This window comes from Teleopsis dalmanni, chromosome 2 (genome assembly GCF_002237135.1).
Source record: "Teleopsis dalmanni isolate 2A chromosome 2, ASM223713v2, whole genome shotgun sequence".
Taxonomy (NCBI): Eukaryota; Metazoa; Arthropoda; class Insecta; order Diptera; family Diopsidae; genus Teleopsis; species Teleopsis dalmanni.
In genome coordinates this window covers 159,366,835-159,511,013 of record NC_051847.1, presented here as the reverse complement: position 1 = coordinate 159,511,013, position 144,179 = coordinate 159,366,835, and the positions used below count along the sequence as shown (strand labels likewise).

Genomic DNA, 144,179 nt, shown 5'->3' with positions numbered 1-144,179 from the left:
AAAATATGCGAACATAAAAAGTCAAGTACGGCTTTGGATCAGTTGGTTAAGGTGCGCTGTTTCTGAGCTTCATATTTGACAGGACCCGAGTTCGATTCCTGGTACTTGGAGTTTCAAAAATAATTATTTACGAATAATTAAATATAAGAATTATTTCCAAGACCACTGATGTAGGGTATTTGGCAATACTCGAAACAGCTGTATGGTCAGCCAAAAATTCAATTAATTAAAATAATTTAAAAAATAAATTTTTGTTGTTGTTTGACTTCTGTTCGAAAACCTCTTTATGTAAAAAATTTTATAAAAAAGAAAATCACATTAAAATGGAATTAACTACTATGCCGAATCAAGAATACATTAACTTATGTACTACTACTAAAATCAAAATACTATATATAAGTTCGCTACATGGCCTGTAATCTAATAATTCTAAACAGACAATTGAAACCAATAAATATTTCCAAAAACTACTGATGATCAAACAGCTGTATGCTTTAATTTAATTTATTTATTTATTTATTATTTAGTGCTTGAACTTTCTTTACCAGTGGTAAATCACATGATCTGGGAGGACATTATAGTCGTCAAAAATTTTCTTTGATAATTTGTTGATTTCTTCACTTATATGATAAAACACTAACACATAACACAGTCTTCTTGAAACTAAAAGCCATCCATAACATATTCACCTACATATGTAGAAAAAGAAAAGATTAAAATAAATTAAAAAATATACGACGGCTCTGTTCAAAGTACTATTAAACAACTACAATCCAATTTTGGATGCCAATGCATAAAAAGTATCAAACAGTTCATTTTTGTGAGTGCACCTGTAGCTGATGAAACACCTTAGTATCTTTTCTACCCCAAAAGTTTAAATTTTTTTATTAGCAAATCTATTAAAATAAAAATGAACCTCTGATGGTATAGTACTCTGAAACATATTTTTTTTTCTAACAATTTATGCTGGATATACATATTTTCCTTTGCCTAATAATTTGTTAAATATTAGTTAATACAAATATGGAGTGCCTTAAAAGATAGGGTTAGTCTGATTGGCATCAAAATGTCACACACAGATAGTCATGTCTTTACCGATATCAATTAGAAACATGGTTAATAGAGTTGCAGCTCTATTAACGGTGGCGTATCGACTCTGTGGTCGTTTTCAAAGTTGTTAATAGTGTTATATATGGTAGTTCTTTTCCCCAACACTATTATGAGATCATTTTGGTTTGCGTGTGGGTAGTACAGAGACTTTGGCTATTTGCTTTAAGGAAAATGTTAATTACCAGTTTTTTAATTGCCATTTAATTAAATAAGTACCCATTAAATAAAAATCCTGTATATGTTAAAATATTCTGCATACACACATTTCATTTAGTTTTTATTTTCAAATTTAAACAATCAAAAAAATTATGTTTTGTGAATTTTTTTCTTATTAATTGATAAGCACATTTATTTGATACCATAATATATCCTTATTACACTTATCAGTTCCATAAAATATTCCAACATATCTCACTAGAATGAGCTATATATCACAACCTCCTGCTTTTGAATGGCAATCCAATGACGTCACAGAACTGTTATTTCATTACGACATACTTATTGCTCTCCATAATGTTCTGGTACTGGCCCTGCTATAAGGATTTATGTGTTATACTTTTTAATCTGTTATTCTTTCTATTTTACTATTTTTAGCTTTGTTTTTACAATCCACTCTATTTTTGATCTCTTACTAGCTCTGTAATAGAGTTTTTGGTTCTGCTATTACTATTCTTAATCTTAGTAATATTCGTCACGTGCGTTTAAATGTCAAAAGCAATTGCAAAATTTAATTTGTAATTTAATAAATATTAAAAAATAAATAAAAAATATTTGTTTTCTTTTCTTTTTTAAATACGTTTACTTACCAACTTTGTAGCTTGTAGCTTTTTTTGACTTAAGTTAAATATTGAAAAAGTTCCATTGATTTCAACATGTAAAGTAAAACTGGAAATCAACAATTTTTAAATTATTGTTTTTTAAAATTATTTTTAGGAATTACATATGCATTAGTGGTTTGAAATAGTTGTTATTTGAAAATAGCAATTACTACTGCTATCAGGAAATAGCAGTTCCGTTTATTACTACTGCCTACTAACACGGTAATCCGGGTGTGCTTTTTTCTTGACGACCCCCGAAACTGGTGTGACTTCACTAAGGATCACTCAACACTATTAATTGCATAATCATTCATAATCTCATTGGATTTCTTCTTTTATATCTCAAGAGAGATCTTGAAAAAATCGTAAAACACTATTATATATGCAATAAATCGAAATTAAATAAATTCCAAGCAGAAATCGTACACTTCGAATGCAAGAGAGGAAGCTACAGCTATGACATCGAACATTGGGTGGATTAAAATATATTTCCAAATATGCGTTTTGACTTGATTTTTTAGTTTAAAATTTCATATAATTGAATTTTATTGTTAGTGTGTAAGGCAGCATACCATATATACAATATCTAGAGTTAAAAAATTCGCGAATTTAACATGTACTGTCGTTACCACTTTAAAACTGGACAAGCCGCGTTGATATTGCATAAAAGTGGTATTTCCATTGTCGCAACTCAAGTAGTGCAAATGTGTTGCTGGCAGCAACCTATCCAGTTATTCGCGCTGCCGGTCTGCGGAGATGTTCTCAGTGGAGCATTGCCAGTTTATAACGCATTTTCAGCTTAAACAGCATAATTCATGACCTCTTCGAAATCTGTTCCGAATTTAGCTGAAACCTGAAAATATTTTCTTTAATTTTGAAAACATTTAACTGAATTGCACAAATACATTGACCTAAAAACCAAAATAATTTACTTACTTACTTTTAAGCAATGAAATACGAGTAAAAAGGGGAATTTAGTTTGAAATTTAAACAGCCAAAAAATATTGACAATGCATTCATTGTCTGATTGAGGAATGATTTTTTTTTGAAGTGGATTGCAGGTAGTATTATGTGTGAACTGAAATTTAAAATGTTAATTAACATTGCTTAAAAAAAGTTTATAGCCGTCAATGTAGCAATCTTTTATGGCAAGTTTTAAATAAAGACTTATGAGTACATATAATATAAACTATTGCTCTTACCTATAAAATAAAATGATGGCACTTGGATCACATATTGTTCATTTCTTTCCAAAAATGTTTATGACTTAGAGAAAAGTGAAGTTATAAACTAAGATAATAGCATCAAAAATAGTTAAATAGTGGATTTCCATTGGTATCCTTCTAAATTTCACACTTTCCCATCTAAAGGTAAAGGTATAAATAATATGCAGCGAAGTGAAGTTATGAAGTATAAGTATTCTTTAGAACACCACAACTGATTGTGTTCGTATTCTTAAAAACCTTTACACTCACCTAAAGGCATGATACAGCATATAGTTATGAAATGAAGTTATGAACTGTGTTAGTATCTTTTAGGGTGTAACTTTCCTCATACTTATACAACTAGATCAGATCTTGGGAACACATTAAAACAACCACGCGAATATTGCTTATTGCAATTCTCTCTGCACACTAGTGTTTAAGAGCCCACGCGGAGAAACTACGAATTCCTTTTAATATCCACTAATAATGTTGTGCAAACTTACGAAAATAAAGAAATAACTAAGCATTTTCTCTCTTAATGCTAAATTTTGGATTCCAGATGCAACAGGCTTTTAGAGAGAAGTTCTTTTTTTGAAAGTATAACAGACTGTTAATCGGTGAGGGCGAAAAATGTGTTAAATTATCTTAATTCAATTGAATTAATTTAGTTTTTGTCTTCCTTTTATATGTTAGTGTTTCTTGCAAGGTATATGGTAGTAAAACAGCTAAGAACCAGTAATTATAGATGGATGAAAGATATCTGCTGCAACTAACGACCAACCAACCATCCTTCAAAACCATAACTCTTTCGTATTGTTGGATACATTTATACATTTTGTGTGAAAAGTAATCGGAATTATTAAATAAAATTCAAAAAAATTAATATATCAAAATTGATTTTAAACTTAAAAGTAATTTTCATCGGGTACATGGTGAGTTCTTGAATTCCTTCAGAGAAATTTTTTACACCTTCATCAAAGTATTGCTTTTAGCATTGGGAAGAGAAAAAAGTTACACGGGATAATATCATGTTAGTACGATGGTTGAGATAATATCATTTTGCTATAGTGATTGGCGCTATGTCATGATTGTCATGATCACATTCGCTGATTTGTTATTTATCAAAAACTCTTTCACAACGAGGGCTATAATTGTGAAAAACACTGTCACAAGTAGTTCATGTTCAAATTCAACAATTATTTTTTTAATTATATATTTTGGATACTTCTTACACAGAATATATATTCGACTTATGTAGTAATATATATGGTAAGACAGCAAGGTATTGTAGAATCTACAAGTTGCATATCATTGAATTTTATGTAATAATTGGCAATAAGGCTTTACAGCTCCGAAATATCAGAGATTCTTGATACAGCTGGTGAGACATACACTACTATCCACCAATACCAAACAGTAACAATTCTTAAAAATATGAATTTATACACAAAATGATCATTCAATTTATTTTTTGGCTACATAATGGATAGCACAAGGAGTTGAGATGGTCAAATGTAATGCAGATAATTCAGTTCCTAATTAACTTATCAAGTTAACACTGTTTATCACTTAGATGAAAACTCTTATCGACCTTAATGGCTGTCATCCTACATACTTCGGGACTTCCGCAAGTATATAGACTTATTAGTTTTGTTTACTTTCACTTGAATAGGATAATCGTGCCTTTTAGAGTGGTCTAAACACTAACCACTGCCATTGTTTAAACTAAAGAGAACTTTGGTGTACAAGGCCGCCACTACAACCTAACCTCACCTAAATGAAAATAAATTAATCGAATACATATTTATTGCAGTGCATACCATATAAACTCATCATATAAGATAGGTTTACCTCTGTTTCAACTTTAACTGAGTGTTCGATAACATTATTTTCGTGCCTAGATATCTCAATTCTAATTCTCGCATTTTAGTTGGTTGTTCTATTCTTGAACACCTAAGAAGCTAAAGATATCATTCTAACCCTATTACAACTGTCCATCTTCGAGCACTGAGTGTTGGTTTTATCGATAACAATATTTTTGGGTTTCGACATTTAAATTCCAAATATATTAAATTTGATGAATTTTAGCTAAAAAGATATGTATTTTTTCCAGTACTAAGTATTTGGTTTTATAATACCATTTAGGTTTTGTGCCTAGACAACTAAATTCCATTACGTGCATTTTGGTTAGGAAATTACTCTGTTCCTCTACACCTCAGAAACCAATTAAAGGGATGTATTAAAATCTATGTAGTATTAAATTGCATTGTGAACTTATTAAGTTGTAGTGAGACATTGAGACTCTTTATAATAATGATAGAATATTGATCTATGGAAGAATGACAATAAATAATACTTGTATGTTATGTATGTTACAATGTTTAATTTGATTTGTATGAGGATTTTATTGATTTTTTATTTACATTCTTGATATGTGGTGACATATGAATAAGACCTTTTTTTTTAAATGTGTTGAATATTTTAAATAAAATTTATTCAAATTAATTAAATAAACAACAAAAGCATTCTTTTGATTGGATTTTCCTTTGTCAAACTGATTTTTAATTAAATTTCGTGCATCATAAATATTAGCAACTGCGAACTGAAGGGCTTGGTAGCTAGCATTCCTTTCATATTTGTATATATTAATTAAAATTGCTATTCTTTTAAAAAAGTTATTGAATAAAAAATAAATTTTCTCATTTATTGGTGTCGAATACGATACAAAATCTGTTTTGCAATTCATTCATTAAATTTTAATTCCATAAAATTTTAAGATTCCGAAGTTGAATAGATGCTCTCTTTGATGGTCCAACTTTAAATATGTATTAGTTGAAGTATACCTAAAATAATTGTAATCGGAGCCATTCTTTAGCCTTTAGTGTACCTATATCGTGTTATTTCACTTGAGCGTAATGAACCTAATACCGCATTTTAAATGACTTAAAAGGCTCTCAGCTGAATGCACTTCTAATCTGCAGTGAAGCAATTTAAATATTTGAATTTTTATCGCTCACTTTTTTTGTTTAAAATTTGTTTAAACTCTAAACCGCTTTACACACAAGAGCCCACATGTCCAATACTCCCCGCTTCCATCGTCTAGCTCAATTCCAAACTCCAACACCTGCACACATATAAACATAACTGCTCGCTCGCCACTTTCCCAAATCAACTGGTTTTGGCTCTGCTTTAAGCTAGCAAGTAAGCAGACAAGCGAGCAGCGAGTAAGTAAGCAACAAGCGGCGAGCAGCGAGCGGCGAGCGCACTTTATCAGTAAACGCGAATATGATTTTGTCAAGTTGTGAATTGTGGATTCTTTACCCACTTGTCAATTGTTTACTAAATATTATTATGTTTTCTCCGGCGATCGAAGTTGACGGGGATGGAGTACGCAGTGTGCTAATGTGCTGTCTTTCGTGTTTTTGTAGTTCGTGTTTTTTCGTGTTTTGTTTGTAGTTTGTTTATAAATACGTAGATTCCCCTCCACACTCGCACTCGCACTCGTACTAGTACTAGCTCCAGCTCCAGCACCAGCACCAGCACTAGCTCACACATTTTTATGTGCTTATGCATGTGCCGTTTATATGGTCTTTATGTGTACATGCTTACTGTTCGATCAAATCTTTGGAATGCGGACAATCTGGTCAACAAATGGAATTTTTACGTTAGCAAAACTTGTGAATGCGCCGAATAGGAAAATGCTTACCACAAGTTAAGCTAACGCGCAAAACCAGGCAAATGAATATTAATTAATTATCAGAACGGGGCGTTATTATTTTAATATAGTCAAATATCTATATATATCGCAACTTGTCTTATGTCTTTAAAATATTGTTTACCATTTCTCCAGCTTTGGAGTTGTCAGGAAAAGTTCATTAAATTAGTTTAGAGCTGGAAGTATGTCTTCAGTGAATATACTTTCTACCAGAAGATTCTTCTAAATAATGCCTATCAATTACCAAGTTTTTGAAATTGTCAAATAACTTTATCAAATTCAACTAAATGTAATTTGATCCAATGCAAGAAACATCTTCTTATCTGATGGTTCCTCTACCCAAAGTTTCTTTAAAATAATACTTATAATGTTAAATAGTAGTATTAAATACTAGAAAGTTTCATTGAATTGCTATACTTAAAATTGGATACAATGCATTAAACAGGTTTTTAACGATTCGTCCTCTAGTAGAAGATAATTTCAATGATAATAAATGAAAATATGTAACCTTTGGCATAGCACAATTTTGAACAATCTTTACATATAGTTATTCAACTAATAGATTTTTCAATTTAACTAGTTTTAAACACAGATTAAACACTAGTTTATTAACTAGATACGCAGCTAGTAGTTAACATAGTTTTAGCACAAAATGTTTCTAGCACCTTCATGTGATATTCATTAAGTTAAAAATGATACCGTTTGGTTTATGAATGGTCTTAATTTGCTAAGGTTAGATGTGAAGACTTTCTTTAGGGATAGCACATTAGAACTCATTGATTTGATTACTGAACATGATTTTGTTAACTAACGTCTTACAAAAATGACAATAAAGGCGCTGACATCAGCATATTCTGTGAGAATTTATCATATGAAATTTAAAATGTATTAAAAAAATGAAATGTTCACACGGATTAAATATTGTTTTAGTTATTTATTTCATAATTTGGTTTTCTTTTTAGAGGTTTAAGCTATAAAAACTGTTGCATGCTTTAAGATCCCATAAATTGAGCACAGAAGAATATTAACTAATTTGGAAACTCAAATTAAAGAAGAATTAAGATATCACGCGCGTATATATATATATATATATATATATATATATATATATATATACACACGAATATATAAACCAAATTATATGCATTAATATAATAGTATAATTACATTATTTAAGAATTACATTAATAATGTAATTCTGTATTTACGACCGGGTAACGTCAGCATCAAAGCTTTATTATAGCTTTCATGAAGACCGTTTATTACGGATTTTGTATTAACAGATAAAAACTGAAATATTACGGTCTTTGTTAAGTGCGGTCTTTGATAATACGATCTTAAACCATTTAAGCTTTCGCGAAAAGCTTTCAATTTGCGTTGCTAAATTAGTTATTCGGTCTATTGTGAATGTTAAGATATTTACAAAATATTATAAAAGCTCTTAAGTATTTCAAAAATTCTATAAATATTCTATAGAATATACTTAATACCATAAATGTCAATAAATATGCATGCAAGTTAAGTACCTCAAATATACATTGATGTATCTGAAAATTCCGTTACAAATAGTACATAGCTGATACAGCACATTCTTTATTCTTTTATTTACACAGCTGCATCAAGAGTTTAAGGCTCAAGAGCAGATCATATATACAAATTTCTTAGCTCCATAAATTATACTTTTATTATAAACAAAAACATGTAGTTTTGCTAAGCTACAAACTGTACTGTAGCTAAACACTTTAAAAATAATATATACAATTGGCTTAGGATAAGAAAACTTCAAAACTGTATTTTTAGTTTTTAAGAAACGATGAATAAATAAAGTCGCATTTTTTAAAAAAACTCTTTCGAGTAGAAATAAAATTAATTTGCATTTATATTTATTTATTTATTGTTCTTACTATTATATAAATAAAAAATAAATATATAAAATAATAAAAAATTAAAAAATAAATATGGGAATGAAAAAAAATAACTGTTGAATTAATTATATCTATGAAAATAAACAAAATCTATTGAAGAAAAACAAAATAAATAAAATCACATTCTGATATCAATTTTGTATATTTAATTCTCGATTTTATAAAAACATTTATTCAAATTATTATATCAATTATTTAATGCATTACTTACAATTAATTAGTTAAATAAAAATTTAAAAGAATAAACTGAGACATGAACTTTTAATTAAAATTTTTTGCTTTCAGAAAAAAAAAGGAATTTATAAGAAATTTCAAACTAAACAGTGGCACAAAATGGATATTCTATAAGAATATATCCGTATCACAAAGCATATAAATTTTTATTGAAACATATTTTAATATTGCAAAACATCTTAAACACAATATACCACATTAATTATTCACAAATCATCTGACATAAAGTTATTATGCCATCAAAACTGAACGATGCATTTTTAATCGTTGGTCGTAAGTTTACATACGACTAACATGGTCGTAATTCATCCAAAATAGTTTTAACTCAGGGGCACACCTAGAAACCAAATACCTATGGAAACAGTGTAATTCTCTGGAGGAAATCTATGAAGAAGACGACCAATACGCATCTCAACGTCAACATGAATTTAAAGAAACAAAAACTGGTGCCCTTCTATCAAAAAAATAAATATATATATATATAAAGGTGCAATGAAATAAATTAAAATCAAAAATCATATTAATAGAAGTAAATATTTTTTTACTTACTCAGCATATTCTCCAGTATGACTTTTCCTTAGACTAAATAGAAACTGATTTAATTCTAATAATTAACTCATTCCTTAATATAGAAAAGAGATAGATCCGATAGATTTATCTCTGACATATAGAGAAATAGATTCGATAGATCCAATTATTTCAAATAACAAAATCCGGCTTAATGTAATGAGCAAAGCCAATATTGAGCAAAATTTATCTTATGAAAAAATCCACCTTTTATTTAAAATGTCATTGACTTTTTGTTATCGTCAAAGAATTTCTTAAGTTTGCAATATTTAAGTGATTATGGTTAAAACTTTGAATGCAAGAACTATTTTGTTTATTTTATTGAAACAATATATTTTAATATTAGATATTAACACATTTTAGAATATTAAGTACATTTTTCATTTATAATTGCCAAGGTCCATAACAAATTTTTATTATTCCAAGTGATGTCTCTTATCGTTTACCGAATCGCATATGTCCGTAATCATCAAACTGTTCATCACCTCCTCGTTTACCGAACCTCATATGACCATAATCGTCAAACCTCTTCGATCTATCGCCTTCATCATTCTCTACAAGCAAACCCAATTCCATAGGAAACTTGACACGCGAAAATTGCAACATGTTTGGACTAAATCCATAAATAGATCTAATGTTCCGCCTGTCTGGTAGAACTTGAGCAGCCGCCAAAATATTTCGATTTTGATTATTTATGTTACTCGTTTCACGTGTTTCCGTTTTAATGGTTTCCAGAGAATTTGCGAAGCTCTGTGGTATGAGTATATACCAACAAAACGAGAACACCATTAAAATAATGGAGAACGAATTTTTTGGTACTTCGGACATCTTTAGATGTTCGCCTCTGGTTCGCTATAAACAGAATAAGACGATAATATAAGTCTTGCTCTTTTTATATAAAAATACTGCACTATTATTTTGTAACAATTTTCAAATAAAACAACCATAATAAAATTATTAATATTTTTCCAGGTTTTATTATGCAAATAACATCTCAGCTTAAATCCTCAATGTTTTGCCGTGAACAACCTAAAGTCAACAAGGTGAAGATGATAATTGACATGTAATTGACAAGAAAAAGGCGAAGGCGCAAAAATAACTTCTAATAAAATTGTTACGTTTTGTAAAATCAAATAAATTAAGCTTCATCGAAAATAATTTATGATGCCTTCATGTTCCTTCCCGATAACGAAGGATAAAATTATCACAATGTCATAATCTACGTGATGTACTCTGTATACAAATAAATTTTTTTACAAACATTCAGAAGTTGAGAAATTAAAGTATTTCTTGTATATTATGATAAATTTTTTAATTTTAAAATTTTACTCCGGCTGTCATGAAATGGGATAAGTTCATTATTTATTGTTGTACTTACGCAATTATCTGAATCACACAAAATTTTTTTTTATATGTGGAAACCATTGAAAGTCGCAGTATGAGACTTTAATACACTGAAGCCACGTTTTCGAAAAGTATCACAACACTCAAACCGTGAAGGTCCATTGTACTGTGTAACTCAATTCGATAATAACAAAAATTTTCGGATCCTTTCAAGAAAGTAAAGAATGTTTACAAAAGTTAATGTGCTGATATTAGCTCCACTAAGATCTACTAATAATGTCCGATGTCCTCTACTGGAGTGATTAACTCTACTAGACGATGTCAGACTGTAGTAGTTTAAACAAAGTGAATATAAGCTGTTGTCAGCGAACCCAAGACGAAAAAGGTGTTTGGTGCAGGTACTGTGACCAGTTAACGCTCTAATAGTTTACAGTGATTGCGACAAAAAGTAACAAAAAAACTTCAAGTCTATCCACTGGTTTCAGGTAGAACCAATTTGGTGTGCTTACAGTCATCGTAATTTCACCATTAATTGTTTGATTCAGTTTATATCCTACTGTCAATAGTTAGACTAACAACATATTTAGGCAATCCCAGAAATGCTTGCAGTCCACAAAGTACCGCATTGATGTCGGTTTGTGCAAGTTCGTCCGCAACTTCGTATCCTAATATGCCAAAATGGTCAAGAACGCAAAAAAGGTAAATCATTGTGTCACAAACAATGTTTAACTTACATTTGTAATCAAGAACTAGTTTTGATGATATAATTAGGTTGATCACAGCTTTAAACGCAGCTTGGCTATCACGATGAACAACGATAAATACTAATATAACTAAATACTGTATGCGTGCCATAGAGCATAGACGATATATTAATAATATTATAGTTCATTTAAACACGTGTTCTCTATTAGTATATATACACAGTCATAGATCCTATGAGACTAATCTGGAAAAATACAAAACATTTCTTATTTAAATTTTTTATTATTTTTTTTTCAATTAGTCCCCTTTCAAGTCAATACAACTTCGGAAATCTAGAATAAATTTTTTAAAACGTTTTTTGGAGTTAATTCTGGCTTAAAATTAATATAAAAGACTCAGATAACAACCTGCATTCACATATTTTAAACATGTGTATTAATCTACCGATTGCTCAAATATTCCGGTAAATTCAAGTTTATTCAAAATTCAATAGGCTGTGCTTCCCGAATTCCTAGTTTCCACTTCGATGAGCTTCGCAGGCACACAACGGTTACACAAATTGTGAATGAAATATATGTTCATTGTTTTTTTTTTAATGGTGGTGTTCGGTCATCGTTTTTAAAGTTTTCATAATTGAAGTAGGCCGAATCAATGGAATACTTGTGCGAGGAACATATATTTACTTCCACAATCAAAAATGTTTATCTGTTCGCACCTCCTAAAATAAAAATTTTTTATTAACTGTTTAAAATCTTAATTTTTTATCAACCCTTCGATTTTTAAACTTTAATCAGTCACAACCTGCGATCTCGGATACATAGAAAGAAAATGGTTTGAAAATTTGAGTTCAGCGGAGACAAATATACCCAAAACTAAAAAGGACCATTTTTTTCGCACAGTCTAATAAATGTCTAACTCTTCATATAAATTATATAAATATAAAATATCTGGTGCTTGCATAGTGCGTTCATCTTAGACAAGAATTCACGACTGCTACTAAATTAGAATTATATAACTGTAAAAACTAGAGAGAAAATAAATTTGGTTGACCCAAAAAATATACATAACTCATATTTTGCAAAGTGATTAAAATTGTTACACAAATTTGTGTTCAATTCTTCAAAAAAAAAATCCATGCACACAAATCTCCATTTTTATATATCTGTGTGGCTTACAAGGCCTATATAAGAGGACACAGTAAATGATATTTCATCTATAATCTGACCTAATTTGTAAGCACGATGAACCAGTAACGCAATATATTTTGCACATTTTTATATACATATAAACTAATAGACTTATATTTTTTTATATATATATATGTTATATACATATACAGCTTTATATTCAAGTTGCACTTAAAATGCAAACTGAAGTGAAGTAAGTAATTTAAAAGTAATGAGAAAGGAGTCGAAAAACCGCTTATGAATTCAAGTTATGAAAGTATTTGAAGTGTTGAGAACTTAGCAGAATTCTTCTAAACTATAAGATGCGTTCTTTGTAAAAGTTGTTAGGAGGCTCCTTTTTCTATTCACAGTGACCCAATTCTGAACGCTATTCTCACAAACTAGTTTCGATAAAAGCAAAACCAGCGCAACGTAATTGAACAGCCACTGAGGATTGCGACTGTAAAGTATTTTTCTTTGCGAAATAATTTTTGTTACATAAATGAGACACACCATATATTATTCTGCCATGTTTATATCTATCATCATTAGATTCAAACAAATTAAATTGAAGGAAACCGGATGGATTGCATATGTTTTTAGATTGAATAGAATTGCGCATTTACCTCACATATTTTTGATAATTAATAGAATTATACCAAATAAAAACACTCAGAGCTTGTATCCAATTGTAAAACGAATCTTTCTCTATTGCGAATATATTGCGATAAGATTTTTCTGCTTTGCGATAGTAATAATCTGTTTTTACCAGCGGAAACAAATCCATATAAAGATGTTTACAAGTTCACTATCAAGAACATGATTTTATACAAATATATAATGTAGCAATAGTACAGTTCATTATTTGTGAAGCATGTTTAATCAGATACCGATTAGTAAATATGTTTATAATTCAAATTACAGACATTGGCTTTCAAATTTAAGAAGAATAAACAAAATTTATTCATTTATTCATTCATTTATATAACTAATGATTTAGATATTTTTTCATTCTATAGATAATTATTTCATGGCATTAAAAATCAAATTTAATTATCCTTTATTGTGAGGCTTTATGCTCCACTGGGAGATGAGAATGACAGAAGAAGATACCTTATTGTAGTGTTCAGATGCTTCCATTACATTCTTGTATAACCGTAGCTTTCGTAACCCCAATCACAAGGCCTACAATTAATTTTCACCATGGCTTGCGCAATAACTGCCATGCTTTCTGGCATATATAAACCTAGATTTGTAAATGATAACCCTCATTATCCCAAGTCTTAGCCCTAATGACTGGAATAAAATTTCATCCACTGCCTTCCGGAACATTCATTTATTGCTAAGAAGGAATTTTATTAGATAAAATAACACACTAGGCGGATGATTATTTCCACCTAGAAAGAAAAAAAAGAAACAGCCGCATTGTAACAAAAATCTTTCAATAGCAAGTTCACCCACAAATGGAAAAATACTTCATTATATATAGCTCTGCTTTCTGTGCCATTACCTTTGGGTTTTGCTTTACTCTAATTCTTTTTAATCACAAAGCTACTAAGGCAAAAGTTAGAATCATAGTCTGGTTTATGGTTTATTACTCTGTAAATTTAATAAAAATATTATGTTAGTTGACATATTATCAGTTATTTGAGTTGTAGGTATTATATTCAAAAAAGTAAGTTTTTAAGCAAAACCAGTATGAATACCATCGAATAGTCAGCAATATTGCCTGATTTGATTCCCTGTGATTTTCTTCTAATAAATCAAGAAATCACTCCGAGGAACGCGTTTTATCAGAGGCGAAAAGATAATAAGAAAATCATAGACGGCTCAATAACCACACTTATCCGCTGGAATAACTGCATTTCAGTGAATAGAAAGTACTTGAAAAGAGACAATATCGCTTTTTTAAGTGAATCCTTGAAATTTTTTAATAAAATTTTTGGTATGTCAAACAAGATTTTGATTGAAGATCACATATTTTTTAAATGAATGGATTGTCATACCGAATGCTAAAGTCCCAGATATATTTTACAATAAAAGTTTGTTCGAAATCTTATATATAGTGTATTTTATTTTATTTTTCTTTGGAACGAGAAAATAAATAATCTTGTATATTACGTTATTATAAATAGAGGGTTTGTTGGATTATAAAGTTATTCCGAAAGTGAAATAAAAAAATATCGGACTGACCGTAAGAAAGCGGAAATTTGTTTTTGAAATTAATTAAAAATATATACCCTACTAGGGTTATATTGAATTGATTTTTAACGTCCGTTTTGATGAAAAAAACTAAATTCTTAATATAAATTATTGTTTTCAATAGAGAACTGTTCCGAACAGTATTAAATTACAATAATAAACTTTCATTATTTTATTAATTAATTGAATTTTTTCTGACTATACAGCTATTTCGAGTATTGCCAAATAGTCATTTGATTTAATCCTGAACATCAAAAAAGAACTACATATAATTTTCCTTTCATTCTTACTTTTTATCTCATATATACAATATTATTCAATTAACATAAGTATTTTTAATATATTTAAATAATGAATTAAGTATTTTTATATATTTAAATAATAATATTTTTATTTTTCAATTTTTATTAATATTTAAATTTCAAAAATAAAAAATTAAAATTAAATGCGAATTTCTATAAAAATTAAATATATTAGAATTCATATTTTTATCGCCGCATAAACGAAAAACTTAATTCATCTTTATTTATGAGTTTTACTCAATTAATAGAAATTAAAGTGAGACTTATTTATTAGAAAAATGATAAAAAAATACTATTTCAGAGCAGTATGAAAAGGATTCATTAAAAAGTTAACTCATTGAAATTTCTTTCCGTAAGGGTGAACAAACTTTAAACAAAAAAGAAACGTTTAATTATATTTATTTAAATTTAATTAAATTTATTTTATATTTATTTATTATTAATTTTAAAAATTATTTATTTTGTTCCTCGATTCCTTATATTTTCCAAAACAACCCAAAATGAATCCTCCAACTCATAAGATATTTGCGTTTCTTTGATTTAGGAACTACTTCCCGAATATATGACACCTAAATATAAAACAACTGGTACAAACAAAAATTAAAGAATAATGGATTGGTAGCGCAGTGGTAATCAGTTGTAATTTGTTTACGTTCCTGCATCGCATGTAAGTAGCTTTTAATTGTATTATTCAAGATTTTCAGTCGCCTACCTGGCCCTCTCCTTATATGTTTGCAACCTGTATTCAATTCTTTAATCGAGTTTACCATCTTAATTCATATGACCGCCGAAGTATTCAAAGCACGACCACTTTGATGGGTTCATTGCCGACTTCTTGTGATTCTCCACGATAGCTAACTTCGATAAATCAGAATATAATGCCACTCACCCGCAGCCTATTTAATTGGGTAACACCAACCCAGCTTAATAACAAAAGGGTTTTCCGACATAGGTCTGCTATAAAATTAAATTAATGTTGAAAATAATTAAGAGGTGCTTTTGAACTTTTGGTTTTCAAAGTGTTATGATTACATTCGTGTGATTCGCGATTATATATCTGACAGCTAATACGTATGACCGAAAACCTCTCGCTTTATCTGTTAGTATGCATATTACATATTTTGGGCTTTAAATTTATATATGACTTTGTATTATTTATTGCATTTGTCTTTATTTCAATTATATAATGTAACCATGCGGAGGGCGTAATATCTTAATGTATGTTGTCAATATGTAATCGAGAGATCACACAGAATTAATTTAATATATATTTATGTATGATATAAATGCTTTATAACATTTTATCAAAATAGTTTAATCACAAGTGAATTAAGTGATTTAATAACAAAAGAAATAATAGAAGATTGTCTGAGTAGCAGTAAAAGTTCGACCTCTCAAAATCTATCAATTAACATATATAGTAAGTATACCGTCTATAAAATTTTGCAGTTCAATGTTTTTAGGTTATTCAGCAAATAAAACAGAAATAAAAGATCATTTCGAGTCAGCTTCATCCATCCGTCTAAACGAAATGTATTAACCTGAAAAATTAAATTTTTTCACGATTAACTGTGATTAAATCGCTAAAAGGCGAACTGTTCGCGGTGAAGCAAAATTGTGGATTATTTCAAGTTTTGCCACTAGTGGAAGCCGCGTCTTCAGAAATGTGCATCTTTGCTTCAAGCTTTCAGTCCAAACCATTTTACCACTTTAATAGTCGCAAAATTGAATTCAACAGACTCGGTTGGATGTTTCGGTGAATGCGCTGTTGTGTGTAATACAAACTTTTGTTCAACCTAATAAAAAGATACAAAATTTGCAATACTAAAAAGTGTTTAAATACTTTTCAGTTGTGTTGTAAACAAATCTAAAAATCTATTTAAACATCGGCATTTAAAACATTTTAATTAAGCTGAATTTTTTCATTTAGGTGAATAATATATAAATATTTTTATTATTTTGTTTTGAGATATACAAAGTTAGACTGATAACCTTTTAAATTTTCAAAATAATTAAATTGTTTTTATAAGTGAATTTCAAAATGTTAATTATTAATGATACTCATAATAATCATATATTAAAATCACAAATTTTAATTAAATAAATATTTCCTTTTATTAGTAAATTATATTTTAATTAATAACTATTAACAATATTTGTTATTGAATTTAATTGTAATTAATAACTATTTACAATAATTTTAATAATACTGAATAATTTTATTTATTTAATTTAAAACTTTTAATTACTTATTTACTTAACGAACAAGAAGAGTTTTATATTAATAAAATAATGTATGTATTTTGATTAATTAATACGTTTGAGCAGATCACTTTTATGAGAGGTCTTATCATATAGCACTACCTATAATTTATTTCAATTACATATTAATTTATATATCGTTAAAGTGTTGAAAATTACAAAATATTAAAGAAATCTTTGAGTTTGCAAATAATTAACTTAAAATGAAAAACAAAAAATAAAAATAATAAACACCATCGTTATATACACAGTATTTGTTAACAGTATTTGTGATTAATACAAGTAATTAGTATGGAAAAAGCAATAAACAGTATGGAAAATAATAATTACAAAATTTTAATTTTTTTAATTAAGTGAGTTTTTGTATGACCACACAGCTGTTTTGAGTAGTGTCAAATCTGCATCATCAATGTTGTTGAATAGTATTGTTTAATTTAACTAGTCTCTTTATAATTTTTAATTTCCAATTAAAAATTCACTTAATTAAAAAAATTAAAATTTGGTAAGTATAATTTTTCTCATTATTTGCCAGTTTCTATTGCAATATATTCCTTGTCATGTAACATAAAATTTTTAATTGGTAATAATTTAATATATAAAGAGTGTCAAAATTTGTAATGTAGAAATAGGTCTGTTGAAGACACGAATTGACCTACAAATATTAGTTTGTGTGTATATGCACTTAAACTAAAATTTGTTTCAGTTTTTGAGATACACAAAGGAAATTTAGCACATAGAGTTTTCCTGAACAAATGTTAAAGATTTCTCTATTATCTAGAGCAGGGCTCTCCAGGCTAGAGAATATCGTGGGCCAATACAAATTACTGAATAGGTTGAAGAGCCGCAGAAATACATACATATATTAATTTATTGCCTTACGAAAAATATTTCATTTTTAATATGATGATTTACGGCTGGATACAAGTTTTTTTACCATCTGTACAAAGAATTATATACTAAAGTCTTTAGCAATCAAGTAAATTAACGTGAACTGTAATAAATTATTTAAAAAATATTAATTCATTTATTTGGGCTACCATCAAAATTAAATAATGTAATGTTACCAAAATATAACATAGGCCTAATTGTGGCCCGCGGACCGTGCTTTGGGCAGCCCTGATCTAGAAAAACTATCTTTATTATTTAAAAACTATGTTTTAAATATGTTATGCTATAGTGGAGATTTAATATATTTAGAGCATGAATAATATTTGATAGATATTTTCTCTATATTTTTATTAAAGTTTAATTTTTAGTCTTTTATTAAAGATACTAAATAATTCTATAAATATTATTTATATACAAGCCCCTTCCCCAAATATAAATTTCTTTTCATTTTAATCTACTAATATGATCAGTTTCGTCGAATAAAATAATTATAAGTGGATAATCCCATTAGTGTCTATAGTTATTTTGTAGTAAAACTTTAAACTTTCTTGAGTTTGATATATATGTTAAATTTATATATCGAATCGAATTATATTTAAATATACCTAGCATACAAACTGACGACTGAACTGATGGCTAAGTATTACAAGCTACTTAAAAAATGGATATATTCGAATATAAAAAATTAGAGCTGTTGTTAAAACAACAAATTTTACTAAATTTTTAGTACAAGGATAGTGTCGTTTAACAAGGATAATTTTATGTAATAAGTCCAATATAAATCACTTAGATTATATTAAAAGAGAGACAGAAAATTATTCTAACTTATTGACTGAACGCGAGTTTTAATGACAAAACGACAGCATTTGATTATGACTAAAATTTTCTTGCAAATCTAATCGGCAAAAAAAATATCAGTCCAACAATGATTTCACACATTATACCTTGATTAATAAAATGAATCACACTTAAATGCAACCATACTGAAAAAAATGTAGTATGTAATAAGCAATAATCACCATAACTTACTTACTTACTAAGTTGGCCATCACAGACGAGCAACGTCGTTGACCGCGTCAAGTAGCCTCCGCAAGTCAGCCCGATATGTTGCTTTCTGACGCCAGTTGGTAGTACCCAGCGCCTCCAAATCGTTGGTTACTTGGTCCTTCCGCCGAAGATGCGCACGTCCTCTACCGCGTTTTCCACCTACGGGTACCGAATCAAATACCTTTCTAGCTGCAGCACTTTCTTCCATTCGCACGACATGACTAAGCCAGCGTAGCCGCTGAATTCTTATGCGCTTAACTATATCAATGTCGCGGTGTAGCTCATACAGCTAATCGTTCCATCTAATTCGATACTTGCCGCCAACGCGTAAGGGACCATAAATCTTCTGAAGAATTTTTCTCTCGAATGCTCATAACGCCTCCTCATAACTGTTGGTAATTATCCAAGCTTCTACACCACACAGCAGGACAGGCATGATAAGAGATTTGTGATTTTTGTTTGTCGAGAGAGGGCTATATTTCTCAATTGCTTACTTAGCCCGAAGTAACATTTGTTGGCAAGAGTGATTCTTCGTTGAATCTCTAGGCTGACATCATTTTTGGAGTTTGAAAGACAAAGTCTTTCATAACTTCGAATTTATAATTGTGAACAGTGACGTGGGTCCCAAGACGCTCAGGAGATTTGTTTGTTGACATAAAGTACTTTGTTTTGTCCTCATTTACCACAAGATCCATTTGCTTTGATTGTTTTTCTAAGTTGGAAAATGCCACTTGACGACGCGGGTGTTCAGACTTATGATATCAATAACAGCATTGCACTTTTGTAGAATATTGTGCCAGTACGGTTTAAATCTGCTGCTTGAATTATCATTTCCGACATTAGGTTAAAGTAGTCACACGACAAGGAGTCACCCTGTCTAAAACCTCGTTTGGTATCAAACGTTTCGGAGAGGTTCTTCCCAACTCTAACGGAGCTGATGGTGTTGCTCAACATCATTTTACGTAGCCGTATAAGTTTTGCTGGTATGCCAAATTCAGACATAGCGGCATAGAGTGTGCTTCTAGTTGTAGTGTCAAAAGCAGCTATGAAGTCGACAAATAGGTGGTGTGTATCGATTTGTTTTTCTTGGGTCTTCTCCAGGATTTGACGCACCGTGAATATCTGGTCTAGGGTGGATTTGCCAGGTCTGAAGCCACACTGATAAGGTTCATTCAGTTCGTTCACGATTGGCTTCAACCTTTCCCATAGTACGTTTGACAGAACCTTATATGCGATATTTAAAAGACTGATCTCGCGATAGTTGGAGCAGTTTTCAGAATCACCTTTTTTGTGGATTGGTCAAAGCACACTTCAATTCCAATCGTTAGGCATGCATTCATCCGACCATATCTTGCAAATTAACTGTAGCATGCATTTTGATAGCTCTTCGCCACCAGCTTTAAACAGTTCAGCCGGTAAACTATCGGCGCATGCAGTTTTGTTGTTTTTAAGCCGTGTTATAGCTGTTTTAACTTCATTATGATCGGAAGGCGATACGATTGTTTCATCGTCAACGATTGAAAATTCGTGATCATCTTCGCTTTCAGTTACATTACCACTACCGCCATTTAGTAGTTTCGAGAAGTGATCGCTCCAAATATTAAGCATGCTTTGGACATCTATCACCAGATTACCATTTTCATCTTTGTAGGAATAAACTTCGGGTTTATAACCATTTGTCAGGCTTTTAATTTTTTCGTACTCACGTCTTTCCGTTTCTTCTTCTTCTTCCCTTCTTTTTTCGCCTGAAAAGACGCTTCTCTTCCATTCTCTTTTGCCGATATCGTTTTTTAACAACGCGCGTCACAACTGACCGCAGGGTGGCTTGATATGCTACGGTAGCATCTCTGCGGTAACATCGCCACACTCTTAGTCGTATCAGCTATTTCTTTGTCTACGGTGTTAGCCGATCACCCCTTCTTCAGTGGTACACATAGAGTTGGAGATGTGATTCCATTGCTCGCATATATCGGCTTCTTCAAATAAATTTTCCAGATACTGGGAGAGTCAAGTAGCGAAGTCATTAGCTATCTGTTGTGATTGCAGCTTTTCGACGTCTACTTTTCGCTGTGCTTGTTCACTTACCTTTTTCATCGCACATAAACGTGTGCAGATCTTGGCTGCAACAAGATAATGATCCAAGTCGATGTTGACTCCTCGGTTAGTACGTATATCCAAGACACTGGAAGCATACCTTCCGTCTATCACTACGTGATCAATTTGTGATCTTCTGTTTTGATCAGGTAACACCTATGTTGCCTTATGTATGTTGAGATGCTGGAATCTGGTACTACTAACCACCATGTTTCTAGCCGCGGCGAAATCAATCAGCCTTCTTCCATTATCAAAAGTTTTTATGTGAAGGCTGAACTTTCCGACAGAAAGATACCTTCTTTACCCACCTTTGCTTTGAAGTCTCCAACAACGATTTTGATATCATGATGGGGTTCATATGTTTGTTCAAGTTGTTCATAAAAAATGTCCGCAAATTCAACTCCAAATTCATGCTTTGCTGCATAACAAGATGTCACAATGTTTTCATTTAGAGCATCCTTGTCCCGTCCATCGCATTTCCTGGAGGGCGGTAATGTCACCATAACTAATCACAGAAATGATCAACTTCGAATAGAGATTCGAAATCCTTAAAAAATTGCCTTACTGAAATCACCCTTTGAAACCCCGTGACAATTAATATTGACATATTTAATTTAATAATAATTAAATATTTTCAATTACTAGAGATAATATACTAATATATGTATATGATCTAATAGACAACAAAAAAAATATTGTAATAACGTTTTATGGTTCATATTAAGAAAAAATCTTAGAATCGTAAATAAATTATTATATTATGGTAGCTCTTAAATATTCGAACAGAAAGAAAAACTACTAAATATTATTTACTAAATTCCTCAACGACTGGGTGAATCAAATTGTCCTACTAAGTTGATTAAAGTCAGTAAAAATACACATAAGCCAAAAAAAAAAGCTTAATAAAAAAAGAATGAAAAATAATGAAAAAGAACAGAAAATCTTTCTGAATGATATGCTTTTCCCAAACCAATTATCAAAATGCTTCTAGACAAATATAAATATATCTTTTATAAATCAATCGGGATCAAATTTGAAAATAACTAAAACAAAGTCGAATAAAGCTAAGGAAATTTGATTAACCGCATAATTAGACAAATCAATTTTATGCTTTATTATAAACAAATTAATCTGCCTATTCTTAGTGTGCTGGTGGCATCTAGACCAATGTTTCTCAACCGTTTATTCGTACGCCCCATTTTAGGCTTTAAAAAATTCCAATGTTTCCCTATGTACCATACATAAAGAGTGTTCAGAAAGGTAAGAAAATAAATCTGGTACATATCCTTTTTTAAAAACGAACTATATTCTTTTTCTTTTCCACTAGTCTTTTCGTTTTGCTCTCGACATTACTACAATATATAACGGTTTTAACGATAAAACTTTTTAGCCAATATTGCTCCAAAGCTAATAATGGCCATTAATGTCTGATTTTAACATTCAAATTGCCCCATCTGTGGCATACGCCCCAAGTTGAAAAAAACTGATCTAGACTGTGTAGTTAGTGCATGAGATAATTTTAAAACTGTTTTACCATAGAGCGTGTTTAGCATGAAACACATTACTTATGTCCAATAATTTAATTAAGTAGCATTTGGATACTGCAAAAACGCAAATGCTAAAGAGTTAAATTAAGAAAACCTTACAGCCTCATGAAAAAGAAATTTATATCAGATTTGAGTTGGCATATCATTTTATAAAAAGTCGTTTAAAACTCAATTTGCGTTTCTGGTAATTTATCACTTTTAGTCAAACATTTTTCATATTTTTACAAAATCGATTTGATTAATTTAATTAAAATATAATTTAAAAATTGTAGTGGTTAGAGGAGAAGTTTAAAATTCTTATGAGTAATTTATTACGAAAAAAGATAATTAAAAGATTTGATTAAACAAAAACAAAAAACTGAACTAGATTAACATTAGAAGCGGATTTGTTGTTTACCCCAAATCATTTTATCTTTTCTGCAATGCTGAAAAAAAAATAATATTGAAAAAAGTATATCCATAAAAGTACAATACTTAAGCAAAAAAACTCTATAATGTTAGAAGAAAAGTAACTAAAACTGCAAGGAGAAACTTAAATTTAGGTCAATTAATCTCAATGGTTGCCATAAAGATTAACACAACAAACTCTAACTGCATCGGCAGTTTGGCCAACATTTTAATATCGGGCTCTCCTCTCCTTTCATATCAGGTTTGTGCATAGTTTGACTGGATTCAAGTAACACTGGTGTCCACTATACAGTTGTGATGTCTATGTTATTTCATACTGCTCTAGTAAAACTCAATTGAAAACCAGTATCACAAACACACGTCGTTGGCATACTTTATATGAGTTTTATTAATTTTAACAAATAAGACGACGTTAAATATTATATTTCTATATAGCAAATACTTCTTAATGAATTGTACATTTTTAGTTTTTCAAAAAAAAAACATAAATATTATTTTCTCATTACTTAAAATTGATTAGGAAATATTTTTCAAACAAAAACTTGTGTTCTAGATAACTATTTAGTAATGAAGAAAAAAATTAATAAATAATTATAAACGGAGTGTAACGGAATAAAAATCCAGATTTATAATTCAGTTTTCGTTCTCGCTTTATTCAGTTTTTTAACAGAAAACTTAATTTGTATCTTTTATAATACGTGACAGGTTTTAAGTCAACAGTAAAACAGATTAAGAAAAGATATTCCAGTTTCATAGAGAGATACGTGGATGGTTTATGTGGATGCAGAACTACATTTCTATATTCCGTAATTGGTAATATCGATTTGTTTCACTAACAGAGTTCAAAATTTGCTGTTACTGCACTTTACTGTCTAAAGGTAGCACAAATGTGCACGATTCTAGAATTTTTTCTCTGTTGTTTAATTTTTTAATGCATTACAAAATAAGATTAAACAGAGAAAAATTAAATAAACAGCTTTAATATTCTTTTAAACAATTTTTTTTTAACACATTACTTAAACTATTTTGTTCAAATGATATTTAACTAAATTCGAACATAAGCATTTTGTACCAATAGTTATATTATGAGAAATTAGTACAAGACTTCTTTAAATCTCAAATCATTTTGTATATTATTTTAAGTTCGGAGCAGATATAAGAAAGTTTATTTATTGATTAAAGAAATAATTATTTCGAGTAACATCATGTCAGTATTAATGATAAATACAATATCATTCAATTTTGTTTTTTTATCAAATAATGAAGAAAACAAAAAAGACAATGAAAGCCTAATTAAAAATGTAGTAGTAATAATAGTAGTAATAATAGTAGTATTTCTTTATTAATAATTCGAAAAAATAAACAAATATTATCCATATATTATACATAATTGACTTAAAGCTATGAACTTCATAGTAAAAACTAATATCGTCAGCTTTACCTAGCGATTGCCTACTCATTTTATCCTTCCAATATTGTTGGGAGAATGATATCATTATTAGTAAATATTTTTATTATTCAAAAGTTCGGTTAAAAGCCCTCATCTATCATTTGTTGCATATATTTTAAGGAAGGCTTGGTTAAGATATGCACACAAATTCAACTAGTCTATTTCATTAAGGACACTATGCAGTTCCGTTTGGCTTAAGGTCGTTTCTCCAAAATAATTGTATCTTATTTCTTTTAGAATTTGACAAATTACATTTAAAAATATAACAAATATCAGGTACGGCTTGGGGTCAGTTGGTTAAGTTGCGCTGACTCTGAGGTTTAAATTTGGTAGGACACGAGTTCGATTTCTGGTATTTGTAATCTTAAACAATTATTTACGAATAATTCACTACTTTTCGTAAACCTCTTTATTTGGGAATATATATTATATAAATAATAAATATAACAATTCTATACGCTTTTTTTTTTTTATTTTCAAAAAGGGTTGGGAACTAGTCACCGCGTCACTGCACCCTCGAGGATTATTGTGACATACCCACTTCGGTTTCATAGAACTGAAGTGTTCCATAGACACTTCAGTTCTATACGCTTACCCAGTGTATGTATCGATATCTTTGAAGTTATGTTAACACCTAATAGTTAAATTTAATAAATGATTGATGCCTAGAAAAACATTATTGAACTCATACCACTTATGGTTCTTTTCAAATGTGACTATTCTAGTATTATACAAATATTATTATGTAAATATTATTACATGGAAAATAATATTTATAAAATAAAATGCTAATCATTTAAATTATAAAAAGATGAACAAAGGCAAAAACTTTAAGAGAATATACCAAGTTTCATTTCCTGATGAAGGAAATGCATCTTTTACAAAAATTTGTCTACATAACTCATTTCTACAATATACTAATTATTGTCAGATATGTCATAATTAAAACAGTAACAGAATTTTTTTTATTGAAATTTAAACCGAATTGACAAGAAAAGTATGAAGTAAATAATCACTAAATAAATTCGAAACGATTTGCTTTGTGAATTTAAATAAAATAAAAAACTTTCACTGCGCGAATTAATAATGATTTTCATAAATTTGAAAATATGCCCAGAAGATACCTGATAATTTCACTATAGCGGTCGGTGCGTACACTTTAATCTTAATTGCTTATTCCGTTTGTACTCGTATCTTATTGCTATAATTTTTATGTAAATGTTTTTATCTGATGGTGTTAATGCAAGAATTATTATATCTTAATTGATGTAGTTGTAAACGGTTGAAGAAAAATCCAAATACACAACTTTGTCTACGTAAACAGAACATCTTCATTGACCCAAAAATAAAAATCGTAGATTCGCTGACCAAAGCAAATGAAAGTAGCAAGGGTAATAGCATAAAAAATATAAAAGTATCTGAAGTTCTTTATGAACAGTGAAAATTTTGATTTACATGCACAGTTATTTTAATACATATTAAAAATGTATGTTTAGGTTTAGGAATAAATGATTATGTTATAAAATTAGATGCTGTACTATTATCTAAAAATACTCAATCATATATGCATTTTTTAAATTAACATTAGAATAAATTAGATTTGGCTTCAGTATAAATTTAATACCCTTTACACAAATGTAATAAGTACTAACGAGTTTTAATTATCGTAATTTCAATAAAAATTATATGACTACTAATCAGTTTACTACTTAAATTTTAGGTAAAATTTTTTTATTAAAATGTTTTTTATAGCTTTATTTGTGAACACATTTCACGAATATATTTTTTACGAATTTGTGAAAAATTTTTAAATACTTGCTAATGGTGAAGGATGTATTCAGGTTGTTTATTCATAAAATAAATACATATATTCGTATCTAAATATATTGATTAAAATTGCTGAAATACTAATTAAAATGATAGTTGATTGCAAACAGGATTTAAAAAAAATTTTTTGCAATAATATCTATTGTCAACTATTCATAGTATATACCTAATTTAGCATTATGAAACTTTTTACCTTCTCATAAGAAGGTAAATGCATTTGGAAAAAAAAAAATAAATCACTCTGTAAAAATAGAAGCCAAGTTTAACATGTACATAGCTATGTTAAGTCAGAATGACACTTTTAACGTAACACTAGAAGATAACCCAGCCGACAGTCTATAACACTCATTCCCAATGCTTTTAAACTATGGAAATCACTGCACTAATTCAAAAAGGATACCATTTTTAATAAAAGAAGTCGGTTAAATTTTAGAAAACATCGCGATCGATAATCTAAAACACTCATATTATTTCCTATATTAAGTCAGAAGTAAACTTTTAACGTCAGACTAGAAGATAACCCTGTCGAGAATCTTTAACACTCGTTCCACATGCTTTCAGCCCGTGGAAATCACTGCATTAATTCAAGAAGATACTATTATTGATAAAAGAAGTCGGTTTTACGAATAAATTTTTTATAAACTTATTTTGAATATTAAGAAATATAAATAATTTATATAAATATACATAAAAAATATTAATATAAATGACATGTAAAATATACTATATGTAGAAGTGCAAGTTTCCTATTTGCACGTCTACTCGAATGAGCAGTTTAAGTATCACTCAATCGATTTAAATAAATATAAGGAATTGTCTATTATGATTATTTAAGTATATTTTATTTTATTTTTTTTCAAAATAACAGCTGGGAGTCTAGTTTATTAATAAATAGAAAAATATAGTAGTCGTAGATTGATTTGGTGAACTATTAATATACAATATTAATGTGTTACAAACAAATTGATAAACTTAATATACGCTTTTAAGATTACGTGTATGGGCATTAATATTGCTTTGAATAGAAGTTATGCAAAATACATAGTTTCGAGGAATGATTTATGGAGCAGAGTTCATGAACACGGTCACGGGTTTTAAGCAATTTTTCCACATGTGAAGTACATTTTTAGTTTTTAAATTGCATTTGCTTCTATTTTACAATGAAATAAAAAATAAACTAAATTTACGCGTAGGCTTTACATTTAAACATTTGAGAAATCAAAGAAAAAAAGCAAAATGTGAATAAATTAAGAAATAAGAAACTTTGTTTTTACTTTTACATACATACATACATACATTGAAGTTTATTGTTTAAAAGCGTTCAACTAAGTTATAACTTTAAGTATAAACTCCATTTGCAAATATTTCACTTGAAATAATGTTGATGAAAAATGTTAATAATCATATATTTTATTAGTATATAAGAGTTACTATGAGTTATTAACATGCAACATACAATACCAGTCAATTGTACAATTGTCAGTTGCTTAGGAAAATGTTATATTACAACTACTTAAATTAAACATATTTGATCTTAACAAAAGGAAAAATAATTCATCAAAAATTTTAACATATATTATCGCATTGCAATTATCAAAAATAAATTAATTAATTTTTTTTTTATTTTAATAATTTATTATTATTGTAGTCACATATGTTATTTAATTATATGTTAACATTAGGTAAAAAAATGAAGTTATTTTTATTTTGGGCTTTCTTGATCTACAAAGTGCATAATTTATTAAATTATTTTATTTAAAAAAGTTTCTGAACGGGTTCACTAATTTAGCATAAAGTTAGTTAATTACACAGAACTTATTTTTCTATTGAAAAACTTATTGTTCTAATTGATTATGAATAACTACAATAAACTACAAACCAAAAACTGTAAGAGTTAAAGCGTAAGAAATTTTATCCCTGGAAGTCTTTCGATTTCATCGAAGATCTATTAATCGACGACTTGCTTTAGTAGCGATAACGGCTACTTATAACTGCATTGTTTATTCAGTTTTTCAAATCTTAGGCGATGACTACGAAATTCATTTTTTTGTTGATTGTCTAGCAAATATTTCATAAAAATTAAACGTTTTTATAAACTATATTAAACTATTTTTTCATAAACTTATTGTTAAGTTGAGCGTATTTTTATTACCGCACTTTGCCAAAAAGTAAATGTATTTTATAAGACCTTGGAAAGGTTTAAGCTGTGCAATGAATTAATTAAAGCATAATTGACTTCATTTCCCTTCGCACGCAGAAGCGTTTCAGTCTATTTATCCACAAATTTCATATTGAAGCTAAGTTATTTGCTACATCAAACTTAAATAGATAATCATATCAATAAAATTAGCATTTTCATTTAATATCTACTCAATATATTGAATTTAACATCAAAGTTAATATATAAATTATGAAACTAACAATTTATTCATATAAAAGCAGTTCAGTTTATATTTAACCCACATATACTATACGACATACATTATACTATTATTATTTATTATTTAATAATTATTATTCAAAATAAATAAATATATATAAAGTGTTTGTTAAAAAAAATTGTAAAAAGATAGATACTATTTTTGGAAAGACTATAACTTACATTCATTCACAGAATAAAACATTTCGAGACAAAATATTATACGTGGATATACAAATATTTCGTATAGAGATTTATTAAAACTTATATTGAGGTTATCTCAGACAAAATTATATATGATTTCAAATAAATAAATACAGAAAAATATATTATGAACTTGTCGTTACATATATTTTTATCTCATGTGCTAAAAATACATGTAGCAGATACTTCTATTCTGCATCCTTTTAAATTATAAAAATTAATATAGTACGGATATAAATCACAAACCTTAGATTTTATAACAACTTAATTCAAATCTTTACCGAATAAATATGTTTTACTTAGATACTTATACTTAAACAAATACGTTAAAAAGCAGGTATACTTACGTCTCTTTATCTTATTAAGCTGATTAAGAATATATAGTATAGGTATTTTGTATAATTTTTATTTTTTGTCTATTTTTCGTTTTCGTTGCTTTTACGTATAGGTTGCGCGTTGCATGATCCAGCTTCCGTGTTAATGTGTAGGAATTGTTCTAATCGAGTACTTTCTTAAGAGATATTATTATCATTGATTTGTTTCTCAATTTTCGCCACATGCACTGTTTTTATTTTTTTGACATTTATCTTATTCCCTAGTTCTTAAGTTTAGCCCCTATTGATATAGTATTGATGTCAAAACTAAATCAGCAGCGTATAGTGACGCTAGACAGTATATTGGTTCGAATAAGTTTTCTATTATCATTTTCTCTGTTCTGTTATTAATTTAAAAAGTTATTGCCTTTGATTAAACAATGGAACAATGGAAGGTTTAAATTATTCTTTAAACTAGTTTATAGCTCAAACAAGCTCTCCTTATTTTAGAAGCATAAAAAATAAATAAAATTTTTAGTAGTTAGTTTGTATATCAAAAATGATTGAACTCAGTATTATATAGTAGCAAGTTATTATTCAGCATTTAATATTTTACACAGAATTCATTTTCATTTACTAAAATTGTCACCACAAATCTTAAGTAATAATAGTTAAAGTGAAATTAACAAGTAAAAGATAATAATAATTTTTTTTTAAAAATATTTAAAATTTTTTTAAATGAATGTTGACAAAAAATAATAACAATAACTAAAAAGCTATTACGTAATTTACAAGTATAACAAAATTATATATGCTTATATGCTTTACTTTTGACAATTTTCTTTTATAAATAATATTTTTCTTACGCAATGCAGCTGACAATAGCTCAATAGCTCAAAAGCTAAATATCTATGTATCTGACACATGCCGTCAAGATGCGACGTGTGCTGTGGTAAACATTTACAGTTTGTTGCTTAAATGATATACAGACACAAAAACAGTTTTTTTTTATCAAAGCTTTTAATTGCAATTCGATATTGTCACTAAAATGAATGAGATTTTTTGTGAATAAAATATGAAATAAAAATTATATAGATACGAATGCGTATTTATCAAAAAAAAATAGTGAAAGTAAAAACTGCAAATATCAGTGCTAAACTTTATTTGTTGCATTTCACCAAAAAACGTTGTAAAGTTCTTAAAAAAAATTTATTGCAATGCAAGACTTCAATAAGTAATTATAAAATTTTTGCTAATAAGGATTAGCAATTTTTAAACAATCTGACATTCGTTTAACTAAATATGGGTGCTACTACCTAAAATTTGGAAGGCACCATATTGCGAAGATACGCATAATGAACACCAACAAGAAATATACTGGCAAATTTCAAACGCACACAGACACAAATATAAACAGAAACTATTTTTATTGATTTCAGAAAGCACTGCAGATACATAATGTTACACCGAAGAAATTATCAAATACGTATGCAATCCACTGGAGTGCGTACAAAAGTAAATGAATATACGTGTGCATCAATGCGATAAGATTCGTACTTAAACACAAGTGATATATATATATATATATATATATAAAACATATATTAATATTTATATCACTTTTAAGTAATTGTAGCGCAAGTAAATGAACGCGAAACAATAGCAAAATCAAAATTGCCAAGAGAAAGTAATAATATTACAGGTATTCATATAATTTAGCATTACATTAGAAAATATATTATAGTGAAGTTTTTCATACTTACATACATATAAGCATCTTACTGTAAAGAAACGACCGCATAATTGATTACAATTAACTCTGAATACAATTGTAAATTCGCACTTTAATAAATTATGTATTAAACTACTGCATATATCTATATCAAATGATTAAAGGCTTTTTAATTATTTAGTTAAAAAAAAGAACGAAAACAAGGACGACATACACATGTTAAATTTAATATAGCATTTCTTTAATTTTATATTAGTTGAAACTAAAATAAATTTCTTCCAATCAAGATGGACTTTCAGTGATGTATTAAGTTTTAACATGTACCAATCCAGAGAAGATTCGATTAAAATGCATGGTAGCTAAAGCCGAATGCTAAAATTTCAATAAAATCAATTAGCTTGAAAAGTATTTAAAATAGCAGCTACTTTCTGATACCACAGAAAAACTATCTGTATGTACTTCACAAGTGGGGAAGTCTTATCAAGCTTTCAACAAATATTATAAATGTGCTCAGACTCCTAAGCTTGTATGATTGTATGATCGTACACTAATGATAGCTCTAGACAAAGACAGAATTGATAGGTTCCTAAAGACATAGGTTATTGAAGGGGAAAAATTTTTACCAATTTACATATTAACGTGTAGTAATATTGACTATATTTAACAAAGATTAACTCTTTAGCATGATTAAGAAAACAAGCAGAATAAATTCTGTGATTTATGAAAGGTGTCGATAAATCCTTGATATCTCATGTCTGTTCTCCGAGTAATAAGCTTTTCCGATATAGCAAACATACTTCTATGAATCCTGAAATGCCACGAGGATTTATTTAGTATTAGTTTCTCAGGAAAATTAAAACTACCTATCTTATTCTCCTTCTATAATCTATCCGAATATATGTTAAAAAATCGAAAATGTATTTATTTTGTTAGAAGTGTGATGGTTTTTTATTGTTTTATATTTTGAGGTATTCAGCATCGAAAGCCTAGAGTATTGCGAGACTTTAATCTGTTATCATACGCTACAGCTTGTCGATTGTATTCAATTAGTATGCACGTCAAGTCGACTATTTCGTCAGGGTAGATGTCATCAGCATTAATTTTCAATCTGTCAGTTTGTTAACATTGTCCTTTGTCATTCAGTTCTATTGTCTGCACTGCAAACATGTTTTATTCTTTCTAGTTCAGTAATTACTTGACTAGCAAACCTATTAAACTTGCAATATATATTAGTGCCCTGGATATAAGCATCATCTCCGATCTTTTCAAATCAAAGCGAGGGTAGTAATATAGGATGACCAAAAAGGATTATCTTCAGATTTATATTTGAGAAAAATATCGCTTCAAACATTTATGTCCACTTAATAATTGAATTAATACATACCTGAATTCTCCTTAATTTTTCTACAAAATTTCTTATTAAGTTAAGTGCTTTTCTGGCGAATTATATTAATGTTCCATTGATATTTTGTTGATGAAATAACCTATTATTCTACTACTTAATTTCTGTACCCCATCTCTTTGTTTTTCAGAACGCAGCCGCAGGTTTGCTAGTACCATTAGCATAAACACATATGATATTATATGACACCATGTGGAATATATACACTATTCTTATGGAACTTTATCTATATACCCTTGTCCAATCTTTCATATATGATTGTTTTACATAATTCCGAATTGGTGCTGATGGCAGACATAAGGAAGCCTCCGCAGTTAGACATTATGCGCTTGGAGCATTTTTAATACTAAATGCTTTCTAACTGAAGAAAGAGTATTGTTATTATTTTCCCCATTAGTTGAAGACATGAACATAAGAGTATTGTAATTAATGTATCATGATGAAGTATGAATATGTTAAATATGGAACTAAGACTATACTTAGGTACACGATTTTCTCATTTCTTGATTTTCAAAGAAATGGAAGTTTTAAATCCAATGCAGTGAAGGTAACTTTGTATTTCCTGAAAGACTTATTTACAAATCGTTGAATCGAAGATTGTTAAATTTTTATATCCCATGTCTATTCAACAATAGTAATGATATAAAGTACAGCAGATCCTGTATAAATGTTTCTGTTCTTGTATTTTTAATGGTTAAAACTTTAAATACTAGAAAAAATTTCTTTCTTTCTGTTTGTGCAAAGTTCACATTATAGAGAACCCACTTATTGCACAAAAATATCAAAATAAGCAAAATGCATCTGTATAAATTTATACTGAAAATAAAACTGTCTTCACTTGATACATGTATTCTCACAGATTTTCCTTTTCTTTACTGTATCTAACGAATATTAAAGAACAAGTGAAGATAGCTTAAATAATTTCATTCCCTCTCATTTTAGAAGCAAAAACGAATAGAGGTTACCTAAGCCGTTGGATATAAAAATTGATGATGATGATGTTCATTAAGAGTCAGAAAGTATTTACATCAAAAACAACATAAATAAAAGAAATCAAATATTGCTACAATAACATAAGAAGTATTAGAACACCTATAACATAGATACAAAAAGTTAAAGTTTAATTTTATTATTCAGCAGGTTAAATCTTTTTTCTTTGCTTTTTGCCCACGAAGCAGCCAATTAAGTTTTGTATACTTGTTTTTGAGACTAACCCTGAGTTGCATTGGCTGAGTTGAAGTTGATAGTTTTGCTTTTAAGTTCTTTATTGGAAGGTTTGTAGGTTAAACGAAATCGAATCTTTCTTAGTTCATTAGTTAGAAAGCCTTTTTCGTTTATTGATAGAGAAAATATGGTATGTGGATCTTGAAAAAAAATTAAAATTGTGCTGTGTCTTAAGCTCCTTTAGATCCTACCGTACAACATTAAATAAAAAATATTAAAATTTTTTCATATTGCTGCAGCATGGATGAATTAATTATTTGATTATAAAATGAAATCATCAAATTTTTTTACATTTGGAGAATTTTTCAAAAAAAATCTGAAATTAAGTTTTAATTATTACTAGTAGATGACCCGGCGAACTCTGTTCCGCCTTAAAGGCAATAAATAAGCAGTTTTTTTTTAATTGGAAAAAATTCAAAAAAAAAAAAAATACCTACATTAATCATTCATAATTTATTTGTGTATTTTAGTACACATCGCAAATTATCTATTTGTTGACCTCTGTTGTTCGCTCGACCTTCAGTCCTTAAATTTGCAGTATTTCGTATTCTTCTTGCATTACGGCTTTGTCGGGAAAGATTCGATCGTCTTGGTCGCGGCATTATTAAAAAACTAAAAACTCAAATTTTCAACCATACCATACATTATAATTGTTAATTATTTATTTTGTTGAGTTTGCAACAACCAGGTAGTTTTATTGATTAAAAACGATATTTATTGCAACACAAACTTATATTGATCTAATACAACTTTTAAAAACACATTAACTAAGTTATATTTCTATCTGTTAAATTTTAATAAAATATTTTCTTATATCAAAAATTTGATAATTTCAAAACCTACTTTGTCGTGAACGGGATAAACGGGTATCCTATGTCCTTCTCCTGGCCTTAAACTACCTCCCTGCCAATTTTCAGCTAAATCGGTTCAGCCTATGTCCTTCTCCTGGCCTTAAACTACCTCCCTGCCAATTTTCAGCTAAATCGGTTTAGCCGTTCTTGAGTTATAAGTGGTGTAACAATAACACATCTTTCTTTTATATATATAGAAGAGATAGATATGTTATTCTTAATAATAATAAACACAGTATAAAGCAAAATCAAAAATAATTGATTTTTTATAAAATGAATATGGCCGCCATGATCTGACCATGAATTTGGGTAAAATCATATATTTGGAACAACTTTTTCTGCTACGCTATATGTCGATACAGTTTGATTTTAAAGATATCGTTCTTTTTGTGAATTGCCCGATGGTGATTGTTGTTGTCATTTGTGTAACAAATGCAAAAATTTTATTTCAACTTATGTAATGTATAATTACATCTATACAAATTAAGTTGGTGCCTTCATATGTTATAGTTAGAAATTTATCATAATGATAATTTGTCATTATGATAATCATTATGATAATTTGATGATATTTCCTTCAACAAATATTCCACATTAATATTTTTGAACCAAAGAATCATCCGCGCAATTATATCACTTCGTTTGGAAATACACAGTATTTTCTCTTTATCATTTTTTAAATTAAAAAAAAATACAAAAAAATAAATAGAAACTCAAGGCAATAAAAATTTTAAACTTATTAATAATTTGTAATTATATTTTATAGATAATAAAATATGAATACCTTTTAGTACTCGTAAAGATGTAATGAAAATAGAAACTTCTTTCTAATGCCTTGAACTCCCGTAGAGCGAAATACTTTCAAGATTTAATTATTGAAATTATAGTCTTTGTAATGGAAGATTAAACAAAATAAAGAAAATATAGATAAGTTTAATATTAGTTAATTAGAACATAATGCTTAATTTAAATTTGAATGTATTTTGAAAGTGTTTTAAAAAGAATATTTATTTTATTGCAAACTGAAAAATATAGTACCTCATTGAATAGAGATTAAAATAAATTATATACTTCGACATTAGAAAGAGTGCTATTTACGATTCTCACTCAAAAGATTCTCACCTACTTTTCCATATTGTATCTGAAATAACTTAACTCACTAAGAGAGCACTACCAAACGCATTTACTGCACTTTTAAGTCTAATTTAGCAGTTTCAGTTGAACTCAGTTAGTGAGAACTTCAAGAAGTGAAGTATATCAACATTGGAAAATAAAATAATAATCTCCATTAGAAGATAAATGTAATATTTATTACGTATTTATTCTTTTTATAAATGAAAACGTTATATTGACATTGTATAATCAATTATTTATATTATAGAATTTCTTTTTTTTTTGTGTTTTTGTTTTTGTATATAACGCTTATATACATAGATCACAACAATTGAAATAGTTATTAACAACTGTATGAAAGCATTTGTTTACTGTTAAAATAGTAACACTTCGCAGCGAAGTTGCAAATTCATGTGCAAGATGTGGTACCGCGGTGAAAAGTGGTCTCAATTAGTGTGAGCACAGCAACGTCAGCCACGGAAGCCGCATCTGAAGTAGCAACAAACGAGCTATTGTATTTGTATCTACTGAATGAAATGCAAGCTTACTTTTCAATATATTCAAGTTTTAGTATTTAGTAGTAAGCTCGTACGATTGTGTTCGTCTGCTTTTTGAAGTGTAAGTTCAACTTCAACAAATATCTTCGACATTTGAGTGAACGCAACGGTTAAGCAATGACGGTGGTGTTTAATCGGCAAGTGTTAACAGAAGAAATTAGAAAACGGTCCGATAAATATTATTTTTTAAATACACTTAAAATTTAATGTAGTTAAAACTACTTATTTATAGTTCTTAAAATTAATAACGTTCATCATCGAAGTGAAAATGATGTGTTTTCAATATTTTAAAAGATTTAACTAAACAAAATTATAACTCGAAAAGCTATAAAATAGCGAAATTTAGTGTATTTAAGTTAACATCTATATAATTCGGTAAATAATTGTTTAAATCAGTTGTGGTTAAGATTATTTTATATTTGTATACATTCTTAAAATGCAACCGCAGTATAAGACTAACATAAAACGTATCTCCTAGAGAAAGTATCTTTACTTTAAATAAGGAAAAAACTACAAAAGTTCATTATTAACAATATGGTTTTAAGAAATGTGAATATTTATTAAAAGTTTTGACATACAAAGAAATTAATTGCTTTAAGCTATTTTTAAATTTAAAAGTATTTATTTATTTAAAATGTGAGAGTTAAAATCAAATTAACTAATATTTTTTACAGACTAAAACATCGTTAACATCATGTTCGTACTACTATCTTCAAATAAAGTGAATTTGAGAACATGAGAAAGTGAATGAAACAAAATTTTGCACTTAAAAATATTAACTAATAATATTAAATAATGCATAACCGCAATTAATTTTACTGAATTGGTACCTGAAGTAAACAAATTATTTAACCGACAGCAAAAAATTGCATATATAACAAATTAAACGCTGGTTTCGTAAAAATGGTAACATGCAAAGTGGATACAGTCGCTGTTCCGAAAATGAATTCTATACGTACTCGTAAGCCGTCAAGCAGCAACTCTTCTGGTATTCGACTTCTGGAAGGAGATCATCTTGAAACCTCTTCAAGCGTTAGCAGAAATTCAATATACAAACTTAAAATTGATCTAATGTACGATGATACGAGGTACGTAACTAACAACCTTATAATATTATTAAAAAAGTTTCCATTCCAATAGTTACACTTACTTTCGCTTTAATCTTTCTCACTTTATGTTTATATAACATGAAGTTAATCTGAAAAAAATAGCAAGAAAAACACGAAAAACAAAACAAATTAGACTTAGCTTTGCCTTGGTTTTAAGTACTCTGCACACACATGTTTATATTACATATTAATTAAATATATTATATATCGTACTCACCTCTGGAATTTTCTAGAATCTGTAGTTTATGTCGGTTAGATATGTAAAAAAATTTTTTGTTTTAGCTGTGTGAATTAAAATTATGATTATGATTTTGTATAAAAGAGAAAAAAAATTTTTTTTTTCAATTATTTATAATATTACACTCAGATTCATCCAAAATTTACAGGTTAAAGATCAAATTTCATTTTGACATATTCTTCTAGTTTTCAAATCATTTTTAACATTCTACTTCATATTACCACATCATATTCATATAACCATAGACCCTAATATGATTTCTCTTTCGATTGAATGATGAAACATGTCGATATTGCAAACTCCAAGTTTGTATTTCCGATCTCGGATTATAATATAATAAATAATAAATTATAATAAAGTTTTATATCATTTTTCAGTAAGAAAAAAGTCATATTAAAAATGATTATATATAATCAATGTATTCCTACCTGTATCACAAAAAATGACAGGCGTAATTTATTCTTTTCGCAGTAGTGTGAAGGGTTTATTAAATAACAAAATAATTTTTTGTAGTACTATTACATTATTACTTAATTTCATTGCATATATTCTTCAAATCTAAAAACTCAAACTTGAACTTGATAAATAACAATTATATTTACTATATATCATATAAGTATTTATATTATAATTATTTAATAATAATATATCTTACTACATCATCCCTTAAGTAATGTTTTGGTTCAGCTCGATAAAAAATATTTTTGAATACATAATGCCGTAATTATTATAATTATTAAATTATTATAATTATTAAAATAACTTTCTACTTAAAACATTGCAGACTATATTGCAATATATTTCCAAATATTTTTAATATAAAATAAATTTGGTATATGTTAGTTTTATAGGTAACAAATAAGTTATTATTCAACTCTGTAAAAATTTAAAGACACCTATTATCTAAGAAGAAAAACTATTCAATTTAAATGTAATTTAAATTCAGGAAATACCAAATATAATATAAATTGTATATAAATATTGACTCTAGCCAATTATGATGATGATCTTAACTTTGTAACCCAAAAAACCGGGAGCAGTACAAAGGTTTTCTTATGGACTACATTGAAAATAAAAATGACCACAACTCAGTCTATAATTGGAAATAATGATTAATTGAAAAGTATGAACTTTAAGGCTTTTTTTCTTGTTTCCATTATATTCATGCTTGATATTAAAGTTAGCATTTTGTAAAAATATTAATAGAAGAAGTCTAAGCTTGCAAGGCACCCAAAGTTGCAGTTTTACAGAGAAATAAATTTGACCAATGTCAACAATATTAAGAAATCTTTCAAATATGTAATAACAATTTTCATTAATGTCTTAAAAATATATATAATTAATTATTATAATTACATTAAAGCCATTATTATTTCCCGTAATATAAATGATAAAAGTAGGAGGTTACAATTATTTTAATAGACTGTCGAAGTCATTCAAAAAGTATAACTTAAATCTATTAACTAGTTAAATAAAGGGTGTTATTATTTAATTTTTGATTCGTAGAATTGTTACAAATCTTGCCTTACATATTTTTACAATATCAAAACAATGAAGAACTGTGATGTAGCCAACATTTTTCCAATGGGAGTATGAAATACATACAAGGTGAGATGAAAAAACTGCAACCAACTTCAGACTGCTGTCATTTCTAAACCGCTCGTCCCACAGCTGTCAGATTTATTCTAGTGACAGCTCATTATATTGTTTACAAGCGCACAAAAGCATTTTGGTGGGAATTTTTCAAAAAAAAAGTTATTTGTGATGGAATTCAAGCGTGATAGTGTGATTGCTTTGCATTTGGCTGGAAAACCACAAGTGGCTATCGTTAGAGCCCTCCAGCATTTAGAAGTGAATAAATGTTTTGTGTCTCGTACCATCGCTCGTTACCATGATACTGGTAGCGTAGCCCGACGTCAAGGAAGTGGACGAAAAAAAACAGCAACATCGGCAGAAATGGTTCGAAAAGTGAAAAAGCGAATTGAACGAAATCCGCGTCGCAGTGGACGAAAAATGGCTCGTGAGCTGAACATATCGCAATATGCCATTCGGCAAATATTGAAAAATGAGCTTGGACTAAAGCCATTCAAGTTCCAAAAAGTGCAAGATCTTACTGATGCGCAAAAAAAAGTTAGACTCGAAAAAGCTAAAGAGTTGTTTCGCTTGGCCGAAAGTGGTGAACTGCCGAATTTGGTTTTCTCCGATGAGAAACCATTCGTTATCCAGCAGTTTGTAAACAAACAAAATGATCGTGTTTACTTGCCAGAGAGGTCAGCTGAAAATTTGCAACTTCGGTTGGCCATCACAACTCAAAAGCCGGCCATGGTGATGGTGTGGGCCGCCATAACAGCCGATGGTCGCTCGCCGCTCGTATTCATCGACCGTGGTGTCAAATTAAATGCGCAAATCTATCGCGAAAATATTTTGGAGGGAGTTCTGAAGCCCTGGGCACGCAAACATTTCGGCCGCAGACCTTGGACATTCCAACAGGACTCAGCACCATCGCACTCAGCACGCGCCATCCAAGAATGGTTAAGAAATGAGGTTCCTCGCTTCATTTCCACCGCACAATGGCCACCAAAATCTCCGGATGCCAATCCGTTGGACTATTGTGCCTGGGGTATTTTGGAAAGCAAGGTTGGAACTAAAAAATACCAAAGTGTCGATCATCTCAAGCAAGCGCTTCGCCGAGAATGGGACAAAATACCGCAGAGCCACTTTCGGGCAGCGTGTGATGGTTTCATTGGCCGTTTGAAGGCCATAGTTCGTGCCAAAGGTGGCCAATTCGAACAAATCTAAACCGATTCTCAAATTTGATGTTATTTCCGACATTTTTTGCTTTCATTCAATAAAATTTAAAAAAAATGAAAAAATTATGGCGTTTTACTTTGTTGCAGTTTTTTCATCTCACCTTGTATTATACTTATGATACTTATGAGCTTTCTTATAAAATGTTAGGCAAAAGAGTTCTATTTTTGAAATTTTTTCGAAAATAATTTTTAAAAGAATATTGGATATATATGAAAAACTGTATACTATAAATTTCGAAGTGATGTTTTTTTAGTTTAGCTCATTAACGATAGAAAGAAAAGTTTTTAAATACCAAAAATTAAAATTTTGTTTATTTAACATAAAATTAAAGTTATAAGAGATATAAAAGATATATAAATATAAAACATAAGAATATAAAAATAAATCTTTTATACAGAGTACAGGCAATTAAATTTTTATATTCCTACATTTTATATTATATGATTTGTAGTTTTATTAATCAAATTTTATGACTTAAGTGTAATTTGAATAAACAAAAATGTATAGGTTGAGATTCGGCCATAGAGTCTTATTTTAATATTGTGTTTAGCACATAACTAATACTTATTTTTGTAGCTTAAAAGCAGTCACTTTCAAAACATTTTTTATTTTTAGCATCAACGTTTTATTGGCCATACATATGCTATATTGTATATTGTAATCGCTATTGTAAAAAAAGTATTTATGCATTAACATAAAAAATACAGAAACACTTGACAGAAGAGTAAAGTATTATTTTCTTTTTCAAAGTTTGATTTTAGAATTGATAAATAAATAGAAAACTACATTCAAACAATATTGTGATTATAAAAAATATTATAACCCCAATGGAATATTATTACTCAAGTAATAGAATATGCTAAATCTATATGTAGAAATCTAAAATAACGCTATCAAAAAAATAATTAATTTATATATATATTATAAGAATTTATTTTATAATTAAAATTTTAAGCATTTTTTGACCTAAAGGGTAAATATATGCCACTTCAGTCCCTTCTGTATAACACTATGTTATGTATAAATATATGATATGTGTAGAATGCAATATACTCTTGAGTGAATCTAGTACAACGAACACAAGTTAAATAAATTATATTACTAAAAATAATATAATATAAAAATTATATCATTATTTATTAAATAATTCAATAAATAATTGAACGTATTTTATTTTTAATTTTTGAGTTGTTGCGTTGAAACTATTTTAAAGTATGGTCGTTTTTGTTTTTTTTTAAGAATTTTAACTTTTATTTCGAGTATTATTTTTAGTATTTAATATTTTTAAAAGTATTTCGGTAAATTCACTTTTTGCTTCATCAAAAACGACTTCACTTTAAAATAATTGAATGTAAATAGATAATAGAAACTGCAGCAACAATATAAGAAATCGATAGGTCTGTATCACAAATAACAACTTTTGTATAAACAGTTTTAATACTCTATTAACTCATCATATGATACATTTAGGTTTCCAAAATCGTCTTGTACTACAAACAGTAATCAATTAATGTAATTAATGAATGAGTGTGCGCTTAGTTTTTATATTACAATATTTAATCACAATATTCGTTTACCGTCACTTAACATTTTTTAGAAAAATACACAAGTTTAGATTGAGCTTAATGATTTGAAATATACGAATATATCAGTATTTAACAACACTTTACTAAAGTTATATATAATTAGCATCGATCTTTCTTAAACGTTTCTCAAATTGTCGTTGTTAATAATTTATCTGTTTATCTGTTAAGTGTAGTTTAATAATAGAAGAGTGCAAAATTCTTAAGTTTCAAAGGTTAAAGTTCTGTGAACAATTAACAGACCACCAGCAACAGAAGAGAAAGTGTCAAGGTATTAAATTGAAATTTATTTGCTGAATTTATTTAATTATTCTATTGATTATATTATCTTTCAATAATGTTTTGAATATCTTTTTGGTTCATAAAAAAATATTTCCTAACAAAAAAAAACTTTTATTAAAATTTTTGTACCGTTATATAAAAAATACAACTGTATCTTAAAAGAAACTCTCATAAGTAATAATGAATCGATGGTAAATTCTTCACTTTTAATGACCCAATTGGTTTGGCACTAAACTTTTTAAATGCTACTCATCTTAAGTGTTGGAAGATAAAGATATAAAATAATTGTGTCAAATAGCGGTAGAATCATTCAAAAATTATTAAAATTGTATATGAAGTGATATTGTTGAATTTACATATGTCACATTTACATATTTATTCTCGACTTGGTGTTTGTGTAGTCTTTCACACAGTCAGATCGAAAGACCAAAATGCTGCGTTAGGTGAAATCGATTCTGCTTCCGAACACGCAGTTTCTTTTAGGTTTGCTAATTCAAATAAAATTATTGAAATCTATTTACGGCGTTCTTTGAGAAAATACTGTTTAGAAATAACAAACGAAAAATCGTACAACATGTATCATCGTTAAAATGAATCTTAAGTATTTTAAAAAAATATCTTATTTCAAATTTATTTTAATAAAAAATATACGTTTAACATATTATGTACTCAACACATGACTTTAATAAAGACACTTATACTATAAGTCTTAATTATGCACAAGTTTGCAAGTTTAAAATTTACATATAGATATTGAAGTTAAATTAATTCTGTTTAATTTAGTATATAAAATTTATTAAAGCCTGAATACTTGTGGAGGCAAAAAATAAGAAACATTATACAAACGACTTCGTCTTTAAAATTGCTTAAAAATATGTTTTCAATTAAAAAAAATATATACTAATTAAATAATTAAATAAATTTTATTTAATTACTAAATAAATAATTAAATATAACTAGTTTCCTATATACATATAACATATATATGTATGGATATTTATTCCATAATATTTGGTTAATGTGTACATAATTATTTTTTTGGAGCGCGAGTACCAGGAGACTCATTTTAATAAAATGTTTACGAAATAGTGTTAGATGAAAGAGAAAGAGGGAAATTATAACTTTAAGATATTACTATGTTTATAAACAGCTTCAAACTGATGACGAAAATATAGCAGAATATTTCTTATCATCAACATTTAGTACATCTGTGCAACCAATGAATCAAATCCCTATAAACACACTAAAGTTTCTATCCTGCTACTTGTCTAAATAATCGTTGGCGTTGGCGAGCTGTATAATCAGGACTATACCGATATTGTAAGAACTAATCAAATTCATTCATAAAATTTTATCTGAATTGTAATAATTGAATATGAACACTGCAGCAAATAAGCTTAAGATAACTATGAAGACATTGTTGCCTATGTAACATCAGACATACCAAAAAAGAACGAGAATTTGAAAAAAAAACGCAAAATATTGATTTTTAATAATTTTCTTTATTATCGCCTTCAAAGCACTCTTCTCCTGCGGCAATACATGCATGCCAACGCTTGATCCAATTTTCCATACAAGTTTTATAGGCCGCCGAAGGTATGGCCTTTAGTTCACGCAGCGAATTCTCTTTTATGGCCTCAATGGTCTTAAAACGCGTCCCTCCCAATGGCAATTTGAGTCGGGGAAGAGGAAAAAGTCACACGGGGCCATATCTGGAGGGTACAGTGCTTGGTTGATGATATTGGTGGAGTTTTTGCCCAAAAACTGCAACATCCAACGCTGTATGAGCCGGTGCGTTATCGTGGAGTAAAATCCATGAGTTTTCTTTCCATAAATCTGGCCTCTTTTTGCGAATGGCCTCACGCAAACGACGCATAACGACCAAATATACTCCTTATTGACCGTTTGACCATCCGGAAGGAATTCATAGTACTGAGCAAAGATTTATAGTACAAAAGTAAAAAAGTATAAAAAAATTCAAATAAAAATATACAATTTACAATTCTTTTTAAATTTTTTTTAGAGATAAAAACATACATTCATTCATTCATTGATACATGTTGAGTCTGTTGCGAGTTAGTGCATCTGGCACTTTTACTCTTTAAAAGCTTCGTGATTCTTCGATGACTGATCTAAGATCCACATACCGCCCCATACTGTTAGAGATTATTCTGAGATTAGATAGTGTTGAGTAGGGCAGTCTGTCGGTTTTCGCGAATAGCTTTAGGGCTATCCCCCTTATGTATTTTTGCTCAGGTCTATTCTAAGATCTCTAAGCATGTCATTCGTGTGGACGTATCAAGGCATTTTGAAGAGTCTTCAGGTAACGTGACTTTAAGCAACTTGCAGCTTCTGGATAGTAGAGTTGACAGCTTTGCTATACGCGACACACATACAGAAATTAAAGAAAGTGGTTCTAATAAGCGTAAACCGTAGATTTGTTAATTTGATCTGTAGCATTAGTATTTCATTTCCGAAATTTTATTTAACAGAGAAGTAATAATATATCGAAATTGGGAATACGTTAAAATGAATATATATATTTTATATATTTATATTTTATATGTATATTTTTATTGAATTTTGGTACCTAAAAGACGTCAAAAAAAAACCGTACTAAAAAAACCGCAGTGAAGAAGAAATTAAAAATTAAATGAAGTGCATAATGAAGTTGATGAATTAATGAGCAACGTAATAAACATTTAGAAATTAAAAAAATTCCGCTAACAAAAAATAGAACACATAAAACACTCAAGAAACATATTACTTGGATCAAGGGAAGTTGTAAACAGAGCAATTTTTAATGGGGCACCAGTTATTAAATGATTATTACGTGATTCAATATTTATTTCTTTGCAAAATAGGTATTTCTAATTTGCATATAGCATATAATTTATTTCAATTGAATAAATAAAATATATTACATTTTTGAGAAAGGAATCAGCAGCTTCATGAGCCACATTCATTTACATGGCTTTCAGAAATGCAGAGTTTCATACGGTTAGCGCAAAAACTTAAAAACTTTAACCATCTTTTCGACATTTCATATATATAGAATATTCTAACTTAATGTTGACCATTGAGCTTTCAATTTTTATAACAACACTCAAACATTACATACCCTTCACAAACATGGTGTGAAAATGACATTATATTAAACCTTTAGGAATATATATGATGCATAAAAACCATAAAAAGCATATCAGAGGACACTAAGTATATATGCAATATATTTTTATGGTAAACTTGATCAAATATTGTTTCTGTTTTTGAAAGCATTAAGATTACAATGTTTGAATGAACTACAACTAGTTTCTCAAACTAATAATCAGTTACTATATAATATTTATAAATAAAAAAAAAAAATATATGCAAATTCCCTATTTTCATCATCATCAATTAGATCATGAATTTTTTCCGCTCAGAAGATTCTTCGTTTACATTCTCATAAAAAACAGATTTATTCATAACTATCTGCATGTCATTGCCCATTTCAGCACAAACCAGTCTAAAGTTAATAGAATAAAACTTTCTCGGAAAGCACCTGGAACATATATTACAACAATGATTGAATATATTCCAAAGTAGTCATTTTAAATATAACATTAAAACTTATTTTTATATGGTTTATATCAATAAATATATTTGGATAAAATTTTAAAATCTAATAAACTTAAACGTTATATAGTTTTACATTTCCTAATTATTGACAAGAAAGAATTACAATAACGTTACTTCCTTAAATATGTCATTAAATAAATCATACAATTATTTCTGTAGCAATTATTATACATATATGAAGAAGTAAGATTACTTTCTATATATTTTTATAAATTCTGTTTCTGATTTATTCTGATACATGAATGTCAATGTTTGTTGAACCATAAGAGTTTTTCTAAAAGCAGGATCTCTGATCTCTGAAGAATACCAGAATAAATATTTTTAAAATCAGTTTTAGAAAACAGTTTTTGCTTTTTTCAGATTTATATTGCATGACCACAACCAATTAATTTTCGCATATTTTGCAAAAATGTTCACCTTCTCTATTAATTGTAGTTTATTTAACTATCTTATAATTATATATTTAAACATATATATTTATGCAAATGGTTTTTTAATTAATTAACGTAAATATATTCTATATCTAATAGATCTGTGCGAAACAATCGATTGGACGATCCTCGCGGTTCACATAGAACGCGCTCAATTATTATGTACGGTCGTAGTGAACTTGCAAGCACTGCTGGAGAGAGTTCACGTTCAATAACAAGTTTTCTTCAAGACTCTAAAGAAAATTCGAAGGTCTTAGCTGACACCACCAAAAAAGATGTTCAGCGTATCAGTAATAGCGTTCAGGCTCAAATCGAGCAATTATTTACTGATGTTGCTAAAGATGCGACAAGTAGCTTCGCAGTAACTTGTTTAGGATCTTTGCCACTAAAAGATAAAGTAACAAGTCTACAAGGCCTACAACAACCTTTGCGTGATCTTTATTTAAAAGAGAAACATCCTGAGGTAAAATTTTTTTATGAATTTTAAGTTTCTGGTATAATATTATAATCTAAATTATAATTTTTTATATAGGAACGTTATTCGGGATTTTTGGATATTTGCGCAACAGGCTTACGAATAAAAATGAATGCTATATCGTACTCACCTTCGAATTATAAGACCAATGTAAATAAGGACGAAAATATAACACCATTTCACAATATTGCAGTATGGTCTGCTGTAAAATTTGTTGTTTCAGAGGAGGATGGAGGCGCTGCATTTTTGCCATTAATAACTGATCCACAAAATATTGATAAATCTTTATTGTTTGAACCGTTAAGGTAGTGTTTCACATGTCTACTTTTATTTACCACAAATATTTCATTACATTTCATATATTTCATAGTATGCTAATTGTGATATGAATTTCTTTGTTTTATTTTATATTTCATAATATAGTCCAGCAGCAAAAAATCGGTTTTCCAACAGCTCTCATTCACCAATATTTGCAGTTGTAATGCGATCTGCTGGTCTCCCGAAGGTGCTTGAATGTCACGGTTTTATTTGCAAGAGCACTGAAGATGCCATTGTGATTGCAGCTACATTATATCAAAGCCTAATGGCACATGTGCATTCTGATACGCATCGCAGTAATAAACGTCGAACACCACGCAATCAAAATGGTGTGAGCTGCATTAGTATTGCTAGTAGTTCAGCTTTGACTGGTTCCAATTATCTCACACGTTCTCAAGTACTTCCTAGTGGTCGCAAAAGTTCATTTCGCAGTTCAAACGGTAGTATCACGGGTCCGCCAACATCTGCCCGTTCTACACGCAAAAAACGCATTCCAAGTAACTCTCTTGGTGCTAGCAGTAATGTAATTAATGAAATTGTTGAAACATCAACCGAGGAACGAAAACGTAGTTCATATAAATCAAAGCGTGCTCCACCGATACCAACTATTACGCATGATCCTCTTCACGGCAATGGTAGTTATAAGACTGTTTCAACAAATAATGCATCAAAAGCATATTTAGACAATTTTAACGGCAGCTATAAAAATAGTTCACGACTGAAAAACTTAAGTGACAAAGTTTATTGCTCTTCAAATATGATTGATAATGAGGCAGGAGTTGCAACATCTTCATCAATGGGTATGCGGAATGAATCAAATGGAGATATTTTAACAAGAGTAGCAATTCCGAGATCAGGTAGTTTTCTTAATACAGGAGGTTTAACTAGATATAAATCTAGAGCTGCACGTCGACAGTCCGACAAGCCGGGCGGAGGTGGCGGAGGCGGTGGGTAAGTAGTGCCAATCGCACAACTGAGAATTGTTGTGGAAGCACTCTATATGTGAATATTGTTTTGTTCAAATTATGCTTCTAGTTCACCACTTGGTTTCAGCGAATTATTTAATGAATTTCGACTTAACGAAAACTTACATTCATTGGATGATATCTTATATGCCATAATTGATGCCGATGGGATGTCTTTTAATAACTTAAAACCAATTTATAAAGAATTTTTATTAAAGCTGGCAGTCACTCTTACAAAAGATGAGCTATTTCAGCGATCAAAGAATATCATGAAGAGACAAAAGAAAAAAAAACTAAAGAAAAAGACTAGCTCTATAGGATCCCAGGTAAAGCTTAAATTAAAATTTAAAATTATGTCACAATTTACTCACAAAATAAAAGATCTCTTAAACGGATACCGACAAACCCGTCATCTGTGTTAGGTTCAGAAAACAAGTTATGTTAAAGAACATACTTTTTACTAAAAGTAATAGCAAATTTCACTGCTACAAGAGATATTCCTTTATGCAAACGTCCGCTTAATAGAGCTATCACTGTACTTAATAATACATTTGCAAAACTAAAATCGATTGTAAGAAAAACAACCTTGATGTTACTTTTTATACAAATTGATTTAAGATAACTTAAAATAAAAATATAATGTAGTTTTTGAAGTATAATCAAGTTCAAGTTTAGATACATACGTAATAAATGGAATAAGTAGATATTTATAATATTTTCACTAACATTAAAGGAAAAGACCTTCACACACACAAATTATGATAAGTATTGTAGTTTCAAATTCAATGACCAATCTTTAATATTTAATATTACTCAAGTTTCATTTTATAACTTGGTGATAATATTATTTTATATAAAATACATATATATTTTATATATATTATATATATTTTATATAAAAATCCACCAATAAACCGTTCATAAATATATATTAAAAACGTAGTCAAATCTATTGAAATCAATTTTAATAAAATTGGTATTATGCGAATAATGTATATTATAAATAAACTATATGTAATTATTTTTTATATTATTTTTAGAAACCCACGAAAACGATAATTTTTGGTTCAAAAAGTTTAAAAAAGGTTTTTCAGTTGGGACAGTTTCGCTCTTGTCGTGGAAAGCCACCGAAGCCCCCTCGTCATAAAGAAAAGGAATACAAAAGAAAATCTGGACTTCCTCCAAATATTGGACCTCCGGTACCAATATCATCTATGCAACAGCATCAAACTCGGCAACGCAGTCGAGTAGCAACCAGTGGTTCAGATGTTTCAGGTGCTCACAATGAGAATACGTTCCGCGGTATAAATAGGAACAGTAGCAGTGGGTATGTGCCGAAATGGTTCGTTTTTAATAAAAAATTAAAAAAAAAAATATTATTGCATTAAAATTATTACAATTATTTAGATATTTTAAAATCATCTAGGAACAAATACTTATAAAACTAAATGCGAATTCTAATTTCATGTCCTTCAACAGCTACGTATCGTGTTCCGAATGCAGTTATGATTCAGAAGCCTGTACTTGTAAATCCGCTGACCGTTGTTACTGCAGTCTACGTACTGAGCTAGCAAATGAAAAGAGAAACAGAAAAAACAAACAGAAGTCAGCCATTTCAAAATCATTCAATAGCAAGAATCTTATAATGCATACGCCAACTATAGGTAACAATATAAATCGCCACTCACTCATTTCTTGTAAGTCCGATGACAAATGCTACTGCTCAATGGTTGAAGAAGAACTGCAAACAGCAGATGAATCTCTTCATTCGCAATCTGATACCACCTGGTGTGATACTGATAGTTGCGTTAGTGCGAGCAAATGCTACTGTAAACGGAACGAACTAGGTGGAAGACCATTGAGTTTAGAAAATAAATCAGCAAATCGTCGTCAGTCACATTCCGTGCCACGTAAGTCTTCTGATAAACTAGCACTAGATTACGAATTATTTACAATAAATGGAAATACTAAGCCAGTACAACCTCATGAAGCTTTGAGTGTTAAAAAAAGCGTCGAGGCTGCCGCTATATTTGCTGATGTTAAACTGAGCCAAACTACAGATATTAAGAGCCTCTGTTCGTCATCTCTAACAGAACCCAATATTTCGGATTTGAAGACAATAGACAGTGAAGCACACATATCCTATTTAAATAAATTATCCAATTTAAATAAAAAAACGGACTCAATCAGTGTTAGAAGAAAAAATGAAGAAAAACAATTGCTTCCATTGTATTCATGCTCTTCACAAAAGTCGTATAGTGCAGATGACCTACTTGCTAAGCTAAGTTCCATTGAAAAGGTGGCTGGAAATGGATCTTCTATCAAAAGTACATCTAGTAAACATTTAAAACAAGCTACTTATCAATCAATGCGTGCTGTAAGCTCCTCGTTAGAAGACACTTTAGGTTATTTGCCATAAATAAAAAAACTTGAGAACCTGCATTTATTTATTATAAGAAATAATCATTTTAAACTAGTACTTTATTTCTACAGTTAAATTTTCGGCTTATGTTTCTTAATAAAATATCATATTTTTGTGAAAGTTTTTTCAATAAGTTATTGTGTTGAGAAACGTAATCTTATATATATATATATACTAATATATTAAATTAATTGGATAATTTATGCTATAGATATAAAAACAAAAAGAAAATAGTTACAAAATAAGTTATCATATATGAAGAAGTTAAACATCTCAAATAAATATATATAAATATTAATAATTATGCAGTTACTAAGGTTATCTATAATAAAATACATCTACAATTAGTTTTCATATATTTTAATATCATAAATGTTTAAAAAATATTTATTTTCGACGTGCAATATTAAATACCATTGATTTATTTAAAATGTTTTTATTTTCATGTACTTGGAAGTAATAAATGAAATAAATTAAATGAAATAATTTCAAATTTCTTTAATCTAAAAAAAAGTTATCTACATTATGGGGGTACCGAAAAGGGTCTAAAAATGAACATAATAATATTTTATTTCAAAAACAATATTGTCGTAAATCTAACTCAAACCATTTGAAAGATTTAAAGGATTCAGGCCAAATGATTCGTCAAATATAATGTTGTCATATATTTAAATATATATATGCATTCTTTTCTTAATTAATATACATATCAATGCTATATTATCTTAAACCTATTTGTTGACAATAAGTTTTATATCTATCATCCAGTCATAACATCTATTTAAAAGATCTTTTATGTCGAATGCATAAGCTTGCTATATTCAAAAATAATAAAACAAAACGGCCAAACGGTTTTCAAGATATGGGCGAAAAACAGCTTTTGGATCGAGAACCTAGTAGTAGAACCATTCTAAATAGATGTATTTTATAGTTCTTAAGACGAAAACACATATATGTTTGTCACAGTGTCGACAGTGCAAGCATATGGATTGCTATGACTTTACAAATTTGAACAACATAAAAACATAATATTTGAACTACTTTTAAATCACTGTGTTTTATAATATACCCAGTTTTTAAGAAATATTTCAATAGTTATTAACAAAATCTTTTAAAATTTAAATGTTCCAGTTATACTGTGATATAATCGAATACAACATAATTATATACATAAACCAACTTTTAAGGATTAATAGCTTAAGGAGGGTTTTAAAGTAAATATAAAACTATTTAATTTCAAAAAATGCGTATCTAGGGATGGAACTTTCAGCCCCAAGTACCCGTCCACCGTTTGTATACGTCATTGATACCAAGATATTTTCAACAACCACATTAAAATAATTAAAATTTAGAAAACAATTACTGCTTTATATCAATAAAATATTATCAGCTGCTTTTTAAAAAGAGATATGACAAACATTAAATTTTCAACTTATTCAACTTTATTTATTTAACTGGTATTCTGGTATAAATTCTTCAAAGTAGAACATTTATAAGTACTCATTCATTCCTCAGGTATGAAAATAACTCAATTTCTGAAAAAATTAAAGAACTTTAAGGCCTTTTTTTTCTTAAGAACGGATCCAACACATTTGTCTTCTATCGGGTACACTAATAATGGCAGATGTAGTTAACTAACTATAGTAAGAATTAAACACCCACAGGTACTACGAATTATGTATTTATGATCTATTGTAGTTCTCATATATTTCAATCAATAATCAAATTAATTATGGTTTGGGCTAATCAATGCATTGATATAATTATAATGAAAAAACTACTATGTATGAATACATATTATTATAAACGTGTTTAAATAAATTGAATACGTACTTGTTGTTTATTTATTTCCCGGAAAAAAAAATTTATGAAACACATAAAAAAAATATTATTTAATAAATTTCACATACTGCAAAGGTCAATGCCAAGAGTAATATGTACATAATAATGTACGTTGACTAGAAGAGTCATGAAATTTTTCCTTTCACTGATATGATAAGAAATGTTTCTCTCTCTCTCTCTTTAATTCAATATTTTATAGAGTTATAGATCCAACTAATATTTTTATATTTTTTATATTTATGATAGTAAAATCTCGGAGCTTTAATAATTGTTTACATTAAACGAGAGCTTTAGTTTATTGCGATTAGTGAAATAAGCAAGATGCCCGCCACCGCTGATAGCGTTTTTCTTGCTCGTTCTGAGGGCATATCCGCCGAAGGTATTAGAGATCAATATGCTGATGGCAAAGCAGCAAAAGTATGGGAAATTTTCATTGGGGATAAAAATTCACGTACTGATAACTATAAGAAGTTTTTGATTGATTTGTTAAAATCGAAAGGTTGTAAAAGACTGCTGGATGTAGCATGTGGGCAAGGGTAACTACAAAAACATTTCTTATATTACAACACATAAAAATTGTATACATAAACAATATTTTCATAATTAGAGTGGATTCTATAATGTTATTGGAGGAAGGTTTTGAAGTAGTTTCAGTTGATGCCTCGGATAAAATGTTGAAATATGCATTGAAGGAACGCTGGAATCGTCGGAAAGAACCTGCATTCGATAATTGGGGTACTTAAAATAGAAGTCAAGTGTGGTAAATATTTTAAATTAAAGTATATTTGTTTTTTTGTTATAGTGATTGAAGAAGCTAATTGGCTCACTTTATACGATGATATTAAAGACGAAGTGAAAGAAGGTTTCGATGCTGTTATTTGTTTGGGCAATTCATTTGCTCATCTAATGGACAGTTTTGGTGATCAACGTGAGCATAAACAAGCAATTAAAAATTTCGAAAGGTGTCTTAAGCCAGGTGGTATACTACTAATTGACCATCGTAATTATGACAACATTCTCGAAACTGGATCTACACCAGCAAAAAGTTTGTACTATAATGTAAGTGATAATTATGAACGAAATTTACAACTCAATTATATTCAGATACATAACATAAGTTGATATTTTTTGAAAAATGCACGCACTGTTAAACTAAAACCAAATTTAAGAAAATCTTATTTTTTAATGCAAATTTTTTGTATACAATAGACAAAGTTGACGAACTCAAAATTCAAAGAATTATTTGTAATTCTAATTTACTAAGAAAAAACTTTAGATATTCAATAGAATTGTTATTGTAAAAGTATTTAATTTTTTTAATGCAGCGCAATAAAAAATTCCACTCAATTAAATATAAAGTCAATATAAAATAATTTGTAAGAAATTATAATATTTTTTCAATAATAATTACAAAACGTGCTCTGACTTGCAGTTTGCTATTTCATAATAATCCAAAGTAAAAATTTAACCTTTTCTAATGTCAACTGATAAGATTCATTAAGATGAGACTTGCTTGACTATGCTTTGATTTAAAAAAAATAATCTCATATAAACTTCCGTTTTTCTTTTCATTTTAGACAAGTCATACCGCTGATATCAAAACCTCCGTTTTGTTTTATTGTGGCAAGCCAGCAATGGTAACGATGGATTATCAGATTGAGGCAAATAATTTGACTAACGAATTTCGACTCTCGTATTACCCTCATGAGCTAAAGCAATTTACTGAAATTTTAAAAGAAATATTTGGCAGTAAAGCAAATCACAAACTATACGCGGATTTTAAATCATTGGATGTTGTCAAAACGCCAGCTTTTTACATCCACTTAATTGAGAAGCTTTAAGCCTAGTTTCACTAGTTTCACACAAAAATTATAAATTGTAAATTTTTAAAATATAATTTACGATATTCGTAAATGAAACACTTATATATTGTTTTTAGATTGTGTATTTAGCGAAAAATTCATTACAGTTTTCACAAAGCTAATTTAGAATCGATTACCACATAATCGATTAATTAAGAATAAAGTATTTACTTAAAATTGCGCCGAAAAATAACACAACCATTGATGTTTCCACTACGAAGGCCATATTTGTTTTTATGAAATCTGACATTTTTAGAAATACAGTTGAGAGTCTTGAAATAATTGTTGATGACATGGTTTCCGAAATAAAACTAAAACCATGAGGCGACAATCAAAGTAAGAATTATTCGCTCTAAAAAAAATTCAAATTACTAATGTGAACTTAATGAATATTTAGATTTTTTACGTAGTTGCGAGAATGTCTTAAAAAATAAAAGCAAAAGTTGTGAATTTTTCATTGTGAAATTCACAACGGTGTAAAAACTCTATATTGCCTTGATTATACAGGGTATTAACTTGTAATTATGATTTCAATACTTTGTGCCATGAAACGAAAAATATTGTAATAAAAGGCATTTCATCTTCCTTATGTATATAAGGAGAAATACAGAGTGCCAAAAAAGATGTTTATTTCAAATTAATTTTTTAGTTATTTTCTATATGAATAATTATTGAATTTAAAATTGGTGAATTTAATATAATATTTCCGACAAGTTTGCACGGCACACCAGTTTTTTTTTTCAAATTGATTTTTTACTTAGAAGAATTATAATTATATAAAAAATATAATAATTTTGGAATTTAAAATTGGTGAATATTTCTGAAAAATAAAATACTGTTATACAACATATGAAAACATTTTAAGATACGATTTTGAAGAAAATTGCACATGCTTTCTGAAATTATTATCAGTCATTTAAAAAAAAAATTTAAATTAGAAATGATCTAAATTCCCTGAAATACTGGTTCTTAACATTTACTCTTCTTAAAACAGTTCTTCTTCTCGTATAGTTTTGGCGCTTCGTTAGTAGGCTATGGGTTTACTGAAATTGAAATGCAAAATTCAATTTCAAATATTTTCAGTTTTTTAATTTGATTGAGGAAAACACTTAAACACTTACTTTAAACAATATAATAATAAATTGTTGTATATGTGTATTAATAAATCATTTCATAAAACATTAACATTTTATATTTCTATCAACTATCTCGATCTTATCATATATTCAACAAAATTGTACAAATTTGTCGCGTGACAGACATTGTATATAACAATTAAAAATCTGTTATATATCGTATATATGTACGGTGATATATACATTAAATATACAAATATGCATATGTATATGTATAAAAATTATTTGCAATAATTAAAAAATATATGCCTTCGGTTAAGTTTTGGTTTTTCATTCTATTAATTTTATATTAGTACATTTTAAATTTAAATACTTAACAATCAAATTATACTATTTCTTATTAATTATATAATAATGTAACACTACTGTATTAGTAAATAAATTAATCCTTAAAATGTTCATTCTTTCACAATTTTAGGAGTAACAAAAATGCTAATTTAAAAAAAAATTAATGTGTATTACCTAAAGCCTTTAAAAAATATAAACAATTAAAATAACAGTTTAAATAGTACTAATAAAACATAATGTCATTATGTGTAGTGTTCACAAATTTTTCGAATGGTGGGACAAAGATCAAATAGATTCGAAAACCAAGTCAATTTCAGAATAGTCCAACCGTAGCTTTTAGCAGAAACATATTATCTCTATCGTGTTCATACAACCAAGAAAGTTATACATTGTTAATATACAACTGAATCGTTAGTGTAATATTACCATGATATATAATATACACTTATGCAAACTTCTTTTACTCAATATATTTGAAATATGCATTAATTTACATAAGACTAAATATTATTGACCAATAGCATGGTCAATAATATTTATTTTCTAGAAATTTTATCGGTTATTGAACTTATTGAAAAATACTCCTAATAGGTAAACATAAAAATAATATATTGTAAGTGTAAAATTAAAAAGAACTTTATTAGCACTTGTTGAAAAAAAAAATATTGGAAATAATTATAATTTATTACAAAAGTATGAAAACAAAACGAATAGGATACATTTAAATGATATTTGGTGTAAAGCAGTCGTTTGTAAAATTATTCATTTAAACTTATTTTATTTGGTAGATAAATTTATTTATCGTAATATAACAAATACAATTTCTTAAATTAATTTAAGAATTAATTTTTATTTTATAGAATTTAATATTCCACAATTTCTTAAAATTGAAGAGAAATACAATCCAAATTTAGTTTTCTCTCCTAAATACCTGAAATAATGGTGTTTCCTTAAACTTAAGTGTGATATCTTCCACAAAAGCTAAATCTTTATATTTAAAGTTTGTTGTAAAACGATAGTTTCTTAATAATTTAGCTAATGTAATCTTTACTGATATAAGTCCATACTTCCAACCTTACAATAAAATATTATTTTAAAATAATTAAAAAAAAAATTTCATTAAATTTAACAAACCTATGCAATTCCGAAGTCCTTTTGTAAAAGGCATAAATGCGTATGAGTGTTTTTCTTCTAAGTTCGTTGGTAAAAAATTTTCTGGATTAAAATTCCACGCTTCATCTCCCCATATATCCTTTCTTCGATGCATATGGAAAATGTCAATTACGACTTGAACGCCTTTTGGTACAATTGCTCCATTTGATAAATGTATATCTTCTGCTGTTTGACGCGCAACCAATGGTACAGGTGCCATCACCCGCATTGTTTCATTTATTACCATATCCATATATGTCATTTGTTTAATATCAATATAATTAACATCAAATTCACCTTGATAAGGAAAAATAGAACGAATTTCTTCAAAAACTTTTTCTTGACATTCTGGAAACATAGATAACATCATTAACGTATAAGCAATGGTGTTTGCAGTCGTTTCAAAAGCCTAAAATAATAAGTCTTAATAATGCAAAGAGAAATACTATTTAATTATGAAGTTTCACCCCAAATACTATAACATTCGATTCGTCTTCAACATTCTGCATTGTAAAATCACCTCGTTTTAATAATTCAATCGCTATGTTTATAAATATATTCTTGTCTTTCTCTTCGATTGGAGTATTGGTAGATAGTTTTTCTTGTATCAACTGAAAAATATTTTAATACTCAATTTATATTTGATTATAACAAATGTAATAAGAAACTTACATTCTTAATAAATTTTCGTATCTCATTTTTTGCTTCTGAATATGGCTTATATGTACCCAGCAAATATTGTACCCATTTATATCTTAAAAGCGGAGAAAAACACATTTCAGTCATGTGTTCTAAAACACTGTTGCTTTATTATTAACCGCTTTAAGCTTAAATTAAAAAATATTTACCACTGATAGCATTTTATAAGACTTTGTTTTTCTGTATTTTGAATTCCAGATATATTTTTGCCCATTGTAGTTTCTAAAAATAAAATTAAATTCATTATTAAGCGTATTAGGTAATAGGAAAGTATTATCTTTTGCATAGTCATTATCACAATTTACTTACGTGCAGCTATATTCAAAGTCACCACTTGAAATATTTTTGTTAATTCAATTTCGCCTCTTCCAATATGTTGATCTAGTATTCTCATCAACTCGTTTATATTTTCATTAAATATAGGTATGAAACTTAATAAAATCTTTTGGGAGAATGCAGGATTTAAAAGTTTTCTATGTACATGCCAATCTGGATCTAATTTATAAATAAGAATGTTAAAAGCTTAACAAATCTTTGTATATAATTACTTTTTAAACTAAATAATCCATGCCCAGTGCCATCATCTAATGCATCGTATATTATTCCTTTGTTTACACAGTGTGATGATACCAAAATATCTTGCGCTATTTGTGGTTCACTTACCACTAAGAAAGGAATCGGTCCTAACCATGACAAAAATACAGGTCCATAGATTTCTATATACTTAGAAAATGTTGGCAGAATATCTAAATAAAAATTTATTTAAAAACAGAATGAGTATACTTTGAACACAATGAATTTTGAAAAATTATTTTTGTGATTTGTTTCATTTTTGTACTCGTAGAAATTGAACTAAAATACAAATATAAAGAAAATTCCATAGTAACGTTGCGATTCAGAAATTTGCTTTTATATATTAGCTTGTTATTAGTATTGACACATTTAAAAATATAAATTCAAGAACTCAGTCTACCCCCAAAAAGATTTCTAATTATTTTTATCACTCGCTATAGCACTTAGTTCACTGAAAGATTTTCCAGACTCTCTGTTGATTGTCCTTCTCCATGTAGTCTTTGGTCGACCGCGATTTCTTCGTTCTTGCGGATTCTAGTTTTGAGCGGCATGTGCGATTTTCCTGAAGGAATGTGACTCAACCATCCATATGTCCTTTTTATGATTTACTTATTAATTGTCTTTTGTTCTGTTATAGCCCACAGTCGCTCGTTGCTGATCGTTCTAGGCCATATATATTAACTTATATGTCTTTTATTTGTAAGATTTTATATTTTTTGATGTACGGCATTAAAAAAAACCCTACATATTTCCCCTTTTTCTGGATGCCAAGCTATAGCCAGGAATAATGTCCTTGTTGAAGCCCATAATGAAAAATACTCTAATTCATCGTGTTAGCGTCGTTCACAAAAGTTTAATCTTTGCCCGTTGTCGTTGTAAAAGATATTGCAGAGCTCTCAGCTTGATTATTTTAATTTTTTTATAAATTTGATACGTGACGGAATTTAAACACAACTATAAATATTTACACCTTGCATAAAGTCAAGTGTCTTTTAACTATCTTTAGTTTTATTTATTTTTTATAATAAATTTATTATCAGTGATGAGGTTTGCAATTGCCTTAGTGATAAAGGAGATGCAGTTTATGCATTGTGGCATTATCTGTCTACACTTCTTCAGATACTAAAAAATAGAAGAGGTACCAACCATCTCTGTATTGAGATATATTGAATGATTTCTTATTTACAAAAGATCGTGAATATGGTTTAGAAGATTTTTGGATTCCACAATACAGTGCTCCATAATATATTTACAAAGAAACCATCCTCTTATTGAAAAAGAGTTTGATGATAGAATAATCTCTAGATATAGAATTGTTCAGTGATTTTCATATATGTACCAATAATCATTTTTTATCGATAATGCCATAAAATTATCTACCGAAAAAAAGAAATTGATTAATTTTATTGCCATTACGGCCCTATGCTCCTCCTTGGAATTTGTGCTTAGCCATTTTTATGCTTATAGTAGAGAGGAAAGATCTATCTTCGTTAATATAGCATATACATCTTGAAAATATTTAATGAAAATATATGTTTTAGCACATTTTAATGTTTAATGTTGTTGTTAAATCGAGGTAAAAATTGGAATAGAATATAAATATTGATAAATTTCTCCTAATGTAGATGAAACCTAAAGTTGTGAATTTTTATCTATTTTAAGGATTTGATGCTGATTTGATGATCATATCCATTTCTTTTTTTCTGTTCAATATTCTGAAGATCTAGATCTATAATCTAAAGATCATTTAGAAAATTACAAATATGATCGCAAGAAATGTTATACGATAATTCTAGTGAGCAAAAATTGAAAAAAAAATTTATTATAATTTATAAAAAATTGCAATAACAATTAAAAAAAATCAATAACAATTAAAAATGAATCACGTTTGTTAATTTATGGTTACTAAATCCTCCAAAATATAATAACAAATTTTAAAACATTTATCTCAACGTAAGCTTTTATTATAAGTCCTTAGCGTAATATTTCAATCATTTTTCTCAACATAAACTTTTATTATAAGTCCTTAGTCTGATTTTTTAATATTAAATTCACAAAAACTGAAAAGGTATATCACAGAGCAATACGACACATGACATAAACTTCTTCGACAATCGGTGTTGGCATATGCAAAATTTTTATTTATAAATTAAATTCGTTAATAAGTTCTTTTGTATAACTCATAACATATTTTAGGTTCTTGACTTAAGTAAAGTATCTCAATTAATTTTTAAAATTTATTTTTAAAATAAATATAAATATTTTTCAATGTAAATTTAATATAATTTTAAAATTTTATTTTTTTATTTTAATTAATTTTTATTTTAATTAAAAATTCGTAGTTCGGTTGTTGTGTTTTGCGTTCCAAAAAAAATTCTTTATTTAATGTTTATTAAATACAACATCTTAACTATATTTTATAATTTAAACACTAAGAAAAAACCAATTTTAAATATTACTTAATCAAATATTAACATTTTTAATATGTAATAGAAATATTGTTAATATTTAATTTTAAAAATAAACATTTAATTTAATACACATATTGGATTTAATTTAAATCCTTTACTACTTCAAATTCATATATGAACAATTTTCTATATCTACTAAATAAAAATGTAACTAATATTCATATGATTTCTTCAATGGAAAATTAACAAAACGAAATTAACAAAACGAACGCACGTAGGATTTTTTAAGTTCTGATTGTTTCACTGAAATGTTAACACTAAAATATATCTTTATATATATTATTCGATTTATGAAGTTACTTATGATATTTAGATATCTGTGATTCTAATTTTTTTATTTTATATCATTTTCTTTATATTTTTTCATATACATTAATAAATACGTATCAGTACACTTTACATTTCACAATGAATTATTTGGGCATAAGGATAGTTAAATAAGTATCATTAATTTTTCACTTATTAAATACACAAATTTATTACAAATTTAGATTTTATTGCAAATTTTTACTTATTTTTAATTTTTTTTTATTTGGTGTATTAAAAAGTATTAATCATTTTAAGCTTAAAAAATTCTGAATCACTTTCAAAATGGTGGAATTTTCTTTTAAATATTTTGCGATTTGTTTCGTTACACGACAAAAATATGTTAATGTACCTTCACGATACATCAATTGCAACAGCATTCCCAAAATCGGATAACCTAGAGGTCCGGGTAACTTTCGAGACAGCAAATAATATTTTCGCCGTGTCCACAAGATATAAATCCACAATAAAAATGCTATTCCCAATATTAACTGTAATGTTAACATCATTTTCTTTTTATTTTACAAAAAAAATTTAACTATCCGAAAATTAAACCAAAAGACAACAAAGACGATCACGAACTGTTTAAAATTAATTTTAACTTTACATATTTCTTTTATATGAGGAAATTATATTTTTAAGGCACACCAACTCGCTACATTACTACACCTAAGTGACAACGCACAGAAAGATAGCAATGAAACTTCAAAAATATTAAATATTTTAATTCATGAATCGTATCTTTAATATTTTGATATACTCGTACAAAGTAAAATACGTTAACGTCTATTCTATGAGTCGAATAATTGCAATTATCTAAGTGGAATATAAACGACCCTTATTATAAATATATTTGTCAGTATATACACATAATTTGTAAGTAACTGAAACAACATTACTAAATTAGCAAAACGTTGATTTCCACATTTTGTGTTTTTGAATAATTTGGATGTAAGCGTAATATATTATATATTAATAAATATAAATTATTACGTTTTTACATAGTAGTTAGAAAAATATCGAAATTAGCTATGTAAAATCACCCCGAAGCTAAGTATTATATTTTACCATTACAAATCAAAATTTTAAATTATATTATATTATATTATATTATATTATATTATATTATATTATATTATATTATATTATATTATATTATATTATGTATTATATATTATATATAAATATAATTATTACTCTTTTATTATATTAAATATATTATATTTAATGTCTAAATGTTAAAAAATGTATAATATAAATAAAAAAGAAATTTTTAATATATAATACTTAAGGATGTATTAGAATTTATCATTATAAAAAAAATTTGTAATGGATCGGTGAAGAGTTTTTACAACAATAGTCTATTCTAACTTTGTCAATTTAAGGTTACTTTTTTTGGAATTTTATATGTACCTGTATATAATTAATTAACAATGATTTACTGTTCCATTTAAATATCATATCATATCGCTACTCTGCACTATTATAGTTATTTAGTTTAAAATCCGAATTACTTAACCTGCGGTTGAATTATATTTAAAAATAGAAATTTCATATTTAAAACCATTTCAATTTAAAACCGCTTCACAGCCGTACTTCATATTGTCTTATTAATATAATTAAACTGACAGTTCTTCTGTCTACTGTATGAATAATATTTTAGTTAAGCATAGGAAGCAAGCCAGGTAACCTTCATGGCCGCGCTTTGAAAATAAGGACTATACGGAGTATGAAATACTATCGTATGCAATATGGTACATGTCGTTAGTTTTATAAGATTTAAAAAATTAATAAGAATTAATTGCAGTAGGTTCCATTATAATGGAATATTTTTTTAAATGGTTTAGTATAATTCGTGATAGTCAAAAAAAAAAAATTAAAATTTAATCTCAATTAGCCCGTTTTATTTTATATCTCGTTTTGTACATTTTATGGTGGATTCTGTTTGCTCAATTTAAAATATTTTAAGTGATTTTAGTTATTAGTAGAGATTTGTTTAAACTTACATTTTTATCATAATCAAGGAATTCACATATTATAAATTACATATCACAAGTATATATACCTAATAAAAAATTTAATAGAAGAAGCTGCAATTTATTTAAGTTACGACTCCCTTGAATATTATTGAAAGAGGTTATAATTAATCCATCATCAGAATAATAGTATATTGGATATAACCAAAGATATAATTTTATTGTCTTCTAAATTCTCTTCAATAATATGAAAGATGTGTGTTCTGATTTTGTTGACTCCATACTTAACTTTAAACTCTTACTTCAACCATAGTTACTCAAAGTATCAAAGGGTGTAGATAATATATATCCTTAGAAATTATAAAAGGTTGCCAAATATTATATACGTTTATATTATAAACGTTTGCACAGTTGAGGGGGTCCCAAATATTAAGCAAGTCTATATCAAATCTTTCACTTTTAGTAATAAATAAAATCCTATACATTTTTATGCGTATGTATTTGAAAAAATATATAAATACAATATATTACAATTAATATATAAGTAAACAACAATTTGCTTGGACTAATAAAGCATATTAAACAATTTTTTTATTAAGGTTATATAATACGGGTATTTTATTTAAACACATTCTCTTAAACTATAAGCGACTTTTTCATAGAATGAAAAGCTATTTGTCGAAATTCCTACTGAGGAGCAAAAACTCATACGAGTACATCTCAGCAAAAGTCAAGAAAATTTTTTTTGATAATTTAAGGGTTTCAGTACTATAAACCTTAAATTCGGCGGAAACATCAGTTAAATTATTGTAAAGCCATTGCTCCATCTTTAATGGTATTAAGTTAATTTTCTTAGCGACTACATTGATTGTACCAACGGTCGACAAATCCTGTAGAGAAGCCATGATTGCACATCTTGTACAAGCTATTTGTAAAGATAGAAAAACATATTGCATCTACAAAAAAGAAAATAAAGACAGCATTTAATATATAAAAAAATTAGAGTTGGATATTTTTATTATATTTAATTTGGATGGCTTATTGACACATTTTAATTGGTGTCATATATTAGCTCTACTCTATTTTGTAGGTGGACGTGTTATATAACTGAATAAAACTGTATGAAATATGATTAAATTTACTAGTATTTATAAAAATTGACATATTTTACAATAAAATTTTCTCTATAAAATACTATATGATGTTTTACTAATTTTTTTTCACCCAGAATCGCTGACCTCTGGTCATTTAATCTGCTATTGTTACAACGAAGAACAACCAACGACCCATTTGTATGAAGTGTCAATAAGAATTTCGGAATTTCAGACTACAATAAATTTGAATATTTGATTAAATAATTCATCGCTTGTCCATTATCTGTTATTGATCATTTATTTTGTACTATTTATTTATTTGGTTCACCAGGTATATGGCGGACTATTAATGTCATATTTTTTGAGGCAAAAATTACGTATTCGTAAAGTCAACTATTATTTCTTCAATATAAATGGATATATTTTGATTGACAGCTGTACTTGCCAAAAAAATATGAGGAAACAAAATTACTATTTGTTACGGAATCAATTGAAAACATATCAATACGAATATTCAAAAGGTACTAGCAAAATTTTTATATGAAATCATCTTGAAGTCAATATACAGACGTATCATATCAAACCATATCAAAAAAATAGCATTTGAGAACGAAAAATAGCGACGCATTACGTTAGGACTGACCAAATAGGCTTCCATTGACGCCTGTTGTTTTCGTGTTTTACACGTGCAGACAAACGAAATTTATTAATTGGCTACGTCTTTATACACTTTTAAATTTATATATATTTTGTTTACATTTTAAATTTTTAATAATTTTTTATTTATTTTAATTTTGTTTATTTTTATTACTTTATTTATTTTATTAATATTTGTTAATTAGTAGAATAATAATTATAATGAGAATAACTTTTAAATATAACTTGAAATCTATTCAATTTTATTTACAAATTAATATATTTATTCTAATAAACATAAACATAAGAAAGCAAATTAATATGGAACATCTCCTGCAACTATTTTGAGAAAAGAGAACATTTGCTCTGTATCCTAAAAGATTTTTGACTTTTTATATCTTAACGTATACAAAAGTTTTTGCCTCGGATTAAAAATAAAACTGAAACAAAAATAAAACCGTTACATCTGAATGAATCCTAATTTTTTGAGTTATCGCCCTAACATAATTAAGTAACATAAATTTTTAATATTTAAAATAATATTAAAGTCTAACGAGGTTTTTCGAAAAGTAGTGAACTACAACAACAAAAGTTATTTTTATATTATTTTAATTAATTGAATTTTTGGCTGACCATACAGCTGTTTCGAGTATTGCCAAATACCCATCATCAACGGTTAATTTTTTGAGACTGCAAGTACCAGGAATCGAATTCTTGTCCTCCAAATTTGAAGCTCAGAATCAGCGCACCTTACCAACCGACCCCAAGCCGTACTTGACTTTTGTTTTCGCACTTTTTTCTGGAGTTTTGTTCATTTGCTGTGAAAATTTTTATCAACAAATTCATTTGCTGCATTTATATTAGAACGAAATCATAAACCAACTGTAGAATAGTTGAATTAATTAATTAATTATATTTTTATTTTTAATTGTTAAATTTATATTGTTTGAATAGGCATTATTTGTTGGATGATTTTTTAACTCTAACAAAATAAAAAAATTTCTTTTTTAAAATTTACTTTTTATTTTCTAAAAAAAATATCAAATAATCACATTTTCAAATGTTGAATTTCTGATTGAAATTCTTTCAACACTCTTTAGTTTTCAACGCTCGATAATGACGTCAATGACCAAATTTTTTGGGGCCTATATATGGTGTATTTAAAATTTTGTTATTAAGAATTCACAAATTACAGTTTTTTATAAAGTCTGTTGCACGTCACATTTATGTTTGAAATTCTCTAAATACTCTCAAGTTCATCCAAGGGAGCTTATTGCGCGTATTCATATTTTCGTCACAGTAATTGTTGGTCATATACAAAATAATGTCATAAAAATTTAATAGATGTAATCATTAATTTATATGCTTAGCACATTCTGTACAAATGAAGACTAAAACGTCAAACTATTTTTTGTATTATTTAAGCTCAATAACCCTGATTATTATTAATTACCATAAATATTTTTCAAATATTATGCTAATTTTAAAGGTCAATTTTTTAATATTTTCTTTTCTATTAAAAAAATTCTATATTGCAACTATATAAGTTGCAAAATGCTAAATGCATTTTACTAGAGAAGAACACTGTGACCTAATTAACATAGTAATCCAAAATTTTAAGTGTATACTATTTATGGTTAATATTATATATGTATATGGGAATTACTTATAACCTATTATAACTTATTTGTTATAGAATTAAATATTAGTAATATATTATAAAACGCAAATAACAATAACAAATAACAATTCTGTTCACCGTTTAAGGGGACCGTACTTTGTATGAAAACTGACAAATGGGGACTATTATCTCTGCATTGTTAAGAGATCGCCTATTCCACAGAGTTTCACTATGTTTTTTTTCGGGGTGCCCTTTTGATTTTAAAACTAGCAGAATTTACTACGTTATTATGACGAATACATAAAAAATCGTTATTAAGAAACTTACTAAAAAAGGGTCTGTTTGTAAAAATTCATTTTGTGAATTTTTTTTTATATGAAAATCACGTTGAATTACAAATGCAGCAAAGGTCAAATAGAATTAAATAATTTTTAATTTATTAATTATAATTGGTGCAATTATAAAAAATGTAATAATAAAAGTATGAGCTCCATCAACTATATTACATATTTCATATCTTTTCATAAAAACTTTAGGATGACCCAATTTTGGTCGAATGAAAATTCTTAATAAAACTCATGCTATTCCTTTTCACGGTCGTTCAATAAAATATAGTATACCACAATATTCAAAAGAGTTCTATATATGTATACTCGTATTTACAGAAACTTTAGAAGTCAAAAGTTACAATTCAAAATTCCTACACTTTTAATAAAATAACTTATATACACACATATCCTAGTTTCTAAAAATTTTATACACAGAAATTCACTAGCACAATAAGTGACAGACTAATATGTATTGAATATTAATTTACCGCGATGCATCTTCTATTTAATGTATAAAATATTATATTAATCATTATCATTTTATTTTATTGTTTATTGTAAAATTTTCTAATTACCTTGTATTTACTGTTTCCGGATAATAGTGCTGTTGTGTGTTTTAACAGTTGACAGCTACATATGGTAGAAACCTGTTTCCTAATATATGCATATGTTCTTAAAGTCATTCTCGTTCGATCTGAGAATAATCCAAAACCACACTTCAAAGACTGTATAACTTCATATACTAATTTCGATTGACGGCAAATGCCATAATCGTATAAGGATAAAATTAGATATTATGTAAATGAAGTTAGGTTTTTCTTATTAGTTTTCTTATAATTATTTATAATATTTATGTTTTATATATTATAAATTATTGAAAATGTTAATTTTGTAAATGTAAATATGACCTAAATTTAATAAAAGAAATACTACTACTACTACTACTAATTTCGTGTATAGGTTTACAGACTTCGTTCAAGTATTGTTTTAAGATCTCGTTATTACAGTTTGAACCTGGTGATCATCAAAAACTGTGAATTAATAGTGAAGAAGACGTAAAAGGACACCTGAACGTTCTTTGACGCATTAATGGGTCAAACATTTTTCAACTAATTGCTTTGAGATAAGTCCTATTGGCGATAAAAACGCATTGGAAAAATTATATTTAACTCTTATCCTGTGATATGTAAACGATACGCAACAAATGAAGTACCACAAGGTTCAATTCCAGGATCGATATTATATTTTGAAAAAAAATAATAAGAAAACCAATTATGCCGAAAATTGAGTTTTGCGAAAAAATCTGTTAGTTAAGTAGTCTCAAAATACATAGAAAAAGCCACAAATATTCTCTTTGAGAATATTCAAAGAGGTAGTACTGTCCAAGAAACTAATCTGTAAGCTGACACAGTTTTAAATAAAATTTATTTCAGTACTTTTATTTATGCACGTTCTTGACATATTTTTAAGTGTCAATATCAAATTACAATAATAAAATAAATATTTGAGAATCACTTTTATTTTACGGTTAATAACACAAAGTTAGTTGATTCCACAGCTTTTCAAAATTAAAACGTATTCATAGAATTTTTTCAAACATCAATCATGTGCAGTCATAGTTTGTATTAAAGTAGTGCGTTTCTGACTTTGATTTCTGATTGTGAGATACCTTAGCAATGCGTTAAACAAGTTGTTTGGTAAGGCATTGGAATGTATAATAATAATATGATTAACATTATTATTTACTATGAAGTACAATATTTGATTGACCTTCAAAAGATTAGGGGATTAAATTAAGTGTAAAGAAAGTAATAATTTAGAACCATTTAAGTTTATTAATTTATTAGTTATTGATTATTGGGGGAAGCTTATTAGTTTGAACCTTAATGACAAACATCAAGAAAAATCAAGAAAGCATATCTTAGAACCACAAAAAAAAATTCATATGAAAGTAAAGTTCATATATAAAAATTGTTTTAATAGTAAAAAACAAATGTAAGAAATTTAAGAGAAAAATATTTGTTTTTGTAAGCTATGCTTTATGGAGGCTATGTTTACAGTACAACTGAATTTGACAATTTCTTACAATTTTATTTAATAAACATTCTGTTAAATAAAAACTCAAAATAATTAACATATTTTAAGGAATGCTTAAATGGATAATATTATTATTACAATTGAATTTTTCAATTTCTTAATGTTTTATTTAAGTAAATAGTTATAAATCCATGTAAAAAAGCTTAAAATTAATAAAAATTTATATATATAATTTAATGGTAGACCAAACAAAGATTTTAATTACAATGTAGTACATGTGCCAGAATTTTAAGCGACTACGACTCCCGGTCATCATTTATTGATTCTGTAAAATAAATAAAACTCTTATTTAGCAAATAATTTGAACTTTTCTTATATAAAATTGCACTACAAACTTACAGTTTTAAAAAACTTAATTATTTATGCTATATAAATATATTATTGTCTCTAAAATTAATATCTACTTTATTAAAACAATAATAGTCAAGCAACAAAATTTTATTTTTAATCGTTTTTATTAAAAATTATTACAGAAAACTGAAATAATATTATATAATTGATTGGTTAATAAAGCGTAAACAAGCTCGTTATTTATGTAAAAAAATATATGCATATATTACAAAAGCAATATAAAATAAAAAAGCAGAATAAATCATTATTATTAAATTAATTTACAAAGGTTTTTATTTAAAAATACAAAATAAAATACATACTCATCGCCTTTGAAAAAATATTAAGATCCGCACCAAAAATAAATTTTTCTAAACAGTTTAACCCAGTAGCACCCTATTGTATATTTTTTATTTTATATAAACTATCAAATACTAAATATACTTGTTTTAAAAAAAATGTATATATTAGAAATAATTTTTCAAAGTTCTCCCGAGACATAATTAAATTAATATGTTTTAATCTTTGCAGCTAAATGCGTTCAGGCCACACAAAAGAAGTCGAGGTGAGTTAAGGAAATTTATTTTAAAGATGTTAGTAACTATAAGTGTTTAGCTGAAAGACTATTTCGCATATTATGGAATTATTGGCATCTTCACAATTCATTAATTAACCTTCTGGATAAAATGTTTTAAAAGAGATCAGTAATAATAACCCGTGTATGGAAGCAAAGCAAAACATGCAAGCAATTAAAGTTCATGAACTTAGTAAATTGAATAATTATATCGACGTTTACTTTGATAACTAACATTTTTTTCCCCTATTATTTCATTACTTAAGCCTCTGTCACCAAGATTTTGAGCAGTAATTAAAGAAGACATGCAATCCTTGTTAATTAAAGCAGTTTCCGAGCAAATTGGTTTATTAGTTATAAGCTGTCTATTAAAATTATCACAACTTTGTACTTTAATTACATTAAGACTTTTTACTGCATAGCATATTCGATTAAAAACAGAATTTGAATTAGTACCTGGACCGTCTGAACGTATCTTGCCATTCGAAGATAATACTTTTCCATTAGCAGAATCAATGTTGACGCCATGTTCATTCATAAGGCATTCTTGAAGCTTGGATTCTAAATTTTAATAATAATACATTAAGACCGAAAAGTTTTCGGAAATTCTCATTTAAAATTCGCGCGCTGTATATTTTTCGATATTTTAAGTTTATGTAGTTTGGCAGCAATTAAGGACAATTACTATGCCAAAAATGAGCGCGATCTGTCAGACAGTTCGTTTACGGCAGCTGTTGAAACCAGTTCACCTCAGTAGTGCGTTGCGAAAAAAACAATGGAAAAAAATATTGAACAAAGAGTTTGCATCAAATTTTGTGTTTCGAACGAAATTTCGTGTGCAGAATCGTTGCGAATGCTACAAAAGGCTTATGGGGAATCAGTTTTATCGAAAACTCAAGTTTATGAGTGGTACAAAGCCTTTCAGGACGGTCGTACGACCGTCGAAGACATTTCGCAACGCACTACTGAGGTGAACTGGTTTCAACAGCTGCCGTAAACGAACTGTCTGACAGATCGCGCTCATTTTTGGCATAGTAAATAAGGACAGTGCTGCCAAACTACATAAACTTAAAATATCGAAAAATATACAGCGCGCGAATTTTAAATGAGAATTTCCGAAAACTTTTCAGTCTTAATGTATATCTTTATATGATAAAATGTAAATAATACTCACCACTTTTATTCCAGCTGTTTTCTTGCACATCAATTATATCCTCTATATCATTTTTTTGTATTCTTAGAATATTTTTACTGTCCTGCTCATCTCGTACAAATCGAATCAGAAACAACATTCCTGCGCCAATTAAAGGAGGTATACCAGCAATTGTAAATGGAATGCTATATGAACCAGTAGTGTCGTAGATTTTTCCAGCAATTGGAGGACCAATAGTTAACGGCAGTGAGCTTAAACCCAACAAAAATCCAATAGCTTGCGTAGCGCCAGACGGTCCACATATTTGGTATGCTATCGGCCCCAGTAAGGAAATAAAACATCCATCAAATAATCCCATCATTAAAATAAAAACTATCAGTATTAAATAAGAGCTTGCTAGTGGAAGCAACATTGTAATTGTACCGATGCAAACAAGTGACAACTGTTGTAAATAGATGCGATTTACTCCTGGCAAATCAGCTATTACGCCAAATATTAACCTGCCAATTCCCGAAGTTATGCCTATACACATTACAGGTAAATTTTCGTTCTTTCCAGGGAAAACACTTTTCACAAATTTCATCATATGAACATATGGTACAAAGTAACCAAAAAGTGCTAATGGCACACATAACGCCCATATAACGTACTTCTTACTCTTCCAAATTTTTACATTTATCACAGAATGTAACATAAGACTTACACGTGAACGACCAGGCTTTCGTTTTGGAGGCTCCGGTGGAGGATGCAAAGGCTTATATACGAAAGAACACACAATAACGAAACAAGATAATAAACTCATTACTTGCAGTGTCATTTCCAAGCCGTGCCCTTCTAATAAATAATCCATTGCTGGTGGAAGTATTATTGTAAAAACGCTTGATCCTGCTGTAACAAAACCATTCACTTTTCCTAAGTATCGCTTGAAATAATGACCTAAAATAGCCAAAGTAGGTGTGTATGCCAACGCAGCACCAAATCCAAACATTATTCCATACGATATGTATAAGGTGCTTATGTTTTGGGTACAAAATGAAGATATAAGTAGTCCTCCTGTCGATAACAAACCTCCTATCAAAGTTGTTAATCGCAGACCAATTTTATCTGTTAGACATCCAGCTATAGGCGAAAACAAAAATGTTGTACCAATAGTCAAAGATCCAACAAGCGCTAAAACCAAAAAAGTTAACAGCTTTAGTACAAAATTTTTCACCAATTTAATTCTTAAATTTTTAATATTAATAGAGATGAGCATGATAATAAAAACCTTTTTCAGTATTGCAATAAAATTATAATTATAATGATAAATTTTACAGCTATATTAAATTGAGAGCTCTGTTCAGGCAGAGAATTATAAACATAAACAATGAATAATTATTGTGACTAACTACCAACAACGGATTTTATACCACCTTCACGAATGTCGTCAGTGAGCAAACTAAGGCCACGATTAAAATCATTGTACCAGTAGCAGCGTTTCACAATGGCAAAGGATAAAGTTTTAGCGCCAAATGTGGAAGTAACTTGATCGATGCACTCTTGTCTTGATAATCCACGTCCACGTCGAAATTCGTAATAAATCATCGCATGAAAATTTTCTCATGTTAATTCCATTTTTTCTCGAACACTCAATTTACAAATCACTGTAAATAACACAAATAACGCTATTTTGACAAAAAGTCTAAGGCAGGTTATGTTTAATAATGCCAAACTTTCATATGGAAACGTCAGATGACAACAATCAGTGTTTCCTAGGCTGAAAATATAAATAGTGACCCTCGTAATTGAGCATTTTATACAAATGCTAAATAGTTCATTAAGACAACAAGATCAAATGCAGGTCTGTATTTTATCCAATGAATTTGGTCTAGATAGTTTCAGAAAATCCTTAATATAATCAAGGCAGTGCATCAACAGTTCCATTACAGAGTGTTGTATAACGGGTTCTTGTGAAACACATTTGATGTAGAAAGATGATGCCTCCAACATCATTTACTTTGGCAATGAATGCTATTCCAAAAATATCAATGATGATGAACACGAAGGTAATATATCGACTAAACCATAATTATTTTCTACATAATGTAAACAGGATGGCAAAGATGCGAAAAGTTACATCTGCTTAATAGCTCCAAAAATGGAATCTGAAAAGCAGTCGTTGATATCAAGAACTTGGAGAAGAATAATACACATTGAACTTCTCACCGCTCAATATTACTCCACTGAACTTCTCGCCGTATGATTCACTTGAAATGATGGGCAACATAATGAGTATGCAGGCTATTGTGTTAGCCCTATGCTTTACGAGAAGTTAATTGCAAAGAAAAAATAATAGCTCTACTCAGGTATTACTCACAAAGAAGCTTAACAGTTAAGGAAAAAATTATTGAAAATTTTAGCTAACTTAGAATTTTTTGTGGGAACCATTAGTATATATGGGCATCAGAGATCATTCTTACTCTATTTTTATGTCTCTTAAAATAATTAGAGTTTTGTTAATGTCTTCAACCATCAATTATTGGTAGTACTTTAACTAAACTTCAAGACTATTACTATATATAACAAAGTGTTTTCATGTTGACTAGTGCATTTTTAATATTTCTATTTCCTATTGGCGTATCTAACATACACCGATTTTAAAAATTTTTTAAAAATGTTTCTTATATTTTTTAGTTCTATATTAAGATTTTTATTAATATTTTCTGTCGATATGAAACATTTTTTCAATATTTCTTTGAATAAAAATATTACTTTTAAACGTTTCCTGTTGTGGTATGTTACAAGCTTAATAATTAAAATTTTAATATACGTCAATAATAATCAAATTTGTATTAACACGAGATTTTGTTATCAATAACCAAAATGTCCGCTTAGGCAAACATCTTAATTATGTATTAATTACCATAATACTATCACACTATTATCAATGCTATCACCTAAAATATCAGAGTTTAAAAATATATGTTAACAATCATAATCATAAAAAAAAGCGAAACAGCATCTTATTGGTCCTATTGGTCCGTTTTATATATATACATTAGGGTGGCCGTTATTTACGAATGTATTCAAATTTTAGATTCCACCCCCTAAATTTATTCAAATACTCAAAAAACTACTAAATGTGAAGTTTTAGACTAATCAGATAATGTTTAGAGGTCGCTCATCGACCTTTTTATTTTTTTAATAAAAATATGTTAAAATTTTTCAAATTTTTGCTATATTTAATTTATTATGGTCTCCTATAGAAATCCTGACGTCATCTTTTTGTTATCGCAAAAGTCATTTTTTAAATGTATGAAAGCATCGATTTAAATTTGCCTGCTCAAATTAAAAATCATTCATATTCTTTCACTTTGGTGACTAAAAATTTACTTTCAATATGAGTCTCTTATCACATTTAGTTAGTTATTTGTACAATGAGTTACAATTTTCTACAATACAAAATACATTTTTAAATATATTTGTTTGTATTTTCAATAAATTTTTTCAATACAGGATCGATTATTAATTTCACAATCAAACTTCAAAGTGGTTAGTTAGGAACTGTTTCATATGCCTATTATATAAAGTAAACGTGATCAAAGCAAACGAGAAAACATTCGTGTTATTGCGTATTTTAGATGTGACTTTATCTTTTTTAAGATTTTTGAAAATCATAAGCTTTTTGTGAAATCTATCCATATTATCATTACTAGGTGTTTTCGTACAAAACACATAATTATTAGTAATATTTAAATAAGTACTTTTGCGTTATCACTGTAAAAACGTACTTCGTGTAACTCACGTAGAGATTAGGATTTTGCTTACCTTTATAATATCAATTGCTTTGAATTTCCTGACTTTTTGATGGATGACAGATAAGGATAATGGTAACTTACTGATAATCGCAAGCTAGTAGCAGCGCTGTCTCTTGAGAATATCTGCTGACATAACCTCCTTTCTGAATCGCAATGGTTAATAGACATATGTTCTAGTGTTATAGACATTTCCAAAAATGTAGATCAGTGTAAATTTATTCAAATAAGTTAGCTTAGTTTTAAAGTTCTTATAGCTTTGAAACAACTTATAAGATTGAAGAAAAAACTTTAAGATTGAAAAAACTTTACTTAAATCATAGACAGTGTGATTTAGTGGCGTCAAAATTGTGTCTAATTAAGTGATTTTGGTGAATTTGTGTATTTGCTACCGAAATTTATTTGCATATATGTATAGTAGTATATAGGATTTGCCTATTGTAAGCTTTTCTAACAATATTATCAATATGTCAAGAAAAAATGAAATGATAATGTGACGCAAAAAGTTTTGGGCAGTAACAAATATATGTGCGGTCTTTGGAATAAAAAGTATTTTGTTCTCAGTCAATGATTAAAGAATTTTTAACGTAGAAATACAAGTTCACTATAATAAAATATGCGCTTGAGCATATACATATATAGTATTATTATATTATTAATATATTTTATTACTATTATTTAATCCTTTTAATCCTAGGTGGAACAGATTTTATTACTATACTTGTATAATATACTTTTCCTGTTGTATATTATGCTTTTAAGCATACTGCTTTAAAAATACGATTAGTCATCGCTTCTAATTTGCTAGGTACTAGTTTTAAGCTTGGCACTAGTAATCCAAACAAATTATATATGGACTATAAACTAATTAAAAAATTCGAATAATTCCTAAGACCACTGATGACGAGTATTCGGCAATACTCGAAACAGGGTATGGTCATCCAAACTTCAAAAAATTAACTAAAATGTTTATTGTTGTCTTTACATTTCTATTTGAACTCTTATAACTTTTAAATAGTTTCTTTTCGTCATAAGACGTGTCATTTGAGACAAAAAAAATTAACATTATAAAAATCTTTACTTTAATGCAAACAATTTAAAAAGTTGAAAAATATATATATTAGTATTATATTCAATATTCAATATTTTACATTGCTGAAGAAAATAGTTTTCTTGAAAGTATTTTTTTATTTATTTTGTTATTGCACATATAATTTATTTATTTAATTTATTAGCAAAAAATAATTAAATTTCTTATGAAAGTTTAGATGGTTGAGTCTGTACAATAAGTAAAGTAGTTCTCACTCATAAAACACCATTTTTTTGGCTTTTTGTGATTTTATAAGGGTGTATTCCTATATTTGCTTATTCCTATATAAAAATTCAAATCTAAAAATTTTAATTAAATACATGACAAGTGGTTGTCAAGACTGTGTGCATAACACTATCAGCTGTCCACTTAGTATGTTAATTGACAGACAACGCCGCTTTGGGTTTCATAGGAACGACTTACTTCATAAATCAAATATGCACTAAAAAGCTAGACAGCAAAGTAACTTTAATCTTTTAACCGCACTTTAGGATCGAATAAAACAAAAAACAAACTACCGACCAACTAATCAAATTAACAGCAAGTTTATTGGGGCATCACAAACTCAATTGATTCAAACTGAAGTTGAATTTCCATATCTAAGCGCAATAAAACAAAACGATTTTAAAGTCGAGACAAAAGTATTTAATTACCTTACATGAACAATAAATTTAAATAATTTAAATTTTGCAAACAAAAGAAAAAAATTAGAACAATTATTTGTATATTTGAATAGACAAATGCATCTGATGTTGAAGTTATTTTTCTGACACATTTCTTAATGATTTTTTCTGATTAGCGTGTAACACTTTGATAAGAAGCATTGCAGTTCAGAACCTAATAAAAAACAAATATTTTTCTAAGCAAATCTGCAGCTATAAAAAGATATCTTAATAACTGTTTAACTAGATTACAGATTTGAAACGAAGTGAACTTACTGCAACTATGCAAAACTATATTTATAGTATATGAATACCACTTTTGTCAAATATTTCAAATTTCTAATTAATTTACTAATTTAATAAAGTTAAAGTCTGCATGTAGATACAAATATATTTAATAATATACATATATATATAAATATAAACATATTTTTTGATTTTCTTCAATTTTTTAAACAAATTTAATGATTATATTTCAGATATTATCTAAACATAAACTTAGAACTATTCTTATTATTATTAATATTGTTGTCGTTCCATTTTTTGAAAAGGAATATTACTTCTGAAATCTATTGGGCTACTGTTATAGAAATTAAACTAATCTAACCCGGACAGATAAAACATGTATAAAAATAAAGATGTTAAATTTCATTTTTTAAACATTAAATTTGAAAACTTTTAAAATAAATATACAACAATTTATAAAGCATGTAATATAACAATTCATGAACAAGCTGATGAGCTAGCCAAAACTGCATCAAAAACTGAACCCTTTTGTGGATTAAACTAGGCCAGTACAAAACAAATTATTAAGAAGAGGGAAAATCATATGCGACTGAGTACTGGGAAGACTTCCCAGGACTTAGACAAAGCAAAGCACTGATAAAACTGTACTTCTACAAAAACATTCCTAAATTCTCAAAATGTGATTTAAGGTTGATAACGGGTTTCATTACAGATCATTATGGCCTGAAATATCATCTTCATAAACTACGATTATCTGCTAATTCAGAATGCAGATTATGCCTTGAAGATGAGTAAATACTATGCATACTCTTTGTGACTGTCCAACATTAATAACGCACAGAGGAAACTTGTTTCATATAGAATTTCCCTCACTGTTCACAAAGCTTTAAAGGGCTTTGTGTAATCAATAGTGAAATTGGTAAAATAGGACTCTTCTGGTCGTAGTACCAGCAGTTGGGCGATTTCACGTCAAAGCTTTAATATTATAATAATATTAACATAACAATTCAAATTGAAGTCTGACATTTCTATAACGAACTCTCCTATAGCGGAGATTCCTCTGTTAAATAGTTTGTTTAAAGACTGCAATTTTGTCAGTTTTTTTTATATGCTTGAACTTTTCTCTAACGAATGTGCTTATAGGAATGACTTCCAAGTTTTGCCAAACACCCTAAAAAATGTTTCCGTAATGAATAACTGTGTTATTTAAATTCATCATATAATTATTTAAAAAAACGTGTTTTTTGACTAAATAAAATTAAATTATATTATTCTGTACTGTTCCTTACAGGAAAAGCAAAAAAATTTGCAGAAGTATTATATCATATAATAAGTAATAGTTCATGACTCAAATTTAAAAATTGCAAAATATAGTAGATGTCATCTGCAGTAAGAATTTAAATGCTTATTAATGACTAATGTAATATATTTATAAACTATTAAGGTATTGATATAATAAGCAAAAAAAAACTAACAAAAATTGGCATTTTCCGCAAAATTGATCTAAAACTTTATTTGAATCACCTTGAGGTCGACCTACATTAGATATCATTTTAACGAATATTTAATAAACTAAAAATTAATGTATAACATTATTGAGACAAACGGTTTTTAAGATATTAAGGATTTCTGTGTGTTTTCACATGTGTTTTTTCTATAGTACAGTCAAAATTCCATTTTGGAAAGAAAAGTTTCGACTTATGGAGACTTCGAATCGTGTATAATTTGCTCTCTAAACCCTGTTGCACCCTTTTTAATTCGAGTTATAGATAATAGGAGTTATAGTTATGGAAGTTTGACTGTATTTCCTTCATCATTTTCTAGGTTAGTTTATATCTATATCTAAGAATAAATTTCTTTTTAATTTTTTTCTATTGCTTTTCTCTAATTTTCATAAACTTAGTAACCTTTCGACAATATGTGTATGTAAAGTATAAAAAAAAAGAAATATTTATTATTTCATATTTCATAATTCCATCTATGATATTGCATTCATAGGTGTTTAAAATACGCATAATGATAAAATAATATTTTTATACATATTACCCATGATCTAGTTACTAGTAGAATAAACTCAGTGCAAGTATAAGAACATGCGAAATGAGTCTATGTCAAGGAATAGCAAACGTTCGAAATACTTCCGTAAACTTTTGAACGTACGCCAAAGAATAAACACAAGATACACTCACATATTTTTTTTTAATTTTTTTCTTTTAGTTTTCTTATTAGCGCATGTTTAAGTATTTGTTTAAGTATTCGCATATATTTTAAAAATAATTTTATGTAAAAAAAATTACAAATTAAAAGTAAACCATACTATAAGAATAAACTTTAAAGATATGAATTTATAAAGTATTGAAATTAATTCGCTGTTATTGACATTTATCAATTATACATTGCTCGTATTACTTCAATTTCTCAACGGGAATAATACAATGAAAGTCTCATAATTGAAATTGAAATTCGATCTGTTTACTTGATTCATAAAATAAATTAAGTCTAATTGAATCGAAGCATAAACATAACAAAACACATCCCACTTTGACGTCACTTCATTTACAATAACATTATTGAAAATTAAATATTTTAAAACTTATTAAATTTTAACTCTTAATATAAATATGAAATTATTCAAATAATAGATATATATTTGTATTCAACTAAAATATAAACAATAACAAAAAGTTGTAAAAATCTTCTCTTATAAGACGATGTGTGAGTACATATGTATGTATATTATGGCGAAACGCATTGCGATGAAAATACCTCATTTTTTCTGTATTTGTATTTTATACTTTAAAAGTGCTCGAATTTCCACCAAAGCTTGATCATATCGCGGAACTAATGCAAATAACTACGGATTAATAGTAAAAGCACTTGTATGGTTTCCATGATGGAGTAAAATCCACAACTGTAACTAGTGCAATAGTTAGTGGGTCAGTAATTTGTTTTTCTACTTAAAATTTGTTATACTAACACTAACAATTTTCTTAGGGTTAAGTTTCGCGAACTGGCAGTATGAATACGTACTGTCAGTTTTATATTTTCATTGAATTAACGAAGGGTACTCTAAGCCTTCGCAACTAAAAAAATAGTGGTGACAAGAACCTTGACAAAAGTCATGAATGCATTGACAAATAGTTTTTATGAGACGTTATTTATTTTTGTTCTTGGAAATATTCACTTGTAGGGCACTTGTTCAGTTTATGTGGTTTTCATTAAAACCAAATCAATGCATAAATTCCTTGAATTTTATGTTGTTCATTTTTATTTTTCCTAAATATATTCGAAATAAGTATAACTGCTAAGTGATTCTTTGTAAAGCAATCAAAATAATTGAACGCACTAAAGAATAAAAATAACGTGTACCGACAATTTTATCAAAATCTATATAAATATTCTGCACAATCATTTAAATACTAAAATTATTTTTATCGTACTAATAGATTGTATAAATTAATGTCAGATTAATGTTAGTAAAAAAATATATTGGAATGCATGTAAATATTTTTATTATAAAAGTTATTTCCATATATCCATCATTCATTATTTATTAAAAATTTTTAATAATAATTTTGTTTTTACGGGCTTATTGGTCAATAGTTAAATAATAAACTTTTTAAAAAAATGTTATTTGTTTTTAAAAGATGTTATTTTAACCGACATTTCGACTATAATATATAGTCATCATCAGGGTATAGATTATAGTCAAAATATCGGATAAAATAAAATCTTTTAAAAATAAATAAATTTTTTTTAAAAGTTTGTTATTTAAATACTGACCAATTAGCCCGTAAAAAAAACAAATTTTTATGAAAAATTATAATTGTTTGATATATAAATATTAATTAATAAATTATTTATATATTTGGCAATATCTTTAAATAGAATATTAGATAAAATTTAATTTATAAAATTTAATTTATACAATTTATAAATCGTTACCGATTTCTAGATATTAAAATTTTTGAATCTAGATTAATAGATATCTATTAATTAATTAAATATTTATATTAATCTAGATATTTATTGATCAATGGTCATTAAAACAATAAATTACTAAATATTTTTATTAATTATTATATACAATGTGTTTGTGTCTTGTTTCACATAATTGCGAAAATATTTCCTAAAGGCTATTTAAAAGACCTCTACCTCTATCTGCATTTTAAAAGAGATAACATGCAGTTAGCTTAAAAGTGATTAATTTGAATAGTCAAAAGTATTATTACAATAAAAATGTTTACAAAATGTCAAGGAAAATATTAGCTACAAAAATCATCTTTCAACTATAATATCTGAACCAATTTAAGTATAAGGATGTGTTAGATATCTACTTTGTATCTCAGTAAATATGAAAAATCGAAATAATGTTTTTTATTTACTTTTTTGGATTAAGAGATTTATAGCATTTATGCGTAGTAATTAATAAACATACAGTAAAGTATTGTACTTTCATTAGATTTATTGTATTATTTTAGAATTTAAAGTTTATTACTTTAAATACATTATTTATGATACAGAAAGTTATACTAATTATTTATACAGTAAATACATTTTTATATTGTTTTAAAATGATGGCTCTAAAATAGATAGTCTAAATAGTATAGCTTCTTTGGAAAATGGGTAATAATTAAATATTAAAAGCTTTCTAATTACTAAGTTTACAATATCTGGTAAAAGTTGTTAATATTATGAAAGCTATACCTTGGTTTGGATTGGATAATACACTGAATAGATACAAAATTATAATAACAAACTATTTTATAATTTTTGAATTCAGTTTAATTCACATCTAGAACTGATTTTGATTGTTACACATCTTTGAAGAAAATCTCGACTCAGTTCAATATATTTCTAATCTGAATTTAGATATAAAAGTTTTCCCAATAACGCATTCGAACACACCTAAAAGATCTGGGCATATCACTAGCATCTGGCATGCCGCTAACATTATGCAGACATCTGTACCCAAGAAGGATTTTTAAATAAAAAAAAAACTAACACTAATTGAGATGTGGATAAAAATTATAGTCTTTGTGTGGCTTTGTTGAGTGGTTAGATATGGAAACTAAACCATGGAAATCATTTAATTTTATATTAAATCATTATTGCTGCAAATATGTGAAGGACAAGAAGAGTGCATCGCATCTGCATTGTCACTGATCCGTGTATGTTGATTTTAAATACTAGTGACTTACTTTCATTTTATCTTGTTCAAATTTAGAAAATCTATGTAGAAAGCACGATAGACTTTAATGAATACTTTAGATTATAATAAACCCTTTAATGTATATACAGTAACTTAATGGGTAAATAGACTTAAATGGATCACTAGAAACCATGCATTTGCTTTAATCTTAATTTATTTTTATAATTATTAACTTACCAGCTTTACTTGATGCATCTTTATCGCCCTGTTCTGTTAGACGATCTGTAAGTAATGCATGGATAGAACCATATGTATTTATTATTCCAAAAATGACACCATTGCAAAGGAAAGCGCTAAGCATAACAAGCCAAGCTCGTATACCACCATCTGGAGGTTCCTTGCCATGTATATCACGACAACAAGGCGCTTCGATATGATCCGTAAATTGATCTTTTTCATTTATTTGTTCTTGTTCTTGATTTGTACATAATTTAAAACCATTAATTTTATTTGTTGGTAAAATTTGTCCATTACAAGTATCATGTTCGTTTAATGGTTCGTTTTCAGTCATTTTATAGGCACGTATTACTCTCTAAAATAAATTCAAAGAAAATTAGATATGTGATATTTAAAACTATAGGCGCCAAAAACATTTCTTTCAAAATTATATGATTTTTTTGATTGTTAATTTTTTGCAAGAGTCGTCCAAATAAACTTATAACAAAGTCTTGTATTTGCATTAATACGTTTACAATGATTTAAGAAGGATTTAAGAAGTTCCACATTCAACTAACAGATAGTTTAATTACTAATACACAACCGATGTTATCCTTATATAGAATTAAGTCCAATAATTATATACACAGTATTTAATAAGCGCTATTTTATCTGCAGTCGTAATGTGCATTTGAAACATTTAACTACAAAATTTTATAATAAAATATATTTATAATTAACAAAATGTTTTTAATTTGATAGAATTTCAAATTTTGTATTATCAAAAGCCTAATATGTAGACTTTTATAATTAAAATCGTATTTTTCTAGTTTTATCACAACAACTTTTCATGAAGCTCAAACACTTTTAATAATTTAGCATTATTACTTATAATTCACACTTTATTATTTATATAAATTTTATGTGTATTTTCATTTACTATTTACTTTCACAATGACAAATCAAACCAGAGAAAAATTTGTAGTAAAAATAATTCACTCCCTTCTGCGTTAAGAACGCAGTTTTTATACTTAAAATTTCAAAAAAAAACTGTTTGCAATAAAGTATTTATTTTCAATTTCAAAAGCTTTTTTCTTATAAATCTCACATGTAAATTAAAACGTTGAATGACTTATATATGTATCTTCATAATTAAATTTGATATATCAACACTGCACGTGTGCTAAAAAATTGATATTAATTTATTTAGTTTAATTTATTTTCAGTCAATAATTATAATTGCATCCATAACTATTTCTTTCAAAAAAGATTTTGATTCTCTAAATTTTTATCTCTAAATATACAATATATACTCGTAAAATACTGTAGTTTAGGAACTCAGAGAATATTTTTGCGCGTACGTTAGCAACTAATGTATCAGACACGACTCTACGCCTTCGTTGTCACAAGTGAAATAAGAAAGAAATCATCAATGAACAACTTAATATTGTCACAATCGTAGGTTGTAAACAACAAACTATCACAAAGTTCAACAAAAACGAACCAACAAAACAACAAAACACATTGTCACGAAATCTAGCGCTACTACCCCACGTGAAGTGGCGATGCAAGTAATGGAAACAAACAACCATATCACTATCAAATGAAATATGGATGAATAATCCTATGAAAATACTTAATAGAATATTTTAGCCCCCAATAGTACACATAATTGGGTATGAGAACTTATTTTTCATTACTTCTATTATGTTTGATATGTATATACCGATTTTTACAATCGTAAATGAATTTAGTAGTTAATTCACTATACAACGATTAAGTTCTGGTAATCAATATATGTAGAAATATAATCGATATTTTCTTTAAATATAGTTGTTAACACAACCCTATTACTACTTCTCCTTTTAAATTTGATGTCGGCTATGTAAAGTATTCAATGTCGATAAAACCTAAACACATGCAATAACTACTGGAAACAGACACATTATATGTAGATATGAACTCCATAATTTAAAACTTTTTTTTATCGACCAAACCCTCAAATTTTCAAGTTGTTTTTTTATATAAGAAGTTACCATGAATCACTAAAACGTTTTTTTTAAATTTTATTATTAATTTATTGTTTTAATGACCAAAAAAATTTTAATAATAATTTTGTTTTTTTATGGGGTAATTGGTCAATAGTTAATTAAACTTTTTAAAAAAATTTTGAAAATATTACATAGCCGTGTTCTATTCGATTCTGACTGTTCATGTTTAAATCCTAAGCGCGTTCAGATATTATCTTTATTTTTTTGTCATTGCTTAATTTTTATATTATATTGATCTTCAAATATATTATTTTCAACATCAACCACCTATAATTTATTATTGCAATTGCAAATATATAATTTGTTCTTATAATGTTGATAATATATATTTGTATATAGGAATACATGCAAGTAGGGATCAAAATAAACAATACTAATAATGATTTCAATTTAAACAAAAAAATAATAAGTAATAAGTCGAGGTTCTACATTCATCTACTTAAAACTTAACGAAAGATAGAAATTATGAACAATATCCAGAGATTAAAAATATTTTATAATCATTCAAGATTTTTAGTACAGAGCAGACTGTCAATCTTTAACTATTTCTTATAAAATAAATGAAGCATATTTTATAAAACCACCTTGTGGTGGTATAGAAAAGTTTATAGGAAGACTCCATTGTTTAACACTCTGTTTCTCACAAAAGGTTTCCATTAAATCCACAATGTTATAGTTATATCTTGAAATCCAACTTATACAATTTTCTGAATTTCCGAATATTTCAGTTTCTTCAGCTTTCATTCTTTAAAAATTTTTATTACATATCTCTGCCAATCTAATATATATATTTTTTCGAGTTGATTCAAATTTTGATCGTCTTCCATATGTTGTAATTGTTAGCATTAACAATGTTGTATAGAAAATTAACCAATATATATTATTTTTTTATATGAAAGATTTTTAATCATTCATATGATTTTAAAAATAATTTTGAAAACTCAGAAACCTCTTAACTTTCAATTCAATTCGGGTGCTGATATCGTATTTTATGTCAAAAGTTTCACATGATGTGAATATCAAAATATGACAACATGAAGATTGATGAATGAAGTTTGTTGAGACAGTTTTTATAGTTCTATAACACTATGCTTACCTTAATCAGATTTATTTATAAGTTCATTTAGCTCTGTTGATGATTAGCTATTTAATATTATGTGGCGATTATCCGCATATCTACCAACTGTAGTGTTCTGGTAATCGACATTTAAGCATATTAATGTTATTTTTACTTATCATTTTTTTACTTATCATTAATCTTCTTTCAGCAAGATATACATATCTGATCCAACAGTCTACAATCGTATAAAAATAACGTCGTTAATTATTTGCTCTCCTGTAGTGTATCATCTTTCCTTTCATCAATATCTTCCAGTTCTAAATTAGTCAATGCTGATAAAATCTATCGAATATGCGAAATGGGAACCCAAAAAAATTGCGTATAATAGTTCATTCAATTCTCTAGTGCGTATGAGTATCAATAAATAAATTTATAAATGTTTACTGAAAAAACAGTTGTTAACTCGTTTCAGAGGTCACTTTCTGAAAAACGATGCATGAAAAAAGTAAAAAAATTCTTACAAGCTTACAAATTTAAAAGCTTTGAGAAAATGTGGTTTTCCGGAATTACAAATATTAAACAATAAAGTTTGCTTGACCATTTAAGTACAAGTATTGGTCTACTGCTATATTATTTTAAAAGATATTTAAACGACTAAAAGTTGGTATTAAAATTAGGACTTTGCTTTGACATGCTGTAGGTTACGTTAAGTTATCCCGGCGATCCAAAGAAGATTAACTTAGGCCTATTGGCCCGTTGTATTACCATATAATCGGCAAACTCAGAGTTTAAAACCACCTGGAACCTTTGGCGAACTTTAAAATGCTGTTTACTGGAAATTCGTGTAATTCTTGTATCTTTAGTTATTTAATCTGCAATAACCTGTAAATAAACCTCCCACAAAATTAATGTCTTTACGATGCTTCTCAGTGAGAGAATTGAATTTCCTTTTAGTGTAGAATGGCCCAATTGCATACAGATGCCTGATAATCGTTGAGTCTTCCCATCTTTTATTAAAAAGTTCAGTACAGAAAGAACTGAATAACAGTTTGCATAATGTTAACGATATGCCCAAATTGGTTAGGCGTTCCGAGTGAATTCCAGAAGCTCCCCTTCTGGGTAGCTCGTCTGCTTCACAATTGCCGAAAATATCCCTACCGGGAACCCAGACTGGAAATATATTGCGCTGCGTCGACATCTCGTTTAGAGATGTATAGCAGTTAAAAACTGTACTAGATGTAAATAGGACTCAAAACAATTACATTGACATTTCTGTAAATATTGAAAAAGCAGACTCATTCAGTTCCCGCACTTATGCTAAATAAATACGAAATTCCTACATATGGATATGCACGACAATAACAAGAAACCATCTGTTATTGAATTTATTGGTTAATGATAGGATGAAATATTAATTTTCATTTTAACGTCAATATTACGATAGTGACTATTTTACTTAATAAAAACTGCTGTATTTAATAGAGAGGTTTTAAAAAGTGGTGAACTACCACTGATGATGGGTATTTGGCATTACTCGAAACCGCCAAAAATTCAATTAATTAAAATATAATTCAATTAATTAAATACGTTATATTAATTAAGTTACAAGAGTTACCATCAATAGGTTGGCATGGAATACATGTTATGTTAAAATAGTGCTATAAGGAAAAAAACTTGGAAGGTTTATTGAAATTAAGAGATTAGAAAATAATAATATTACTGTATTTTCTTTAAAGAGGATTTGATATTAGAACTTCGCTTCTTCGTATATTCTTATAAATATGTGTACCTTTGAATGGTATAGCTTGCTTTTATACTATTATTATTAAAATGCACGAATGTTGGTTACGAAAGAAATAGGAAATAAATTTATAAAATATACAAAAATAAAAAACATATATATATAAATATTTACAATAAAATTGTAATAATCTGCGCATTTAAATGCGTCAAAAAAATTTTTCAGATTCAAGCGCCAATAAATGGAGCATCGGAAACTGGCACTTTAAAGTTTAAATCACCATTTGTTGAACTGAATAAATTGCTTAATATTTAAATCAATTTTTAAATAAAAGATATTGTCTCGACTTATAATTATTGAATTATGTCATTCTTATCTTCTATTTTGCTGTACTTTGATGAGATAGACAGTTATTGAACAATTATTTATCCGCACATCTCTCGGATGCTTATTTTCTGCCTTTCATTTTATTATACTATTATATTTATAAGGTAATTTCCTTCCTAACAAATATCGTTCAATTGTAGAAATTTAAAAATACTCTCGAATCAAATTTTTAAATTTTTATAAAAGTAATCATAAAATCCATTATATATATATATATATAACATACATAATATATATAGTAATTCTGCAAGAAGGCCATCTGTGTCTACATTGCGTTGTGAGTAGGTGCTGGAATTTCAACACGATCATTTTCGATCTCCAGAAATAGGTTTGATCTTGTCTTCGCCACATAACTTTACACAAATCCAGCTTTCCGCAATAAATCAACCAATTATTCAATCTAACATCAATATCGCAGATGCATCGGAAAACTCTTATCTCTTGAAGGTTGTGTCCTACCTTAAAACACAAATTATCAGAGGAGAAATCGTCGTTGCTTGAATTGTGATCGTCTTTACAATAGACGACATTTTTTTAATGAGTAAATTAAGAACTTAATTTGCATTGAAACCTATGTATAGGCACTTAATGTATATATATAAAGAAATCGTAACAAATATCGTAAAAACAATAGTACAATCGTTTTATCGCGAGACGTAAGCATGACAGGTATTCAATCAATGCAGTCACAATCACCAATTGTTGCTTTCAATGCAAAATAAAAAATTGATACTGACAGATAGAAAGTAAAATAAAATGACTACCCAGTCACGGTGACTTGACTCCGCAGTCCAAATCACCAAGTCATTAGGGTTGCATGATTATTATGGTTTTAAAGGTGCATCCACACTAAAGCGAACGCTTGCGAACGAACGAACTTTTGCAGGTACGATTACCTGCGAATGTTCGTTCCTTCGCAAGCGTTCACTTTGATGTGGATGTACCTTAATATGTCACTTTTGGCAGTAAAATGTCACTTTTGGCAGTGACATTTTACAAAAATGTTACAAAAGTTTACTTTTTTTTGTGTAAAAAATATACAATTAACAAAAATATAGTTACAGCTGCTGTGATTTTTCAATTGTTTTCAATTGTTACAGAATTATATACGTTCACAATTTTGATTCTTATCAACGTTGTTCGTATTTGAAACATTTTAAAACATAATTATTACACGAATACATATTTTGTAAAATTAGTGTTTTGACAAAATAAAATATGGAATTTTTTGAAATTGTTTGTTTTTAATATATCAGTTCTTTATTATTATGATTACAATTCTTTCAATCTTTGGTAATGAATTATATATTTATGTTATGTACAAGAATAAAAAAATAAAAAAATCACAATAATTTAGATTAGTACGATTTTTATCTTCTTCGTCGAACTTCAAAAACATTTAAAACGTCTCGTCAGACATTCTTAAAACATTTTTATATGTTTCGCGGTCTATATTTCGAAGTTCATTGCTTATAAAATCAAACGATCCTCTATGTATTCTATACTATATACTATGTATTGAAATACATAGTAACAGAGTGAAATAATTAAATAAAATTAATTGTTTTAAATGAAAATTTATTACTCAAGTACTTATATTCTCCTTTGACTTGTTATTGCATCAAAAGCAAAGGTTGATTTTTATTTCAATTATATTTCTAAGTGCAAATAAAAAACAGCTGATTGCGGAAATCTACAAAAGGATCATTTCGCATATTGGTTCGCAGAATACATCTATTATGCTTCTAAAACCTATTAACAATCTTTAAATTCAATTTTTAAACCGTATATCTTTTTATTAAATTTATACGTAATTTAAAATAAATAACAGAATATAAATATAAAAATTTTTAAGTATGCGCTACATACGAGCTATCTACTAATGATATAAATAAAAATTTATTGGATTTGCGAACACATTACCATTATATACTTTAATCTATTGTGAATACATTTTCTGTATTTGATCGAAGAAGATCGTTTGTATTGGTTTTTTTTGCAGGCTCAAATAAAATTGTTTGATTGTAATTAGAAGTTGTTGATTTATACTAAATAATTTTAAAAATGGAACCAAATGACACTCCAGTAAATAACCAGACACCAACAGGATTAATGGCGCTAATAGAACATTTGCAAAATACATATCCCGATCAAAAAAATCCATTACAAGTAACTACGGTATTAAAATATTGGCTAGGCGGAAAAGATCCCTTAGACTACATTAGTATGTACTCCAACAATGGTAATCCAGAGAAAGATATTCCACCACACTGGCACTACATAAGCTTTGGGTTAAGTGACTTGCATGGAGATGGACGAGTGCATGTACGTGAAAATGAAGAAATTAATAAGTCTGGAATGGGTTTCGAGCTTACATTTCGGTTACTTAAAACTGAAGCAGAAATTCATGCACAATCTGAAGGAAGACCACATCAGCGACCTCCAACTTGGCCAGCAACTCTTCTACAAACAATAGCTCGATATTGCTTTCAAACTGGTAATAGTTTGTGTGTAGGAGACAATATTCCTTGGCGACGAAGTTTGGATGGTAGCAATTCATCTATACAAAGTATACTTATAGCTCAAGATCCCCAACTCAGTAGTATTGAAACTCCATTTGGTATTGTGGATTTTTGCCAGATTGTTGGTGTAACAAACGAAGAACTTGAGCAAGCGTCACATTGGAATGGCCGTGGCGTATTAAATTATCTTCGTCAAGATCCTCAAACTGGTGGTGAATGGTTAATTACTAACATGGCTCGAAATCAAAGTATATTCGTACTTTTTCCAGAAACATTACTAAACTTACAAGATGATTTAGAGAAACAGGGATCAGATTTAGCTGGTATTAATGCTGCATTTACATTTCGTGAGATTAAACAAACACAAAGTTTAAAACAAGAGATTGATTTCAACAGCCTTAACGAGCAATGTGCTTTGGAAGAGAATAACAGAATACAAGACTCACAAATTAAACATGAAAATGGTAGCTTTTTACCATCAATGAACTTAAGTAGTAATTCTTTAGACAAATCTTGTCCTATTGAATATCAGCCGCAAGGATTGGATTGCATATCATTGGATAGTATTGAAATAACACTAGCTCCTTGTGCTGCAAAGTTTTTACTGTTAGCTATTAAGGATCGTATACGCCATGGACGACATTTCACTTTCAAAGCTCAACATTTAGCACTCACACTAGTAGCTGAGTCCGTAACTGGTTCCGTTGTGAGTAAAAATGATCCTTATGGTGTGATTGGTTATTGGATACAAGTATTAATTACTGATGATCTTATACCGCGTATGATGGAAGCCTTCCAGAATGCAAATTTAGACAAAATTGAAGTGACGCAACGTCTTGAGTTCGAATGGCCAGATAAGAAACTTAAGCTTATAATAGATAATCCAAGCACAATTTTTCCTACGACATTAAATCTATAATCTAAGTGTATAAAAAACAAGGAACACTCATTTGTCGCTATAGTGCCTTTTTATTATTGTATTATTGTAAGATATACTTTAATTAAAAAATTTTATTTTATATAATAGAATATCATAAATAAACAATTTAATGGTATATACTTATATAATATTAACTTTAAGCTCATTAAAAGAGAAAATAACATATTACTAATTTACATTTATCAAATTAATAAAATCTATAATATTAAGTTATAGTATATATAGTAAATTAATATTTATAACTATATAATGTCTTTACCTGTAAGCTAACTTTCTTTAATTTACATTTGTCAAATTAATAAAATCTTTTTTCTATTATGTTTTTTTAGTTCAGTTTTTATTCAGCATTTTAAAAAGTTTTTATTCAAATGTAAGTTGGTATTACATTAATATGTTCAAAAAGATATTGAATTTTACATAAAATAGCGCGGTCTCGTTAAAAGTAATGGAACTTCTATCTATAGTCGGCATGTGGGCTTGTTCACATTGATATCCACCAAAGAATACCAATAAAGGTATTCTTTGATATCCACAATTGTGAATATCAATAAATTCACAATTTGGATTCAAGGATCGTTATATTATACTTTTACAAAAACCAATATTCGGCGTGATGGTCACAACTATGCATTAAGAGAAGACCACTATATCGTAAAAAAATCTACTATATTAACACATTTGCAGAGTTGTACAGAAAAATAATCACCATTTTGAAGGAGATTTAAAACTTATCTTGACAAAAAGGATATTAACTTTTGTATGGGAAATCTGAGATTAACAAACGAGATTCTTGTCAAAGTATGTAATGTCATAAAGTAGATTTGCTTTCCATATAAAATTAAAAATTAATCTCGACCAAAACGAGATTAACTTTTGTATGGGAAATCTGCAATTATAATGTAAACGCAGTATTATAGACCTTTATATTAGACATTCAGTTAAACTCGATTTAATAAATTGTATGTTAGTTTAAAAGCAACACAAACGCTTAAATACGTCATCATATTATAAAATATATAATTAATATAATTTGAAAAATAGGTTCATACAAATTGAATACAGTGATCTCACATTAACAATAAATATAGGCGAAATTTTTAAAAATACTAAAATATAAGTCATAAAATTGTGTTATTAAATAATTAACAATATAAATATGTACCAAAACGTTTGACAGTTATTACGAAATGTGGAAACTCTGCCCTTTTTAATTATTTTTGAACTTTCTTAATTTACGATATTCTTTGGGAGTTGGTGGTGAATAGCGATTTGAATATTATTGTGAATTGTTGCATCAAATCATACCAAACAGAAGACACAAAAGAAATTACAAATTCGTAGGCAATTTCTGTGTAAATTCATTTCAAAGATATCAATAGTTTACGCACAAAAATGGAACCATATGATGTCGTAGTGAATCAACCAGTCGTCATTGATAATGTAAGTTAAATATTATAAAATATCTAATATTTATAAAGGAAAATTACAATACCAAAAATGTCGCTTATGACATCACCGTAACTCTTCTGCAGTTGTCTATATTTAAACACCGCTTTACACCCATATTTTTGTTGGGAAATCGTGTTAAAAAAAAAACAATAGATGACTAACCCACAAATCTACAAAATGTTTCAATAACTACCCAAAGTTATAAACATATTCTGCATACAAACATTTTTCATATGTGGACAAGATAAAACATTAAGTGTACTGTATAGTTTATATTCGAAGCTTTGAAATTTGATTTTTTACTTGTACCGCTTAAATTTAGTGGAGCAAACTGAATCATGCATTCCATACAACGAAATCAGTTTCGATATTGAAACGTTTAATATAATCAATAAGACAACCAACTCAAGGTGATCGCTATAGTTTAAACTATAGACATTGATTAATGAATTATTATATCCCTTTACTAATAATTATTAATAAATGGTAAGGTGACAAAATTTTACGAGAGATGTTGACAATGACTTCTACTGCTCAATAGTCCATAATCAAGAAACAAGCCCTATATTCAAAAGTACATAAAGTTTTCGTTGCAGCAGATATATTATCAAAAGCACTTCTGCAAAAACAAAAAACGGCACATTATGATGCAAATTCATCGCTTAATTAAGATTTTTATTTGGGACAAACACTTAACATTGTACTTGAAATTCAAGAATTTTTATAAACTCAAGTAATGTTTTAGAAAAGGTAAGCCATGTGCTTAAATTTTGACCGAAAAGTATTAAGTATATCTTGCTTAATTTATTTTACTATAGCATTGTATGTAATAATCCAGTAAAATGTTGTTAAATTGTATAATTTTACAGGGTTCTGGCGTAATCAAAGCAGGCTTTGCAGGAGAGCACATTCCGAAATGTAGATTTCCCAATTAGTAAGTTTTGTATTAGCAACAATAGAAACATATATTATTAAAGATTTTATCAATATTACAGCATAGGACGACCTAAGCATGTGCGTGTTATGGCGGGAGCTTTGGAAGGTGATATATTTGTTGGACCCAAAGCAGAAGAACATAGAGGACTTTTAAGTATACGATATCCAATGGAGCATGGTATAGTAACAGATTGGAATGACATGGAGAAAATATGGAGTTACATATATAGCAAGGTAGAGTAAATAAAACATATATTTACTAAATAATTTGTGATTTTCATTATTAAAAAAATAGAACAAAATATAATTGTAATACTAAAATTTTAATATCATATAAGATATGATACTAATAGACTAATTTCTTTGATTTTAGTCTTTTTTTTTAATTTTCATTAAAAATGATATCCATTATTTCTTCTGCGACTGCTGAAAACATTAAAAACTTTATAAAATGGTGTAAAAGTAGTTAGTTATTTTTCCTTAACTAACTAACCAATCTTTTATTGCAATTATATAAAAAAAATTAAAGTAAAAATAACATTTCTAAACTAAATTTGCACTTCATACTTTTCAAAAGAAAAATCAACTTTTAGAAAATAGAATATTACGGATAATAAAAGTTGTCCAAGTAAATCTAATTTGTAAGTGTCTACTGAATTTCGCTTTTGGCAATACAAAGCTATAATTGCTTAGAGAAAGTATACAAAACTATTTTTAAATGCTGATAGTGAGTTTCTTACTCACAAAACAAATAATCATTTCTACTTAAAAAAAAATAATATTTAATTACACTATTTTAGAATTATATGAAACCAAATATGTATTTGCATTTTTATTAGGAACAACTTGCAACTTTCACTGAAGATCATCCGGTACTTTTAACTGAGGCTCCACTTAATCCAAGAAGGAATCGAGAAAAGGCTGCTGAATTTTTTTTCGAAGGCATTAATGCACCTGCACTATTTGTATCCATGCAAGCCGTTTTAAGTCTGTAAGTTTTAATGAAATTGTATTCATATTTAAACATATCAATATTAATATATTATATATTGATCATCGCAGTTACGCAACTGGTCGGGTTACTGGTGTTGTACTTGACGCTGGTGATGGTGTAACACATGCAGTTCCAATATATGAAGGATTTGCAATGCCACACAGTATTATGCGTGTAGATATTGCTGGACGAGATGTAACACGCTATTTGAAAACATTAATTCGTAAAGAAGGTTTTAACTTCCGATCTACTGCAGAATTTGAAATTGTGCGTTCTATTAAAGAAAAGTGCTGTTATTTAGCAACTAATCCTCAAAAGGAAGAGACTGTGGAAACTGAAAAGTACTCATACACACTACCAGATGGTAAAACTTTAGAGGTTTGATATACAAATATCTTTTAAATTGAATAAAAAATTTAATATACATATATATTTTGTTTAGATTGGACAAGCGCGATTTAGAGCGCCTGAAGTACTCTTTCGGCCAGACTTACTTGGAGAAGAATGTGAAGGCATTCATGATGTTCTTATATATGCAATCGAAAAATCAGACATGGATCTTAGGAAAATGTTATATCAAAATATTGTACTTTCTGGAGGATCTACACTTTTTAAAGGTTTTGGTGATCGTTTACTTTGTGAATTAAGGAAACATTCATCGAAAGATCTTAAAATAAGAGTAAGTTTAACTTCACCATGTATAGTTAATAATTTCGTAAATAAAAATGTTTTATAGATTGCTGCTCCACAAGAGCGTTTATACTCTACTTGGATGGGTGGTTCAATTCTGGCTTCTTTAGATACATTTAAGAAAATGTGGATATCTAAAAGGGAATACGAAGAAGAAGGGCAGCGTGCAGTGCATAGGAAAACTTTTTAAAATGCAGATGCATATTTTTATATTATTTACTGTGAAAGTTTTGTCCTAGAACATTGTAACTATAAAAAATACCACGTATTAAATAACATTAAAAGTACGAAATAATGAATTTTAAAGCACAATGAATGCATAAGGTATTTATTTATTACAATATTTCTTAGCTCTTAATAATTTATTTGGGTGATTATCAAAATATTGTTTTATTGTTAGGCAATAAAAAAAAGTAATTGCTTTAATACTCAGAATATTGCATTAATATCAAGTCTAAAATAATTGTAAAAGAATGATACATTATAAACAGCTTAATAAATAAAATAATATTGATAGACATTTTCATGTCGTTTATTTAATATTTTCATTTTTCAAACTCTTTTTTAAACTTAATTAAATCGAACATTGTTAAAATAGTTAATAATTACAATTTGAAAAAACATTTTTATTTATTCTTAATATTTATTTTAATGTATTGCAAAAATACTAAATTAAAGAATCAGAACTCCCGAAATTAATTTCCATTCCTCTCAATTCTCATTTATACAGTGAAAATTTCCTCAAACGGATATATGTATAGTTGTTGTAACCCACAGGGATTTGCTTCTGTAGTCCTTTTTTGGGTGTGGCGAATAGCACTTGGTCGTCAAACTCAACAAGTGATTCCGGAACGTAGACCTGGCCGTCCTCGGAAACATATGTGTACTTCGTTTTTATTAGTTTCACAACAAAAAGTCAAAAATGCATTATAATTTCTTGGAATCCCACTATAATCTCACTTTTAATTAAAAATTAACGGTTTTAAAACTAATCTTGAAACAAAACTTCCTAGATTTAGTGGTTCGGATTGCCAAAGGTTTTAGGTGGTTCAGAACAATTCGTATACATATATAACTAAGTGCCAAGGACCACTATAAACAAAGACAATATCAAAAAGTCCGTTTGGATAACTTAACTACTTTTTACTGTCATTGAACTGTACTAAAGAAACAACAACTTTAAAAATTTATTTGTATTACAAAATTCATTTCTTAGATATTTGCTAAAACGTATTTTAATTTTTATAAAAATTAAGCGTATAGTAATTATATATTTGGGAAACTACTTATATAAAGTATTTTATAAAATAAAAATTGGGTTTAATATATAAAATATGTTTATTATTAGATTTTTTTTTATTTAACAAAAGGTTTTTATTTAACCTTTTTTATTTTATATTTACATTACAAATTATTTTATTTATATACAAATTAGTAAACGGTTTCTTGTTTTAAAGTTTTAAAAAAATATATTTTATTAAAATATTTTTATTATTGAATGTTTAACACTTATACAGAATTAATTTATTATTTAAATAAGATATTTAATTTTTAATCAATATATTCCGACGACTCAACTTATTTTTAGATTTTTAGGATTGGATTTCACCAATCCTATTATAGCTTCTTAAATTCATCAGAATATTCTAGAAGCTTCTTATCTCCATCCTATAGGATTGGAGCTTCTATTTTCACAGCGCCTCGTAAGCGTCTTTAGCTTTGGCGTCAATAGCGAGATGACGAGATTAATATCCAATAGTATTTGGACTATTGATCTCATCGATCAAGTATTTCAAATAATACTTGATATGTTTTCTGAAAGATACTTGCAGTTTGAAAAGAAAACAATTTGCAACAATGTTGCTCTAAGAAGTATAGGCATTAAGCCTGATTGAAATTAAATACACAATCGCGCGTAGGTGTTGTGAGATATTTTAGTGCGCAATACTTGGATGCGAATATATAATATACAAAAACTGTGTGTAAAGGCAAAGTGCCGTTATAGTAATACAGGGTGTTAACTTACATATTACAGTGAATTATAATATGAATTGTAATTTAATTTAAAGGGTCTCTGAATAGATAGCCAGGGCTTATTTACTAGATATCACGGCGCATAAGTTGAATTAAACAGGATAATTTTTATTTATTAGATATCTCAAAATCTTTTTGTTATATTTACCAACATCTGTTAACAATATATTTTGTTAGGGCGAAGAACCTAGTAGTCTAGTTCCTTATTCTTGGGTAACTTTAAGATTAATTTTAGTCATACTCACAAATAAATAAATTAATATTTTGTTATCATAAGGTGCATTGAGAAGGTATTTAGTTAAGACGAAGAACCTAGTAGTCCAGTTCCTTATTCTTGGGTAACTTTAAGATTAACATTAGTCTTACTCACAAATAAATAAATAAATATTTTGTTATCATAAGGTGCATTGAGAAGGTATTCAGTTAAGACAATTTTACATTAAGTTATATCAACTCATAGGCTTCAAAAGTAATTGAACCTTATTTTAAATAAATAATTTATTTATCTCTTTTAATTACATCTTAAGATATTTAATACTGTTAAGAAAGCAAAATCCAAAGATAGGTTAGGTTAGGTTAGGTTAATCACACTAGAGACAAGCTTTTACAACAAAAAAAAATGAAAATAGAAATTTCATACAATAAGCTAGTTTTATACTATCAAAATGGTTGTGGCGTGATTGCTCAGAATAATTATAAAAACGCTATATGAATTTTAAAATTATTTGTATTTGAAAGGAACTTTGTTAGAAACCCTATAATTTCTTACTAAATTATTTTATTATTAATTTCAGCATCAACTGGTGGCATCAGCAATATTTAAAAACATTTTGTTGTATTTAATATAATATAAAATATAGAACTCTTTTTGTTTTTAGTAAATTTGAAATATTGCACTTCTTACGAAGAAAGAAAACACAAATCAAATAAATTTATTGTTCGTTTAAATCTCGAATTAAACCAATTTTTATGCAGTAACTGCGATTAGTCATCATTATCCATTCACAAATTTGTTAAAGTATCTTTTATGTAGAGATACTTGAACCGCAGACAAAGTGCCAGTAACAGGTATAGATACAAACACTCCGCATTAAGAAAGTTTAGTTTGTGTTGTGATGTTTTATCGTTAAGTTGTGGATTGAAAAGGTTGCTATAGCAGGCAAAAATAGTAAAAAAATATGTAGTAAAAAAATTCATTAATACTGCAAAAGTTAATTTGTTTGTATTAAAATTTTTGATTGTGTTGTGATATATTGGCATCAAAAAAAAAAAAAATCTCTGAAATGCAGTAGCCCGTAACGTAGCCGAATTACGAAATACGAATTTAAACAAAGATTAAGTTTAACACATTTTAAAATTTAAGAAATATAAATATTATTTATTGTATATAATTTATTATTTTATGAACAATATTAAATTAAATATGGCACAAATATTTGCAAGTGTAAATACATCCGGAAATGACTCCGAGGTAAGCTTATATAATGCATCATTGAACACATATAGTATTAATTCGTGCATATATGTATATATTAGTTACGACAATGGTTTTCATTGCTGTTTTTGATTAAAAATTTTCAGAGATGCAGCTAATCAATTCATTGAATAAGCAATAAAAATCGAAAAATCAATTTATTTATTTCTTCAGTATTAATGCTGATAATATTTATTGCTTTATTTGATATATCCAACACAAAAATCATTTATAATATGAATTGAAATAATAATATACCATTAAATGCAATATCAAATCGCTGTAAACGGAAGAAAACAAAATAAGAAATTAAATTGATAAATAAATAAAAAAAAATTTTATATAAAAGTTTATTAAAATAAATCCTTAAATAATAACTTTTTAATACTATTATATTATTTACAAAAATAAATATTAAACAGAGTAAATAATGCTAAGGACTTACTGATGTAATTAAAAAAATCTAATAGATTGATCGAATCTAATAGATTTCTCAATATTTCACATATGACACATATGAACAGAAATAAGTGTTAGTAACCACAAATAATGAATTATTACTAAACACCACAACCGAAAAGTTAATTTCTATATTCCAATAAGTGATCTATATACTTTCGTATGTTACAGGGATAAATTGTAATGAAAGGTAATTTGGTTAAGAGGAGAATTACGCGAATGAATAAATATATTAAATCCAGTCTATATCGTTGTCGATTCCGTCAGGTCAGAGAGGGGACTTACAATAAAGTCGACTCTCTAAGAAAATTCTCATATTAAATGTTTTTAATTGATGATGCTTAGAATAAAATGGAAAAAGTAAATAATGTTGTGATGGAATGAAGAGATTAATTTCAGCTTATACTAAAGTTAAAAACCGTGTTATCTGAATTAAACTAAACCACAGAATGAAATAACCACAATGTGGGCAATTCTACAGTTAAAACGACGTGATGGAATATAGAACTAAAAAAGGGGTACACGTTAAGAATTACCATCTTATTTTCTGATAAGCAACTGTTTAAAACGTAGCTATTTGCTGAACATGACGCATAGACAATCTAAAGAAATTTAAACTTTTAATAATTTATGATGAAGAGAAAGTGTTTTAGTCGGTAAGAGTCTGGCACACCGGTATCATGACCATGGCACTTACGGTTTTTTGCTTTATGGCAAAAAACAAAACAAAAGAAAAATTATTCAAAATACTGTTCTTCTTTACATCTTTAGTACTTTAGTACCGGTGGTTAAATCAATAAATGGGATTACATTTTTTAAAATAGAAATTTTTCAACAAGAAACAGCTTTTAACCTGTAGATTACGAAGAATGTCAATAGCGAAGTTTTTATATTTTTATCATCCTAACCATGCTTCATCTGAGTAATTTTAGCTATTGTGTTGAAAATTAGATTCCTATGAAATTACAATTTTGAAGAAGATACTATATCAATGTATAAAATTGTCATATCATGTCAAGCTGTTTAATATGGATGTGTAATAATTTTATACATATAAGAACAATTTTAATTGAAAAGTTAAGTATTTTACCGACAAATATATTTTAAGCCAAACATATCATAATTAGTGGTATTCCACAAACTTTGAGATCTTATGACCTATAATCAAGCTATCGTCTATATAGTACATATGATGATATATATAAATATATGTATGAACGATCATATGGATTGTCGTTGCCAATGAGCAAATTTTTCATTAAATCAATTCAATTCTCATTCTCATAATATAAGAGGATCTTGACGGTAATTTGAATATGATTTTTAAGTTCTTATTTGATATGGTATTACTACAACACTTGTGCTACATTTAATGATAATTTATGTACATGAAAAATTTTTGCAAAAGCTAATTAATGAAGCTTTGTTTATTTAACTTTTGAATAATAAAAATTATTGATTTTATAATTAAGTACACAACTGCAGCCAATTGTGTATAAAAAATCATATTGTTTTATTCACACCATCCACATGAAAAGTTTTACATGAATTTATATTTATATATCTAATATTATTGTAACATGCATGCAATACATGCCAGTAATTCAATATGGGAAAAACGTACATTAAAATTAAAATGGTTTATTGTCATAGCTAGAGTAGAGTGAAAAGGTTCCCATGATACATAAAACACATTAAAAACTATTTTAGAGGCTAAATAATCTATATACACTTAGCAGAAAAACTCTGCGTACAGAAAGTAAATTTTGTTTCAACATATTAAAAATTATTAAATAAATAAATTTTTTAAATTAATTTTATTTTTGATTAGTACTTTTATTTGTTATCTTCATTTTAAGGTAAAAATTATTTCTAACAGATTAATAGAAAAATTATAATAATTAAAAATGTAAAAAATCAGCGCTATCGGTGGCAGAAAAAGTCTGCGTACAAGAGTTTAAAAAGCGTTGAAATATATTATTTTTTAAAACATTTTATATTTTCAGTAACTTGTTGGATAACCTTTACTTTTTACGACCTTCATAAGTCGTTTTGGTATCGAATTGACAAGTTTCGCAGTCTCATTAATGCTTATTTTACCCCATTCCGCGTCGCTAACGTTCTTCAGCATTTCTTTGGAGGTTATATTGTATTTATGTACCCGACGCACCAGTAAATCCTATAAATGTTCTATAGGATTCAAATATGGCGATTATGATGACATTTTGATTTGCTTGGGCACATTTTAAAGCAACCAAAGCTTTACAACTTCTGCCGTGTGCTTTGTGTCGTTATCTTGTTGAAGTAAGTAATTGTTCTGTAACCCCAACTTCTTGGCACTGCTCTTTAAATTGCATTTTAAAACATTCAAATGATCATCTTTATTCATTATCGACTCAATGAGCTCCATTTTTCTCACTCTATTACTCGCCATACACCCCCGCACTATTACTCCTCCACTACCGTGTTTTATTGTTGAATACAAATATTCATTATTAAAGGCAGTACCCGGAATTCGCCATATAATCGTTCGACCTTTAACGCTAAAGAGACAAAATTTGCTTTCGTCTGAAAAAATTATGCGTTTCCAAAATTCTGGAGACTTATTTAAATACTCCCTTGCGAATGCTAAACGCTTCATTCTAATAGCTTTGAAGATAAGCGGCTTGCTTCGTACAAACCGGCCATGGTAGTGGTGTTTTTTTAATATTTTGTGTACAGTATCCACGTGAATTTGCTTCTGGAATGTCTGGTCAATATATTTCTATAACAGAAGTCCAGTTAGACGAGGATTATCTTTCACTGAATTAATAATGCTGCGGGTTTCTCTTGTTGACAGCTTGGATAAACGCCCAGATCCCAACTTCTGGGTTAATAATCCTATTTAGTTGTAGTTGTTCACTACTCTTTGGATAAAAGAATGTGACCGCTTAACGATTTGACCAATTTTGCGATACATTTTCCTTTTTTTCCATAGATCAATAATACTACTGCTCTCACCGAGAATAATTTCTTTTCCTTTATTTGTCATTAAAAATTTAATTACTTTTTAATCATTAAATTATAAAATAAGTGCGTGGGATTGTGTATAATGATATACTGATACAGTAAAACATAAAGCACGCCAAAGTTCTACTATTAAAACTTTGGGAATTCCCCTTTATATGTTTTGTACGCAGACTTTTTCTGCCACCGATAGCGCTGATTTTTTACATTTTTAATTATTATAATTTTTTTACTAATGTGTTAGAAATAAGTTTTAGCTTAAAATAAAGTCAACGAATTAAAGTACAAACAAAAAATAAAATTGATTTAAAAAATTTATTTATTTAATAATTTTTTAAATGTTGAAACAAAATTTACTTTTTGTACGCAGAGTTTTTCTGCTAAGTGTATGTTGTTGATCTCTCATTGAGTTAAATGCCATGAATCAATTGGATGATTCATAAAGTTACCAAACAAGAGTGAATCTTAACCACTCTTTAAGATTTAATTCTAATATTTATAAATAATTTGTGACTAACAGCAAACAATCAATCGATTTGAAACATTGTAAATATATATTATTAAAAGTGTAAAAAATAAATCATATTTGTTGGTACAAAGAACATAATAGATGCATTAGGATCAATTTATAACAGTATAATTTAACTTATACTTCTTAATATTTTTTATTAGTTTATTTTTGAATTTGTGATTACTCAAAATTAAAATAAAAATTCAAATGCAATAAAAACATGCACCTATAGGCCTAAGTAAATCCCTTAGGATCGCCGATATAACCTAACCTAACCTAGGTAACCAATGGCAACTTTAACCACCAAAAATCACTTTGAGTACAATCAATGTTCCGTTGTAGTACCACGGCTAAGACATTGCCGTACACCAAAAGTGGTGAACCAACCTTGTAGTAAAAAATTATACAAAACATTTGATGTGACTTAAAATATTTTTTTTTTTGAACACAATTTGTGATATAAACTGTTTACCAAGTTTACTGTATTACCAAGTTTACATAAAAATCGTCAATATAGTTTACTTAAGAAATTAAATGAATCGTTAATTTTGCTTAAGGACCAATTGAAGGTATCAAAATTAAAAAGAAAAGAGAAAGTTATAAAAAAGTAGTGACTATTGACCTCAAACGTATGCAAGATTCAAAATTTTGTTCGATTTCCTGTTGAAATGAGAACTAGTGTGTCTACTGTCAGACAGTCTTACAGAAAAATAGAGAGACAGATAGATAGATACAAAAATATCACCAAATCAGAAATGTACATATGTATGTACACATATTATTTACATACAAGAAAAATATTATGTTTTTGTTTTTTAAAAATATCTCCAAGAAAAGACAAATATTTTGCACAATAATATATATACATTTTAATATTTTTTTTTTAGATGAAAGCAATGGATGCCAATCGATATGCAACTAAAAAAACCATCGCTCAGGGGATGCTTGATATTGCGCTCTTAACTGCAAATGCCTCCCAATTAAAATATATCCTGCAAGTAGGCGAACAGCATCAATTTTATAAGCTAATGCTGATACTCATTAGTTTGTCTATAGTACTTCAGGTAATTGTATAAACAACTACTTGTAGTTAATTAAATATAATAGAAACTCATTTAGATACTCTCCGGTGTACTTAGTCTATCGTTGAGCCTTATGCGTGATTGTCGTTTACACAAGCCAGAATTCCATCAATCGGCCAATATATTGAATCATATTCGTACTGGGTTTGCCTTTTTCACAACAGTGATTAATTTATTCATTTCGGGATTTGATTCACGTTTACCACCTTCACAAGGGGATTTTCTTAATATTTAATAGTAATAATTAAAAATCTTATTAGTTTTAAGAAAATACATAATCTTTCTAATATGGAATAAAAATTTTGAGCAAAATAAAGTTATATCAGTTCATTAGACTCTTGTATTAAGATATTCTGTGTCCGGTAAAGTACAACATTTTCGATTGAAACATAATACGAAGTAATCCAAAATGTTTTTCTTCTTTTAAAGATATATTAAGGTCATTCTCATTTTTCTGCACATTAATAGAGTTATTGGAAAAACGTTATAGTACTAAAAATGATTAATATCAATTAATATATCGATTGGTATTTATCAATTATATCTCATTGAAATTACATATGATTAATAGTTTGGTAATAGTATTTTTTGAACTATTCTAGCTACCACAGCTAAAACCCAGACTCGTCAATGCATTAAAAAATATATTTTTTTAAACAATATTATTTCAATGCCAACATCCATAACAATCCCTTCTATTAAATTAACTATTTTATTCTATACTAAAAAACAATAACAACGATCAATACATGAAAATAAAGAATACCAAATTTGGCTTTGATTTTTTCAAGTATCAAATCCAATTCTCATAACCTTCACTCATATAAATATTTTACAATTCAACTTACTACTGTATTTTATCAGTGGTTTTGTAGTTAAATATATATATTTATTTAGTAACGTTACATCTAATAAATACATTTGTATACAAAATTTTAAAAAGTTATTAGCAGTTACTTTATATGCGAGATACATAAAGTAGACTTCTAATTTCATATTATATTGACTTGATTTGACCGAATTTATAAACAGAATTATACCTGTATAAAATATATTCGATTAGGTCAAATACTATGTATTATATCCACAAACAGACAGACTTATTTTATATTCTTTTATTTAAATAAAAAAAAAAATTTTTTAATTGTGAAAGTAGATATTTTGTTTATATCGATGAATAAACTAATAGAAAATAAGCTATAAATAAATAAATATCATTACTGATGCTCTCCAACACTTTTTACTGTCGTTCTTATGTTCTTTGATAACAGCGTTCCATTAGAACCTCCGTCATATCCCAAGAGATAATAAACAACTATTTACTATTCAGTAATGATCTTCTTATCCTTTCAATTCTCATTCTCAGTGAATGAGTCTTGCTATATTACATTTCTTGTTTACATTTTATTTATTTAAACATTAATTTACTAAACTTTTTTTAACCATTTTCGGTTCCAATTCAGATCCCTTAATAATTATAGGAATTTTTGACAGATATTTCAATGCATGTCACTCTAAATTGTCTGCCTATTCGTATATCAATGTTAATATAAAATTATAATACAATATTTGTATCAATATATAGTAAGACATTACTTAGGAATCCTAAAATATATTTGTCAAGATACATGAAACAATAGATAGTTCATACAGCATGAATATCTTAATTTTCTTCTTGATTACGAGTTGTTCAGAACGTTTCATTACAACTAGTATTGACGATAAAAGTATGTATCGTTTCATCCTTTACTCTTTTCTTTCTTTAATCTGTTTTCAAAATATATCACAACTAAAAATTTTTCTATTTTTAGCATAGTTTAAGTTTAGCTTGAAAATTGTTTTCTTATTATTTTATGTTAATAACGATATTCATATCATAGAGGATTTTATATCAAAGAAGATATTCTCTGATTCATATGTTCAGATACTTCAAATATTCTCATAAGGCTTAACTCCATTATTTCAACTAAGTACATTGGTGTGGTGGAACTTAAAATTTTAGTTATTAATTACTGTTCACTCTTACAGCTTTTAGTTGGGATTTTCTTTGTAATCATTGGCAGTCTTAACATCAATAAAAAAGAGGAACAAACTGCAGCTATTATTTTGAATGATATTATACTTGTTGTGGTGTTTCTTATTTCTATAATAAACGTGATCATTTCTGGCTTTGGTATCGAGTATTCGTCACAACCGTTAAGGCTCATTGCGAAAGATAAGGAACCGTAATGAGTTGAAACTAGACCTGGTTAATATAAATACATATTTATATACATGTCTGTATATATGTATACATATATAATTTATATATATATATATATATATATAATTTTAAAACTTATTAAATAATACTTATGTTAATTTCTCTAATTTGATCTCAATATTTCAATTACTTATTCATATTAGATACTAGCTGGAATTTTACTTGTAATTCAATCTATGATTAACATCCATAAAAGTGAAGGGCAAAGACGAGCAGCAGATATACTTAACCATATAATAGGAGGAATTATTTTTTTGTCGGTGTTTTGTGATGTCGTTAAAATGAATTTTGGTTTGGATCCAGCAGTTCCGGTGGAAAAGAAATAAAATAATAAAAGTTATATTACGTTAAAGTTTTGATAGTTTCGATCAGGAATTGATCTCTCTTATTTTTTATATATAATATATAAATGAATAGTTATACAATATAAAACACAAATAAATTAAGTACCAAATAAATAAAAAAAAGCTTTTATTAAATGCTTAATCTTCAACGAACTCACAAATTAAATAAATTAATTATGAGATTCAGAGATATATTCAACTATCTAGAAAATATGATTTATGATATCTTTTTAATTGAATTAAGAAATATACATATATGATTTAAATATATGATTGGAAAAACAATTAAATATTTACATATTTAAAGTAGTGTAAGTGCCACATCAATTTATTATATTTATTATTACATTTTTAACGCCAGTCACATGAAAATTATAAAATGTCACATATTTAATTTTGCAATAATAACAAAAATGCCACAGTTAGTATTACCATACACAGTCTTCTTATTGCCTTATATATTTCTAGAAACAGTTTACCTGTTAAAGTGTTCTATGGTATAAAATTCGACATAGCGTTGCCAACTGGAGTAATGTTTTTGTATAAGTTGCATCATTCGTTTATGAAACATAACTAACATTAGATCATACAACGTGTTTCTTTTATAACATTTTAATTATTTAATTTAATTCATATAAACAATGTATATCTATAAAATATAATATAAATTGTCTATTTTTAAAAATTGCTTATGATATGATTCAACAGAACATTCAGCGAAAAGTTTATATAGTGTTTTTTTAAAGGAATTCAAATATATGGACTATATTAAAAATTTCATGGAAATTAAAATTAATTAATATTAAAAATAACTAAAACTTAAAAGAAAACACAATTAAGTATAATACAATTAAGTCCAGTTTTACGTGTTTAAGTAGCAACAAATACTTTCGCTTCATAATTATATATAATAATCGTAAAAATTAAATATTCTTTGGGGAATATAGTCCATATACATTTATAGTCGCAAAATTGTTTTTTTAAAATCGAAATTAAATTTACTTAAAAAGTACTTTGGTAACAACTAAGTTACAAAGAACTATTCTCAGGTGTATAATTAAATTGCTGAAGTAAAGTGGTGGAACTGTAAATATGATTCTAAGAAAGATAGCTCTTCTTTTTATATTCAAGCAAAGTCAACATTATTTCTGCTATTACGAACGCAAAATTAAAGTTATATATAAAAAAAATGATTACATTCTATCATTACTTGAAGTAATTAAATATATAATATGTTAATAACACATTTCATTGCAAATTGAATAACCACACAAGATTTCATATATCTACAAAATCACTAAATCATATTCTCAACTTTCACATTAAAACTAAAACAATTGATTTTATATGACATTAACAATAAAAAGAATAACTTCAAAATTGTCTTTCATTCAAATTTTTAATGACTGTAATATTCTAATATGACATCTACATAATATGACAAATAAATTTATCGAAGATAAAAACTTAATATCTTTATTATCATTGATTACAATTATTATAATATTAAGATATTTATAAAAATATTAATTTAATAATTTTCTTTTTTAATATTAGGTATACTTTTCATTATAAGAAAAAATTAAACTTATATCCGTATTTGAGCATAGTTTTAACACGAATACGATTCTTATTATTATGAACAATAAATTCGTATTAAAAATATTTTTACTTTGTATTGGCAATGCTTCAGTAATTGTTATATATCATTCTTCCATTCTCTTATTTCTAACCTCACAAAAAGAAAGAAAAATCTGAATAAAAGGAACGAATAATGTAAAAGTCGCATTTATGCGCTAAATTTTGTGTGGAATTTGTTATTTTACCTGCTATCGTGTTAGAAATAATGATTTATAAATTCCGTATTGAAAGTAGACAATTTGTGAATAACTATTATACAAACGGTCGAGGATAGCAGAAACAGCATACTACTTGCAAACATTGCATTGCTATAAACGAAAAAGGAAACCTTCAAAAAGAACAACTTTACAATTTGAAGAAAAATTTTTAAACTATTGTATTTATTGTGAACAATGACAAAGTGGAAACTATGATTTAGTGTGATAAAATGAGTTAATACAAATTTTAACCCTTAATTGGGTTAATTTTTTTAATACTACGCCACCGCAATTTTCACCCAAGCCAGCTACATACATATATTAGACGTAAATTATTAGCCGGGGCGACAGACACTACTTTCATTATTGATGTGATATAAGTAAAAAACTTATATAATTAAATTATTAAATAAACCTTTTACATAATTTGTATATGGTAATTGTTTCAATAAACTAAGTTTGCGCTGTTCTGTATAGAAATTCACCTGATATATAGTTTGGTGAATAAAAGTTTTGTGCCTCGTTAAAGTTTGCGTTGTTGATATGTTAGTAGTTTTATTTGTTATATATATAAATTTTGTGCAATCACTACTTAATTTTTTGTTGAGCATTAAAATCAAAATGAAATATTCCTCGTCAGTGCGTCAAGTCACAGAAACATCATTACTTACCCGTCCACACCCACCTCGTCCTTCGCTAAGATTACTTTTGGCGTCAAACTCAGCTGTTTTTACACAAATAAATCAAAACTTTAAAAGGAAATTTTGAGAGGTAAAGTATATTTAACTGTTTAAAAATATTAAATATAAACAATAATAAAGAACATAAATCTGTATATAAAAAACTTACAAAATTGATAAACATAAGATTGTCGTCAAATGTAGTAAATGTTTGTTAGTGTAATTTTTTTTACTATAACATGCATTGATCATAACTTAATAATAAACAAACATACACCAAACAAACAAAAAAAAAAACAACAAATTGGATTAATGATTTCATTAACAAAAAATATTAACCTTACAAAAGATTATATTGTTGTATTTTAATATAATGCAATAAAATATATCACTGAAAAATAATGATGAACGATTTAACTGGTCATATTAAAATATTAAAATAATTTATATATACACAAACACCAATATGTAAAAAAATGTTTAAATTTAAGAAATTTATTTTTAACATCCGTTTTGACTAAAGAAACTAAATACTTAATATAAAATTAAAGAATTTAAAACAAAAAATAAATTATATTTCAATATAATCTTTTGCTGTTTAAGATATATTTTATTAAAAATTTGAAATACTAACCTTAAAACTAAATATTATCTAACCCACATTATATTTCTATTTATAGATTTTTCTCCTATTTGTTTAAGCTTCCCTTTTGTACCTTTATAAAATTTTTAGATTAATTATTTGGAGATAGACCTTCATTTATTTACTTTGCTCTAAACTAGTGGTTCTCAATCTTCTTATGACCAAGATCCACTATGATTTTTTTGTTTTTGTTAGGCAGCACAAAGTTTAAGAATAATAAACTATATGATTATTTTTATATACTTTATGCATTTCTGGTTTAATCTATAATGAATTGTAAATGCATAGGCCTATATATGTACCTATATAATAGGTATATTATAACTTTTTGTGCTTATTTTTATTAATTGAGGTCTCAGTGGACAAGCTTAGTGGACATACCTGTTAAATTTGATTCACGGTCCATTTTTAACGATTTATGGTCTGCGGACCACTAGTTGGGAACCATTGCTCTAGTTCATCATATTCGCCATGATATAAATTTCAATATATATTTTTTTGTTTACAGTTTCAAAAACTATATACAATAAATATATTAATTAAACATATAACAGTATAATTCTGATAAAGTTACTTTAATAGAGCAAATCTAAAAACGATCTTTCAGTTTACCACAATCAAATATGTTTCGAAAGTTCGTTTGATAGATGTTTCGTACTCTCGTTTGAAAGACAGAAAGCTGTTTTCGGTATTTCAAAATATCAAATTAAAAATGTGCCAATAAGCAGAACTTTCGATTAACAGCTGATATTTTCTTTGCGTTTTTGTGCATAAAATATTTTATATAAGAAATAAAATACATATAATTTAAAATAAAAATGATTAATAAATTTAAATTTGTAGAAATGGAACAAATATTTCTAATTTCATTTTTAATATGAAGCAATCGTTAAAGTATTGATATGCTGTACTGTCTCCAATATTCAAAATATATATTTTTTATATTTATATAAAATATACATAGTTTTTATATATTTAAATTATAATATTTATTTAGCATTGTTTTATTTATTTCTTTTACATTACTTTATTTATTTATATATATATATATATATATATATATATATATATAGTTAAGATATTTTAAAACTAATTAAATTTTAATTTTGGTACTACTGTGCTTAATGTTGCAATAGTTACTACCATTTTTTTTCACATTCAGTAAATAATTATTTATATATAAATAAAAATATTAACTAAACATATATCTTACAGTTAAATTTGCATGTGGTAGCTGTTTTTAATTTAAACAGCTTTCTACCATGAATTACAAATGATAAAACTTTTTTGAAAGATTTTGTGCCAGAAAAGCAAAAAACTTTCAAACAGTCTTTCGTTCGATCTTTCAAAAATCATTCAAAAAACTTTTACCGGTCCAGGGCCAAGATCGCCCTGTGAGTGTGGTAAGCTAAATGATCGTTGTCAGAATTGCCCTGTAAATATTAGCAGTGAAAATAGAATTTTAAAATCTTTCCCAATTATTCTTATTGGTTAAAATGTAACCTTTTTTTCAGCACTGGTTACATCATTAGTAGATTAGTTATTGTTTTGTCTTAACCGATTGTTAAGAATCTTCAGTTAACTAATGTGCCCACTCGCTATTTATTCTCCGAAGATAATTAACGGTTAGCAAAATTACAGCAGTTATTGCAATTTTTTCTTGCAAAAAGACTAACATGAGTTTGCTTCGTTTTAGTAGTTAGATTCAAAAACATCTCACAATAAAATATCTGAAATGTATTTTTTTTACAATATCTTAAATTTATATTTAGAAATTGAAATTAACTTTTAAATTAAGTGTATTATTTTTTAATTTCACTGATTAATGAAATCATTCTAAAATTTTAAAAAAAATTTTTGTTTGTAAAATTGTGACATGAATTTTCAATTTGCAAAATGTGAATTAAAATATAAGGACTTTAATCTGATATCTGATGAAAACAGTTATTTTTTTTAAAATTATTTCACATTAAATTAAATCTAAATGGCTAAAATAAAACTATATTTAATATTCTCTTACAATATCCTTTTGTTTTTTAGGCAATGGAATTACAATATTAAATTCAAATTGCGTTTCAAAGGACATCACGATCTTGTGTTCAGCTGTACAAATCGAATTAAGTTCTTTATCAAAGCAAATCAATAACTGCAACTTAATTTTAATATATAAAAATATTTACTATAAAATTAGTATATCTCAAAAATTTAAACAACGATAAATCGACTTTTTATATATTTTACACAACCCATTGTTTTGCAATTGTTTGACGCTTTCCCTTTTTATATGGTAAGTGCATTCTTATAAGAACATATTTACAATTTTCTTTGAGCAATCAATTTAAGGAATTTCCAAAAAAATCTTATTTATATGAAAAATATTCAAATTTTTTTATTTTTCAGAGTTATTGAAGTATAAATAAATTGAATGAGTCGATACATCATTGAAAATTTGTCAGTGCTAGCAATATTCATTCAAATAAGTGCATGTTTAATATTGTAATACCTAACTTCTCTTGCAAAAGAATTTTATGTTCTAAAAATAAAGATGTATTTTTTTTAGATTTAATTTGAGTGGAATTAAAATTGTATAAAATAAAAAAATTAATTTTGGCTTTGGTGAAGCTTAAAAATCCTTCATTAATAGTTGTTTTAAATTCAATAACGAATGATTTTCAATTAAACGTTATTTATTTAGCTCGCTCAACGTCATGTTGCCAGGTTCCGGATTGGCGCTACACTTCTTTCTATACGCTTTTACTCTTTAAATGCAGTTAGTGCTCCCTTAACTTGTTTACTTAATGAAGATAGGTTATTCTACAACGCCTTCTTCCGCTGAATGCTTATTCGCTGAAGAATGCCAATGTCATTTTATGTAGTTCATGTAGATCTTGATTAATTCTCCCATTGCTAATTCATAATGTCACATATATTACGTCATTACGTTGGACAAAACTCTACATCCAATTTTTCTGCTAACTTGAATTTTTCAGCCTAAGCTGTTGATACCAATATAGATGAAATGTTTTTAGTCTTAGAATAAAATAATAAATTTATATGAATGATAACATATAAATCCAACCCAATGGGTTAAATTTCGTAATAAATATATAGTTTATATATATAGTATAGTTTTATAGCTTATAAATATTATATATTATCTAGATTTTAGCTATATACATAATATAATATATTCTTTAATATGTATAATATATAATATGTACTTTAATATATATAATATATTTGTCTTATAAAAATATTAGATGTAGTAAAAAAAAATCCATTATTTTCACAATAAATGCTTTAAATATCTGTACCCCGCGTTGTATAAGTCCTATCGGGTAACGATAGATTTAGAAAAATGAGATTTCGTACTAAAAAAATTTCGACAGTTTGGTAATTGGTTGACTCAGTTTTGTTTGAGCTTGCGTCAAAGCTTGTTTGGACGCTAGCAAAGAGAAAATACGTCATATTTTACAGTTTTTCTTTGAAAAAGCGAAAACGCAAACCATGCGGTTGAAAATGTGAACAGCCAATTATACGCAATTTTGGATTCGTCGATTTCTTTCCGGTAATTTGGATGTCAAAGATGCACCACGAAGGCCAATTGTCGAAAATGTCAATAAAATTACACGATGGTTTGTTATGGACTCAACAAACCATTGTGTAAGCACTGTTTCGATTGTCAAAGAGCTAAAGATTGCACATAAACCCTTTGGAACCATTTGAAAAGGACACAAAAATTATGTCGATCTATGAGTGCCACACGATGTAACCCAAAAAACTTTATGGATCGAATTTTCATTTGCAAATGGCTGCTAAATCGAAACAAAATTGACCCATTTCTGAAGCGATTGATGATGAAAAGTGGATCAGAATCACTTACCACAACGTCTTTTATGAGCTGCACCCCTACGACATTTTAACTGAGAACTGTACTGTCAACAATTGGACCGTCTTCAGGAGAAGAAGAATTATATTCCATCAGAACAACGCCAGATCACACAAATCGATATCGACATCGATGACTTGCCAAAAGCTGCAGGAGCTTGGTTGGAAGTAAATCGAGTCATTCTATCTATAGTAAATAAACCTTCAATATTATGCAAAAATAATGGATTTCTTTTTACTACACCTATTATATATTTCAAATGTTAGTTTTCATGGCAACCATATCTAAATATAAATCGACTAAAACTAATATATCCAAGTTTATAAAATTTTTTTAACATATAATTATTTACCTTTAAGAACAACGAATCCAAAATTTTCCGGTTGTGTGATATGTATCGAGGTTTAGAATTCATCATCCATTTTCGGTCATTATAACTAATGGTTAATGCCTATTCTAAAAATGTATGCATTAATCTATTTATGTCCATCTTAGAAAAACTCCAACTTCCCTAGAATCATATACACATCCAGACAGACAGGAGTCATGTAGTCAATTAGATCAAGATCCTTCACAAAATATACAATGGATATATCTTGTTATAAAATAATTATGTTATTATGCATTATGTTTTAATAAGTTCTTTATTTCCCCACATTATATTGGCGATATATATGTAGGATATATATTAGAGTATAGTTTTAATATATTTTTAAATATTAAAGTAAAGTGCATTTAAATTTCTTTCAGTTACTAATAGACATATGTAAGGTTATAGCCCGGGTAATTAATTCGTTCTAGATAAAATCATTCATTGAAGTTCTGACGGATATTGTGACCGCCAGCAGTTAGTCGTTAATGACTAGTTGCGACGGAACGTACAGCTGACCACTCATGAATTCAAAAGTCATTTGTCATCAGTGATAATCGTGATATCCAGTAATAATCGACCATATATACTAAAATTGTTTCGTAACCCTTGACAGATTTTCACAAGTTTTAACAATAGTATAGAAACTATTTAAAGATGGGGAAAATAAAAAATTGCCTTTGTAACAATGGCTAATGACGCTCAACTTGAAATTCGGCAGGATACGAGTTTAACTCTTGGTACTTAAAGTCTCAAAAAGCTATTTATCAATAATTAAATATAAGAAATAATTCCAATAGCACTGATGATGGGTATTTGGCAACACTTGAAACAGCTGTACAGTCAGCCAAAAATTCAATTAAATAATGTAAAGAAAAAAAATGTTTGTTGTTGTAGTTCATTACGTTTCGAAACCTCTCTAACAAAATTATAGATGCAATTTAAGGATTTTGTAAATATTATCAATATTTCACATGTCTATCTCTATTGACAGTGTTCAATCCCCTACATTGGTAGCGAAATATATATATTTAAATATTAATACTTTCAATTAAAATACTGATGATAGATATTTCGCAGTGTCTGAAATTGCCATTAACGCAGCGCAAATATAGATTAAACTAATAAACAACAACTGTAACCTTTTTTAAACCATGTCTAAGAAACTAAGCATTTTCCAAAGTAATTCTAAAGTCTATCATATTTAGTTTTTGAAACTATTCTTTATTCTCTCCAATATTATAAAAAACTAGTTTCAATTGTATAGACTGTAATCGGATTGATATATTTTATAGCTGATACATAGCAATCAGAACTGATTTTTTGTATTGATAATGGTATTAACTTCATATTTGGTATAAGATAAGTAGAGCGAATAAAATAGCCCCTCACAAATACAATCAACAGAACCTCCTCATTTGCTGGAATAGTAATTATATACTGTTATACGATTTGCAATTTATAAATAAAAAGTAGGAGTTTTGAATTCTCAGTTCTCTTAGTTTGTGAGATTGTGCTGAAACGCATAACTTGTGAATTTTGGTTATACTGATTTTTTTGACTTTAATATGTATAGATTAAACTTTAGACATGATAGAGAAGCTTTTTGTACCTCGTCGGAGTACAAAGAGTAAAACGATTATGGATATTCGTCATATGAGTGACTGTACAACATGGTCCTTCACTGACTAAAATCGGTTTAACAAAATTTCCAAATATTTCATGAAACCAGAGATTATCTAGTTCAACATTTAGCTAAACTTAAGAAATCTATAATTAACCATTTAATACTTATTGCACAATATGCGACTGATCCGTTTTTAGTAGTAGTAGTAATATTTTAGCTTTATTTTACTTCATTTTAAATTCGTTGTATAGAAATTTATAACAATTATATTATATATATAAAGCTTATAGCTATAAGCTATAATTTAGCCGTCTGATCCATTTGTTATTAACTTTTTAAAGTTGCACCCTTCAAATATTGAAAATAATTGACTTTATGTCATTTAACTTAAATTGACTTTGTTAACGGAAGTTCTTTAAGAGACACCTAAAGTAACCGCCATTTAGTTCTTCTAGAAGCACAGACATCGGAATTTTCATAATAGACAGTTTCTTTTCTTATATGGCTGCTGATAAATGGAATTCGTATGTGATTATGTATATATTTTTTACAAATGAATAAAAATTTTAAAATCAGTCAGTTTAAAAATTTTAGGTGCAAAACCGATGAGTAAGAAAAATTATTTACTTTATGAAGATGAAATAATCCTTAAATGTTGTTTTGCAAATTTATCTTAAAACAAGATTTTCGCAGTGTTTTCTGCAAAATAAATTATTTTATATAAATTAAATGTAAATGTCTTAAAACTATATTTACAATGTAAGAAATTATTCATTTTTATTTTTAGGCAATGGATTCGCAAGATTAATTTGAAATTGCATTTTAAAGGACATCACGATTTTGTGTTCAGCTGTACAAATCGAATTAAGTTTTATCAAAGCAAATCAATAACTACAACTTAATTTTAAAATATATTAATATTTACTATAAAATTAGTATATATCAAAAATTTAAACAACGATAAATCAACTTTTTATATATTCTACACACAACCCATTGTTTTGCAATTGTTTAACGCTTTCCCTTTTTATATGGTAAGTGATAACATATAACATTAATGCATTCTTATAATCACATATTTCGATTTTTTTTGATCAATCAATTTTATTTTCTTTGAATGCCATCAAGAATTTCAAAAAAATGCTCATCTTTCTGAAATATATTTGATTTTATTTCAGAGTCATTGAATTATAAATAAATTGAATGAGTACGTATCCACTGTGAAAGTTTGCCAGTGGTAACAATATATCTTTAAAATATTTTTAATATTATGTCTACTTGTAATACAAAACTAGAAAAACTGGTAAAACATTTTCATTTTCTGATATAAATAATACTTGCTTAATATTTAAAATTTCTTATCCAAAGGGGTGTTAGAAGTTCTTTAGTAGGAAAGAACCAATCAAACTTTGCTTAATATAATAAAATTGAAATTAATTTAATTTGTATAATAAGCAATTTATGTATCAGAAAAGACTTAATGCTTACTAAATTAAATAAATTTACCATTAAACTTTAATCAAATTAGAATCATATTGACAAAGTCACGATAATATAATCATAAATATAACATTTATAATATCCAATAAATTCTCAGTTTGACACATATTTGGTGACATTGTTGAGAAATTTTTTTCCCATCCTTTTTTGACCAAGGATCACTATAATATTTTTTTTTTTAGTACGGACTAGAAAGTTTAAGAATAATAAACTTTATGATTATTTCAATACGCCTTATGCATCTCTGGAATAATGTATAGTGAATTATATAAACGCTTATAAGTAAGGCCTCATAGGACAAACTATGTATCCATATATTTTCAATTTTATTCACGGACCATTTTTAACCGTCTCGTGGACCACCGGTTGCGAACCACTGCTTTGAAAGATACATACACCGAAATTTTATAATATTCTGATAATTAGTTTATAAGTTACAGAGGTTTTGGTGACTGCAAATTTGTAATTTCAAAAAGATAAAAAAAATGTCATGTTTTGATTTAACATTGGTTTTGAAGCGGAAAAATATTATTGAACTCAAACAGTGGCTGGATTAGTGTTATGTAGAATCCGTGCCAATAAACATCAACTGTTATTGTCTAGTATGGGGATTTTAAACGCTCTTTTACAAAATTTGATTAGCAATTGTTCCGACAATTGTTGAACATAAATTATCATGAAATAGTTGTGAAAGCCTAAAATGAAGTTACGGGAGATAGCTAATACCTTAACGATATCAGAATCCTCTGTATTTACAATTTTGTATGAATATTTGAGCATGTATAATTTGCATTTAAAACGGGAGCGTGTTTGGTCATACTGGGACTAAAACAATAAGTCACAAATCGATAGAAAGAATACTAAATTGAAAAAATTACTTCTCCAGTAACAGAGCACTTACCCGACCTATAATATATAACAACATACGTATTTAACTGTGAATAACTAAAGCTGACTTTAGTTAACTAGTATTTTTTTTTAACATTTGTACTTTATACTCGTATCCAGTAATTTAAAAAACGCAGAATAATATTTGTTGTACCTCTAATGTACTCATTTACGAGGTGTGTTATTTGTGGGTGTTGAATATTATTTTATTAGTTATTAATATAATTTGCAGCTGCTATTATTTAAAATACAATAAAATAGAAACTATCAAAGTTTAGTGATATTTACTAGAATGAGATACTGTATATCCAAATGTATTTAACAACAATTTGTTCAAAACTAATTTAGATTTATAATCAATTAGGAAATATAATTTCATAACTCCATAACTTAAATATTTCTCAAAAGTATTAGTTTAATACAAATATGATTTCTTTTGTAGAATATGAAATTTTTAATATAACTGCTCAGGTCAATTAGAATAATTCCAAAATAACATAAATAAAGTAAATAAAATTATGTACAAAAAGGCTAGTTCGTTTTTTTTTACTTTAAGAGACGCTGCTCCTCCGTATAACTGAGGTAGTTGGTGCGAGTGCTATAGACATTTTTTGTTATTAGCGGCATAACGATACTAGAACGGAAGCTCTAATTTCCGTGTTCCTAACTGGCATATAGTACGACCTGGTTTAGCAGCAGATTTGTTTAAATTTTTAAGAGTATACAAAATTAGAAAGTCGTGTGTTTTAACGGTATTCTGTTAAATTTATGGAGACTGAAAATAATTACAAATTTTGCATAAAGAGTTCACTTTAAAACCAACGTTGTTAAATTTTTGAATAGGTTTATTTTGAATTACTAAAAATGTTTATATCTTGTAAATTTATCCTTCCACAATACATTAATTACTTATTTTTATATGTTTTGCAATAGACTTGCAAAAAATAATTACAGAAATTTCGTTGAAAATATTATTATATACATTTAAAATGCCAAGCACATATACCAAAAACCTATGCTTTTGTTGGGTTCAACCAAAAATGAAAAGGACACGACATTATTTTGGATGATAAGTTCCGTCACCTTCTTCTTCTAGTGCATATTTTTCTAGTTACATTAATCTTGTTTTTTAAAAATGAAGAATGCATATATGTTATGTATTGACATTATTCAACATAATTTATAGTAATTAATGCATTATTTACAATTCAACTTAACACTACCGATTATCATGTCATGACTTTATTAGTTAGTAGTGTATATTTTAATGTTCAATATTAATTTAAGCTTTGAATATTTTATTTATTTTTATATTAGAGAGGATTCTATCGCAAAATAGTGAACTACAGAAACAAAAATTCTTTTTTTGATATTTTAATTATTTGAATTTTTGGCTGACCATACAGCTGTTTCCTGTAGTACCAAATACCTATCATCAGTGGAAATTATTTCTTACATCTTATAATTTTTTTTGAAACTGCACGTACCAAGGGTTAAAGTCGTGTCCTGCCAAATTTGAAGCTCAGAGTCAGTGTTCATTAGCCACCTGACACAAAAGCCGTACTTGACTTTTATGTTCGCACATTTTTCTGGAGTTTTGTTAATTTGCTGTGAAGTTTTCATTAACAAATTCACTTGCTGTGTTTATATTAGAACTAAATCATAAACCAACTATTGAATAATTGAATTAATTAATTTTATTTTTAATTGTTAAATTTCAATACTATTTTTTTGTAGAGGCATTATAAGAACCTGATAGAACTTAATCTAAGAACGTAATACGGAGAAAGCCATGCTAATATTAATCTACGATTCGCGTACTTTTATAATGTTATAATTTCCTACCATAAAACCGTTAAAACAGTTATACTTTCATAACATTGAATAAATAAAAATGCTCTTATTAATGTATTTAAATAATTTATAGATGTAATATTTCTTACTTCTCATTGAGCACTTCTCAAACTTTGTAAACATTTACCTATGAATGTCCTATATTGTATAAATAGTTTCTGTAAATGTTAACAAGTATGCAATTCATACGTAATTAGGTTATTTGAGCGCCATAGTAGGCTCATGTTAAAGCTACTGCAATAAGCATTAACTTTTCTCAAGTTCTTAAAACAATAGGGACCAAGGTCAAATAAACTTTTTTGTCTAGACCAAGGGTAGACAAAATGAACTTTAAAACAGTTATATACCTGGTACCTGGTGCAGTACCAAGAACAAATCTACCTCGGTACTTAACTGTTAACCGTATTACATTACAAACGCAAGTAGTAGCGTCATATACATATTTTTATATACGTGTATTTGTATTGAAAAAATGTTTAATTGAAACGAAATATATTCAACTGGTTTGAATAGACAACTACGTTTAATTCAGAGCAAGTTTTCCAGTTTAATTATTTAACACAGAATCATGGGGTGGTAATTTGGTGGTGGAAACAGACCTTCATACACATCAACCCCTACTTTACATGCTCTATGTAAAATATTCAATGTTATGAAATCCATAAGCATGCAACATGCTTTTCTATATGTAACATCTACATGCGCACAAATAACAATACATTTTTGGTAGAGTTGTCTCTTTTCATCGTAGAAGTTTACTTTTATTAGAGTTTACTATATATTTTATATACAAAATCTTCATAAAAATATACCGGTCTTTTAACTTTTTTTTACATAGACATATACAGGGTGCATAAATTAATGTATAGTTATTTAAAATATTTAATATATAGTTATTTAAAATATTAGATAAATTTAAAAAATATCTAAATATTTTTGAATATGTAAATATATTCTTAGTAATTATGAACTTTACCAAAAATGTAACATCATACAATAAATATTCATAGAGATATACTCAATTTTAATAACAGCATTCGCACTGAGTATTCCTATTAGATAAATAATTTTTTAGATTTTCTTGGTGTAGAATTTTCACATTTTCTAAATCCGGCTCATAGTGTGTAAAAATACAATGTGAAGCAAGGGCTGTTTTGGCTTCCATACCGACCTTATTTTTTATGCTGTGTTTATGACCAGCCATTCTAGTTTTTAATTTATTTTTGATCGTTCCAACATACGTGGTCATATACGTGGTACCCGTCACCTTTTCAACTGATTTGGTATACTACATTTGATTTGTTCAAGTTATTTATTTTTGTTTTTAAGTTGGAATACAGTGTGTTCATTCTATTTCCAGATCTTAGTGTGATATTATAATTTGATTGATCATGAATATTAGATGTCAATATTTGTTTAGAGAGTATAGGAATATGTATGTTATAATGCTTTTATATACTTTGTTATCCTTATTTATAGTGTCATTCTGAAAGTTGTTAATATTTTTGATAATCTGTTCCACATTGGAAGAGGGAAATCTCATTTCTCGATTAATTAATTATGAAAATTTTAGAAAATCACTCACGAGATAAATACATTTATCTCATTTTATATTATTTCTCCTTTTTTCATTGCATATGATTTGACTATTCATTGGGTAAAACTTGTTCAGAATGGAATGTATTAGATGTTTCCGGTATAAAAATTCGATCCATGTGGGAAAGATTTTTTAAATGTAGGAATCTTACTTAATGTCCTTTCGGTGTTTTTTTACGTTTATATCATTATCGATAAGCATTATATTGATTAATATAATTATATTATATTAAAAAGTTTGTAACGAACACATAGATATCTTAATTTTAGTTTTTAAAATAAAAGTTTTATAGATTATGAAATTTGTACAAATATATGTACCTGTAGAATGCGATATTTTTGAAAAGAAACCATTTGTATTCTGTCTGTTAATATATAAAATAAGTACGTTCGCTAAACTTTTTTCCTCGAATCTACTGTCTTCATACGGTATCTCTCTATCAAACGATCTTGATTTGTACTTCCCCAAGTTTCTGTGTGGCCTACCTGACCGACCCTTTATCTTTGCAAAACTTGCCTCACCACATAGTATTATTATTTGATAACAGCCGCTTGTACGGATATAAAATTCTTCTTCAATATGGATCGAAAAAAAATTGGCAAATGGTTTACATAATATATAACGTACATAATATGTATATATAAATCAATATTTAAATTCATGTTCAATATAAGCTTAAAGGAATCTGGTTATTTAAGCTTCCATAAAGTCAAATCTTACTTGTTTTTCATATATTTCTCTTATAGAACTGTGTTGTAAATATCAATAAAATATGTTATGCTACAATAATTACATATATAAATATATTTTTTTTTAAATAATATAAAAAAAGGAAATAAAAAATGTACATGTTAAATTTTTTATAAATACTGATTGTAATACGGAAAACCTGTAGGAGTAACATCTCATTACCATAATATACTCACTTAAGAAATACACTCACTACTAAATTTGCGCCTTATGTACATAAATGGTACATAAGCAGATACCCTGCAAAAGGAAAAGATCCCTCAAATCGACAGGATTCAGTTTGACTTTTTAGCTTTGTGAGGGCTATCATTTATCGCTTGTTTGCAAACAGTACATTTCGCATGCTCTACTGGCAGCATAAAGTATTCATTTTGAAATCGAGCTCAGAGTGTTGCACTGATTAAATTTAAAGTTTAAAGTTGTCAACCGTCTCAATCAATCTTGAGGGAGTCTAAGAAAATATTGAGTTTTTTTGATATATATTGTTTCGTAAAATTTTTCAATGAAATACTGCAAGTCGTTATCAAGTGTTATCTTCTAGAGATGAATTAGCATACAAACAAATAAAACAACAAAATAGAGCATCAGGTAATATTCATATTTAAATCAATATTGTCTGCCATTTTGTATAATAATATTTTTCATTTTAGTATTTAATTAATTAATCTATATTTAAAGAATATAAAAAAATTTTTGCATAAAATATCAATTGATAATGGAATAAGATAACAAAATTTTGTTAATATGAAAGTAAAAGCCGCTATCTTAGAAAAATTCTACAGCCAATCTTAGATATCCAGCTTATGATACACTTAAGATACACTTGTAAATATTATTAATATGGTAATTTTTCCAATTCCTATGCAAAAGGACGCTGTTTGTTTGCACATAAATTTGTGAATAGTTGGTTAAATTAATTAAAGGATAAAAATCATAAGTTGTGTACAAATTTGGTTAATAAACATGTGTACTAACTATATAAATAAATAAAATAACAATTTCTTTATTTTACTTAAAGACTTTTCTGTATTAGTTAACAGGATTCCATCACCGTCACAAATTTAAAATTAAATCCTGTTAATTTAACTAAGATAAGTATCATTAATAGTAAAGCAGAGTAAGTTATAGAATGATATATATAGTCATGGGGATTACTTTGCAGTAGAAAATACTTTAAGAATAGTCAGATTTAATAGTACAAGTAATTAATTAGTACATATCTAGACCCTAGCCTTGGTTGTTCTTGTTGAACATTTTGCATTTTGCTTCTAGATGAAGTAAATGTAGCATGCAATAATAGCGGCTGAAACTCGCAATCCCATTAATGTTTTTCAAAGTCAATAAGAACGTTTAATATAATATATTTATTGAGCAAATTTGGAGGATTGTAAAATCAAACAAATACTATTTTATAAGTTACCAATTTATATAAATTAATTTATTTCTTCTTATATGAATTTTTTTAAAAAAGTTACTTTATTCATTAATTTCTTTATTCATTAGTTTCTTAATAACTAAAAGATACAATTTTTAATTTTCTTATCCTAAGCCAATTGTATATATTAATTTGAAGTGTTAAGCTACAATACAGTTTGTAGCTTAAGATACAAACATGTTATTGGTTATAATATAAAATATAATTTATGAAGCAATTCTTATATGAACTGAACTTGACAATTTTTATATAAACTGATCTTGAGCCTTAAACTCCGGATGCAGCTGTTGAAACAAAGAATATGCTGTGTCAGCTATGTATTAATTGTAACAGGATTTTTGGATAAATGTATATAGTGTATTGTATATTTGAAGTACTTAACTTATATTAATTATTACACAATGTCTAAATCATATTACAGATAAAATTAAAATGTTACCTAGTAAAATGTGTTATTAATATTAGATGATCTAAAAAACAAATTTTTGGTACATTTTAAAACATAAATTTTGTTTATTAAAACTCAATTTTAAATTATATATATATTGGTCATTAATATGTATGACCTCTTGCTATTTCTCAAGTAACTTGATAAAACTTCCGTGATCTGAGATAAACTTGTCCAAATGGTTTGCAGCGGTTTTTCAGACTGTTTTATTTTATACCATTATAATTTATTCATGAGACCGAAACATAGGGTAGACAAACAGTACAAGAGCTGGGCTATAAGGTGAATACATCAAAATCAACCAAGTTCGATCAATTTTTTTCGATTGTCAAAACTGTTTGTGGCCTGGCATTATTAACCAGTTAATAATCCAATAGCGCTGGTCAATTTCTATTGTTTTTAAGCGATTATTGCGTCCAAGCAGTCGGGCTGTGAGGCCCGAATTAATTGTTATACCAAGCTGGAGCCGCTCATAGTAGACAATTGCCTCTAAATTCCACCCAACACTTAACATGGCATCGTTTGCGTACAATCGAGGCTATGAAGTTGTTAATGAACATTGAACAACATTTGACCATGATCATTTGCGTCAAATATTCTTATATTTATCCATTTTTCATCGCCTGTAATGATTCGATTTAAAAATGGTTTGATTTCATTACATTTCGGCAACGCTGTGAACATGTTTCGTAATGTTGTGAAAATCAGTGTTCAATAACAATTTTTGGACTTAACTTAATTTTATTCATGTAGACGGTATTTGCGATATTGTCAACATATATCCATGTAATAGATAAATAGAAAACTTTTTCAACAAGATATTTTGAATAAATTAAGCACGAAATACAACAATAAGCTATATAGAACTATTGGACTAATAACACATTTTGACGACAAAATTTTCAAGTATTAACGGGCCGTGAGAAAATGAAAAAGAAATTAGACAAATTTTATGAGTCAAATTAATATTCAACTTTGGAAAATGGATATTAACATATAAATTTGTCTATATTTGAAAATTTTATAAGTTGGCTCAAAACTTGCAAAGAATCTCGTGAGATTTAATTGTCACATTAGTTGTATAACATAAAATTTATGTGTCGAGCTAATTTTCAACCGATTCAGCTCATTAATGTGATATTAATGACATGTTTTTGGTGTCATAGTGTTTTGACTAGCTATTACCATAGATTACAATCTAATATAGCACAGCAAATGAATTTGTTAATAAACTTTCATATCAAATTAACAAAACTCCAGAAAAAGTTCAGCTTTGGGTCGGTTAACTAATGAACACTGACTCTGATCTTTAAATTTAGCAGTGAACGAGTTCAATCCCGGGTACTTACAAAATAAAAAAAATCATTCGCGAATAATTAAATACAAGAAATAATTTCAAGACCACTGATGGTGGGTATTTCGCAATACTCGTAACAGCTGTATGGTCAGCCAAAAATTCAATTAATTAAAATAATGTAAAATGAAATTTTGTTATTACAGTTCACCACTTTTTGAAACCTCTTTATCAAATATGCTAGTTTCTATTGGATATAATAATTATTTCCGTCATAACAGACGTTAAATTACAACTTATCTATTACCTAAATTTATTACATAAATGAAATTAAGTTAAATCGAAAAATTATTGTATTTTGTACTGAATACCTAACAATACTTGAGTGGCGAAACGTCAGTTTTTATTTTTCTCTTATATTTTGATATTACATATGTCATTATATTGGTATAGGCATATTTCTTAGTATGGAGCTATCTAAATGTAGAGACATGTGTAACCATTTACAGGCCAATTTATATTAAAACATTTTTGTCTCAATGACCATAATAAGTAAATTACGCCAATGTTTCCTTATTATAACTTGTTGTTGCTCACAACGCCATTTAGAACTTTACGCCACGGTATCCGTCTTCTTGTTTGTTAAACTAATTGCGTTATGTTTATTTCTGCTTGAGGAATAGTTTTTTGAAAAGCTGAACCTATAAGAATAATAACATTTAAACAAATTTATCAAAAATTTACAACATAAAACTTATATTGTACAAATTTACATATGCATCTATTCAAGATGTATTATTACATGACGGTAAAAACAATATATTTAAGAGTAATAATATAATTCCAATAATAATATTAAATAAATTTAAACTCATTAATCTTAAATATGTATGAGTATTAATTACAAAGTGAATATCGTTCGTTTCACAATTATTTGTACTCCGACATTCTTCTAGTATAATGTTCAAGAAGTTATTGCATCATATCCTGTCAATCATCGTTACTAAAAATTGTATATAAAAAAAATATGTTGGGCTCTAAAGCAAAGAATATTAAAAAAATAATTCTAAGTAGCAAACCTTTGTTCTCATCTGCTGCAATAAACTATTACATCTTCAAAAGACTTTCCACAGTACGGATTACATTTCATTGTTTTCTTTTAATAATTTCAAATTTGCTTTCATAATTATAGGATTACATCAGTTTTTTTTTTTTTTAATTTACAGAATACATAAATTATGCTTCATTGATTTCGGTTTTATATAATTCTATATGATTTTTTAAGACATTGACCTCGATTTTAATACAAATAATTCATTTATAATATTCTATCAATTGTAATAAATAAAACTTCAACTATGATTGCTGACTATTGTTCAGCAGTTGTTAATATTATATTAATTAATAAAGTTGTTGTAGCGTGCCCTTTGATTTCATATTTTTGTAAATATTTACATCAGTAATTTAGTAATCCTGAAAACTGTTTTAATTTTTACTAGACAAACATCCAAATAAATTTCCATCCTTATAAAAAAAATATCTAATTTCGATTGTTTATTTTTGTCGAAATCGAAATATATGTATGTCTATATTAAATGAGTTAAAATATTTAAAATCACAAGTAATATTTTGGTAACTTTTATTCTAAAACGCTCTTTAATATAATTCAAGTTCACATAAGCATAATATTTTCAATGAATGGAAATAGTTCAGAAGAATAATTTCAGTACTCATTCGGCATTTGTATTTCTATCAATCTTAAAAGCTTAGAATTGCAGGACATTTTTATTACTATTATATTGAGGTTCCTTTTTTTTTCAAAAAAGTAAAACGATACTTAGGTAGTAATACATGTAAATAAAATAAATTTTAAAATTGATTTAGTTTTGTTTATATTATGAAGTTGTCTAATATATGAAACCTTTAAAAACTTAATACCTTAATTTTTATCTTAATATAGTTTATAAATATAAATAGGATAACCATTTAGTGACCTAATTTGGCACCACTGTTTTGGTAAGATATATAAAGCAGAACTGGCATGTAAGGCATCATGATTAGCATGTTTAGATTATTTTACATTTTACAATAAGCATCATTTACCATCCGTTAAATGTGTTAACATCGTGAAATTATATTTGCATTGAATCAGCGATTTTTCCTTTAAAGGATATGTCAAAAAAAAAATTTGTCAGATCTGAGGCTAATGAAAATCATTGTATATCGTAGCATTTAGTATAGAGGCGAAATAGTCCCGTCGTTAGTCAAAATGACTAAGGTATGATAAAAATCGTCAATTCTGTTCAGTGCAGACACCTGACTAGCAATTGTATTAAGTGGGAAATTAAAATTATGGATACACTACACGTCTTATTTGGACTTTGTGGCACAACAAATTCCCCGTTCGTCTGATATGGTGATGTGAATTATCTACCAAAATCATGCAATTTGTCCCAACTGCGTTTTTTTCAGACGTTTTCCAAGGGATAGTTTTTATGCGTGCAGTATTTAAACTTTTAAAGCTTTGAAACATCTCAACTAACATCTATCATGGCCGAAATTTCACGAAGGATTAACTCTATAGCTTTCCCCACTTTTTGAGTTGTTTTATGCTATATTATTTTGTATATAGTATAAAATATATATATAGACCATATATATAGACCTTATAAATATAAGTCTTTGAATTACATAGTTTATCGTATGGTCACAATTGGATCGGAACGCCTTTTCTGAAGTATCAATTTCTGTTTCGTGAACAAAATTAGTACATTGCATCGATTACCTTCGTTGAGTTTTCTTTTGCCAAAAATTTGCACAACGATTACTTTATATTATCACAACAGACAAAGTATAAAGACACGATTGCTTTATACTGACACAAAGATATAATTATCGCTCAAAGAAAAGGATGTTAACGCTATGTTATAACTTCCGGATACATTTTACGCTACCTGAAGTTTAATATATAACTTTAGCTTTAACTTTAATAACTAAATGATTTTATTGAAAATATAACATATTTATACGGTTATGAAGGTTAAAAATTTATGTATTTAGAGTTACTAGCACACCAGTGGGTAGAAGGCGTATAGATATCCTCTTACAGTCAAAAAGCCTTTTTATTTTAGATCAATTTTATTAAAAAATTAACAAAATAAATTGATTTCATTTCATAAATCATAATATGGCCGTGTGCGGGTTCCTAGTAAATTGATGGTAAATTAAGGGAAATAGTAATTTATGTCGGTATGGCAGCGAATGTTGGTATTAACAAAATTTCAAGAAGGGTAAATTAGATAAAAATGAGGTAAATTGAGAGTTACCATTATGAAAATTTTATAAGATGTTTAATAAGTAAATAATTTTGAAAACTTTTAACCAAAAATATTAATAAGTGCAATAAATAAATATATAAATAAGTACAGTGCAAAAAATCCCTAGGAAATTTCAATTAACTTTACCTCAATTTACTTGAACTCGCACACGGCCTATTTATGCTATATATAATTTAATAAATGTATCCCCTTTTGAATACCCATACTATATAAAAAATTACTTGTATGACCCTGTATATTATTATTTTATTTTAAGTTGTATTAATGGAATTGCTTGAATGCCTTAATGCGAATTATTTGATGGGAACCATAGCGTGTTCAATGACTGCCGCTTAAGCTTTCGACAACCATTATGAGCGTTTTAATAAAATTTTTAAACATATTTATGATAATGTATGCATACTGTGTACGCAGACAATATTACTACAAGTACGGCCTTTAATCGAATTTCTGGATTTTGTAAAGCCTTGTGCCGACTACTGCTTACGTCAACATTTCACTTGCACATTTTGTTTGTTCTTTTGGTCGGAACATAGTGCATTGCAAATGGCGTTATAAGTATTCCTGGCAAACGATTTCCCTCGTCCTTACTTTGTATTTGTCCTCCTTTTTGCGTTTTGTTCTATGTATTGTAAATTGTATAATGTTGTGAGCAACATATGACGGCACTCGACGGCACTCCTGCATTGTTGTTTGTTTGCTTTGCTTTGCTTTGCGCGATTACTTCCTTAGAAATTTTTTGTGTCTTTGAATTGTTTGAAATTTTGCTGTTGTTATATCTGTGCAAGATTTTTGTTGTTAATTTTATTTGAATCTTTTAGTTATGTGCTTTGCTTTGCTTTGCCTTGCACTTTATCTGAACAACTTTTTCTTGTCTGTTAGTCTGTTAGTGTTCCTTTTTTCAATTTGTACATAATGGATTATTGTCCTTTCTTTTGCAACTATGTCCTGAATACTGCATTGGTCGATTTTATCAACCAATCAAAAACTCTTTCAAAATGGCCGCGATTCGATTTCATTCATCCCTTTGTGATTAGTTTCCTTTGATGTGAATTTTCTTTACTTTATCTTTGTCTTCTATTAATTATATTTTAAATCAAATTTAATATAATATTCTTAACTGTAATATACACTAATAAAAACTTGTTTATTGCATAGAAATGTTAAATGAAAAGAAGTGTATATACATATGTATATACAAAAAAGTTGGACTCATAAAGTTAATAATTTCATTAACCGATAATATCGGTTTATATATAAATCATTTTACATCTATAAACCATTATTTGACTTTATTATTAGCATATATTTTCATTAATTAATACAAATATAAGTAAACTTTTATTAATTAATAATTAAATTAATTTAAAACAATATTATGTTGAGCCTAATTGAGTCAGTGTACTAGTGCACTTTTACGCTTTATTAACTGCAAGGTTTCTTCATAACCCCTATCTATGCATTGAATGGATTATTGTTCATCACTTCATCAGACTAAGCAATAATTGACCTCAGATCTGCATACCTCCCCGAGGAGCCTATAACCATTCTGATATTCGATAACGCGGTGTTGGTAAGCCTATCAGTTTTCGTAAATAATTTCAAGACTATCCTTTATGTATTTTTTAATCGGATCAATCTTGAGTTAGTCTTCTCAGAGCAATTTCTAGCTGGAGAATAGTAGTGTTTGAGGCCTTGCTGAACGCTACACACCCATATAGAACTGACGGTTTAATTATATAATTATATATCAGCAATATTTTAACGAAAAAGCATGAATTTTGTTTATTTATCATATTAGTTATAACTAGCTAAGACAGATTTACCACAGTCGAAGCGTTATTGAAAAAACTGACATTTGTGAAAAAAAAGCCATGTTAGAAATTATGGGAAATTCCTAGAAGTAGTTAGAAAGGAAACCTTTTTACTTAATTATTTAAAATATGCAGATAGAAATAAAAATTAATATAAGCCTACAATAGAACAAAGTGTTATAAGCTTAGAAAATCGTTAATATTACTAAGAATGTCAAATTTAGTTATTGAAAACTTATTTGTAAAATAATAAAAGGCTGGCTAAAAAGGCTAATTTTAGAAAATTTTACTTTACATAAGTACAGTTCCGTCATTTGATTAAGAAATCAAATAAATCTTTAAATGCAATTATCGTAAAACCACTCTAAAAAACTACTCTACTATTTAAATTATATGAAAAACTAAAGCACATGGCTTTCACCCATGATGTTTTATTGCGTTCTTCTAATCACAGTGAAATGCAAAGTATACTTATCTCACTAACGATCGTCTCTTCGAAAGCTGGTCTTAAAATTAATACATCAAAATCTAGGCGTATCTGCAGTCAAAATTTATCTGCCTTTAACGTTTGTAGTTGTGATATTGATGATGTTAACGATTTTCAGTAACTGTAAAGTAGGTTACCCCTGAGAGTGGCACTCTGTTAGATGTATCTAATCGCCTGCAAAAAGCGAAGCGAGTTTTGCCTCATTAGCTAGAGCTTAGAGAGACATCAAAATCACCCTGGCAACTGAATTGGAATTTTTCAACGCCTGTTTTGTAAGGATTGGCTTTTTGTATAGCTGTTGAAACATGGCATATTACAAAAAACATCTTTAAGAAAATGCAAGCATTTTTAAACCGATGTTTGCAGCGCATTTTGTCACGTACAATCACTAATGCCAGACTTTTGAAGATTACCAAGCAAATTGGTATAATAAAGGATATCAGAAAAAGAAAATATGAATGACTTGGTTATACTCTAAGAAAAAATACGCGCAGTATAACTCCTTCAGCCGGGCTGGATAGAATGGAACTCAGTTGAATGAAGAAGAGATCGTATTCACAAGAACATCCAAATCATTTGATGAGCTTAGATACATGGCACGGAATAGAGACAACTGGAAACTTTTTGTAAAAAGACTAAGCTCTTAGATATGCAATCAAATTCTAATTACTATTAATTAATAATACTCTTAAGAGTAAGTAAGATTGTTAGTTTTTAAAACAAGAGTTTTTAATATTATTAAGTATAAAAATCTTTATTCACCAATTTGTAAAGAAAATTTTTTACCGAAGTAATTGAAGAAGAATTTATCGAAGAAACTTATGTTGGATTAAATTAAGTTTTGATACATGTCCACACATTTAAATATTTTTTTTTATTAAATATCAATATGCATAATTCCAAATATAACGTACTTGTGTTTAGAGAATAAATACCTTCTGCTCAAAAAGGTACTCGATTTTTTAAATAAAACACACAAATTTAAATTTTATTACAAATTTATTTTATCTCCTTCAAAATATGCTCCTTCTGAAGCGATACACATATGCCAACGCTTAACCCAATCTTCCATACATTTTTCGTAGGCCCGTGAAGGTATGGCTGTTAGTTCCTTCAGCGAATTCTCTTTTACCGATTCAATTAAATCAAAACGCTTACCACGAAGGGGCAATTTGAGTTTCGGGAACAGGAAAAAGTCGCACAGATCCAGATCTGGCGAATATGGTGCCTGAACGATGACAGTGGCGCCGTGTTTGGTAAAAAATCGCGTACAATAAGAATTTTCCATAGTAAAAATCACTAAATGCAATTGAGGTAGTCTCACATTAACAGCTGCTGTAAACAAACTAATTGACAGATGGCGCTCAAATTTGTAGCATATGTCAAGAAAGGGTGTACCAACATAACAAAAAAAAAATTTGAAAATGGTCTATTACTTAAGGAGTAGTTAACAAACAATCCTTTACTCTCACCCTACTTTGTTTTTAGTAGTATCAGTATATACTATCAGCATATGTTGGACCCGTCACTTTCGCATAGATATTTAGATATAACGTTATGGTTATTCAATTTTTCATTTGTATGTTTAGCTATACAAGCTAATCGGGGTATACGTTATAGGTATGCATATTTTGAGTTGAAGATACAATAATAAATTAAGAATACATTGGTGTCAAAAACCTACAAGCACTGGTTGATATATTAATTTTAACCATCAACCTATTTGTCATATAATTCGAAACTCGGCTTTACATTTGATTAGAGGAATATTCTATATCAGCGATTCAATTTCGCACCATGATAACGAGAAACTTCTCATCGATATTTATTTGAAAACTTTGTTTTTAAAATAGATTGATACCATATATGTGTGAGCATTTATTTTTACAAATATCTTTCTCTCCTTTGTACCATATTTATAGTACTCTTTATGTGTGTAATATTCTTATTTATCCTTACACAACTATGTATTGGATTTATTCACAGTTACAGAGCTAATCTGAATAGCAGCTTCTTGAATTTCTTACGCAATAGTTCTACTTTGGACTCAACCCAAAATGGTCGGTTGATAATTTTGTTCTAACAAGAAATGTATACATTGTAATCTTTTAATATTTTGTATTCACACATTTCAAATTGAGTAACATTCCCAATTTTATCTAGTTGCATATTTATTCTACTCATTTTAGTTTTGATATCAACAGAGTACTCAATATGTTGCTGATATTACCAATGTATATTAACTACGTAAAGTCTATGATTTAAAGCAACAGTTAATTCTGACATAGATTTAATATAAGACTAAATTCATTACACTCATTTAGAATTAAACGAATTAAATTAAATTATATATATATACTTATATATCATAAATATTAATAATATTTTTTTTTCTTTTTCAGGCCTTGTCTAATTGCCTTCCAAAACTTTACAAAATATATATTTAATAAAATATCTTCCAAGTCCCACATATTTTAAATATAACGGACATAAACATTAGTGATTTGAATGTAAATAAATTTTTTCATTTTTTATAATGTAATTAAAAAGTAAGCAACACCAACACACAACGATTAATAAAAGAAAAAGATATTATATTTTAAATAGCAATTCAGCCGTTGAGAACTGGTAATAGTGGTAAGATTAGAATTCCTGAAAGAACTTTAATAAAACACGTTACCTTATAGTTTTCGAAAAAATTTATTGATATTTGGGGCATGAGCCACTCTTTGGGATTTCGAAAACATGATGATAATGAGTGCAGCGGACCACGACCACCAGTACCAGGAGAAGAAAGCCGTACTAAGAAGGTTTGTATATTACATTATATAAAAACAAATTTTTCTCTTACAAATAAAAATAACATTTCCCTGAAGATGACTGAAGGGGTGACTGAATGTTCTCGAAATACGCCACCATCATATTTGAACTGGGCACGTACGCTTAATCATCTCCTTGAAGATCGTGATGGTGTCGAATTATTTAAAAAATATGTTGAAGAGGAAGATCCCGCTTACAATGATCATTTAAATTTTTACTTTGCCTGTGAAGGTCTTAAACAACAGACTGACCCAGAAAAAATCAAACAAATTATTGGTGCTATTTACAGGTTAGTAAATAATTGTAATTCTTTGGGTGTATTTGTAATCAATTCATCAAATATAATAGATTTTTGCGGAAAAGTAAATTGTCAATTTCGGATGATTTACGACGCACTATAAAGGCTGGTCTTAAGAATGAAATCACACTCAATCCAAATATATATGATTCCATGCAGCAGCATGTGGAAACCACGATACGAGAAAATATATACCCTGCATTTTTATGCTCCGACATGTACATATTATATATACAACAAATGTCTGCTGTACATGAAAGATTTATCAGTGGACCAAATGGATCTGGAAGTGGCAGTAGTAGTGGTGCAAGTTGTGGCAGTAATGTCAGTAATATAGCAGCAACAAGTGGCGCTTGTTCGTTACCTATATCTAATACTTCGAAAACTGCTTCAACGACAGCAGGTCCATTTCTTAATTTTGCAATAAGTGCAAGTAATGCCTTACCTTCAACGGGGTTATGTAGCGCAAGTGGAAGTGTTTACGGTCCTTCAACTTCAGCAAGTTCAAGTGGTTCTGTTAGCGCTACTGATACCTTACCTCGGAGTTCTACTTTACCAACATTACATGAAGACTCAGAATTATCACTTTATGACGACTTCGAAAAGCTTCGTGCTGAAGGCCGAACTTCAGCTGATATCCCTATACGTCTAACGCACGATCTTTTATTAGCTACTCAAAAAAGAAGACTGGAAATCCGGCCACCAGGGTAATTTGTTTGTTAATATATCCGTTGTGTCTATATATCCATTAAACTTCAATATATATCGCATTATATATTATATATACTAAATAAAATTGTAAATAAGTAACAAAATGTTATTATTATAAAATATATGTAGTATGCTAAAATATTTTAAATACCCTTATAGCACAAATACTTTAATATATATTATTTTCTGATTATTTTCACAAAACGTTATTATTATTATAAATGAATATTCAATTTATTTTATTCAGTTTTAGCAAATACATACATTGTACATATAATTTTTTTATGTAAAAATTACTATATTTTAGTTTTTTAATTTAAGTCTTTATATTTATTTAAATATTTGTGTTTTACTTATCTATATTTTTTTTTATTTATTTTAATGTATTTTTATGACTTTGGCAAAATTGCATGGGTCTTTCCTAAATCTACAATTCCTTTTTGCATGCGAGTAGTGCTCATGGTTATGTATACACAGCAAACACAAACAGCTCGTACATGCCGAATTCTCGAGTTGATTCGGAAAGAGCAAGTATTAGTTCGGGAGGCCGAACTGATTCTGATACGATGTCACTTTCTAGTTGTTCGATGTAAGTATAGCACATGCATCCATCCACCCATTCATCTATCTATCTACTATAAATATTCAATTATTAACTTATTTTATTTTTCTAATTATTTTTTTTTAAATTTATATTTTTAAGAGATGGGAGACCATACATACAAAGGAGACATGGATCTACTGAAAGTAAAGCAATTCGTCAAAGTGCAATAACCAATAAAGAAACAAATACATTTCAAGTTAGAATAAATGTTTTTTGTGTTTTTTCATAATTATAAATATTTTATTTCATATTTGCAGGTAATCCCTCGCACACAACGACTTCATTCAAATGAACATCGCCCTTTAACAGAATCAGAATTAATTTCACTACTAATTCCCAAATTAGAAGAAGTTAAACGCATGCAAGATTTAGAAGAACGGTCTCGTTCAGAGGTAACCGAACTAAAGTGTAACAAATCAAACAATCCATTTTAATAATAATTAATTTATATAGCGCTTTTCGGAAAAAAATATGCCTACCAATGAGAGACTTGCCAATGATCGTGCATTTGCGGAAGCTATTCGCGAAAAATTTTCTTTGGATGAAGATAATGATCAAGACATTTTAGATCAGCACGTATCCCGTGTTTGGAAAGATCAAACACCTCACCGTTCTCCTGGTACGATGTCACCTTGCCCGCCTATACCTTCAAGAAGACGTACTGTTACGCAAGATTCAGGAATGCTTAGTGATGGTATAAAAATCAAATAACAAATTATATGTTTGATAACATTAATTTATACATTTATACAATATACATTTTAAGGTGGGCATTCCATGAAGCACTCTAAGTCTATGCCAGACCACAGTTCCTCGTCAAGGAAGCTTACAAATAAATGGCCTTCCATGAACACAGATAGTGGAATTAGTTTGTTTTCATCTGATACCCTTATGAAGTACAAAGATATAAGGTAATAAAATTCTTAAAGTTGCACAATTTACTGTAAGAAAAATAAAATAAAATTATCTTTTTAGAGTATGTAAAATACTATATTAAATTTTATTTACAAAGTCAATTAAAACTGAAGAAAATATTTTACTAATGGAAGGGTTTTCGTATAGTAGTATTTGCTTTTATTTATTATAAGTGGCTTTCGGATATATTTGTTGGCTTTATAAACATATTTACAACATATTTGTTCTTCTGCACGTGCCATACCAGGTTTAAAATTTTGAACCTAGCCAAAGCTACACGAAAATTTCATTGTTCAAATTGTTTTTCTGATTTCTCAGAAGAAGAATATATTATAATTTTTAAGCTTATAAAACTCTTATTTAATTTTTGTAGCTCGCGTTCTGGTTCAAGTACAACCTCTAAACTTGAAGAGGCAAAAAGAAGACTGGAAGATGAGACTCGAAGATCTCGTCGATATACTCAACAACATCTGCCTGCTCCAATGCACCAATCTACATTTAGCAGTAGTAGCAGCGGCAGCAGTAGTTTACATCAACTGCCACCACCTCCACCACAACCTGCGAAACCCCAAGAAACGACCACTGTAGTTTTTTCTTTTTGTGATGAAGAATATCCATATAGGACAAAAATACCTGGCACTCAACCAACATTAAAGCAATTTAAGGAGTATTTGCCAAAAAAAGGAGGCCCTTATAGGTAAGAAAAAAAAACCAGTAATAATGCTCATGATGTTTTTTATAATACTAAAAATTTTTATTGCAGATTTTTTTTTAAAACTCACTGTGAAGACCCAGATAGTCCGGTAATACAAGAAGAAATCGTTAATGACTTAGATATTCTTCCCTTATTTGAGGGCAAAGTAATGGGACTTGTTAAACTTTCGGAATAGTATTAAATTTAAAATGTATAACTGTGAAAATTTAACGAAAAATTTTAACATGATTTTAACATCACTTGTGGCGGATTAAATTCAATTTATTATATTTTCATATTTAAGATAACTTTTGTTTTTTTTATTCTTCGCAGTCTATAATTATATTATATAGTAAATATAATGTTAATTAATTTATATTATTAATTGCTAAAATTATTTTGTTTAGATTAGGTATGTAAAACTTATGTTTTTATAAAAAAATTGTTTGAATAATTAAATATGAGTACACAGAGTTAAGTGTCCTCTTGTTACAAAAATTAATCATTCGATTTTATTTTCTTGGTTTAACAGACTGCCTGTATAATAATTAGATAAAATATTCTCAATTTTATCTTTGGATATATGATTGAATTAGGTAACTTTAATTTAAAAAGGAAAATCAAAACACATTTATTTAATAAATATAAAAAAGATGTCAATTTATTTTATTTACAATTAAAGCAATTATATTTATATTGATTGCACATTTTTATGTAATTAAATAGATTAGAAGTTATTAAATATAATATTAATATTTTATACATCAAATATAACATAACGGATACGTCTTAAGAGTTAGTGACTATTAAGTTGCACATGTGAACAATTATATATATAAATATATAAGAATATATGCTGCATTATTTAATTTATTTATATAAACATTTTAAAATGATATTTTTTTAAGTAAACGGCCATCTTAAATATTATAGAAAAAACTTTGTCGAACAATATACAATTTATTTAAAAAATATTAAAATCGAAATAAAAAATACTGAAATAAAATATACTTAGCTTAAAGAAATAGTACTTCTTTCAGTTTTATCTTTCAATATTATTTTATTATACATATGTATGACAAAAAACTACTCGTTCAAAATCTTATTAGGCTATATCAAAGAATATAGAATATTTTAGATCTTTCTATTGAAATAATTTAAAAGAATATAGAATATTTTAGATGTTTCTACTGAAGTATAGAAAACATTCCATAAGAAGAAAAGTTCAACTATACAAATAGGTACTCTTATTCAGATTAAAGATTTTTTAAGTTTTATTAATAGAAGTCCTTATAATATATATGTATTTTTTTGTTTTATGTAATTAACGCTGCAATTCAAACCTTTTGTTTTTCAGATAATTTATAAATTTTTTTTTAGTTCGTGCGTTTCAATTAATTTATTAGATATTTGTTTAATTAAGATACAGAATATAAAATATATATATCGATATATATTAATATATATTAGTCAACTTTGTTTTATAATGGAAAATTTGCGGCTACGTAATTTAAGTTTCAGATGAACTACTAACAACAGAACTATAATATGTAAATTCTTTTCAATTAGGTATAATTCAATTACATTTAACATATATTTTATCTTTGAATTAACGGAACGGACTGATACAATCGTCTGCCGGATTCTATTTAACTAACCTACTGAACTCATTTTACATAATAAAATAAATAAATTGACTCTCAAAATATGTGGCAAAGCACTAAGAACTAATAAGTACAGCAAGACCCCGATTTGCGTAGTTAATTGGGACCAACAGAATGCGACGTAAATCGTAAGAATGCAAATCAAATCACATTTCTCCATATATTTAATTTCCAATAATATTTTAGTTTTTAACCACTTGTTGGTTGAGAATTACCTTTTAACTCATTGAATATCGACAGAGCCTTATTCTGAATTCGCAATTTGGCTCAATGGCATTCTTCTTTGACTCTGATTTTCATTTTTATACTTTATAAAACAGGAGTTTACCTTTCCACTTCACCACACAAATGTAAACTAGCACCTTTTAATTAAAAGCTTAATACATGTAAGTTCCGTTTAAAAAAATGTAATCTACAACAAATACAAAGGTAATGTACGCATGTACTAAAAATTGACGCAATTCGAAGCCAAAACTTATTTGTTTTTGCGACGCAATTCAAATCAACGCAAATTGGGGTATTAGTGTATAATATAAAAACAGGTACTTGGAATCGAAAATGCAACATAAGGATTAGGAAGTTTAATCAGAATAAAATTTATGTTAATGGCCCGGGAAAACAGTTATCATTTATTGTGCCCATAAATTTGTTTATTAACTATTTCGAATTATCTTTCTATAAGATTAGATATTTGCGTTAAAATAAAATTTGTTTTTATGCACACTATGCCAAGAATCCATAAAATCCCAGAGATTACACAAAAAAAAATTTGTTTTATTAATATCCAACGTATTTATAAATATAATAAAATACTATTCTTAACATATAACATTAAATACATATTCAAAATAAGATATATGATTATAATTGTTAACTTAAATAATTCAAATGAATGACTTAATTATTTTATACCCTAAAATTATAATTACATTCTTCAGTACAAATAGGAACCAAAAACTGTACAAACGCAGAACATGTTCGGACTTGAGAAAACATCTGACACTTGAGAATCGGCGTTAGCATCCCAGCAGCACATACCGCTGTAATTAAGACCAGCACCCGTCTGCTGACCCAAGAATACTTGAGCAACGTATTTATATCGCATCATATTAACATTTTCATGTATGTTAGCAATAATAGTATCTGATATATCTTGTACCAATCTTCTCGCTTCATCCGCAACATAAATTTTACCTAAAACAAAATAAAATAAAAACGTTTTAAATAAAATAAGAACATTATTAACCTTGCAACTTTTCATTCATAACTTCTTGAATAATTGATTTTATTTCCGAAGTCTTAAAGCAATCAGCCAAAACAGGCCCCATCTTATAATTCCAAGCATCAGTGGATTCCATGTCAATTTATTTTATTTATAAATATTAATGTTTTGTCTTTGTTTGTGTGTACTATTTATTGAAACAATCTTCCGAACTAAAAATTTTAATTTTTAAAAAATAAACAAATTTGTTAGTTGTATATTGAATAGAAACCGATTTTACTTTGTTTGTTCAATTTTATTATGACAATTGATTCAAAATTGTCAAACAGTTTGTTTATGTTCCTTGATCACATAAATAAAGCGGCATACACACGAACATACACTTTCAAACATTTATGCTACATTACTTTCCAAGTGGATTTTTATTTCTCATCACTCATGAAAAATGATATATTGTAAAGTGAAAAACATTACTATTTTAATAATATTAAAAACATTTTTCAATTGTAAATAAATTTTTTTAGTTATTTCTGTATTAGACTCTTTTTTCTGTTCTTTATTCTCTTTGAGTAAACTGGAAAAAACTTATGACCTGCATACAACGTCGTGCAGTTGAACCCGCTTAAGCTGCATACCTTTATTCCATTTTAATTCTATATTCATATATTCCTTTTATATAACATTTTCACTCATATTACGACCAGAAACTACAGACTTTTGTTGTAACATTTTTAAAAATAAAATTTGATCAAAAATATGGTAAAACTTTGAGATGCAAAAAAAAAATTGTGTGTTATCCATTGTAACAAATAAGGGTTTGTATTTTTTTCCATTCGATTAGAAACCAAAAAGGTAAAATCAATTCAAACAATAAAATACACAGATAACATAATTAATACAATAATTTAATTCGGAAGCATCATAACAAATAAAAGCGGATAAGAGAAAGCTGTTATAACAAGAATCAAACAAGAGATGATATCAATTAGCTTAATAATATATGGAACTGCTGCCATATATCAGGGTTCAGAAAAACACTGTGCTGTGCACAAAAATGCAAAACACCACGCACAAATGTTGTGCGATTCTAAATAAAATTTCACACCACAAATGTGGTGTGCGAAAATTTTTGTGCACATCTTTAGTGCCACATCTTGTGTGCACAAACAAAACGCACATTTCACACGAATGTGGTGGAGTGAAATAAAACTCGCACACGCATTCGGTGTTTGTGCCGAAGTTATTTCGCACAGCACATTGTGTGTGCGGCAGCCAGCTTGCTCTCGCACACAACGTGTGCAGAAAAGAATACGAGGAGCACATTTTGTGTGCAGACTCGAAAATAAAAATGCACCCAAATGTGCGGAGACGAAATGTCTACTGCACATTTGTGTGAAATGATGATTTAAAAGCGCACAATATTATGACAAATATCGCAGCAAAATAGTACGTAAAACTGATTTGTATTAATTTTGGTCTTAATACGAAATATTTTATTGAAGAAATGATTTTGTATTTATATTTTAATTTTGAATTTAATATTAGATTTACATTTATTGCTTATATTACTTATTATTTTAAGGTTTATTAATTTAAAACATGGGAATAAAGTTAATTTCACAATGTACTTGAAAATTTTGTTATATTAAATAGGTACATGAATTTAATAGAGAAAGAGTATTTGTTTCGAAATGTTATAAGTAAAGAGGATCGGTTCTACGGATCGTACTTTGAAAAAATTAAATATATCAATTTTGGACTACTTCATAAAATTTTATTTAATAGTAAGTTGTACACTAAGATTCGTTAGTAAGGTTATAAAAAGCAAATTAAATATTTTTTACAACAACATAAATTAATTTTGTTATTAGATTTCACTTAATTTTTTATCTTTAATTACAGCTTAAATTTAACGAAGTTATTGAAATAATATGGCATATATCCACTCCTACAAAACTTCGCGCATTTAAACATAAGGAATGTTATATTTATTGCAAACAAAACATCATTGCAATCCAGTAAAACACTCTAAAAAACTAATGACGTTATGGAAACTTGCTCAAATGATGGTCGCAGAAAATATCCAAATTCGATCTGTGCGTTTATGCAAGCCAAATAAGAGTTACAGGAGAATATACATATAAAAATACGGCAGGATAGAGCACAGTTTTAAAAAGTCAAGTAGCAATAAACAATGCCTGATAAACAATGAAGTAAAGAAAACTGAAGTAAATATAAGATAAATTTTCTCTATGTTAGAACAGTGATTTTAAATTAGTGTAGAACAGGGATGCCAGTTACTGTGGATAGCGGCGTTATTCTGATTAAAGACGTAACTTAAATGTCAGTATCAGTCCTGAGTGTTGCTTACGAGACTTTAAACTTCCGTTCGTTTGCAGAACGTGTTTATAAATCGATTTTTTTTTTAAATGTTCGTCACAGCTATTTATATAAAGTGTATTCAGTGTTTTATCATGCCATAAAATAGTATGGTATGATGCATTTTTTATTTATTTTTTTTTTTTTGCTCAAATATATTAATTGAGATCAGAAAAAAGAAGCTATATTAGTTTACATTTAGACAATTTACGAACAGCATCTAATTGCTGTTTTATAGCGCATAGTTCTGTCATATTTGACAGTTGAGTATGTTGGTACTGTAAACAGAATAACAGAGCAATTCTGGTAAATTGTTAAAAATCTTTAGTTAGAACGACCGGAAAACCGTTTCTAAAATTTTTGCTACTCTGACACAAAAATCTTTCAATAAAGTTTTATCATAAGTAATTCGTGGTAGAAAGCTGTTTTGTTTTATTTCTTTCGTGGTGAAATTAAAAACAGATGGAGAAACCTTGCTACTTCAATGAGATGGGTCCAAAGGTCAATTGAGCGGAAGTTTGTGTACGTTATAGAACAGGGGAATAAATGGACGGCGTCGTGGGGTGGGGTTGCAGTATGGGTACACATTAGGAATAGAGGTGTTAATGCGTGACAAGTACCTGCTTAGCACTCAGTTATATCTTGATCTCAATTGAACTAAGACAGTTCTTGCTGTACAAGGGAAACTTCGTTCTTCTAGCGAGATGTTAGGCAGAGATGTTGACAACCTTGTTGTCAACTGGATCTGTGTGGAGGGCTCTGAGTCCAAAGATCTAATCAATAACAGTTCTTACTTTAGGTCTGTAGAAAGGTCGAAAAAATCTTTCCGTCTTGAAACAGACCGTTGCCAGAATACGAAAGATCTTTCAAACGATCTTTCGCAAGATTTTTGAGTATAATGAGCTAAAAGATCGTTGCTAGTATTGTCCTGTAAATGTTGCTCCAACAATGATGGTGGTCTGTGAAAAAGATAGATTGTATTGGATATGCATACATATTTGTAGTGTTCGTACACGGAATTAAAAAAATATTTGATATTTTTCCTTTAGTTTCTAGTTTGTTTGTGTGTTGCTTATATTTTTTATGAAGTCGGGTCTCGCAACATATTTTTCATTATAGGTAAATGAAAGTAATTTAAAATGCAATGATATGCATTATTTGAATGCTTTTTGCAAAAAAATATATTATGTACTTTATGAAATGTAGATTATACATCTTCTAAACTTCGCACCTAACAATATAATATACAAATCAATTTAATGTAATAAAATGGTATTTATTTTATATAAAACTGTATAGCAAAATTATAATAATATTTAAAATAAACAAAAATATTAAATAAGTAAATGGTTATAAAATGTATACGAAATTAAAATCATTTTAAAGCTTTAAATAATTTTTTTGCAAATAATTTATTATTTTTTTTTATATAGGTGTAGTAAAACTACTATTTTTATTATAATCAATAGTCTAACTAATTGTTGCACTTAAGTTCGCATTAATGTTTGTGTTAAATAAGCAAAAATCGATATTTTATTATTACGAATTAAAATATAAATATTTAAATACAAATTCTTAGAATAAACAGTATTTAAAATACTATCACTTGTTTTGATTAATTTAAATTGTTTATTGACTAAAAGAAAACATAAAAATACCACTACATTCACACGCATGTAGAGTGAAATATCTTTTATTTTGTTTTTTAATCGTTTTCTTTGATATGTGTCCGACGCGGAGTATTTTATAAAAAATGAAGCTGGGTTTTGGTGATGCCACCTGTTAACATCTTTTGGTATTGCTTTTACATAAATATGGTATGTATTGCTAGTGAGATGCATAAGCTAAATTATGTATACGACAGTACATACATCGGTAAATTTATTTAAATCAGTTCATTAAGTATAATGTTTGTGATGAATATTTTATAAAATATCACAATATAAAATATTTATTTCCGAATTTCAAAAGAATTAATTCTTTTACTATTTGCGAAATCATTGAAACCGCTAGACACATGCTGGAAGCTTGATAAAAAATGTATAACTTGTTTAAATAGGTTCAATGCCACAACATATTAAGTAATTTAAACTCACGGAAATATTCTGGTTATTCAAAGTTGAGACACTTTTAAAAAGTAAGATTCAATAATATGACTAAAATTTTTTTAAATATACAATTTGTATATTTTTTTACATTTTAATTGGTTTCTTTTTTAAATTTTTTAAAATACTTAAATGTACTTTTTACCAAGCAATTTCTCTTATATAACAATTTCAAATTTCATATTT

General features: G+C 27.7%; 11 protein-coding genes and 1 long non-coding RNA gene across 19 annotated transcripts; 7 read left to right on the top strand and 5 right to left on the bottom strand.

The window, feature by feature from the left end:
- Positions 1–9,939: 9,939 nt before the first annotated feature.
- LOC119685526 (drosulfakinins) lies at positions 9,940–10,422 on the bottom strand. The gene has a single exon (XM_038099829.1). It carries the CDS (start codon positions 10,400–10,402, stop codon positions 10,010–10,012), a length of 393 nt encoding a protein of 130 aa, XP_037955757.1. The 5' UTR covers positions 10,403–10,422; the 3' UTR covers positions 9,940–10,009.
- Positions 10,423–37,317: 26,895 nt separating this feature from the next.
- LOC119682600 lies at positions 37,318–50,983 on the top strand. Its single transcript, XM_038096082.1, has 7 exons — positions 37,318–37,720; positions 46,807–47,170; positions 47,240–47,487; positions 47,606–48,451; positions 48,536–48,791; positions 49,506–49,792; positions 49,945–50,983. The coding sequence occupies exons 1-7, from the start codon at positions 37,536–37,538 to the stop codon at positions 50,882–50,884; spliced, it is 3,126 nt and encodes a 1,041-aa protein (XP_037952010.1). The 5' UTR covers positions 37,318–37,535; the 3' UTR covers positions 50,885–50,983.
- Positions 50,984–53,018: 2,035 nt separating this feature from the next.
- On the top strand, positions 53,019–54,654 carry LOC119684616 (glycine N-methyltransferase). Its single transcript, XM_038098694.1, has 4 exons — positions 53,019–53,265; positions 53,337–53,464; positions 53,532–53,788; positions 54,307–54,654. The coding sequence occupies exons 1-4, from the start codon at positions 53,051–53,053 to the stop codon at positions 54,568–54,570; spliced, it is 864 nt and encodes a 287-aa protein (XP_037954622.1). The 5' UTR covers positions 53,019–53,050; the 3' UTR covers positions 54,571–54,654.
- Positions 54,655–56,925: 2,271 nt separating this feature from the next.
- On the bottom strand, positions 56,926–61,852 carry LOC119676019 (probable cytochrome P450 313a4). Its single transcript, XM_038087242.1, has 8 exons — positions 61,569–61,852; positions 58,415–58,612; positions 58,176–58,361; positions 58,016–58,088; positions 57,840–57,966; positions 57,635–57,778; positions 57,150–57,576; positions 56,926–57,089 (listed from the first exon to the last, which is right to left on the bottom strand). Exons 1-8 carry the CDS (start codon positions 61,723–61,725, stop codon positions 56,926–56,928), a joined length of 1,476 nt encoding a protein of 491 aa, XP_037943170.1. The 5' UTR covers positions 61,726–61,852.
- A 1,929-nt stretch (positions 61,853–63,781) lies between these two features.
- On the bottom strand, positions 63,782–67,696 carry LOC119683004. Its single transcript, XM_038096597.1, has 2 exons — positions 67,448–67,696; positions 63,782–64,148 (listed from the first exon to the last, which is right to left on the bottom strand). The coding sequence occupies exons 1-2, from the start codon at positions 67,553–67,555 to the stop codon at positions 63,864–63,866; spliced, it is 393 nt and encodes a 130-aa protein (XP_037952525.1). The 5' UTR covers positions 67,556–67,696; the 3' UTR covers positions 63,782–63,863.
- A 1,416-nt stretch (positions 67,697–69,112) lies between these two features.
- On the bottom strand, positions 69,113–83,612 carry LOC119679542 (monocarboxylate transporter 10). 4 transcript variants are annotated; one of them, XR_005252406.1, is made up of 5 exons: positions 83,500–83,583; positions 82,208–82,562; positions 71,048–72,196; positions 70,330–70,426; positions 69,113–69,234 (listed from the first exon to the last, which is right to left on the bottom strand). XR_005252406.1 is itself a non-coding variant. In XM_038091955.1 (5 exons), exons 2-5 carry the CDS (start codon positions 82,539–82,541, stop codon positions 69,206–69,208), a joined length of 1,617 nt encoding a protein of 538 aa, XP_037947883.1. In that variant the 5' UTR covers positions 82,542–82,562; positions 83,548–83,612; the 3' UTR covers positions 69,113–69,205. The 4 variants fall into 4 exon arrangements, 3 of the variants coding, with proteins under 3 accessions (XP_037947883.1, XP_037947882.1, XP_037947884.1); XM_038091955.1 differs by having other exon boundaries at positions 70,330–70,434; positions 83,548–83,612; XM_038091954.1 differs by having other exon boundaries at positions 70,330–70,434.
- A 5,810-nt stretch (positions 83,613–89,422) lies between these two features.
- Positions 89,423–90,932, top strand: LOC119679543 (suppressor of fused homolog). The gene has a single exon (XM_038091958.1). It carries the CDS (start codon positions 89,490–89,492, stop codon positions 90,864–90,866), a length of 1,377 nt encoding a protein of 458 aa, XP_037947886.1. The 5' UTR covers positions 89,423–89,489; the 3' UTR covers positions 90,867–90,932.
- Positions 90,933–92,154: 1,222 nt separating this feature from the next.
- On the top strand, positions 92,155–95,267 carry LOC119680749 (actin-related protein 1). The gene is made up of 7 exons (XM_038093709.1): positions 92,155–92,327; positions 93,206–93,270; positions 93,332–93,506; positions 94,112–94,263; positions 94,335–94,644; positions 94,709–94,945; positions 95,003–95,267. The coding sequence occupies exons 1-7, from the start codon at positions 92,280–92,282 to the stop codon at positions 95,144–95,146; spliced, it is 1,131 nt and encodes a 376-aa protein (XP_037949637.1). The 5' UTR covers positions 92,155–92,279; the 3' UTR covers positions 95,147–95,267.
- Positions 95,268–98,069: 2,802 nt separating this feature from the next.
- LOC119685848 (ninjurin-2) lies at positions 98,070–106,222 on the top strand. Of its 4 annotated transcripts, none has more exons than XM_038100239.1 (4): positions 98,070–98,461; positions 103,328–103,504; positions 105,551–105,770; positions 105,929–106,020. In XM_038100239.1, exons 1-3 carry the CDS (start codon positions 98,393–98,395, stop codon positions 105,749–105,751), a joined length of 447 nt encoding a protein of 148 aa, XP_037956167.1. In that variant the 5' UTR covers positions 98,070–98,392; the 3' UTR covers positions 105,752–105,770; positions 105,929–106,020. The 4 variants fall into 4 exon arrangements, with proteins under 4 accessions (XP_037956167.1, XP_037956169.1, XP_037956168.1 ...); XM_038100242.1 differs by lacking the exon at positions 98,070–98,461 and adding an exon at positions 101,051–101,227; XM_038100241.1 differs by lacking the exon at positions 105,551–105,770 and having other exon boundaries at positions 98,071–98,461; positions 105,929–106,222.
- Positions 106,223–107,872: 1,650 nt separating this feature from the next.
- On the top strand, positions 107,873–116,130 carry LOC119679129. The gene is made up of 3 exons (XR_005252389.1): positions 107,873–108,738; positions 111,331–111,577; positions 115,964–116,130. It is a non-coding gene; the product is annotated as an uncharacterized LOC119679129 (long non-coding RNA).
- A 4-nt stretch (positions 116,131–116,134) lies between these two features.
- LOC119679128 (axin) lies at positions 116,135–136,819 on the top strand. 2 transcript variants are annotated; one of them, XM_038091316.1, is made up of 11 exons: positions 116,135–116,210; positions 132,984–133,218; positions 133,269–133,391; positions 133,458–133,690; positions 133,750–134,406; positions 135,114–135,210; positions 135,272–135,406; positions 135,468–135,708; positions 135,781–135,925; positions 136,303–136,626; positions 136,693–136,819. In XM_038091316.1, exons 3-11 carry the CDS (start codon positions 133,299–133,301, stop codon positions 136,817–136,819), a joined length of 2,052 nt encoding a protein of 683 aa, XP_037947244.1. In that variant the 5' UTR covers positions 116,135–116,210; positions 132,984–133,218; positions 133,269–133,298. The 2 variants fall into 2 exon arrangements, with proteins under 2 accessions (XP_037947244.1, XP_037947243.1); XM_038091315.1 differs by lacking the exons at positions 116,135–116,210; positions 132,984–133,218 and adding an exon at positions 134,865–134,999 and having other exon boundaries at positions 133,299–133,391.
- Positions 136,820–139,187: 2,368 nt separating this feature from the next.
- On the bottom strand, positions 139,188–139,814 carry LOC119682811 (dynein light chain Tctex-type protein 2B-like). Its single transcript, XM_038096323.1, has 2 exons — positions 139,534–139,814; positions 139,188–139,481 (listed from the first exon to the last, which is right to left on the bottom strand). The coding sequence occupies exons 1-2, from the start codon at positions 139,643–139,645 to the stop codon at positions 139,222–139,224; spliced, it is 372 nt and encodes a 123-aa protein (XP_037952251.1). The 5' UTR covers positions 139,646–139,814; the 3' UTR covers positions 139,188–139,221.
- Between the last annotated feature and the right edge of the window lie 4,365 nt (positions 139,815–144,179).

Bases quoted from the DNA above. Each gene is read 5' to 3' on its own strand.
- LOC119685526 (XM_038099829.1), bottom strand. From the start codon at position 10,402: ATGTCCGAAGTACCAAAAAATTCGTTCTCCATTATTTTAATGGTGTTC.
- LOC119682600 (XM_038096082.1), top strand. From the start codon at position 37,536: ATGGTAACATGCAAAGTGGATACAGTCGCTGTTCCGAAAATGAATTCT. The intron at 47,171-47,239 runs GTAAAATTTTTT...TTTTTTATATAG, and splicing joins TAAAAGAGAAACATCCTGAG to GAACGTTATTCGGGATTTTT. The intron at 48,452-48,535 runs GTAAGTAGTGCC...TTATGCTTCTAG, and splicing joins GGAGGTGGCGGAGGCGGTGG to TTCACCACTTGGTTTCAGCG.
- LOC119684616 (XM_038098694.1), top strand. From the start codon at position 53,051: ATGCCCGCCACCGCTGATAGCGTTTTTCTTGCTCGTTCTGAGGGCATA. The intron at 53,266-53,336 runs GTAACTACAAAA...TTTCATAATTAG, and splicing joins GATGTAGCATGTGGGCAAGG to AGTGGATTCTATAATGTTAT. The intron at 53,465-53,531 runs GTACTTAAAATA...TTTTTGTTATAG, and splicing joins ACCTGCATTCGATAATTGGG to TGATTGAAGAAGCTAATTGG.
- LOC119676019 (XM_038087242.1), bottom strand. From the start codon at position 61,725: ATGATGTTAACATTACAGTTAATATTGGGAATAGCATTTTTATTGTGG. The intron at 58,362-58,414 runs GTAATTATATAC...TTTATAAATTAG, and splicing joins TGGATTATTTAGTTTAAAAA to ATCCAGATTGGCATGTACAT. The intron at 57,779-57,839 runs GTAAGTTTCTTA...AATATTTTTCAG, and splicing joins TACGAAAATTTATTAAGAAT to TTGATACAAGAAAAACTATC.
- LOC119683004 (XM_038096597.1), bottom strand. From the start codon at position 67,555: ATGACTTTAAGAACATATGCATATATTAGGAAACAGGTTTCTACCATA. The intron at 64,149-67,447 runs GTAATTAGAAAA...TCTTTTTTGTAG, and splicing joins CCGGAAACAGTAAATACAAG to ATGCAATATGTTTTTCTATC.
- LOC119679542 (XM_038091955.1), bottom strand. From the start codon at position 82,541: ATGACTGAAAACGAACCATTAAACGAACATGATACTTGTAATGGACAA. The intron at 72,197-82,207 runs GTAAGTTAATAA...TTTTGGTTTTAG, and splicing joins AGATGCATCAAGTAAAGCTG to CGCTTGTTGGATCTTTGACT. The intron at 69,235-70,329 runs GTACTAATTCAA...TTTATTTTACAG, and splicing joins GATACGTTCAGACGGTCCAG to AATCAATAAATGATGACCGG.
- LOC119679543 (XM_038091958.1), top strand. From the start codon at position 89,490: ATGGAACCAAATGACACTCCAGTAAATAACCAGACACCAACAGGATTA.
- LOC119680749 (XM_038093709.1), top strand. From the start codon at position 92,280: ATGGAACCATATGATGTCGTAGTGAATCAACCAGTCGTCATTGATAAT. The intron at 92,328-93,205 runs GTAAGTTAAATA...ATAATTTTACAG, and splicing joins AACCAGTCGTCATTGATAAT to GGTTCTGGCGTAATCAAAGC. The intron at 94,264-94,334 runs GTAAGTTTTAAT...TGATCATCGCAG, and splicing joins ATGCAAGCCGTTTTAAGTCT to TTACGCAACTGGTCGGGTTA.
- LOC119685848 (XM_038100239.1), top strand. From the start codon at position 98,393: ATGAACAATATTAAATTAAATATGGCACAAATATTTGCAAGTGTAAAT. The intron at 98,462-103,327 runs GTAAGCTTATAT...TTTTTTTTTTAG, and splicing joins CATCCGGAAATGACTCCGAG to ATGAAAGCAATGGATGCCAA. The intron at 103,505-105,550 runs GTAATTGTATAA...TCACTCTTACAG, and splicing joins GTTTGTCTATAGTACTTCAG to CTTTTAGTTGGGATTTTCTT.
- LOC119679128 (XM_038091315.1), top strand. From the start codon at position 133,299: ATGAGCCACTCTTTGGGATTTCGAAAACATGATGATAATGAGTGCAGC. The intron at 135,709-135,780 runs GTATAAAAATCA...ATACATTTTAAG, and splicing joins TTCAGGAATGCTTAGTGATG to GTGGGCATTCCATGAAGCAC. The intron at 136,627-136,692 runs GTAAGAAAAAAA...TTTTTATTGCAG, and splicing joins AAAAAAGGAGGCCCTTATAG to ATTTTTTTTTAAAACTCACT.
- LOC119682811 (XM_038096323.1), bottom strand. From the start codon at position 139,645: ATGGAATCCACTGATGCTTGGAATTATAAGATGGGGCCTGTTTTGGCT. The intron at 139,482-139,533 runs GTTAATAATGTT...ATTTTGTTTTAG, and splicing joins TATGAATGAAAAGTTGCAAG to GTAAAATTTATGTTGCGGAT.